At 44.3% G+C, this 109950-nt stretch overlaps 2 protein-coding genes across 3 annotated transcripts; one reads left to right on the forward strand and one right to left on the reverse strand.

Annotated features, from left to right (window-relative positions):
- The first annotated feature begins 2014 nt into the window (after positions 1-2014).
- Positions 2015-61075, forward strand: LOC139409899 (LHFPL tetraspan subfamily member 2a). 2 transcript variants are annotated; one of them, XM_071155304.1, is made up of 4 exons: positions 2015-2208; positions 26020-26099; positions 49784-50731; positions 59723-61075. In XM_071155304.1, the coding sequence occupies exons 3-4, from the start codon at positions 50311-50313 to the stop codon at positions 59977-59979; spliced, it is 678 nt and encodes a 225-aa protein (XP_071011405.1). In that variant the 5' UTR covers positions 2015-2208; positions 26020-26099; positions 49784-50310; the 3' UTR covers positions 59980-61075. The 2 variants fall into 2 exon arrangements, with proteins under 2 accessions (XP_071011405.1, XP_071011406.1); XM_071155305.1 differs by lacking the exons at positions 2015-2208; positions 26020-26099 and adding an exon at positions 39456-39543.
- Positions 61076-73486: 12411 nt separating this feature from the next.
- Positions 73487-93948, reverse strand: LOC139408545 (secretory carrier membrane protein 1). Its single transcript, XM_071152555.1, has 9 exons — positions 93762-93948; positions 86134-86211; positions 85565-85675; positions 81849-81960; positions 81590-81718; positions 77021-77180; positions 76830-76931; positions 76541-76658; positions 73487-76284 (listed from the first exon to the last, which is right to left on the reverse strand). The coding sequence occupies exons 1-9, from the start codon at positions 93816-93818 to the stop codon at positions 76135-76137; spliced, it is 1017 nt and encodes a 338-aa protein (XP_071008656.1). The 5' UTR covers positions 93819-93948; the 3' UTR covers positions 73487-76134.
- Positions 93949-109950: the final 16002 nt, after the last annotated feature.

The following is a 109950-nucleotide window of genomic DNA, read 5'->3' on the forward strand; positions in this document are numbered from 1 at the left end:
GATATATGGCATGTAGGGGCGATATAGGGCATGTAGGACAGATATGGGGCATGTAGGGAGGATATAGGGCATGTAGGGAAGATATTGGGCATGTAGGACAGATATAGGTTATGTAGGACAGATAAAGGGCATGTAGGGCAGATATAGGTCATGTAGGTCAGATATAGCAGATGTAGGACAGATATAGGGGATGTAGGGCAGATTTAGGGCATGTAGGGCGGATGTAGGGCATGTAGGACAGATATAGGGCAGATAAAAGGCATGTAGGACAGATACAGGACATGTAGGGCAGATATAGGGCATGTAGGACATATATATGGTATATAGAACAGATGTAGGGCATGTAGGGCAGATATAGGGCATGTAGGGCAGATATAGGGCATGTGGGGAAGATATAGAGTATGTAGGACAGATATAGGGGATGTAGAACAGATAAAGGGCATGTAGGGCAGATATAAGGCATGCATGACAGATATAGGGCATGCAGGGCAGATATAGGGGATGTTTTTTGTTTCATTTATTTCACCTTTATTTCACCAGGTAAGCCAGTTGAGAACAAGTTCTCATTTACAACTGCAACCTGGCCAAGATAAAGCAAAGCAGTTAACACATACAACAACACAGAGTTACACATGGAATAAACAAACGTACAGTAAATAACACAATAGAAAAGTCTATATACAGTGTGTGCAAAAGATGAGGGAGGTAAGGCAATAAATAGGCCGTAGTGGTAAAATAATTACAATTTAGCAAATAAACACTGGAGTGATAGATGTGCAGAAGATGAATGTGCAAGTAGAGATACTGGGGTGCAAAGGAGTAACAAAAAAATATTAATAAAATAAATAACAATATGGGGATGAGGTAGTTGGTGGGCTATTTACAAATGGGCTGATCTGTGAGCTGCTCTGATAGTTGATGCTTAGTGAGGGCGATATGAGTCCAGCTTCAGTGATTTTTGCAATTCGTTCCAGTCATTGGCAGCAGAGAACTGTAAGGAAAGGCGGCCAAACTAGGAATTGGCTTTGGGGGTGACCAGATATACCTGCTGGAGCGGTGCTATGGGTGGGTGCTGCTATGGTGACCAGTGAGATATACCTGCTGGAGCGGTGCTATGGGTGGGTGCTGCTATGGTGACCAGTGAAATATACCTGCTGTAGCGGTGCTATGGGTGGGTGCTGCTATGGTGACCAGTGAGCTGAGATAAGGCGGGGCTTTACCTAGCAAAGACTTCTAGATGACCTGGAGCCAGTGGGTTTGGCGATGAATATGAAGCGAGGGCCAGCCAACGAGAGCATACAGGTCGCAGTGGTGGGTAGTATATGGGGCTTTGGAGACAAAACGGATGGCACTGTGATAGATTGCATCCAATTTGCTGAGTAGAGTGTTGGAGGCTTTTTTATAAATTACATCTCCGAAGTCAAGGATCGGTAGGATAGTCAGTTTTACGAGGGTATGTTTGGCAGCATGAGTGAAGGATGCTTTGTTTGTGAAATAGGAAGCCGATTCTATATTTAATTTTGTAGTACAGATATGGGGCATATAGAACAGATATGGGGCGGCAGGGTAGCCTAGTGGTTAGAGCGTTGGACTAGTAACCGGAAGGTTGCAAGTTCAAACCCCCGAGCTGACTGTCGTTCTGCCCCTGAACAGGCAGTTAACCCACTGTTCCTAGGCCGTCATTGAAAATAAGAATTTGTTCTTAACTGACTTGCCTAGTTAAAAAAGGTAAAAAAATATAGGGGCTCTATGGCAAATATAGGGGATGTAGGGCAGATAATACAGGGCTGAGATAGAGCAATTTGCTTTGGCAATGTAAACGTGTTTCCCATGCCAATAAAACCATTTGAATTTAATTTAATTGAGAGAGAGGGGGGGAGAGGGAGAGGGAGGGAGAGAGAGAGAGAGCGAGACAGAGACATTAAATGCTAACAGGAGGATAACGTCACTAGCTCCCAAATGTAGGCATGCTGGTCTGGAGAAAAAGGCTCGCAGCTCTGTTATCCGTGGTCATAGAGAGCGTGGGGGAGGAAGACACTTGGACCAAGGAGTCTTGCGGGTAGAAGAAACACACCGGCGTTATCCAAAAGGAAAACTTCTAACCCAAAGACAGCGGTTTTCAAAAAAATCTTTAGGCTAGTTGGATTTTTTATTGGAAAGCGAGCATATTGAACGCCGGACGTTTTGCACAACTTGGAAAACCTATTCGTAAGTAAGGGGAAGGATTTCTTCTGCATTTCAATACGCTTTTCGTCTATTCTTCCCCTTATATCTCTACACAGATTTCCTATTCACTTCGTTTCCCACTTTTCAAATTTCCAACAACGCTCAGCCTACTTTTGAGCTATGTTAATTTCATTGTAAATGTAGGTCTAATTACTTTCATTTGTCTGAGAGCTGCTGGTTCGGCGTTTTCCCCAGTCACTGAAGGGGAAACTCGTGGCAGGAAAGCCGACCAGAATGACGAATAGATTGCCAGGCAACGTTGCACATTCTAGCATACTTTTCCATTCTTTTTTTTTCTGACACGAATACAATCAGCTGTTGCAGTTATCACGTTATTTATGTTAGTAATAGGTCTATGTATAATAGTTATTTTAGCAGAGCTTCTCTCCTGTCAAATGAACTGTCAAATTAATTATTGACACATCAGTAATATGACACAAAGGAAAGTCAATTGCCTTCACAATGAATGACATTTCATGAACAAAACACATTAGCCTATTTATATACAACTAACAGTGAACTCATAATGTAAACAAAGCAGACGTGGTTGTGACTGAGGCAGATGTAGCTGTTTTTCTCTCTGACCTAGTGAATGGACAGTTTGGCGGATCTCAAAATGGTCCAGAGGCAACTCCCTGAACTGTGATTTTGAGTATCTAAACCTGCATTTAGACTGTTGACTGGTCAAACTGAATGACTAGCTCATGACAAACTGAGGAAGTCTAAAGATCTTTCCTAGAGGGGCTCATGAGATGGAAGTTTCTGACCTTACTCCCCCTTCCCCCACTTCAAACCAGCAACCTGAAAACAGATTCCACCTGTGTGTGTGCTCGTACACACTTGTGTAAACCTTAGTGTGCGAGAGCCCTGGGGGGTAAGAAATATTAGATTACCAACTAAGGTGAAGCTTTTGGACCCCTGCATTGTCAACCTTATAATAGTCAGGATATAGAGATTGTGTCACATAAAAAAAAACATCCCATATATGAGATCTCATTTATAGGCCAGCCTGACCCCCTCCCCTTTCCTTTGTTAGCCAGCCCATAACTCTGCAGGGGGAGTTGGCAGCCAATACAATTGTCTAAAGAATCCAAACTGAAATGCCGCAGTGAAATACTGATTTGTATGAATAATGGATGTGGCAATGTGTTGAATGAGAATGCTTGTTCTTGTCCCAAGGCTCAAGGCATTGATGGAGTGTGTACTGTATAGCAACGGTCAGTAGGTAATCAATAGCCATTCACCTAAGAGAGCAGTTCTAGTCCCGGTGTTAAGTTTGAATTCGCTGTGCTGCACTTTATTTTTCTTCTCTCTCTTTCCCGTCACTGTACTTGCATGAATACACAAAACACATTTAGAAAGACAGGACCTTTAATGTGAATTGCTAAATATGCTACCATTCATTGTCACATTATAGCCAACCGTGGATGCGTGGCAGTCTCTGGCTGCAGCACAGTCACTGTGTGGTCTCGATCTCAAGTTGACACTTTCCTTCCTGGTATGTTTGACGCAATTTCTTTATCACCATCTTTAACGGGCACCCAGTTGTGGTTTAGAAGTTTAATGGCATCATTGAATGGGTGACTTTACAGTATCTAAGAATAAAAATGACAGCCGTTAGCAGGCCGGCTGGTTGTTGGACCACTGGCAGTGGCTAGAGCTGGAGGGCCGAGGCACGTGGTGTCCCTCAGGGTTCCGTGTTTGGACCAATAAAAAACCCCAGAATAAAACAGGCTTCAATCATTACAGGCCTGCTGGAGAAGGCTGGAGAATGTTCCTCTGGTCAGCTCTGTTCAGCTCTGACCTCAAGAAAAGGGGAAAATACAAGCATCCTACTGCTGGATGCCTTGGCAGGCTAGGAGTGCAGGCTAGGAGTGCAGGCTAGGAGTGCAGGCTAGGAGTGCAGGCTAGGAGTACAGGCTAGGAGTACAGTCTAGGAGTGCAGTCTATGAGTGCAGACTATGAGTGCAGACTATGAGTGCAGACTATGAGTGCAGACTATGAGTGCAGACTATGAGTGCAGACTATGAGTGCAGTCTATGAGTTCAGGCTATGAGTTCAGGCTATGAGTTCAGGCTATGAGTGCAGGCTATGAGTGCAGGCTATGAGTTCAGGCTATGAGTGCAGGCTAGGAGTGCAGGCTAGGAGTGCAGGCTAGGAGTGCAGGCTAGGAGTGCAGGCTAGGAGTGCAGAAAAGTTATTTAATGTTGTTTTTTTGTCCTTCTTCCTTTTCCTAAACAGAATGGTAAATTATCAAAGAGTGGAAAAAATCTTACCAGCCTCTGCTCTTTTTTCCCGGCCTGCTTGGTGCTGTGTGGGTGCAGTTGGCGATTCTTTTAACGTCACATAAAACCTCTTCGTCTTTGACTGGCAACCAGTTCATACAGACCACATAGTCTGCTCCATACAGACCACATAGTCTGCTCTCCAAACTTCAGCTTTTCTGCTCTTTGATGATATCGTCTGTGTGTTTGTCATTAGACCAGGCCCCTGACCTCACTTTATAGTTTTCGTCAATATGTTCCCCTTTGGCATGGCGACGCTTAAAGCAACTTTCAATTGGAGGGTTTGGTGCAGTGGTACACATACACACCTCAAAGCCCACAGTGATCGGGCCTTTTCCAAATATAAACATTTGCTATGATGAATATGTTAACATCAATATTTGGAGCGGGCTCTTAGCCGAAATCTGATCCCGCCTCTATCAGTGTGTGCGTGAAACCCGAGGCCGGACCACAGGCTTGGTGTGACAGGCCTGTAAAATTGGGTTATTAAATGGAGTCTGTGGGGTCAGGGGTCAGGCAGTAGTGTGGAGGCAAGGTCCAACATCTGGTGTACTGTTTGGCACCACAGGACCCCACTACCCACTACTAGAGGAGATAGTCCTGATAACAAGGCTGTTTGGTTTGTATCAGATTGCCTGAAGGGGAATTAAAAAGGAACCATTAATACTCCATACTCCATTTTTTTTACTCCTATTTTACCACACCAGGGTTTCAAGTTTAGCTGGTGTTCTATAAGATGCTGTTACTCAAGCTGTAGAGAAGTTCTGGTTTTCAGTACTGGTCAGCCCCTTCAACCACTGTTTGCATTATACTGCTTCAAACTAAAGTGTTCCAGATGCAGGAGGGGGACAGTAACAAACATGATCATTTTCACTTTCACTGACTCACTGTTACATCTGTTTTTGACATCGTCATTGTCCCCCCCCCCCCCCCCCCCTCTATATTCTTAGATTTTTGTGTGAGAGTTGGTCGGCTAGAAGTCTTTCAACAACAAACCCCAGGAAGTGCTCTAATCAATCCAACACGTGAAGTTAATCGTTTTCAGCGTGTCTTGTTTCCCGAAGATCCGCTAATTGGCAATACAACCGCCATACTGCCTCTGAGGAGGGCTGCTTTGGAACACAGGCAGGCAGACCTACTGACTGACTCTAACTGGGTCACATTACGTTAGGACGTTTTCCGTCCTAGCCTCCCAAAAGGAGCAGTTGTGATTGAATTAAAAGCGTCTGTCTATCCGATGGCTTTATAGACCCACAGAGAGTTGGGAGGGTTGGGAGATGAGGTGGCCTACCTCATACAAGTGTCTCTGGAAAAGTCTCTCTCACTGTTATTCAGCAGCAGAGCAGAGTGGAAAAGGAGAGCAGTAGAATGGGAAGACTATTGTCCTCTCTCCTTATTTGTGTGTGTATGTGCATGCGTCTGCGTGTTTGTGTGTGTGTATGCGTGTGTACAGTGTGAATGTGTTACAGTGGTCTTATGGCAGGCCAGTGCAATGTGAAAGGTCAAAGGAGTGGAAGCAGCTCAAGTGATGAAATGTTCCATGATGGCCTAGAGAAGATGAAGAGTTTCTCTATAGATTTCACAACCATCCTGCTCAGAGCCATGTTCACTTGATCATAGTAATGAAAATAACTGTGTAGATGAGTGAATGCCACATTCTTTCTCTGTCTCAGCCTCTCTCTGAATTCAATTCCATTCAAAGGGATGTATTGACATGGGAAACATATGTTTACATTGCCAAAACAAGTGAAATAGACAATAAACAAAAGCGAAATAAACAATAAAAATTAACAGTAGACATTACACTCACAGAAGTTCCAAAGAATAGAGACATTTCAAATGTCATATTATGGGTATATACAGTGTTGTAAAGATGTGCAAATAGTTAAAGTACAAAAGGGGAAATAAATAAACATAAATATGGGTTGAATTTACAATGGTGTTTGTTTTTCACAGGTTGCCCTTTTCTTGGGGCAGCAGGTCACAAATCTTGCTGCTGGGATGGCACACAGGTATTTCCCTTCTCTCTCTCTCTTCTCTAGGGCAGTCATGCACACTGATAAGATTAGGCAGCGTCTGTGTTAATCACTCGCTTTTCCTCTCTTACTCTCTCTCCCTGAGTGTACTTTACTTTTCACTCTTTTGTCTGACAAAGTTTTCCTCCTCTCCCGCTGTCCTTTGGGTTCCGTGGCTCCCAGAGATGAGGCTCTGCTGGGGGTACAACACTCCTGACCTCTTCCTGGCCCCTGCTGGCCCCCAGCCTGTTGCCTTTACTGGGAAACCAGCAGGGTGGTGATCACACAATAGACAGACAGTAGCCTTTCTCAGCTGACCTATCATAGAATTTAGTTTCAGATTAGTTGTTTGTATTTCCACTTGGTGTGGCAAAAACTGTGCGGCTATGTTATTTCTGCATGTAACATGCTCAGTGTATACAACTGGGAGTCCTGTGGTCCACTTAAACTGGTTTCCTTATTTCCAATATGACTGTGACACTTAATAACAATGCAAATTCTTTCCTTTTTGAATTCTGAGTTCCTTGTAGAATGATCCTTTCAGCCATCCTTAGGTTGCCATGGTAGCAGATTTTCTGTCTGGGGTTTATGGGTATTGATTGGCTGGAACTCAAGTCTGGAACTCATACAGCCTCACAGCTGTATGCTAATGAGGAGAGAGATTACAGCCAATCAGCGACACCTGGCCCTCTGTGCCTGGCGGTAAAGAGATTATCATATAGTGTGTGTCTGATTATGAAAAATATGCTTTGTGTCAGGTTTTATACTGGTGTTGAAGATGACAGGCTACATGATTGTAGTTGTTAGTCAGACTTTGGGATATGAATGCTTTGTGTTGTCTTTTGTTACTGGTTTATATCTGAAAGATAGAACTGCTTCACTGTTGATACAGAAATCAACTCCACCCTGCTGTCGAAGTCAAGAAGTCTAATCAAGCTCTGACAACTCGTGCAGGGCCTCGGTGAAAAACCTCCTGCAGGGCCCAGGACACATCACTCAGAATGACTGAACTGTCCCCCTCTTTTTAGGACCTGGCCTTCTCCGTCTCCATGACTACCCTACCATAGTTTATCACCTGCAGCTAGGCCTAGTGTCGATGTCATAGCACTACAATCACAAACCAACTGCCATAACGGTCTCTCTCTCTCTCGGTCTCTCTCTCAGTCTCTCTCTCTCTCTCTCTCTCTCCCTTGGTCTCTCTCTCTCTCTCTCTTGGTCTCTCTCTCTCTCGGTCTCTCTCTCTCGGTCTCTCTCTCTCTCTCGCTCAAAAGACAGGCTGTCTTCTTCCAGTCTAGTGTTAGATGACTCATTCAAACTGAATAGTATTTCAGTGTGAGAGCTGTATGAGTGATGTCCAACTGTAAAACAGGGTCTACTAGCTATGCTCCCTTCACATTGACGAGAGTTAAGGAGATTCTCCAGACACATCATCGTCATCATAGGCGGCGCATCCAATAGCTAAGCCTCCCCTAAAGTAAATTAAATTGAACTTGCTAAAATTACAATTACTCCTGTCTATAAAAATGTTTATACAATCCATAAAATCACTACACCAGAGAGCATGATTTATACACAGAGGATCATTAGCTTATTTTAATAAATCGTTTATCGTAGGCCAGCGATTGTAGGCCAGCACATAACCTACAATCCGGGAAGCACACAGTCGGGAAACGCACAGATTGTTGATTTGTGACTGTCAGTATAAAGTGTCTAACCTGTCTTTAGTTAGGCTATGAAAATGTGCAACTACCAATAGGCTATTGAGCGAACAGTTGCCTATCTTATTGGCACTATAGCAGAGAGCATCGGCTATATCCCTGTTGAGTTTACATATTCACTGTCTATCATTGGGTCCATGCTCCTGGAAAGTTTTTTTTGGGACAATCATTTCCTCCTCCAGCTAGATATGCCTCCTCTTTTCATAGGCCTTGATTTGATGGTTCCAATCAAGATACGGTTGTTTTTATTCATCTCTGTTTGTCAGTGTCAGCAGATTAGCTTACTCTGTCATTTTTGTGGTATTGAAGAGTCTGCTTTTGGCTTCAGTCGTGGAGAGTAAAGTGGGTTGAATTGCATGAAATGTCTTTATAAAAGGGCACATTTTTCTCAGCCTTTTCTAGCTGGGGCTGAGCTCTGGATATGTGCAAAGAAAAGAGAAGAAAAGCAGAATGGTCTTTTTTACGAACAGTGAGTCAGTAATATTATTAGCATAATTTATGACTATCCAATCTACTCATCACATTAGGAATAGTAGACTATCTTACATAAGTCTGAAAATTTGATGATAGATGCATCCAATACTTAATCATGAAGGTGAATATCTTTGTGATTTTTTCTGTTGTTGCTTTCCCTAATTTGAAACTCACACGCTGCCTTTGACTGTAACTTGCAAATGTCTCACGTCTTGTTCAACAGCTGCCCACCTCCTAGCAGGGCAGTTTAGTGTAAACTGAATTATCACGTTCAACCCAGCACTCCTCTGTATGAGTTGTAATAGCAGAGCAATGTTTTTCAGACAGCTGAAATGTATAGACATTTTCCTAATATTTGAGACTTGTTTTATTGTTTTTATATGAAATTACAGTTGGTGACTTGCGCTATGACATCGGCACAAGGTCCTAGCTGCAGGTGATAAACTATGGTAGGGTAGTCATGGAGACGGAGAAGGCCAGGTCCTAAACAGAGGGGGACAGTTCAGTCATTGTGAGTGAGTGGCCTGGGCCCTGCAGGAGGTTTTGTGTAGTTTCACATAGTAAATATGTTTCTATTGATTTCCATTGATTATGTCTAATCAATCCAAATGGAAATTCTCATAGTGCAATAAAATAATCCCTGAGAGCTAGTGTTTAGAAAGTGTTTTTGAATAAGGCCCACTGTTTCCACTCATATTGACTGGAAACCTAAAGCCCTGATCTATGGTCTCTGTGTATAGGCCAGAGTAATGGTGTGCACCATGTCTCTCTCTGTGTATAGGCCAGGGTAATGGTGTGTAGCAGATCTCTCTGTATATAGACCTGGGTAATGATGTGTATCATCTCTCTCTGTGTATAGGCCAGGGTAATGGTGTCTAGCAGGTCTCTCTGTATATAGGCCAGGGTAATGGTGTGTATCATCTCTCTGTGTATAGGCCAGGGTAATGGTGTCTAGCAGGTCTCTCTGTGTATAGGCCATGGTAATGGTGTGTACCAGGTCTCTCTGTGTATAGGCCAAGGTAAAGGTGTGTACCAGGTTCTCTCTGTGTATAGCCCAGGGTAATGGTGTGTAGCATGCTCTCTCTGTGTATAAGGCCAGGGTAAAAGTGTGCATCAGGTCTATCTGTGTGTAGGCCAGGGTAATGGTGTGTACCAGGCCTCTCTGTATATAGGCCAGTTTAATGGGGTGTATCAGGCTCTCTCTGTGTAAAGGCCATAGTAATGGTGTGTACCAGGCTCTCTCTGTGTAATGTATGTAATGTATGAGGTTATCTTAATGGTGTGTGCAGCGGTGAATGGATTTGTAGTTGAGAGAAAGAGTCTCCAGGGTTGGCTGCTGCTCCTGCTGCTGCAGGTGACTGGAGAGCACTCATACTGGACCGGACAGGGGCGAGATATAGCGTTGTAATACCAGAGGACTAGAGTCACACACATACACTTACATGCACTCACACATGACCATGCCTAATATGATTCACAAAAATTTGAAGCTTGTTTTTATTATCTCTAATTCTTCATGTCAGACTGCCCAAGGACAAACTGGGAGATTTTAAGAGACAGACGATGCTGCACAGACAGAGACAGATGCAGTCTGATTGTTAGCAATGGCCATAAGCCTAGTTAAACCCACATAAAACACCACTGTGTCCCAAGGCCCCTAGAACTCATATCCCTCTCAGTCTCATATGAATACAGGACTAATTTAACTTAGCTGGAATCTCACCACCACACTGCCTCTCCTCTCCTAATCGGCAGATGTATCCTGTTTGATGAAATCTCAGGTGTTGTACGGGCAGCCGGACACTGACACACTTTCAGTAAGTAAACAAACACTGAAAGAACTGACACAGTTTCAGCTTCACCTCCAGCTCACCTCCCTCTTCCATTGTCTTTAAACCTGGTCTACTTATGTCAGGGAGGCTTCTTGGGAGGCTACATTAGTTCAGTGGGCCTGCCTGTTGGCTGGCTCAAAGATATACTACATGACCAAAAGTATGTGGACACCTGTTTGTCAAACATTTCATTCCACAATCAATCATGTGCATTAATATGGAGTTAGTACCTCTTTTGCTGCTATAACAACCTTGAAGGCTTTCCACTAGATGTTGGAACATTGGTGCGGGGACTTGCTTCCATTCAGCCACAAGAGCATTAGTGAGGTTGGGCACTGATATTAGTCCTGGCTCGCAGTCGGCGTTCCAGTTCATCTCAAAGGTGTCCGTTGGGGTCTGGGCTCTGTGCAGGCCAGTCAATTTCTTTCACACTGATCTCGACAAACAATTTCTGTATCGACTTTGCTTTGTGCACGGGGGTATTGTCATGCTGAAACAGGAAGGGGTCTTCCGCAAACTGTTGCCACAAAGTTGGAAGCACAGAATCGTCTAGAATGTCATTGTATGCTGCAGCGCTAAGATTTCCCTTCACTGGAACTAAGGGGCCTAGCCCAAACCATGAAAAACAGCTCCAGACCATTATTCCTCCTCCACCAAACTTTACAGTTGGCACTATGTATTCGGGCAGGTAGCGTTCTCCGGCATCCGCCAAACCCAGATTTGTCCAGCAAACTGCCACATGGTGAAGCGTGATTCATCACTCCAAAGAACGCGTTTCCTCTGCTCCAGAGTCCAATGGCCGTGAGCTTTACACCACTCCAGCCTACGCTTGGCAATGCGCATGGTGATCTTAGACTTGCGTGTGGCTGCTCAGCAAATGGAAACCCATTTCATGAAGCTCCCAATGAACAGTTCTTGTTGGAACCGAGGACAGACTATTTTTACGAGCTATGCGCTTCAGCACTCGGCGGTCCCGTTCTGTGAGCTTGTGTGGCCTACCACTTTGCGGCTGAGCCATTGTTGCTCCTAGACATTTCTACTTCACAATAATAGAACTTACAGTTTACCAGGGCAGCTCTAGCAGGGAAGAAATTTGGCAAACTGCCTTGTTGGAGAGTTGACATCCTATGACAGTACCACGTTGAATGTCACTGAGCTCTTCAGTACAGGCCATTCCACTTCCAATGTTTGTCTATGGAGATTACATGGCTGTGTGCCAGATTTTATACACCTCTCAGCAACGGGTGTGGCTGAAATAGCCAAATCAACTAATTTGAAGGGGTGTCCACATACTTTTGGTGATGTAGTGTATCTGCAACCTCAGACTGTATGTGTGCATGCTGCTATCTGCAGCCATCAGACGTGCTTACATATTGCCTCAGGTAAATGAGTGCTGCTGTTCCCTGTCTGAGTAAGGAGGACTATCTCTGTCTTGTTATCTCTCAGTCTGGTTCTCATCGCCTCTTCTCTTACTAAGGGCTTTTACACAGGCTTCTTCACAATGCTTGCTGCTTGCATATGGTTGCCTCTTCCTCAAGGAGGCTGGTCTTGAGACGGGGTGTTTGTTTGTGTAGGGTTACCTTTAGAGACAGAAGACTCATGTGCTTGTATGCTGCAGTTATCCAGGCTGATTGCAGAAGATAAGGGTTGTGTGTTTGCTGTCATTAGAGAAAGTGAGAGAAGATTGAGGGAGGATAGAGAAAGAATAGAGAGAAGCATGAGAAGGAGAGAGGAAGAATAAAGAGAGAGAGAAAGCAGCGAGTGAAAGTAGAGAGGGAAAGGAAGAAGGTAGAGGGACTTAAAAATGCAGAGAGGTAGGGAAAGAGGGGTGGGAGAGGGAGGGAGGGAGATGCTTTGTTTCACAATTATCCTGCACAGCCCAGGGGCGGCAGTGAAGGTCAGACATCTGTGATCCATCTCCCAGAGTTCCCAGTCTGGAACCCTACACTCTGGCGCTCTCACCCTCCACTCTCTCTCGTCTTTTCTCTCTCAGCCTCCACCCTCCACCTGCCTTCGCCTTTTCTCGCTCAGCCTCCACCCTCCACCTGCCCTCGCCTTTTCTCTCTCAGCCTCCACCCTCCACCTGCCCTCGCCTTTTCTCTCTCAGCCTCCTCCCTCCACCTGCTCTCGCCTTTTCTCTCTCAGCCTCCACCCTCCACCTGCCCTCGCCTTTTCTCTCTCAGCCTCCACCCTCCACCAGCCCTCGCCTTTTCTCTCTCAGCCTCCACCCTCCAACTGCTCTCGCCTTTTCTCTCTCAGCCTCCACCCTCCACATGCCCTCGCCTTTTCTCTCTCAGCCTCCACCCTCCACCTGCCCTCGCCTTTTCTCTCTCAGCCTCCTCCCCTCCCCCACCCTCGCCTTTTCTCTCTCTTCTCTCCACCCGCCCTTGCCTTTTCTCTATCCCCCGTCCTCCCTCACCCTCCACCCGCCCTCACCTTTTTCTCTCTCCCTCTCGCTCACTCTCCCTTTCTGTCTCCTTCTCGTCTGGCTGTCTCTCTATCTCCCTCAGCCCTCCTTTTATCTCTCCCTCTTCCTCTCTTCCAGCCCTCTCCATCTCTGCTTTCTGCTTTCTGACATCATCCCTCTAGTCTCTAGGGGTTTGTAAAGAAAGGGTTTTAGTGGTAGGCAGTTAGCTGTCGTCCCTCTCTGTAAACACTGTGTGATCCTCTGCTCTGTAGGCAGACATTACAGGCTCCATTATAGCCTTGTTATTGTAAAGTCATCAGATTCCTGGAGGAAAATGGCCTGTGTTACTGAAGGGGGAGGCTAGGAGTGGCTTCTATACTGCTGAGAAGTATTGAATACCTCAGTACAATAGAAACTGATCACAGTCAATACTCAGGAAGAACAGAAACAGGATTGGTCTGAACCAGGAAGGAAGAGAGGAAGGAGGGCATGTTTCTGATCCAAAAGTGGATGTCTTCTCCTGGCCGAGTTCCAGACCAGGAGTATTAACATCCCATCCCTTGTTACCAGACTGTTATTAGCCGTGTGTATGTGTGTCTGTGTCTGTGTGTGACCTACATATCTCCTCAGTCTCCATGCTAAGTCTGTCAGAGAACACAGTAGTCTCTCTCTGACTCCCAGGCATCATAGATCTATCTTAAGTCTGTCTGAAAACAGACATCATGAAGTTATTATGAATCACCCCATTCCCACATTCACAGCACTCTTTAAATCAGCAGGCCAAATGTCTTCACCAGTGTGTGTGTGTGTGTGTGTGTGTGTGTGTGTGTGTGTGTGTGTGTGTGTGTGTGTGTGTGTGTGTGTGTGTGTGTGTGTGTGTGTGTGTGTGTGTGTGTGTGTGTCTTTGCGTACCTCTGTTGTTGTATTTTGCTCTGTTCTCCTGTCTTGGCTGCATGCAGTCAGGAAACTCAGCTCATTCTCTCAGTTGGAACAATTAAGTCAACACAGCAGCACACTGACCAGAAGCCCCCAGTCATTGAGGTCATAATTATCTTCTCTTGCACTGGCCAGTAGAGTAGTTTACTGCTGGAAGATGCTGTGTCTTTGTTACAGATGTGTTTCTGTTCAGGTATTTTACATCAGGCAGTACAGATGTAGTATCTTAATTTGATCACTCTTTTGTTGCTGAGAATTTCCCACAAAACAGGAAATTGGAACTTGTAGTGTATTCAAGGTTTAAAAAGGCTTTTAAAGTTTGTAAATTCTGCTTTAAAATGTCAGACTTGATTTGCCGTAACTAAAACTGTCTCAACCGGTATCCTTATCAGTCAGGAGAGGCCTTGATGTTAGGGAGTCAATCCACTACATAATTGCTCTTCTCATACCCAGAGAACACTTCTTTCTATTCTAAGAAATCATGATAACCAACATCTTAATAAAATATAATGATATAAAACATATTAAGAAAATATAATGACATAAAACATCTTAAGAGAATAAAGTGATATAAAACATATTTATACAATATAATGATATAAAACATCTTAAGATATAAGGCAGTGTTATAGGACAGTGATTTTTTTTAAACAAACTAAAACATGCTCGAGTCAATTAGTCAGTTTCCAACAAACCCCTACAAAAATGTCCATTAATGATAATCCACATAATAATTCACATTTCCTGTTGTTGCAGGATTATTTTCCTGCTGTAGCAAGCTGGTTCCAAATGAACATCCTACATTTGTAGCTGGCCGAGCAGACAGACAGAGTGACAGGTCCTCATTGTTAGGTTGATGCTTTCCAGCCATCTGTGCTGCTCCACAGCCTCTACTCTACTCAGCTATTAAAGTAATCACTGCAAGTTGACGTCATCTGTCTCTGTGTGAGTTCGTTGGTGGTCTGCGGGCAATACACACACACACACGGACAGACACACAATATACACACGCACACATACTGCACATGCCAGCCAGCTACACACACAAGTACAGTGCACGAATGCACGCGTGTATACAACTTACACACACATACAACATACACACACCTCAATAAAGACAGAGAGGAAATGAGAGACTGTGTGTGTAATCATTGAGTTGTACGCATTGCCTAAGGGTGGTTTTACACACCTTGTATTTTAACGTTACAGCTGGTGTCCTGTCTAAATGGCCAAAGTTACAAAGCAGTGAAGTGAAGGCGTGAGTGTCATCAGGAGAACTAGGTTTATTTTGCAGAGGCAACTAAGTGCTCTTGGATGTGATGATGACATTATAACGGGACAGAGTTCTATCTCCCTCTCACAACTGGTTTGTTCCTCTGTTTTTGCTGCTCGGTTGAGACTGTGACTTAGTGGCAGTATAGGCGGCAGGTAGACTAGCGGTTAGAGAGGTGGACCAGCAACTGGAGTGTTGCCAGTTCGAATCCTGGGTCCGACTGGAAAATTCTGTTGGCAAATGTCGCTGGTATCAAATCCTAGATGTCATTGCCTGCTGTTGTGTCCCTGAGCAAGGCACTTAACCCCCCACAACAGCTCCCCGGGTGCCCAGTGTGGCAGCCCCCTGCACCTCTCCCTTAATGTATGTGTGTCTTTCGGAGGGGTTTGGTTAAAAGCGGAAATCAAATTTTGGTTGGACCCTGTGTGCAATTGACCAGTAATATTAAGTATATGTTTTCCTGTAGAGCAGTCCTAATATAAAGCACACATCCTGAGGTAGGAGCAAAGAGTGATATAGCCTCAGTCCCACTTTCTCTGTCTGTCTCTCTCTCTCTGAGGCAGCTGGATAGCTCTGATACGAAAACGGAAACTGCAGCCGCACCACAAACCCAAAGGTTTTTCCTTTTCCTCTGATTGTCTCTTTGAAGAGCTCCTGGAAAGGCTTTAAAAGTCTCTGGTCTTCATGCTGGTCTCCAAACAAAATGTGTGTTAAATGTAAAAAAGCTGACCTGCAGAGTGGAAACAAAACATAACAGAACTGACCAGGGATAGCTTGGTTATTATTCTGTAGAAATATAATTGGTTGTGTTTGTCGTCTCTGCATTTTTCTTATATACAGTGTATACCTGTCTGTGCTTGTGTGTGGAAGTGTGGCTTATCATGCTAACTTACTGTGACTGTCCCATCAATGTCTGTAGGTGTTTCTCATAGAGTGGAGTCAGAATAATCAAATCAAACTTTATTTAAAGAGCATTTCACAAATATCGCAAAAAGCAAGACATTATTCACAACCCCTAAAGGTTTCAATGGTTAAAGGGATACTTCGGAATTTTGGCAATGAGGCCATTTGTCTACTTCCCCAGAGTTAGATGAACTCGTGGATACCATTTGTGACTGGAACATGTGAACTTTCATGTGCCTAAATAACAAACTTGTATGCCATCTGTAAATATTAATAAAATTACGAGCCTTGTTGGTTTAGCCACAGAAAAAGTCAAGAACCTTCCCACTAGCCATGATAATGGATGGGCTGAGATAATGGATGGGCTGGATATGCCGAGAGATGAGTTCGGATTGGGCTGCCAAGTAGCACACTTCTGTCTGTAACATGAGCTGGTCAGTATATGTAGATAATCCTTTCTAATCTTTTTTTTAATATATCACATAGTAGAACTGCATGTTGCTCTCCACTTTCTGGAGAACCGAAGGCAACCATGGAATCTGTGACAGAGAGTGAGAATCGTTCATCCATGTATACAGGTAAGAGAGTCTAGCTAGCTACATTTTCAGATACTATACGTTTCAAATTTTGTCAAAGTCATTTTCATTGCAAGTTAAAGCGTACTGTTAGCTAGCTAGCTAATGTTAGCTGGCTGGCTCACTAGATAACATTACGTGTATGATCTGTGTTGTAATATTATTCATATCTCAGAGCCGTTTGCATTGCTAGTTATAGCCTAATGTTAGCTAGCTAGCTAACATTGAACCTGGCTGGTTTGCTACCTGCAGATTCATGCAGGGTAGTAACGTTATGAGTTGGGATTATGGTTCATTGTTTAGCTAGCTAGCTACATGTCTAAATAAAAGACTCCACTATGCAAATAACCATTTCACTGTACCTGCTGTATTCTGTGCATGTGACAAATAAACTTAGATTTTATTTGATAGAGTATGTGTTTACCAGAGACGGTAATGTGAAGAACAACATGACCTGCTCCAAAGTCAAATCGGGATATAACGTTTGGCCAACGAGACAGTGTCCAAGTTCAAAAATTCTCCGGTAGAATGCCCTGCTTTTATTTCATCACACTCAGAACCGTAAGTGGCTCGCCATTAACTTGTAAATAAGGATCTTGTTGTGAGTTTATTTTCCTGTAATAATGAATAAAAATGTGTTACAGTTAAGACCTTGTCAGCTATATGATATGGTCATTATTTGAACTGGCTAGCCAGATAACTTAACATTTTTCAAAAAGTGTTTGATTTCGGGCGACAATAGAATGGTCATGATGTCACTGCGACAACTGTCGATAGACGTAGTATAAACCAGCCTTTAGTCTTGACATTTTTGGTGATTTAGTACATTGCCTCACGTGAATCCTTAAAGAGATGGGCGGGGCTAAGGATTAAAGAGGGTGTGAACGATGCTGAATGGGTGTAGACAAAGAAGAGCTCTCCAGTAGGTGTAGAATTACATTCCCATTGTTCCTCAACTGTAGTGTATGATATACCTTTTTCTACCTCTGAGTCTCTACTTTATCTATTTTGATAAATCGAGTCGGTCTGTCACATTTTTATGTCTCTGTCCAATATGAAAGAAGTTAGAGGTAGTTTCGCGAGACAATGCGAACTAGCGTTAACGCAATGACTGCTAGCAGATACCCATAGACTTCCAGTCATTGCGATAAGTAGATAAACATTCTTTACAGTTTATGTAAAGTAGTGTCAAAAGCATTTTTCTTTATTTTTACATTGTAGAATAATAGAGAAGACATCAAAACTATGAAATCATGTAGTATGAATGTAAGCAAGCATTCATCGAGAGAGGGAGAGAGAGAGAGAGAGAAAATCTTCTGAGGAAGCTTTGTCATTCTGATATTTGGCTCTCTATCTTTCCCCTTCTCCAATCTACATCTTGATCCCTTACTTTGTCTCCCTACCTCCTCCTTTCAGGCCCTTCTCTTTCTCTTGCTCTCTCACCCCTTGGTCTATCAAACACACACACACACAGCCCATTGAGGGTAGTCTGTGGTGTGGCGTGTGTGAATTAGTGCTGACCTTGGCTTCCATCATCCAGCCATTCAGTCACAGCTTGAGAAACGTTTAGGGCCAGAGAGTTCCCCAGTCCCCCCCCCCCCAACCCCTCTCCCTTCACTTCACTTCCCCAAACCCCCCACCACTTCCCCCCCTAACCGCTGTAAAAAAAAAAAAGACCCCACAGTAGACATATATAGGAAATCCCAAATGACACCTTATTTCCAGTTCTATATTATAGTGCACTACATTTGAACAGTTCACTATACAGGGAATAGGGTGTCATTTGAGAAACAGTCACACACTTCTATGGACCGCTATCAGGAGAGAAACAGTGTAAGATATGAGTCAGCTTGTAGTGACTGTGTGACTGGGTAACTGGGGTTGTAATAGTGGAGAAAACCCCCTTGAACAGGGTTATTTAATGTAACTTGTGTGTTCAGCTCTGTCATTGGAAAATATTCAGAATGAATCTAGAATCTACATTGTTAGGGATCAACTGAGGTCTAATAATGTCTGAAATGACACAGGCACACTAGAGCTGACCCAATTTAGTCGACTGGTCGATTGTTTGTTGATAGGCTGTTGGTCGACCAAGATTTCTTTAGTCGAGCAGTCGCAAAATATTAGATTTCTTAAATAAAAATCATGGTGTACAAGACAACTGACTGATTCGCACCTGTCTGAGTGGATGGAACCATTGTTGAGGCTGTGGGGATGGCACAGTCCATCAGTCGAAGACAGTTGTCTTGTACACCATGATTTTTATAGAAAATAAAAATATTTTGCTACTGCTCTACTAAAGAAATCTCGGTCCTCCAACAGCCTATCGACCAAACAATCAGTGCTACTGAAATAGATATTCCATTAAAAATCAGCTGTTTCCAGCTACAAAAGTAATTTACAACATTAACAATGTCTACACTGTATTTCTGATCAATTTGATGTTATTTTAATGGACAAAAAATGTGCTTTTCTTTCAAAAACAAGGACATTTCTAAGTGACTCCAAACTTTTCAATGGTTGTGTATATCTACATAAATAAGACAGCTCCTGATTCTGTTCTCTGTTTTAGTGTTTGTTTAATAGCCTACTGATTCTGTTCTCTGTTTTAGTGTTTGTTTAATAGCCTACTGATTCTGTTCTCTGTTTTAGTGTTTGTTTAATAGCCTACTGATTCTGTGAGCACCAAGCCTCATGCAACAATTTCACAAATGCGTCTGTTTTTAATCTTTTCTATGTTGTAATAAAGGCAGTATGCTTTTTTTCTCGTTTGACCAGCCTCTCTGGTATTATTTATAATTTATTTAGTGTTTACACTGTTCCAAATGTTCAGAAAAATTCTAATAATAATAATAACCCTCCTTTTTCCTTGATCTCCTTCTTATTGTTATTATTATGATCATGAATATAATAATAGGTCATTTCATTATCATTAGTAGTGTATAGTGTATAGTAGTGTATATAGTGTATAGTAGTGTATATATCGATGGTGGTGTATAACCACCATCGAGCTGTAGGCCTAAGAGCACATCCTGTTTAGTCTTAATACCGCACAGTAGCGTGGGTAAAATCATTGGGGAGCAAAGCCCCCCCCACCCAAAAAAGCCATACAACAACCTATGTGTTGTGATAATTGCGTTGTTTGCTCTATAATTTGTTAATTCATATGCCTTGCGACCATGATATATATATATATAGGCCTAAGGGCCAAGACAATAAGAATAAGAAATACCAATTCAACCACACCTTTGTTTTTGTCACACCTGCTCCCGCTCTCCCTCACTAGCGCTCCAGGGCGCCAGGCAGCCCTGCATTACGCACACCTGCTTCCCTTGTCACACCCATCAGCGATTCATTGCACTCACCTGGACTCAATCACCTTTATTATTTCCTTCCCTATATCTGTCTGTTCCCCAGCTCTGTTCCCTGCTGTACCCGTGTGCTGACGCTGTTCCTGTCTTGTTCCATGTCTGTTCCTTATTAAATGTTGACTCCCCGTACCTGCTTCTCTACTCCAGCATTGGTTCTCACAGAATGATGGCTTTTCGGTTGGTGGTGACGTCAGGTCCGGGGGCTGCCGCCGATGGAACCTGGGGGTGCCTTAGTTGGCTTCCACACCCTAGCTGGCTCGAGAAATTCCTTGCCCCGGTTGGCTCGGCAGGCGCCCATCCCACATCAGGCCTTTGCTGTATCGTCAGGGTTTTACCGCTCAGCCGGCTCGCCAGGCGTCTACGCCTCAGCCGGCTCATCAGGCTCCCACGTCTCAGCGGGATCATCAGGCTGTCACGCCTCAACCGGATCGTCAGGCTCCCACGCCTCAGCCGGTTCACCAGGTTCCTATGCCTCTGCTAGTTCGTCTGGCTTCTACACCCCAGCCAGTTGGTCCAGCGCACATGCCTCGGCCGGCAAATCAGGCTAGTCCAGGTGAGAAGCCGGGTGGCGCCCTTAGAGGGGGGGGTACTGTCACGCCTGCTCCCGCTCTCCCTCCCTGGTGCTCGTGGGCGCCAGGCTGCCCTGCATTACGCACTCCTGCCACCATCATTACGTACACCTGCTTCCCTCGTCACGCACATCAGCGGTTCATTGCACTCACCTGGACTCAATCACCTGTGTTATTTCCTTCCCTATATCTGTCTGTTCCCCAGCTCTGTTCCCTGCTTCTGCATTAATTGTCGTATGTCGTTGTGTTACCCGTGTGCTGACGCTGTTCCTGTCTTGTTCCATGTCTGTTCCTTATTACATGTTGACTCCCCGTATCTGCTTTTCTACTCCAGCGTCGGTCCTTACAGTTTTATCACAAAAACGGATAGCAACCTCCGACCGGTGAAGTCCACAAAGCATATTGCATTTAACAGAGAGTTACATGACCTACAGCATGTTCAAGTAAGTTAATGTTTCCCACATTTTTGGACCACTAAACAACTATTGATTTAGAACAACGCTGAGTTAACCTCAAGTTACAAAGAAAACGTGAGCTGCCTCCACTATTTCAGCACCATGTCAACTTCAACATCATCAAATCATCTCTGCTTTAGTCCATTACAGCGACAACTAAAAGATACCACAAACAATTTAGTCCAATCAACATAATGTAAATATGATGTGGCTGTCCACGATTCTGATTTATGTGTGTGTGTGCGTGCGTGTGTGTGTGCGTGCGTGCGCGTGTTCGTGCAAGTAGAAAAACATGTTGACTCACCCTACTTGTAGAGAAACACCAATGCCATCCTCCTCTCTTCCACGTTGACGAAACGGTCTATCCCTCTGTCATACAGTACACACTTTTATTTTTTGTTGTCCTAGGCTACCTGGCTAAAATGCTTGCTCACAAGCCTAACTTCATGGGCAATGATAGCTAGTTAACATTATCCTTCTACATCTAGCTACATACTGAACTTCCATTCTTTCAGGCCAGGGTCACAACATATTAATTAATGGTTCGATCAGCATCGATGTTGTAATCATTGGCCAGCACAGAGAATTAAGTTAAACCACAAGTTCAAATCCCTATCTCCATCGATGGCTAATTTAGGAAAGGACCAATTTTAGCTAGCTAGCCACTGGAGGATAACAACACAATGAGATGCAACAATTCAAGTCATTTCTGTCAATGACGTATGCTCTCAATGCAATTTGTCAAGGGAAGACAAATCCAATCTGACTTCCCTTGATACTTTATTTTGGTGCACTAGGACCATTCACAGTTGAGCTCGCTCAGTTTAGCTCAACGCTGATTGGCTAATGTTTTATACTTTTTTGTGAAGGCCAAAATGGCCAAAATGCTCGCTGGCTTCCCTTGCGTTCAATGCTACGGCGTCAACAATGTCATTCTTCTTTGTACCAGACAGCATCAGATAGATGGTCTACACGTAGAGAGACAGAGGGGCGCTGTTTCGCTCACTCGGACGCTTTCTCAGGTGAGATACATTCAGCCTCTTGGGAATTGAAGGAAAATTATGAAACACAGAGACAAAAACATTTTTATTACATGTTTTAATTTTTTTTTAAATCTTGTAAAAACAAATTGGGGGAAGCCTGGCTTCCATGAATATACACCACTGATGCCGTAAACTTACTTAGGCCTATATTTCAATACTTATATAGGCTACTGTAACAATCAATAATTTATTTGTTCATGTCATCACTCAGCATAGGAGTCATTCATGATGGAGAGGGTAGTAAGTTTTAAGTTCTTGGGCAAGTTGCTGCAGGGGGTTCTGAGCTGTTGACCGGGGTAGGGGTAGGGGTAGCCAGGTGTAAATCATGGCTGCCGTAGAAAAATGCTTATTGAAATTAGAGATTATTGTAGATTTATCGGTGGTGACAGTGTTTCCTAGTCTCAGTGCAGTGGGCAGCTGGGAGGAGGTGCTCTTATTCTCCATGGACTTTAGTGTCCCAAAACCTTTTGGAATTAGTGCTACAGGATGCAAATATCTGTTTGAAAAAGCTAACCTTAGCTTTCCTAACTAACTGAGTATATTGGTTCCTGACTTCCCTGAAAAGTTGCATATCGCGGGGTATATTCGTTCGATGCTAATGCAGAACGCCGGATGTTTTTGTGCTGGTCTAGGGCAGTCAAGTCTGGGGTGAACCAAGGGCTATATCTGTTCTTAGTTCTACTTTTTTGAATGGGGCATGCTTATTTAAGATGGTGAAGGAAGCACTTTAATAGAGCAACCAGGCATCCTCTACTGACGGGATGAGGTCAATATCCTTCCAGGATACCCGGGCCAGGTCGATTAGAAAGGCCTGCTCACTGAAGTGTTTTATAGGGCGTTTGACAGTGATGAGGGGTGGTCTTTAGACCGTGGACCCATTACGCATGCAGGCAATGAGGCAGTGATCGCTGAGATCCTGGTTGAAGACAACAGAGGTGTATTTGAAGGGCAGGTTGGTCAGGATGATATCTAAGAGGGTGCCCATGGTTACGGATTTGGGGTTGTACCTGGTCAGTTCCTTGATAATTTGTATGAGATTGAGGGCATCAAGCTTAGATTGTAGGATGGCCGGGGTGTTAAGCATGTCCCAGTTTAGGTAACCTAACAGTACAAACTCTGGAGATAGATGGGGGGGCAATCAATTCACATATGGTGTCCAAGGCACAGCTGGGGGCTGAATGGGGTCTATAACAAGCGGCAATGGTGAGAGACTTGTTTCTGGGAAGGTGGATTTTTTAAAGTAGAAGCTCAAATTGTTTGGGAACAGACCTGGATAGTATTACAGAACTCTGCAGGCTATCTCTGTAGTAGATTGCAACTCTGCCTCCTTTGGCAGTTCAAATCAAATCAAATTTTATTTGTCACATACACATGGTTAGCAGATATTAATGCGAGTGTAGCGAAATGCTTGTGCTTCTAGTTCCGACAATGCAGTAATAACCAACAAGTGATCTAGCTAACAATTCCAAAACTACTACCTTATAGACACAAGTGTAAGAGGATAAAGAATATGTACATAAAGATATATGAATGAGTGATGGTACAGAGCGGCATAGGCAAGATACAGTATATGGTATTGAGTGCAGTATATACATATGAGATGAATAATGTAGGGTATGTAAACATTATATTAGGTAGCATTGTTTAAAGTGGCTAGTGATATATTTTACATCATTTCCCATCAATTCCCATTATTCAAGTGGCTGGAGTTGAGTCAGTGTGTTGGCAGCAGCCACTCAATGTTAGTGGTGGCTGTTTAACAGTCTGATGGCCTTGAGATAGAAGCTGTTTTTCAGTCTCTCTGTCCCAGCTTTGATGCACCTGCACTGACCTCGCCTTCTGGATGATAGCGGGGTGAACAGGCAGTGGCTCGGGTGGTTGTTGTCCTTGATGATCTTTATGGCCTTCCTGTGACATCGGGTGGTGTAGGTGTCCTGGAGGGCAGGTAGTTTGCCCCTGGTGATGCGTTGTGCAGACCTCACTACCCTCTGGAGAGCCTTACGGTTGTGGGCGGAGCAGTTGCCGTACCAGGCGGTGATACAGCCCGACAGGATGCTCTCGATTGTGCATCTGTAGAAGTTTGTGAGTGCTTTTGGTGACAAGCCAAATTTCTTCAGCCTCCTGAGGTTGAAGAGGCGCTGCTGCGCCTTCTTCACGATGCTGTCTGTGTGGGTGGACCAATTCAGTTTGTCTGTGATGTGTACGCCGAGGAACTTAAAACTTACTACCCTCTCCACTACTGTTCCATCAATGTGGATAGGGGGGTGTTCCCTCTGCTGTTTCCTGAAGTCCACAGCCACTGCTAACAGTTGTCCAGTTCTATCTTGTCAGAAAATGTTATAGTTAGGGATGTAAATTTCAGGATTTTTTGTGGCCTTCCTAAGCCAGGATTCAGGCATGGCTAGGACATCCGAGTTGGCGGTTGTCCTACGGTTACGGTTACAGAAGTCAACAAATGGGAGCGCCTGGGGAATGGGAGTGGTGCAGGGGGCTGCAGGGCTTGGGTTAACCTCTACATCACCAGAGTAACAGAGTAGGAGTAGGATAAGGGTATGGCTAAAGGCTCTAAGAACTTGTCGTCTAGTGCGTTCGGAACAGAGGAGCAGATTTCTGGGTGCGGAAGAATAGATTCAAGGCATAATATACAGACAAGCGTATGGAAGGATGTGAGTACAGTGGAGGTAAACCTAGGCATTGAGTGACAATGAGAGAGATTTTGTCTCTAAAGGCACCAGTTAAGCCAGGTGAGTTCACCGCATGTGTGGGGGGTCGAACGAAAGGGCTATTTAAGGCATATTAGGCAGGGCTGGAAGCTCTACAGTCACTAACCAAAACAGCAATAGACAAGGCATATTGACATTAGGGAGAAGCATGTGTAGCCGAGTGATCATAGGGTCCAGTGAGTAGCAAAAATGAGTCAGGGAGCCAATTCAGTAGTGCTACTGCGCTAGGCGAGCTGGAGACATGGCGATTCAGACAGCTAGCGGGCCGGGGCTAGCAGATGGGCCTCCGGGGACGTCGCAACAGAAGAGCCTGTTGAAACCACCTCAGACAGTTATTTTGGCAGACCAGTCGTGATGGATCGGCGGCTCTTCGTGTCAGCAGTAAAGGCTCCAAGCCAATTGGCAAACAAGGTATTGTAGCCCAAGAATTGGCTGAATTGGCTAGCCGGGAGATGGGCCTAGCTTGAGGCTAGCTCCAGGCTAAATGGTGCTTGCTTCGGGACGGAGACGTTAGCCAGGAGTAGCCACTCAGATAGCATCTAGCTAGCTCCGATGACCCGGTGTAAAGGTTCAGAGCTTGCGGTAGGAATCCGGAGATGTGGTTGAGAAAAAGCAGACCGATATGCTCTGGGATTATATCGCGCTGCGCAGACTGGCAGGAATTGACCGGGCTGAGGCTGACTGATGTCCGAGTTAACGGTGATGACCGCTAGCAGTGGCTAGTTAGCTGGCTAGCTTCTAGTGAGGGTTCCGGTTCTAAAGTATAAAAAATAGCAGATCCGTACCACATTGGGTGAGGCGGGTTGCAGGAGAGTATGTTCAGTCCGTAGATAGAAATTAGGATTAAAAATATATACGAAGAAAACAATGTATATACAGGGGACTGGACGGGACAAAACAAAAACAGATGTCTGACTGTTACGCCATCTTGGATACATGATGCGGAGTGCAGATGTAGATTTTATTAGACAGTACGCGCTGTTGAACAGTTTCCCTATCTCTCCAGGTGACATGGCTCCCTCTTGGGTGGAAAATACCATAACATTTTGTCTGGGAGCCAAAACTGACAGAGCTCCTGGCTGGTTAACCAGTGGTCTCTCTGGAGATGCGGTGGTTTTATGATTTAAGCAGGTTGTTCACTTGGTGTGTGTGTGTGTGCATGTACGTGTTTGTGTGTTATTCTCTATAATGCATCATCTCTGTTCCTTCTACAGATCCTGAAGAGAAGACTTGTGTAACCAGGCCTGAAGGGGACCGTTTGTCTCGGACTCTTCTTCAAGAATCCACACAAAAGGTTAGTACATTCAGCATACACAGCATGGTCAAAAATATGCAGAACAGTAGATGTGAAAGAATTCTGAATCTGATTCCGATTCCAAAATAGATTTATTGACCTCATGAAGAACTTCATAGTTACAAGTGTAGAGAGGAGTAGGCAGGAGGTAGTTGCAGGTTTAGAACTACTGAGTTTCTTAAAGCACTATATACAGTGGGGCAAAAAAGTATTTAGTCAGCCACCAAGTTCTCCCACTTAAAAAGATAAGAGAGGCCTGTAGGATTTTTTTAATGAATTTATTTGCAAATTATGGTGGAAAATAAGTATTTCGTCACCTACAAACAAGCAAGATTTCTGGGTCTCACAGACCTGTAACTTCTTCTTTAAGAGGCTCCTCTGTCCTCCACATGTTACCTGTATTAATGGCACCTGTTTGAACTTGTTATCAGTATAAAAGACACCTGTCCACAACCTCAAACAGTCACACTCCAAACTCCACTATGGCCAAGACCAAAGAGCTGTCAAAGGACACCAGAAACAAAATTGTAGACCTGCACCAGGCTGGGAAGACTGAATCTGCAATAGGTAAGCAGCTTGGTTTGAAGAAATCAACTGTGGGAGCAATTATTAGGAAATGGAAGACATTCAAGACCACTGATAATCTCCCTCGATCTGGGGCTCCACGCAAGATCTCACCCCGTGGGGTCAAAATGATCACAAGAACAGTGCGCAAAAATCCCAGAACCACACGGGGGGACCTAGTGAATGACCTGCAGAGCGCTGGGACCAAAGTAACAAAGCCTACCATCAGTAACACACTACGCCGCCAGGGACTCAAATCCTGCAGTGCCAGACGTGTCCCCCTGCTTAAGCCAGTGCATGTCCAGGCCCGTCTGAAGTTTGCTAGAGAGCATTTGGATGATCCAGAAGAAGATTGGAAGAATGTCATATGGTCAGCTGAAACCAAAATATAACTTTTTGGTAAAAACTCAACTCGTCATGTTTGGAGGACAAAGAATTCTGAGTTGCATCCAAAGCACACCATACCTACTGTGAAGCATGGGGGTGGAAACATCATGCTTTGGGGCTGTTTTTCTGCAAAGGGACCAGGACGACTGATCCGTGTAAAGGAAAGAATGAATGGGGCCATGTATGGGATTTTGAGTGAAAACCTCCTTCCATCAGCAAGGGCATTGAAGATGAAACGTGGCTGGGTTTTTCAGCATGACAATGATCCCAAACACACCGCCCGGGCAACGAAGGAGTGGCTTCGTAAGAAGCATTTCAAGGTCCTGGAGTGGCCTAGCCAGTCTCCAGATCTCAACCCCATTGAAAATCTTTGGAGGGACTTGAAAGTCCGTGTTGCCCAGCAACAGCCCCAAAACATCACTGCTCTAGAGGAGATCTGCATGGAGGAATGGGCCAAAATACCAGCAACAGTGTGTGAAAACCTTGTGAAGACTTACAGAAAACGTTTGACCTCTGTCATTGCCAACAAAGGGTATATAACAAAGTATTGAGATAAACTTTTGTTTTTGACCAAAAACTTATTTTCCACCATAATTTGCAAATAAATTAATTAAAAATCCTACAATGTGATTTTCTGGAAAAAAAATTCTCATTTTGTCTGTCATAGTTGAAGTGTACCTATGATGAAAATTACAGGCCTCGCTCATCTTTTTAAGTGGGAGAACTTGCACAATTGGTGGCTGACTAAATACTTTTTTTCCCCACTGTATATATAGGACTGCGCAAAAGTTTTAGGCAGGTATGAAAAAATGCTGTAAAGTAAGAATGCTTTCAAAAATAGACATGTTAATAGATTATATTTATCAATTAACTGAATGCAAATTGAGTGAACAGAAGAAAAATCTAAATAAAATCCATATGGGATGCTAGCGTCCCATCTGGACGACATCTGGTGAAATTGCAGAGCGCCAAATTCAAAATACAGAAATACTCATAATAAACACTCATAAAATAACAAGTGTTATACATCGGCTTACAGATTAACTTCTTGTTAATCCAGCTGCTCTGTCAGATTTCAAAAAGGCTTTACAGCGAAAGCATACCATGCAATTATCTGAGGACAGCGCCACGCTTACAAAAACATACAAACATTTTCCAGCCAAGTAGATTAAGATCGGCCTGTCGCTTCCTCGCCTGATTCTCCTACTGGGACAGGTGTCCCCGCAATAGGAGCAGAGACCCTGTTGACCTGCGGTGTTGACCTTCCTCTTGAGGAAGGTGCATCATGCTCACCTCCATGGGCTCAGTCTCACTGGAGGTTTCTGGGAGAGACCCGAACCCCCGGGATGGGCGACGACAGGCACACAGGAAATTATCCAGGCAGATAGCCATGGCGATGAGCTGGTCCAGTGTGAGTTCTGGACGTCCGCCTGTAGTCCACTCCGGAAAACCATCAACAGGGCCTGGTTGTTCCAGCCTGTGGACACAGCCACCGTCTGAAAATCCAGAGCGTACTCAGACGCTGTCCTGGACCCCTGGTGTAGACGGAGGAGATGCTATCCTCCCTCTCGGCCCTCTGTAGGGTAGTAGAAAACGGCACGGAAGAGTTGGGTGAAGCGCTCATAGGACTGCACTTCTGGACCTTCCCTCTCCCAGACGGCGTGCGCCCACTCCAGAGCCCAGCCTGCCAGCACCGAGATCACCAAGGCCACCTTGTTCCTCTCGGAGGCTGTCCCGGCATGACGGGCAAGGTGGAGGTCACACTGCAGGAGAAACCCCCTACAGTGAGCTGGGGTCCCGTCTAACCGCTCCGGAAGGGGCAGGTGAATGTTTCTGATCTGACCAGGTGATGTAGATGGTAGTGGGGTGGCTGGAACGACCGCGGGGAGCTGGGAAGGTGATGGTGTAGCCTGCAGCTGGCGTACGGTCCCGAGCACCTCATCCTTGGCTAACCCGAGGTGCTCCAGGCACGAGTTGTGGTGGAGCTTCACTCCTATAGCAGAAAGGTTGGGATGTCCTGCTGCTTCCTGTTCTCTAGGGTCGGTCATTGTGTGTAGAGAGGAGTAGGAAAGAGGCAGACACAGGTTTAGAACTATTGAGTTTATTCTAGCACTATATATATAAAAGCGGGACGAAACCCAAAGTGCAAAATAATAAAGTACTCAGGAAATAGTAGGAGAGATTCCTCTTAGGAAAATGTGTGACATTCATTCTACAACTTAACTTGCACAACCTGCCACATGCTGCTTTTCCATGTTATTTAGAACAAATCAGATTAGGAGAAATAATAATACCTGACACTGTAGCTAACCTTGTCCTCTCAAACAAAGAGATTCATAGTTTCCTGTCTATGTTGGTATTGTATTGGGTTCCTGGCACCTGTCTTGACCTGGTGCAATGACAGTCTTGTCCCCAAGGTCCTATTGTCCTACTGTAAGCAGGTGTCAGCTGATATGACACACTGGATTTTGAAACCAAGTTGTCTGAGTGCCACAAGACTGTGTTAGCCTCTGAGCTAAACCTGAGGAGGCATTAGTTTGGGTCTAAGGTAAGGTTACTCACCATGTAAGCGTTACATATGCTAGGGGCTAATAACCCCAGTACCCAGGCCAAAACTAGCGTAGTGCATGGTAAACAGTTTACACCCCTTTTTTTATTTTGCTAAAGCATTTACACACCTATGCCGAAATATTCATTGAAAGTATAGGAAACCTTACTTTATTCACTGTGAATGGCAATCAGGGTTTACCCACCTATTTTTTTACCACTACATCACTGGCCAAAACATATTGTAGCCTAATGTACTCCAGCCGTTGGGGAGTATATAAGTTCATGGGCTGTTTTCATTGTCTCCCCCCCCCCCCCCCCCCCCCCTGACATGAAGGATCAGTCCAGTCTATTTATTAAGTGGAACTGGCAGGATTGGGGGGGGGCAATGTTTTTCCAATATGGAGGAAAAACCATGGGGTAAGTGATACTGCTCTAGCCTGCATGGCTGGACCACCTGGGTAGGTCGTCTAAAAAGGGGAAAACCTCTGAAACAATAAGCACAATAATCATCGTTGACTGTCACTGGCCTGGGCAGAGAGGACAGAGGAGAGAAGAGGATAGGGAGGTTTCAGAGGGTGTCAGGGGTTCACTTCCTGTTATCTGGAGCCTGTTTTGGTGCTGACTTCCTATCTCTCTGCATACAGGATCGGAGATACAGCCTGTAGGTTTCTATAGGGGTGGAATGTTATCTTTTTAGTCTTAGTTATTATCTGGGTGATTTTTTTGCAATGACATCGATGTGGGTTCTTCAGTGGTTCACCCCAGGAGCACCACAGAAACTGTTTTTATGTATTTGGTGTGTGTGTGTGCTCGTGCATGTTTTTATGTACCGTGGCATCTTCCAAAGAGGTAAGTAGGTATGAGTACCTCTCACTGGTGGATCATTCATGTGTACAGTAGGAGAGGAGTAGGTAGAGGCCTCCCGAGTGGTGCAGTGGTCACAGTGCTTGAGGCGTCACTACAGACCCGGGTTTGATCCCAGGCTGTGTCACAACCAGATGTTACCGGGAGTCCCATAGTGCGACGCACAACTGGCCCAGCGCTGTCCGGGTTAGGGGAGGGTTTGGCCCGGGGGACTTTACTTGGCTCATCGCACTCTAGCGACTCCTTGTGGGGGGCTGGGCATCTGCAGGCTGACTTTGATCGTCAGTTGAACGGTGTTTCCTCCGACATTGGTTTTTCTGGCTTCCGGGTGTTAAGAAGTTCAGTTTGGCAAGTCGTGTTTCGGAGGACGCATGACTCAACCTTCGTCTCTCCTGTGCCCGTTGAGGAGTTGCATCAATGAGACAAGAGCTTAATTGGTTGGATATGATGAAATTGGGGAGAAAAAGTGGGGTAAAAGACAAAAAACAGAGGAGTAGGTAGAAGTTGATCCTCATGTGTAGTATTAGAGGAGTAGGTAGAAGTTGATCCTCATGTGTAGTATTAGAGGAGTAGGTAGAAGTTGATCCTCATGTGCAGTATTAGAGGAGTAGGTAGAAGTTGATCCTCATGTGCAGTATTAGAGGAGTAGGTAGAAGTTGATCCTCATGTGCAGTATTAGAGGAGTAGGTAGAAGTTGATCCTCATGTGCAGTATTAGAGGAGTAGGTAGAAGTTGATCCTCATGTGCAGTATTAGAGGAGTAGGTAGAAGTTGATCCTCATGCGCAGTATTAGAGGTCACAATGGAGAGGACATTTAAAAAAAAAACTGCTTTGCTTTATTTTGGCCAGGTCGCAGTTGTAAATGAGAACTTGTTCTCAACTAGCCTACCTGGTAAAATAAAGGTAAAAAAATATATATATTTTTTTTTACCTTTATTTTACCAGGTAGGCTAGTTGAGAACAAGTTCTCATTTACAACTGCGACCTGGCCAAAATAAAGCAAAGCAGTTAACACATACAACAACACAGAGTTACACATGAAATAAACAAACATACAGTCAATAATACAGTAGAAAAAGTCTATATACAGTGTGTGCAAATGAGGTAGGATAAGGGAGGTAAGGCAATAAATAGGCCATGGCGGCGAAGTAATTACAATATACCAATTAAACACTGGAATGGTAGATGTGCAGAAGATGAATGTGCAAGTAGAGATACTGGGATGCAAAGGAGCAAGATAAATAAATAAATACAGTATGGGGATGAGGTAGTTGGATGAGCTATTTACAGATAGGCTATGTACAGGTGCAGTGATCTGTGAGCTGCTCTGACAGCTGGTGCTTAAAGCTAGTGAGGGAGATATGAGTCTCCAGCTTCAGTGATTTTTGCAGTTCGTTCCAGTCATTGGCAGCAGAGAACTGTAATGAAAGGCGGCCAAACAAGGAATTGGCTTTGGGGGTGACCAGTGAGATATACCTGCTGGAGCGAGTGCTATGGGTGTGTGTTGCTATGGTGACCAGTGAGCTGAGATAAGGCGGGGCTTTACCTAGCAGAGACTTGTAGATGACCTGGAGCCAGTGGGTTTGGCAACAAGTATGAAGTGAGGATCAGCCAACGAGAGCATACAGGTCGCAGTGGTGGGTAGTATATGGGGCTTTGGTGACAAAACGGATGGCACTGTGATAGACTGCATCCAATTTGTTGAGTAGAGTGTTGGAGGCTATTTTGTAAATGACATATTGCCGAAGTCGAGGATCGGTAGGATAGTCAGTTTTACGAGGGTATGTTTGGCAGCATGAGTGAAGGATGCTTTGTATGCGAAATAGGAAGCCGATTCTAGATGTAATTTTGAATTGGAGATGCTTAATGTGAGTCTGGAAGGAGAGTTGCAGTCTAGCCAGACACCTAGGTATTTATAGTTGTCCACATATTCTAAGTCAGAACCGTCCAGAGTAGTGATGCTTTGGTGTAGTGTAACATGGATGGGACAGGTGGGTGTGCATGTGTCAGACACTAGAATGAGAGCAGTAGAAGTATTTGCCCGAGGGTGTGACTGTAACACTGTCTCCAGGTGAAAACCCTGTCACATCTAAGTTACCCCCGAAACCAGCCAGACAATACCTACACACGTCTACATCTTTCACTTTCTCAGCTTCTCTTTCTCTCCTCAGTTCCACTTTTCTTTCTACCTCCCTCCTCATCTTTCTACAGCTTTACCCCCCCCCCCCCTCCTTTAATGTGTTTAGCTGTGAGCGGGAAGGGTTGCTGGGATCAGAGGTGATATCACTTGATACTCTAATTACTCTAGGAAAGCTGAGATTCTTAGCCAGTGTACTCCCCCATACCTCTGCGGACCAGGGAGTGCTTACTGTTGATTGGAACAGAGTATAAGGTTTTCCTGGGAGTACACATACGCACATCCCAAGTCCGACCTGAGGGCCTTTGGTGTAAAGCATCCAGCCAGATTTCCAGCTAGCAGGAAGTCCAAAGTGTTCTGTACTGGGGAGCTCAGTGGGAGAGTTGGTTACCCTCAGGCCAGTTTGTTTGGATTAAACTGCTGTCACCCCCTGGTCAGGACACAACCCCTCCAGAACAATATTAATCTACCCTGACTCCCTGTAGGGAAAACAGGCCTTCACAGAGGGTTTGGACTTTCCTTTCCCCATTCCATTCTGCGGTCATGTGAAGGGCTAAGGTGGGGCTGGAAATGGTTAAGTATAATGGGAACAGTGTTAAGGCCTACAGAGCCTGTTGGTCAGTGGGAAATGGGGTTTTAAGACCTTACCAAAAAGCAGTGTTTTGATTGTCAGTGTCTGGGTGTTGAATAGGTTCCTGATCTCTACTGGTCTTTGTGAGAGCTGCTGTATACTGCGGAGGATGTTATCTGGGTTTGTTTGGTTGCTTTTCTCCACCTCTTTAGAGTGTGTGTGTGTGTGTGTGTGTGTGTGTGTGTGTGTGTGTGTGTGTGTGTGTGTGTGTGTGTGTGGTCCTATAATCCTCTCCAATGAGAATCAGTATCACCTTCACCAAGTATATTTACACATACTCAGATTTGTATGTAACACTCTCACCAGGCTTGAATTTGACTCTCACGATATTACCTTACTTTGAATATCTGAACAGCACGGGATATTAGGTGAGAAGGACATCTCCAATAAGAATCTATTGTAAACTCGCTAGCCGTGATGACAACTAGGGGATTCATTTAAGATAGAATGATTATGGATTGTTTTATTTTGTAAGGATATGCTTTCCCATGCATTCAATTAAACAGTAAATGACTCCACCAATGCAGCAGACATAAGGTTCAAGATGTATATTATCACATTTTCAATGTACCAAATCAAAAGAAATGAAAATTATAAACCCCAATGATTTTTCACAACCCATATTCAAATGACTTGCAGACTTGGTTAAACCCATTGGCGGGCATTGGAGCTAAAGCATTTACACACCTATGCCAAAATATTCATTGAAAGCATAGGAAACCTTACTTTATTCACTGTGAATGGCGATCAGGGTTTACCCACCCATTTTTTTACCACTACATCACTGGCCAAAACATATTGTAGCCTAATGTACTCCAGCCGTTGGGGAGTATATAAGTTCATGGGCTGTTTTCATTGTCTCTCCCACCCCATGGCTGGTTGGTGAGGACCACAGCATAGTCCTTTAGTCTCTATGGGCTAGATGGCTAGTTGGTGAGGACCACAGCATAGTCCTTTAGTCTCTATGGGCCAGATGGCTGGTTGGTGAGGACCACAGCATAGTCCTTTAGTCTCTATGGGCCAGATGGCTGGTTGGTGAGGACCACAGCATAGTCCTTTAGTCTCTATGGGCCAGATGGTCAGTTGGTGAGGACCACAGCATAGTCCTTTAGTCTCTATGGGCCAGATGGCTGGTTGGTGAGGACCACAGCATAGTCCTTTAGTCTCTATGGGCCAGATGGCTGGTTGGTGAGGACCACAGCATAGTCCTTTAGTCTCTATGGGCCAGATGGCTGGTTAGTGAGGACCACAGCCCGTGGGAAGAAACTGTTCAGGTAGCGGGAGGTTTTGGTCATGAGTGAATTTCTGGAGGTGGGGACCGGGTGGGAGGGGTTGGCGATGATCTTTCCTGCACGCTTCCTTGCCCTGGAGTTGTGCAGGACCTCGATGGTGACCTCTGTGATGTTGTCCTCCAACTTGAGGTTGTGGGAGATGATGGTCCACAGGAATTTGAAGGATTCAGCCGTGCTAACAGTTGAGCCATTAATCTCCAGGGGGAGAGATGGTGGGAGGAGTTTTCTGAAGTCAACCACCATCTCCATGGTTTTGTCTGTGTTGAGTTCCAGGTTATTGCGACTGCACCAGGCCACCAGTCGGTCGATCTCTCCACGGTACATTGACTCATCGCCGTCGGTGATGAGACCGACCAGAGTGGTGTCATCTGCAAACTTGAGTAGTTTGACAGATGCGATATTGGAGGTGCTGTCATTGGTGTAGAGTGAGTGAGTAGAGGTGAGAGCATGCATCCTTGCAGCGCTCCGGTGCTGAGGGATAAAGAGTCCGAAAGGTGTTTTCCCAGCTTCACGTGTTGCGCCCTGTTGGTCAGGAAGTCAGTGATCCACTGACAGATGGAGCTGGACATGTTCAGCTGGGAGAGTTTATCATGTAGCAGTTCTGGGATGAGGGTATTGAACGCAGAGCTAAAGTCCACAAACAATATTTATTTTGGTTATCGAGGTGGCGACGTAGTGTAAGTAAGCCCGTGTTTACAGCGCTCCGCTCCCCCTCCATCGAGACAGTATCCCTGCACATTGTAAATATGGTACTGGAACTGACCCTGTATATAGTGTACTTTATCATGCTCTTATTTCTAGATCTTGTGTGTTTTTGTTCTACCTTGTTATTTGTAATACTACATTGCTATTGATTACTGCATTGTTGAGGTTAGAGCTTGCAGGAAAAGCATTTCACTGTACTAATGCATGTGACATTAAAACTTGAAACATCCGATATGTCAGATGGTCTTTGTTTTCCAACAGACTCTTAACCTCCGAAGCGCTGGGCTCGACAGGCTGGCAGTGTTACTGTCAATATAAGAAGACACACACACACCCGGACCACCCTCCAAGTCTCTTTCCTGTACTAGGTTTTAGTATTGAGGCCTGGCACCCTTGCCCTCATACAATTCAAACACATATACACACGAGGGAGGAAAGAGGGGGAGGAAGAGAAAAGGAAAGGTGTTGAGACCTCTGTGACGGGTGGATCCCACCGCTGCCCGTCAGCTGAGAAAACACCTGGGCGAGTTGAGCTCCCCATCGCTTTCTCTCCCTCTTTCCTCCTCTCTTTCTTCTGTTTCCCACGGTCTGAAGCAGTACAGAGACTGTGTTTACGACTCCTCAGACCTTAGTACATTAACAGATACACCCATGACACTGTTTCTGCTCCTAACAGTGCTAGACAGTCACTACACTCAGCCCAGGACACCTAACTATCTTAGGTGCTAATGGAGTTGCCGACTGCTGAAGTTGAAGTATTGCTTTTGCCTGTTTAGTTTGCATTGTGAGTCCAGCAGTTTTAAATTCCAACAGGAATGAGAGGCCTATTAGGTGTCCTGAAGACAAGGAACCTAAGAGGTGCTAAACGGATGGACAGATGGATAGATGGATGGTTTATTTTTCAGGGGAAGTTTGTTTTGTCCTTCCGATGGCTTTTCGAGGCTGTCGTTATGTAATGCTGGAATGTCTACTAGTGAAGGAATCATTCAGGTAATCCTAAGCTTTATTGCAGACGTGCTCTGTAGGATAACATTCAGTTATCTAACTTCTGCATAAGCTCCTCTCGCTGTCCCTTCTTCATGACTGAAAGATCGTTCCAGATATTTACTGTTCTAGGCCTTTTTCTATCAGTGTTGCACTAGCAAATGGCTTTGACAATGAAAAGACTCTAATCTGTCTTTTAGTTATCAACATTCTCAGCTTAATTGAGCAAACAATAGTAGGCATATAGCCTATCTTATTGGCGCCAGCGGAGAGCATTGGCCATATCTCCGGTGAGTGCACACTGCACATATTCACTCTTTATTATTATTGGGTCAGTGCCACTTAAAAGTTTGTTTTTGGACAGTAATTTCCTCCTCCAGTTTAGATGGATGTCACATTATATTGGTGTCTCCCCTTCTCGCCTATTATATGGACAAAGTCGTTTTTATTGATCTTTTTGTCAGTATCAGCAGAGTAGGCTTCCCTGTAATTTTTCCTATGAAAAAAGATTCTGCTGTCTCCAGTCATATAAAGTGTAGTAGAAATGCATGAAATGTGTTTTTCCAACCAAAGAAAGAAGAAACCTATCTGATATAGCCCAGAGTCTAGGCCTCTATCCATGCATTGAACCGTCTTTTTGGAGAATAGGGATTGAGTTACATTATTAGCCTGAATATGACTATCCAATCTACTCATCACATAAGGAATAGTAGGCCGTCTTACATAAGTCTGAAAATGTGATGAAGCATGGAATGCTTTATTATAAAGGTGCATTTTTCTGGTGAAAATGAGCTTCCCCAAACTTGAAACTGACACGCTGCCTATGCTTGGGCTAGAGATATTGCTTTTTGTTACTCATCTTGTTGGCTGAGGAAAAGTACAAATGGACAGTTAGTGCGCAGTAAGGACACACGTCATTGCATCCTCGACTTGCATGTTCTGTTAAGATGAATTGCCATCATCTAAATGTGATTTATGTCATTCTGAGCAACGTGAATGGACACCCGTATAAGGTTATACACTAAATGCATATGGGTCCGCAAATTTCTCAAATGTCCGGTAGATTAAAAAGCTGCTGGTCAAATGTCCGGCGCCACATTTTCATAACGGAAACCCTGCCCCAGAGCATCTTTAACGTGTGTGTGTGTGTGTGTGTGTGTGTATGTGTATGTGTGTGTGTGTGTGTGTGTGTGTGTGTGTATGCTTGTACATCTTTACCATATTACTCCTCCATCTGTGTGTGGACTCAGACATGCAGGCGTGGCCTTGGAAGGGCCAGATGGCCATTTGCTCTCTCCCAAGAGTATGATCCGTGTGTGTGTAATCGTCGAGGTCTGGTTGCATGTAGAGGATGCCAGTGGATCCATTTATCATTGTACAGTATATTTGGCTACTTTGGGCCCCAATAATTCTCAACTGCTAACAGACAGTACTGTATACTATCCTGAATAGGCTGCTTCTATTGGAGATATCAACACTCAGTCCAGACCTCAGTGTTGTGGCCCCCCAGGAGCACCAGTGTAATAGAATAGTCTCAGAGTAGAGTTGGTTGTCATTAGTATTTCTTTTCCTGACTGGAAACTCCATAGACTCCATATCAGAGTCTTTCCATCTTCTTTCCATCTGCCCATCTTTCCAGATTCTTTCCGTGTGTCTGTCCATCAGTTTCCACTGGGATTTTATGAGGGGGGGGGGGGGGGGGGGGGGGGAACTCTGGATAACCTCATCACGCTGGCTGGACATACACATACATGCACGCACATACATACACACACGCACATACACACACATACTCGCACATATACACACACACACACAGGCACTACACTGATCTAAAACACATGTGGACGGGTATAAACTGCATGGAGTCATATGTGAAGCACGTCTGGAGATCTGGCGTGTCGGGGGGTCCAAGGAGAGGGTTGGGAAATCCGGGTCTACATTGACTGCTTCCTTTCTTTGTCTCACTATATTGCTATATAGTTATTCCAGGGAGCAAAGTCAGAAAACTGCATTGATCTGGTCAGCCTGTTGTCTAGCAACCTGTTTTCTCTTTTTTTCTTTCCTATCTTTCCTAAGAGCTCATCCCTTCTCTCCTGGTCTGCATAGATCTATGTGATACTATTGATTGGTCTGTGTCAGGAAAGACAAACGACCCGCCCTCTGTGTGTGTGTGTGTGTGTGTGTGTGTGTGTGTGTGTGTGTGTGATGGACATTTTAACGTCAACAAGCTAAAATAAAACGAGCAGAGGGGGAAGTTGAAGAGGCTTTTAGAATGAGCTCTTTTCTGCTGAGAGCAGCAATAAAAGCAGATCATCATCAGTGTGCTACTTTAGACTGAGACCATGCTGCATGGCCTTTAAAACAGACCTTTCACCTTTCTAACACACACACAGTAGATCTAGGTCTGTAGTATTTATAGAGGCAGGGTAAAAGAGGGGTCTATATTGGGCTGGAGATGAAAGCAGATGGATTATAGTAGCAGACATTGTGAACTGTTCTGTGGCTCTGCTATCTCAAGTGGATCAATGCATGGTTTCTCTAACACCCTTCTCTGCTCCACTCTGAAAGAAGCTCTTATCCATCATTTTTTTCATGTGTTGGATAAAAAATCTCCAGAAGCTTCAGATGGATCAGAAGAACCGCTGACCTAACCCCAACCATAGGAAGGACGCCCCTATTAAACTGGCCAATAGGAAAGTCTTTGGTCGTGTGTGTGTGGGTTCTCATATGGATCTAATTTCTTCCACTGTGACAGAAAACAGAGCAGCTTTCACTTTAATGTCCACCCATTGGAACATTAGGCTGGCTGAATGGGGGTTCCCATCACCAACACACAAAACTTTGTCAGTCCATCCACCCTTCAGTCCGGCCGCCCGTCTGCCTGTGAGTCATTCAGTCTGTTTCTCTGGCCGAGTTATGTTACTGGAGGCCATAAGGTGATGTAACCTGGGATTGTCCAGGGTCGTATATTGCTTTTTAGCAGCAGCAGCTTGGCTAGCAGTCTGTGCATGTGTATGAGAGAGAGCACACACACACACACACACACACCACAGAGGGTGGCCCTGTGCAGCTGGCTGCAGCGTTTGTTGTTTTAACCCAGATTCTGGGCTCAGCTATGGTCACCATGTGCACCCTCCCAGGGGTGTGGCCTCGTCATCTGTCTGGCAAATCACTGCAGGCTGTGAGTCCAGGGGGAGGGGTTCGGGGAAGAGCTACAGACTGGGGTCTCGGTGAGAGTTAGTTAGCGGTTGGGTGTGAGGAGACCAGTGGTAGAACCACCAAGACATACAGCAGAGCTGCATTGAAGGAGGAGAATATGGCCAACAGGTTGGATCATTTTGTTTCTCTTCTTCTCTTTGGTTTTGCGTTAGTTGTGCTACTCTTTCATGACAGAATATAACAACATGACTTGTTGTAAGGTTTACATTGATTCATTTAGCAAGTGAGAGTGCTCAAAGCTCACATTTACCTCATAGTGTTTAGAAGACAGTTTCAAGTATTACTTTCCCTGATTGGAAATGTTTCCCAGGCCTAACAAAGAGGGTGACTAACGCTAGAGGATGTACATATTATGCTCCTCATATTAATCATAATGTAACTCCAGTGTTGAGCAGGTTACACAGTAGCCCTGGGAAATGATGGCACTCTCACTGTGGAAATGTTGAGCACTACAATCATTTGTCACACAGCACTGACACAACTACAATTGTTAAGAGTCATATTATACTCTTAACAATTAATACCGGACGACAAGGCTGTGTGTGTGTGTGTCCTCTGATCTTGTGTTTACTCTTCATCATCCTGACTCTGATGACTCAGTCATACTAAGTTGTTTTCCAGTTGGTCTGTGGAAGGAGGCCATGGGAATGTTGTTGTGTTATATGTTCATACTTTATGTGTTTGAAGAGGCAACGTGAAGAGTTTCATTCCAAAACGCTATATATCCATTTTCAGAAATGTGCTTTTATTGTTTTAAGAAATGATGAAAGAGATTGGTGTATTTTTTCACTATGTAATCATGACATGGGGTTGTTCAATGACAGACATGTACAGTATTTGTTTAAAATCTATCACTTGATGGTTTCATTTCAGGGAGAAAAATAATCATGTCTTTTTGCTAAATGCTAAAGTATATCCACCTCACTCTCAGAGAAATAAGTCGTACTGCTAGGTTTTACACAGTCAAATGTAACAAATAACTACATTTTTTTATGAAGAAATATACAAGTGATACGTTTGTGATATCGATATGATAATTAAATTCATGAACTTTTTACATTTGAGTCATTTAGCAGACACTCTTATCCAGAGCGACTTAGTACATTCATCTTGAGATAGCTAGGTGGGACAACCACATATCACAGTCAGATGTTAGTGCATTCATCTTGAGATAGCTAGGTGGGACAACCACATATCACAGTCAGATGTTAGTACATTCATCTTGAGATAGCTAGGTGGGACAACCACATATCACAGTCAGATGTTAGTACATTCATCTTGAGATAGCTAGGTGGGACAACCACATATCACAGTCAGATGTTAGTACATTCATCTTGAGATAGCTAGGTGGGACAACCACATATCACAGTCAGATGTTAGTACATTCATCTTGAGATAGCTAGGTGGGACAACCACATATCACAGTCAGATGTTAGTACATTCATCTTGAGATAGCTAGGTGGGACAACCACATATCACAGTCAGATGTTAGTACATTCATCTTGAGATAGCTAGGTGGGACAACCACATATCACAGTCAGATGTTAGTACATTCATCTTGAGATAGCTAGGTGGCACAACCACATATCACAGTCAGATGTTAGTACATTCATCTTGAGATAGCTAGGTGGGACAACCACATATCACAGTCAGATGTTAGTACATTCATCTTGAGATAGCTAGGTGGGACAACCACATATCACAGTCAGATGTTAGTACATTCATCTTGAGATAGCTAGGTGGGACAACCACATATCACAGTCAGATGTTAGTACATTCATCTTGAGATAGCTAGGTGGGACAACCACATATCACAGTCAGATGTTAATACATTCATCTTGAGATAGCTAGGTGGGACAACCACATATCACAGTCAGATGTTAGTACATTCATCTTGAGATAGCTAGGTGGGACAACCACATATCACAGTCAGATGTTAGTACATTCATCTTGAGATAGCTAGGTGGGACAACCACATATCACAGTCAGATGTTAGTACATTCATCTTGAGATAGCTAGGTGGGACAACCACATATCACAGTCAGATGTTAGTACATTCATCTTGAGATAGCTAGGTGGGACAACCACATATCACAGTCAGATGTTAGTACATTCATCTTGAGATAGCTAGGTGGGACAACCACATATCACAGTCAGATGTTAGTGCATTCATCTTGAGATAGCTAGGTGGGACAACCACATATCACAGTCAGATGTTAATACATTCATCTTGAGATAGCTTGGTGGGACAACCACATATCACAGTCAGATGTTAGTACATTCATCTTGAGATAGCTAGGTGGGACAACCACATATCACAGTCAGATGTTAGTGCATTCATCTTGAGATAGCTAGGTGGGACAACCACATATCACAGTCAGATGTTAGTACATTCATCTTGAGATAGCTAGGTGGGACAACCACATATCACAGTCAGATGTTAGTGCATTCATCTTGAGATAGCTAGGTGGGACAACCACATATCACAGTCAGATGTTAATACATTCATCTTGAGATAGCTTGGTGGGACAACCACATATCACAGTCAGATGTTAGTACATTCATCTTGAGATAGCTAGGTGGGACAACCACATATCACAGTCAGATGTACAGGATATGAACATTCCAGTGAAACAATGGATGTAAAGCATTTCACACAAAAAACACATTTTCATTCACATCTAAAATCTATGAATATAAAATCAGAGAACAGTAATATTTTACACACACACATGAAGGTACCAATAACAGTAATATTTTACACACACACATGAAGGTACCAATAACAGTAATATTTTACACACACACATGAAGGTACCAATAACAGTAATATTTTACACACACACATGAAGGTACCAATAACAGTAATATTTTACACACACACATGAAGGTACCAATAACAGTAATATTTTACACACACACATGAAGGTACCAATAACAGTAATATTTTACACACACACATGAAGGTACCAATAAGCAATCATTTCTGATGATATAGCGTTTTGGAATTAAACTCTGCATATGTTTCTGAAGTTGCTTTGCCATAAATAGGATAGCAACTGAAAGTGGTTTTCAGGGCAGGTTTCAAAAGTGAAGACTTTGAAAGTTAGTTAGCGGAACGTCTAGAAACGTCCATACATTTGTTCCCCTGCCTGCCCCGAGTGGATGGACGAATGACTTGATTTGGTTCTTCTTAATGAAAACCTGATGTGTAGATCTAACTGTACAGTATAGGCATTCCTCCATAGCCTCAGTATATATGGGTGTTTGACCTGCAGTTGCCCCCAGTGAGTGGGAGAGAGAGGAAGAGAGAGATTGAGAGACCACCATGTACCACCCGCCACTAACCACCTCGTCTCCGACGTTTACCGTAGCCGTTGTATTTCCATATTTCCGGTCAATGTTAGTGTGCTGAGGGACCTGCTGTTGAGACTGCATATCACTGTGTGACTCAGACATCTTGGTGTACCTTGTAGTGCAGATGAAGTGGAGCAAAGTGTTTGTGAACTAATGGGGGTGGTAATGTGTACACACACTCGCACACAGACACACCCTAGGGTTTTTAAGTCTATGGTCACTGGTTCACTCTTATTTGTGTGTGTGTGTGTGTGTGTGTGTGTGTGTGTGTGTGTGTGTGTGTGTGTGTGTGTGTGTGTGTGTGTGTGTGTGTGTGTGTGTGTGTGTGTGTGTGTGTGTGTGTGTGTGTGTGTGTGTGTGTGTGTGTGTGTGTGTGTGTGTGTGTGTGTGAGATAGACATCATAAATCCAGTCATAGCCTAACACGTTTATGGTCTGGTCTGCTGTGCTTCACAGAGTGCTGGGAAAGTTCTGCTCATGGTAACAAACCACTTGAAGCTCTGCCTGTTTAGTGTTCTATCTCTAGGGGGAATAATGAAGTAGGCCATGTCCTAATATTACCTCAGAACAAAGTATACACAATCTTATCATACACTAGCAAATTTATTGACTGTAAGCAAGCTTTACCTTAGTTACAGATACTCCCCTTGACCAGTCTGTCTCCTTGTCTCTCTCTCTCTCTCTCTCTCTCTCTCTCTCTCTCTCTCTCTCTCTCTCTCTCTCTCTCTCTCTCTCTCTCTCTCTCTCTCTCTCTCTCTCTCTCTCTTTCTCTCCAGCAAACACACGCAAATTCTGCAATCAGGCACCCCTGCCTGTTGGGGTCAAAGGCCAAGTGGCCTAAACATAAAAGTGGTCAGTTGACCCGGCTCTGTGCTCCTTCCTCCAGCTGCTTTAGATTGTTTCTGCTTTCTAAGTGTTTTCAATCTCACTCTCACTCTCACATACATTAGTCTCTGCAACTGACCAGAAAGTGACTCTGAGCCAGAGCTTTTCCTCTAGTGGTGTTTGAACTGGAGTCTGTGAAATATCACTGGTGTCAGAAGTCATCTACAAGGATCTACAGAACATCATGGGTGGGTGGGAGTCCCAAAGTTGAAGAAGTTACTTGAAAAGTTGTTCTGCATCAAGACAGTGACTGAGCCATAAGCTTGGCTGTTCTTCAATGGTCCAGTTGACATCTGTGTGTTTAGTTAATACAGATATTTGTGTTTCATAAAAGTTATTCTGATCCTATCCTACACCACAGGGACGGCTGTCTGTGCCTGTTTTTATGACCTCACTAGACTTGGACACACACCACACAAACACGCATTCACACACAATCGCTAGCCGCCCACAGATCTATGTCATTCTGTCTGGTGGAAGGATAGAGCGGGGAAAGAGATGGGAAAGAGAGGAGAGGGGGAAGAGAGGAAAGAGAGGAAAGAGAGGAGAGAAGAGGGGAAAGAGAGGAGAGGGGGAAGAGGGGAAAGAGAGGAGAGGAAAGGGGGAAGAGGGGAAAGAGAGGAGAGGAGAGGGGAAAGAGAGGAGAGGAGAGGGGGAAGAGGGGAAAGAGAGGAGAGGAGAGGGGGAAGAGGGGAGAGGGGGAAGAGGGAAAAGAGAGGAGAGGGGAAAGAGAGGGGGAAGAGGGGGAAGAGAGGGGAGGGGGAAGAGGGAAAAAGATGAGGGGAAAGAGAGGAGAGGGGGAAGAGGGGAAAAAGAGGAGAGGGGAAAGAGAGGAGAGGGGGGAGAGGGAAAAAGAGAGGGGAAAGAGAGGAGAGGGGGAAGAGGGGAAAAATATGAGAGGGGGAAGGGGGAAAAAGAGGAGAGGGGAAAGAGAGGAGAGGGGGAAGAGGGGAAAGAGAGGAGAGGGGGAAGAGGGGAAAGAGAGAAGAGGGGGAAGAGGGAAAAAGAGGAGAGGGGATAGAGAGGACAGGGGGAAGAGGGAAAAGGAGGAGAGGGGAAAGAGAGGAGAGGGGGAAGAGGGGAAAGAGAGGAGAGGGGGAAGAGGGGAAAAGAGGAGAGGGGAAAGAGAGGAGAGGGGGAAGAGGGGAAAGAGAGGAGAGGGGGAAGAGGGGAAAAGAGGAGAGGGGAAAGAGAGGAGAGGGGGAAGAGGGAAAAAGAGGAGAGGGGAAAGATAGGAGAGGGGGAGAGGGGAAAGAGAGGAGAGGGGAAGAGAGGAGAGGGGAAAGAGAGGAGAGGGGGAAGAGGGAAAAAGAGGAGAGGGGAAAGAGAGGAGAGGGGGTAGAGGGGAAAGAGAGGAGAGGGGGAAGAGAGGAGAGGGGGAAGAGGGGAAAAAGAGGAGAGGGGAAAGAGGGGAGAGGGGAAAGAGAGTAGAGGGGAAAGAGGGGAAAGAGAGGAGAGGGTGAAGAGGGAAAAATATGAGAGGGGAAAGAGAGGAGAGGGGGAAGAGGGAAAAAGAGGAGAGGGGAAAGAGAGGAGAGGGGGAAGAGGGAAAAAGATGAGAGGGGAAAGAGAGGAGAGGGGGAAGAGGGGAAAGAGGAGAGGAGAGGGGGAAGAGGGAAAGAGAGGAGAGGGGGAAGAGGGGGAAAAGATGAGGGGGAAGAGGGGGAAAAGATGAGAGGGGGAAGAGGGGAAAAGAGGAGAGGGGAAAGAGAGGAGAGGGGAAAGAGAGGAAAGAGAGGAGAGGGGGAAGAGGGAAAAAGAGGAGAGGGGAAAGAGAGGAGAGGGGGAAGAGGGAAAAGGAGGAGCGGGGAAAGAGGAGAGGGGGAAGAGAGGAGAGGGGGAAGAGGGAAAAAGAGGAGAGGGGAAAGAGAGGAGAGGAGAGGGGGAAGAGGGGAAAGAGAGGAGAGGGGAAAGAGAGGAGAGGGAGAAGAGGGAAAAAGAGGAGAGGGGAAAGAGGGGAGAGGGGAAAGAGAGGAGAGGGTGAAGAGGGAAAAAGATGAGAGTGGAAAGAGATTAGAGGGGGAAGAGGGAACAAGAGGAGAGGGGAAAGAGAGGAGAGGGGGAAGAGGGAAAGAGAGGAGAGGGGGGAGAGGGGGAAGAGGGGGAAAAGATGAGAGGGGGAAGAGGGAAAAAGAGGAGAGGGGAAAGAGAGGAGAGGGGGAAGAGAGGAGAGGGGAAAGAGAGGAGAGGGGAAAGAGGGGAAAGAGGAGAGGGGGAAGAGGGAAAAAGAGGAGAGGGGGAAGAGAGGAGAGGGGAAAGAGGAGAGGGGGAACAGAGGAGAGGGGGAAGAGAGGAGAGGGGGAAGAGGGAAAAAGAGGAGAGGGGGAAGAGGGGGGAGAGGGAAAAAGAGGAGAGGGGAAAAAGAGGAGAGGGGGAAGAGGGAACAAGGGGAGAGGGGAAAGAGAGGGAAAGAAACAAGGGAGGAAAGCTAGGGTTTGTTGATATTTCAACAGGATAACCGAGGTCAAGGTTTCAGTAATGCTGTCACTGTATCATCTCCCTATCACACACACACATACTTAATTAAACACACACATACACACACACACACACACACACTGATCCCTCCTAGAAGGGAGTGTGACCTCATAGCAGAGTCGACTTTAACTATTATCCCTCTCCGTGGTGCCCGGGTGCCAAGTGACAGGAACGACCCCCAGGAGGTTCAGATTTTTGGCGGCACAGGTCACCACTGGCCCCCTACTCTACTCCAGGCTGCTCCAGGCGCTCCTCGCTCCTCGCCTAGCTCCCCAGACTGGAAGACTGGCCCCATGTCCCTCTAGCCTAGACTTTCCCATACCACCCCTCCCTCCCTCCCAACCAGACTCCACACACTGTCCAGGCTTAGGGATTCCCATGAGCTGGGAAGGGAGGTTGAATAGGAGAAAGGGAGGGTGGTGGTTCAGAGAATAAATGGAAAAATTGTGTGAGTGTGTGCCCATCTCTCCAGTCACAATGATCCACAATACCAGACACAGTTTAACTATTCACCGCTGTGCTCATGAGTCTGAACTCATGACTGGAAATGTTAGATGGAAAACGCAACACTAGTTCAAGTGAGCCTGCTGAGAAGATGGAACCTGTGTTTCAGCACACTGAGGACTGTGTTTCAGCACACTGAGGACTGTGTTTCAGCACACTGAGGACTGTGTTTCAGCACACTGAGGACTGTGTTTCAGCACACTGAGGACTGTGTTTCAGCACACTCAGGACTGTGTTTCAGCACACTGAGGACTGTGTTTCAGCACACTGAGGACTGTGTTTCAGCACACTCAGGACTGTGTTTCAGCACACTCAGGACTGTGTTTCAGCACACTCAGGACTGTGTTTCAGCACACTCAGGACTGTGTTTCAGCACACTCAGGACTGTGTTTCAGCACACTTAGGACTATTTCAGCACACTCAGGACTGTGTTTCAGCACACTGAGGACTGTGTTTCAGCACACTCAGGACTGTTTCAGCACACTGAGGACTATTTCAGCACACTGAGGACTGTGTTTCAGCACACCGAGGACTGTGTTTCAGCACACTGAGGACTGTGTTTCAGCACACTCAGGACTGTGTTTCAGCACACTGAGGACTGTGTTTCAGCACACTGAGGACTATTTCAGCACACTCAGGACTGTGTTTCAGCACACTCAGGACTGTGTTTCAGCACACTCAGGACTGTATTTCAGCACACTCAGGACTGTGTTTCAGCACAATCAAGACTGTGTTTCAGCACACTCAGGACTGTGTTTCAGCACACTCAGGACTGTGTTTCAGCACACTCAGGACTGTGTTTCAGTACAATCAAGACTGTGTTTCAGCACACTGAGGACTGTGTTTTAGCACACTGAGGACTGTGTTTCAGCACACTGAGGACTGTGTTTCAGCACACTGAGGACTGTGTTTACGACTCCAAGATACAGGATCCAGATAGATAATTTTAATACAGAAGATTTTACGTCCCTCTAGGTATGTGTGATAGAAAGAACGAGATAGGGAGATGGAAAGAGAGAGACGGAGAAAGGGATAGAGAGAGGGAGGGAATGGTAGAAACATTCCTGTAGACCCAGATACTTCATTCAGATCTAGAGGCCCACTGAGAGACCTCAGCCTGACCTGAGAATGAAGTCATCAACAAGTGACTGCCTAGTCGATGATCTCATCAACCGTCGCCTGGTTATGCTGTTTAATACAGCTTGTGGTTTAAAACCTAGCAGCTTTTACATTGCAGTAATTTACTGCTGCATTAATGTTCTGTAGCAAGATCTCCGTTGCCTTGCCATGTTTTATTACATTAATGCCGTGGTAGAGCGTCTTTGTGCCAAGTTATCAATTAAATTAAATGTGTTTTCAGGTAAACTGAGGGTTAGATAAAGAAGACAAATGTTTGTGAAAGGCCTTTTGAAGTAAAGCCCTTGGGATTGGGTATATGATTTCCTCCTGTAGCTAAAATCTTTTAAAATTGATGTTCTTGCCATGGGTTATCTCTCCGAGCCCTGGCGTTTCACAGTATTTATTGTTTATTAGTTTAGAAGGCCATGTTGTGAAACCAAGCCCTGAGGGTCAGATTTCTGTATTGTCTAGTGTGTGGGGTAGCCGAGTTGTGAAATGATGTCATGGGTTGTTATCCCACAGCCTTCTAGTGATAGTGATGATAGTGAATGGTGTGTTGTTAGATGGAGACAGTCAGATCGTCAGAAGGTTATCTATTCAACTCTCCAGCAAGCGACAGACAGAGTTGTTTTGAGATGGATGTGGTTCCTTCTCCCCCAGTACTGATGGTGTTAATGACATGTTCTTGTCACTGGGGTTATCTTTCTTTAGAAGGTATGTTCGTGAAATAGGACAGTAGTGTTCGTGAAATAGCTGTGATGTGATGGTGACACTGGGGTTCTGTGAGTTCTGTAGTGGTGGTGTTTATGAAATAGCAGGGTTATCTCGGCCAGGCTGACCCTAGGTCAGTTATGTGTTAGCAGCCTGGCTGTCCAACCACCACAGAGCTATCAGCCCTACATCAGTGGCGTGGGCTATTTCATCTGAGATTGTTTGTTTTTCCCTCTGTCTGTGTCTGTTTGTCAAAGGATCCCTCATTCCCTCTTTCCACATCTCTCTCCTTCTCCCCTCCACATCTCACCCTGCTTCCTCTGGGACCGACACTACACAGACACCAGTATTGGACCCAGAGTAACTCCTCTCACTCTCTCTCTCTCTCTCTCTCACACACACACACACACACACACACACACACACACACACACACACACACACACACACACACACACTCCCCTGGGAAGGGGAAAGGGGAGGAGCTGACCCTGTCAGTCAGGGAGCTCTGCAGGGGAAACCAAAACAGAGAGCAGAGCAGAGGAGTCAGGCTCCTCCAGGCTGGCTGACCAGGACTGCCCTCTCTCTCTCTCCCTCCTCTCCCATCCCTCTCTTCCTCTCCAGGCCTGGCTTTATGTAAACAAGAGGTTGTTGGTTCGTTTTAGACAAACCCTCTCCCTGTCTGCAGCCCTGTTGTCATAAGGTTCTCCCTGTACGTTTCATCCACTATTACTCCCATTTACCATGGCTGTGCTATGCCACTTACTGTTAGTGTATGGTTGGTTATTTTAAACTGCTGTGTTGGTCAATGACCAAGTTTCTTTGCTGATTAAAGTTAAATGTTGCCTGAGTTGGGAGGGGAAAACACTGCTTCTGAAACGTTTGATTCCAACACTGCTAATCCGTCTTTCGGATGGGACATTAAATGGGTGTTCTGACTCTCTGTTGTCGCTAAAGATTCCATGGCACTTATTGCAAGAGTAGGGTGTTAACCCCGGTGTCCTGGCTAAATTCCCAATCTGGCCATCATACCATCATCCTTAGCTTCCAATTGGCTCATTCATCCCCCTTCCTCTTCCCTGTAACTATTCCCCAGGTCATTGCTGTAAATGAGAATGTGTTCTCAGTCAACTTACCTGCTAAAATAAGAGTTAAATAAAAAAGAAGTACATCATGTAACCGAGCGTTCTACCATGGTCTGCCCTTTCAACTGCCATAAATAATGATCACACACTCACCTTCTGTTCCCTTCTCCGCCCTCCCTGCTCTCTTTCTCCCCCCCCCTCTGTCTCAAGGTGTGTAGTTGGTGAGAAGCCAGCTGGCTGGCCTTGGAGACACTCCTTCACTACGATGTAGAGGCCAGAAGAGAGAGAACGAGAGAGCGAGATAAAGACGAAAGAGAGAGAGAGTGTGTGAACAACAGACACTCCGGCTGGAAGAGAAACTGAAAGCGGGTGAGTAAGACATTGCAGGAGGAATCGGAAAGAAAGATAGGGAGACAAACCAGAAAGAAGGAAGAGGAACAACAGCAGGGGGAGATAAGAAAGAGAGATTGAGAGAGAGAGACTTTCAATCATTGACCTCAGACCCTGCCTCCAAACAACCTCTCCCTCCCTCCTTCTCCTCCCTCCTTTCCCTGCACTGGAACTGTTTACCCTCTCTCACACCTCCGTCACAACAGGACCCCATCCTTCACCCTTTCCCCTCTTCCTGAAGACCCTGAGGACTTGAACCTTCACCTTTGACCCCACCTGTGTAACCACTGGGCGGGAAAAGACATCACCAGGAACACTTCAGAACCACTTCAAACATCATCATCACCATGTGCCACGTGATCGTGACCTGTCGCTCCATGCTGTGGACTCTACTCAGCATCGTGGTCGCCTTCGGAGAGCTCATCGCCTTCATGAGCACCGATTGGCTGGTGGGCTTCCCCCGGACTCCGGACGCCGTCTTCGGCCCTCACGGTGCCACAGCGGCTGGCGAGGCCTACCGGCCCACCCTGGGCATCTACGGCCGCTGCATCAAGCTGCCCCACTTGCGGCGCGGTGTGCTGTGTGGGCCGTACGCCGTGCACTTTGGGGAGATCGCCAGCGGGTTCTGGCAGGCGGCGGCCATCTTCCTGGCGGCGGGCATCCTGCTGCTGTGTGCCGTGGCCTTCATCTCTGTCTTCACCATGTGCTTCCAGAGCATCATGAAGAAGAGCATCTTCAACGTGTGTGGACTGCTGCAGGCCATCGCAGGTGAGACTAATAGAGGGATACACGCACATGTAGACACACACACACACACATACACACACACACACACACACACACACACACACACACACACACACACACACACACACACACACATACACACACACACACACACACACACACACATACACACACACACACACACATATACACAGCAGAGTTGCACACTAACTTTCACATTGAGTTATTGACATGTAGGTACAGTGCTGACTTTAACTCATGCAGGAAATCCACAGACCCTCTTGTTGTAGTGTTGCTGCTTGCAGTATTGTATTGCCTGTTGATTGGTTGTAGTTTTGTCTGTGCTGTTCAGTAGTTAGATACAGTTGACTGACTGTTAAACCCCTGGAATGGAGAGGGTTGTGTTCTGTCTGAACAGCCAACATTCAACACCATCCAGCTAACCTTTAGTGCTACTGTCCACCTCTTCAGAGTTTAAGCATTCACTAACAAGAGCAATCAGACCCCACTGACCACACACGAACACATGCACGTGTACACACACACACACACACACACACACACACACACACACACACACACATACATACACACACACATACATACACACACATACATACACACTCTCTGTGTGTTTGAGGTGAGCATTAACCCTATTGATCAAGGGTCAGGGAACCACGGCAGCCTTGTACCTCCCTCTGAGGTCGTTGCCATCAGCAACAAGGGCCCAAATATTTGTCCTCTTGGGTCAGCTGGGGATGATGTTATGTGACCTGTGTGGTGTGTCCGCATGCGTGTGTATCTGTGTATGACTCTCAAGCCGCTTTGACATGCTGTGGTGAATTATGGGAGGCAGGAGGTGGTCATTGGAGAGAGGGAAGTTATTCCGCCTGAATGTCTCTGAGCTCTCATCCCTCTCTTCTCTCCTCCCTGTACTAGTTCTCTAGACTCTATCAGGAGTAGTCAGAAACGAGTTGCCCTACAGACACTGATCTACTGTAAGAGATCGCACGTTTTCAAATTAGTCGTTAAAGTTAGAATCTAGTGATTGCTACACTGTTGGACAGTTACCACAATGTAAAGCATATCCAGACCTAGTGAACGTGTCAAATACGGTCCATTTTTATTGTGTTGTTATTGAACGTAGTCAGAGGACGTCCACAACTGGACTGATTAGAAGAGCCAGCAGCATACCACCCTGCATACCACCCTGCATACCACTGTTGGCTTGCTTCTGAAGCTAAGCAGGGTTGGTCCTGGTCAGTTCCTGGATGGGAGACCAGATGCTGCTGGATGTGGTGTTGGAGGGCCAGTAGGAGGCACTCTTTCCTCTGATCTAAAAAAAATATATCCCAATCCCCCAGGGCAGTGATTGGGGACACTGCCCTGTGTAGGGTGTTGTCTTTCGGATGGGACGTTAAACAGGTTTCCTGACTCTCTGAGGTCTTTAAAGATCCCATGGCACTTATCGTAAGAGTAGGGGTGTTAACCCCGGTGTCCTGGCTAAATTCCCAATCTGGCCCTCAAACCATCACGGTCACCTAATAATCCCCAGTTGACAATTGGCTCATTCATCCCCCTCCTCCCCCCTGTAACTATTCCCCAAGTTGTTGCTGCAAATGAGAACGTGTTCTCAGTCAACTTACCTGGTAAAATAACAGATAAAAAAAGAGCAGAACTGCTCGTTAAGGGTCTGTGGGTTGCCGGGAGGAAGGGGATGAGAATAAGGAAGAGGAAAGGGGCCTAGGGGAAACCAGAAATAGCAGGGGGATGTTTCTTTAATGCCCTCAGCCTAGGGTTGAATGGCGGGAACCAGGTTACTGAGATTTACCACCCAAAACCACTCCCTTTTCTCGGGATATATAACTGCGAGAAACCAGTCAAATAAAATAAACTATGAACAGCATGGCGTGAAATGGAAGTGTTCCATTATATGTCATGTCTAATCTGGCTTCTCAACTGCCTCTGCATGGTGAATATTCAATGGTCAGGCTGGGGACAGACAGCGCATCCCAGTATGGAGTGCAGTTCACAATGCACGTAGACCTATCATCTTATCATGGTAACTTTTTGTCTTATGACAGGTAAGGCAGCATAGTCTATGCTACAGTAATATAAAGACTGAATGCACGTCTAATCTCCATGTGGCTTTCGGAGGACACCTTACTTTTTTATTGTAAAGATGTTCGTTTTTAAATTGCAGCAGCAGAGTTTTAAAACAGCCTATCACTTGAATATTATTGCTTTCAATCAGAGCACGCGCGAGCACTCTCTCGCAGTCTTTGTCTCTCCATCAAATCCGTTCAAGTTGCATCCAAAGTAGATAATCCTGTTCTAGATTGATATGTAGATTTTCTAGCCTACCTCTTTCAGGTAATATATTTAGTGCAGTATTAGCCATATAGTTAGCTAATTAGTGATGGGTTATGCATCATTTCTATGTGCTCAGCTGGCTTCTCTCCTCAAAAAACACTCTTAGATCTTGGAGTCCCATGCAGGAAAAGCTGGACTACAATAGCTTGCTGGACATTATTTTTTATACCAATAGACTATTCAAAGAGGGACGCAAGCTCTTGTTTGATGAATGTTAAATACAGCAGCCAATAGAACTCATGGGTGGTTTGAAAGAAGAGCGAACGCTCGCGCGGCGGTGGTAGGCTATAGCAGTGATTTATTCAGACCCATAACCATTCAATCTTTGTGAAAAGAAGAGAAAGCCTTCTGCATCTAATTCTAGTACTATTCAAGGTGTCATTAGAATGATGAAGATAAGGACAACGAAACTTATTTCATTTAACAGTTGAAAGCGAGGAAGGAATGATGCAACAATAGAGAGAGAAAGAGGATGTAGGCTAATAACATTAGGGGAAATATTATGAAAGGTAGGGTATATACACTGCTAAAAAAGAGAACACTTAAACAACTCAATGTAACTCCAAGTCAATCACACTTCTGTGAAATCAAACTGTCCACTTAGGAAGCAACACTGATTGACAATAAATGTCACATGCTGTTGTGCAAATGGAATAGACAACAGGTGGAAATTATAGGCAATTAGCAAGACACCCCCAATAAAGGAGTGGTTCTGCAGGTGGTGACCACAGACCACTTCTCAGTTCCTATGCTTCCTGGCTGATGTTTTGGTCACTTTTGACCGCTTTCACTCTAGTGGTAGCATGAGACGGAGTCTACAACCCACACAAGTGGCTCAGGTAGTGCAGCTCATCCAGGATGGCACATCAATGCGAGCTGTGGCAAGAAGGTTTGCTGTGTCTGTCAGCGTAGTGTCCAGAGCATGGAGGAGCTACCAGGAGACAGGCCAGTACATCAGGAGACGTGGAGGAGACCGTAGGAGGGCAACAACTCAGCAGCAGGACCGCTACCTCCGCCTTTGTGCAAGGAGGAGCAGGAGGAGCACTGCCAGAGCCCTGCAAAATTACCTCCGGCAGGCCACAAATGTGCATGTGTCTGCTCAAACGGTCAGAAAGAGACTCCATGAGGGTGGTATGAGGACCCGACGTCCACAGGTGGGGGTTGTGCTTACAGCCCAACACCGTGCAGGATGTTTGGCATTTTCCAGAGAACACCAAGATTGGCAAATTCGCCACTGGCACCCTGTGTTCTTCACAGATGAAAGCAGGTTCACACTGAGCACATGTGACAGACGTGACAGAGTCTGGACGCCGTGGAGAACGTTCTGCTGCCTGCAACATCCTCCAGCATGACCGGTTTGGCGGTGGGTCAGTCATGGTGTGGGGTGGCATTTCTTTGGGGGGCCGCACAGCCCTCCATGTGCTCGCCAGAGGTAGCCTGACTGCCATTAGGTACCGAGATGAGATCCTCAGACCCCTTGTGAGACCATATGCTGGTGCGGTTGGCCCTGGGTTCCTCCTAATACAAGACAATGCTAGACCTCATGTGGCTGGAGTGTGTCAGCAGTTCCTGCAAGAGGAAGGCATTGATGCTATGGACTGGCCCGCCCGTTCCCCAGACCTGAATCCAATTGAGCACATTTGGGACATCATGTCTCGCTCACCCCTTGGGGTCAAAATGATCACAAGAACGGTGAGCAAAAATCCCAGAACCACACGGGGGGACCTAGTGTAAGAATTGCACAACCTAGTGAATTCATAAAAAAACCTACAATGTGATTTTCTGGATTTTTTTTCTCGTTTTGTCTGTCATAGTTGAAGTGTACCTATGATGAAAATTACAGGCCTCTCTCATCTTTTAAGTGGGAGAACTTGCACAATTGGTGGCTGACTAAATACTTTTTTGCCCCACTGTATTGCATATTGGCACATATGACTTTCTTCTCCAACACTTTTGTGTTATTTAAACCAAATTGAACATGTTTCATTATTTATTTGAGGCTAAATTTATTTTATTGATGTATTATATTAAGTTAAAATAAGTGTTCATTCAGTATTGTTGTAATTGTCATTATTACAAATAAATAAATAAAAAATTGTCCGATTAATCGGTATCGGCTGTTTTGGTCCTCCAATAATCGGTATCGGCGTTGAAAAATCATAATCGGTCGACCTCTAATCCCTATATGACTTTATCATCTCTCTCCACCTCTCTCTCTCTCCCTCTCTTCCTCTCTCCACCTCTCTCTCTCTCCCTCTCTTCCTCTCTCCTTTCTGCCAGTTTGATGTTCCTCCAATCAACATTTCCACTAAGTGTGCCGACCGTAATGTTCCCGTAATGTGACCGTAACTGGGATCAGGTGGCAGATGTTTTGGGAAATACTTTACCTCAGAGGGAGAGATTGTGTTTCTGTAGCCAGCGGTGGTCACGTCATCTCACTGGAGTCATCAGAGTGGTCCTGATTCTATTAAACACATTTATACACACTGATGTCATATTGGGAAGGCTTTATCTCTAATAGAAATCAATTGGATATGCAATATAACTAGCCAAGTGTTTAAGGCCAGACCGAGGCAGGGTTTTTTTCAGAAACACAGACGAGAAGAGTAAGAAACAGCAGGTAGTTAAACTGTCTACAGCTGGGAGTGTCATAATATCCTTTCATTGTGGCCATAAACTCTCCCTCCTAGCTCCAACCAACCAGCCAGCCAGCCAACCAGACGATGAGCCAAATTTAGCCATGATGAGTTATAGGACTGTCACACAGATGGCCTTTGACCTGGGCTCTAGCTGTGGGTTGATGGCAGATGGGAATGTGACAGTGATCCAGTAAACAGATGCAATAATGATACAGCGTGACTATAACTGTTACAGGTCTGATTGACAGATGATCATGACTGTATTGGACCAGTCTGATCATGGTGAATAGTCTAGGCCTGGATGTTACTATTGTTGAGCAAACAGAGAGAGCAGAAGTACAGTATAGGGTCGGGACGGGTGTGACTGGAAATTCATCTGATTACCAAAACAAAGGTCTGAGATGTTGGTCAATCACAACCAGTGTTGACAATAGAGGTATGTGGGTGAGAGATATGGCGAGAGAGAGAGTGTTTACAACCGTAGTGTGGATGTATAAGAATTAAAGGCATAGAAAGAGAGAATCAGTGAGTAAGAGAAAGAGTGAGAGAGAGGGAGAGTCTGGTAAAAGGAAGTGCGGTGTAGGTAAGGCTGATAGATATGAATGGAAAGTCCAATCCATGGTCACGGTACATATTACTGTAATCCTGAATCAGGCTTGTAGGACTTCCTACCAACAGAACAGTACCAGAACAGAATGACTGTGTGGAAGAAATCAGGATTATTATATTATTCCCTGTTCTTCTATTACACTACAGTCCTCTGTGGGACAGTGAAGCCAAACAGAAAGAAGCACAAACCTCCCCCAGGATTCCCATAGAAACAACATGTCCTCTCTGTCTCACCCACTCTCTAACTGTTGAAACCATTCTCTTAACTCTATAGTGCAGAGGTGGCCAACCCTCCTGCAGAAATACTGGGTATGCAGACTTTTTCCCCAGCCCTGCTCTAACACACCTGATTGGTTCAGAGGAGCAGCGGATGAGTAAAGTCAGTTTAGTTGTTGATGAGAGTGTCTTTAGAAGCCAGGAGACCCAGACCGAGACTCTCTTGGCTTACGGTCCTACCTGACAATCATATCAGTTTGGATGTTTCCAGTGAGACACCTCCTCCTCTCTCTCCCTCCTCTCTTTTTCCATCACACTCTAACATGTGAGCCACCACCTGGATTCGGTCATATCTAGCAAAATTTGAAATGGTGTTTTTTACATTGGATAAAAGTAGAGAAAATGAAATGCTGCAGTTGAGGAACAATGAGAAAGTAATTCTGCTTTGAAAGTTGATAGATTTGTAATCCCACTTTTGAGAAAATTGCCTTTTAATGTCTTGGTACACCTACTGGAGAGCTCTTCTTTGTCTACACCCATTCAGTATCGTTCACACCCTCTTAAGCCTTAGCCCCGCCCATCTCTTTAAGGATTCCCATGTGAGGTCTTGTGCTAAACAGAGTGAGGAGTGTAGTAAACAACCAAAGATTTCAAGACTAAAAGTAGTAGACTACAATAAGGAAAAACTCCAGATTAAAGTACACTTTTTCAGGGCCTCCTGAATGGCGCAGCGGTCTAAGGCTGCAGGAAGGTTCATGTATATTTCCGTGACTAAACCAGCTCGTAATTTACCCATTTGATTTATATTTACACATGGAGTACAAGTTTGTTATTAAGGCACATAAAAGTTCACATGCTCCAGAAGGCATTGCTGGCCAAAAAATGTTTTGATAAAAAATTATAAAAATAGGTTCAATTGCCTCCCCTGTGAAGTAGTGGCGTGTGACATACGGCTGGCGTCCTGAAACTGAGTGGAGGTGGATAGTCAGATGTTCTGGGAACCTGGGTCAGGGAGAGGAGGGGTACGGGCGGGGTAGAGAGAGAATGCAGGGCTACCCCACCTAGAGATGTAGAGGAAGCGAGTACAGAAAGAGAGGAGACTACGGAGACAGTTGGAGGCGAATGGTTAATAGACAGGCCAGGTTGCAGAAGGAGGAAAGTAGTTCATATTCAAAGAGGATGCAGGATACTCAGTTGAAGTGGACTGGGGTATTAGGTTAGGGGTCCATTGGGTAGGGGGATGTCTTTAGAGGGGTGTGTGTGTGTGTGTGTGTGTGTGTATTGGGGGGGTTGTAGAATTGAAACCATACCTCCAGTCCATCACCAGAGCTGCTCTGGCAGCAACATGTGGAAAGAATGTATGACCTACTTTTCATTTCCGTGTTTAATACAATATTGGTCTGCTCTGAGGGAGAGACAGAGAGGGAGAAAGCTGGTGTCGGCATTGCACTTTTGTTTTTCATCTCCTGAAGGAGCAAGTGAGCAGATGGAGGGAAGGAGGGTTAGTGTGCTGGTCTAGTGTAGAGGTGCAGGAGCTCTGTCTCTGTTTCTTTCTCTCTCTCTGTATCTCCCTCCCTCTCTCTCAATTCAATTTCTATTCAATTTCTATTCAATTTCAAAATCAATTTCAGGCCTTATTGGCATGTGAAACCTATGTTAACATTTCCAAAGCAAGTGAAGTAGATAATAAACAAAAGTGAAATAAACAATAATAAACAACAAACAACAATCTATCTGTCTGTCTCTGTCTGTCTCTGTCTCTCTGTCTGTCTGTCTGTCTCTCTGTCTGTCTGTCTCTCTCTATTCGTCTCTGTCTGTCTGTCTCTCTCTGTCTGTCTCTCCCTCGCTCTCTCGTAATATGTGCCTGTAGGCATATTGTAGTTCCAGAGCTCACAGTCTAGACTCTAGTGGACTTCCAGTATTGCTATTGTAGTTCCAGAGCTCCCAGTCTAGACTCTATTGGACTTCCAGTATTGCTATTGTAGTTCCAGAGCTCCCAGTCTAGACTCTAGTGGACTTCCAGTATTACTATTGTAGTTCCAGAGCTCCCAGTCTAGACTCTAGTGGACTTCCAGTATTGCTATTGTAGTTTCACTAACGGAGCTCCCAGTCGTCTAGTAGTAGACTTCTAATATTGTAGTTCTAGAGCGTCTCCTGGTGTGTGTCAAAGCCTGAACTAGAAACAGACTCACTGCCTTTTCCTGTAAGGTCATTCTTGAGTATGGTGATGGTGAAAGAAGTACCATGGGCCTGTACAAGGATACGGTGATATTGAACACAGACTACATGCATTGTCTCTACTTTACTAGGTCATATTAGGGATTGGGTGAAGGTTTCTCTTGCTCCTCCTGAGCAGACCTCTATTAGGCTGTCCTATAGGTTCTGGTGTTGTACAAGGCTGTTGTAACAGAATCCATTTGCTGTTACAAGTGGAATATTGTACAGTGCAGGGCTGTTGGAACATAATCAGTGTGGTGTTAGAAGTGGAAAGGGTAGCCAGGGGGGTTTCCCAGTGCAGGGCTGTTGGAAGTGGTTCCATCCTTCAGCAGAGAGAGACACAGGAAGTTGAGACACAGGAAGCTGAGACACAGGAAGCTGAGACACAGGATTAGTCGGTTAGTTCAGTGACTGAGGAAACCCCCCTGGCTACCCTTTCCTGTTGTTGACCTGCTGTATTCCTAGGTCACACATTGTGCGATACCCCCAGGGATTCAGAGCTGACAGTAGGGTTGTATTGTGCCGTAACCCCAGGGTTGTATTGTGCCATAACCCCAGGGTTGCATTGTGCTGTAACCTGAGGGTCGTGACATGGGGACATGTTTGGGGAAAGATTTTTTTGCGTCAAGAGACTTGACTCTTGCCAGGTGTATTATTGGAATGGAGCAAAGGAGAGTCCCATTTGAAAAGAGAGTATAATATTTTTTAGCCAGTATAGTATTTTTGACCAACGGGAAATTTAGAACGCTAACGTATTCTTGAAACAATGTTTTGATACCGGAGAATGTTCTGTGGATTGACTTTAGACAATGTGCTGTTGTCATTATTCCACTATTTTTTGAAGCTACCTTTCAAACACACAATTCAATCAGTGACACATTATAACCGTTGATATGTTTGCTGCGTGTAGGTCTATTATGAACTAACAGTGCCTTTCTCTCCCCTCTCTCTGGTCCAGGTCTGTTTCTGATCCTGGGTCTGATGCTGTACCCTGCAGGCTGGGGTTCAGACAAGGTGCAGCTGTACTGTGGTCAGGATGCAGCTCCCTACCAGGCAGGGCTGTGTACCATGGGCTGGGCCTTCTACACAGCCATGGGAGGCACCGTGCTCACCTTCATCTGCGCTGTGTTCTCAGCCCAGGCCGAGATCGCCACGTCCTCAGACAAGGTGCAGGAGGAGATCGAGGAAGGCAAGAGCCTAATCTGCCTGCTCTGAGATGGACCAGGAGGGGAGAAGGAGAGGAATGTCAAGTCCCACCCCCCTCTTCTCCACTCTGGGTTCCAGCTGTCAATCAAACGGAAGCCCCCATGTTGTTTACCACTAAGACGGACTCTCTGACCTTTGACCCTGTATTGTTGTTATTGTTCATGTGGGAGAAATCTACAGTGCCAAGCTTTTCACAAACCTGTGTTTCAATGTATTTCCTCTCTCCGCCACCAGAGGTGCTGTCTGTCTGTGTTCTGTATGTTGTTATTTCTAATGTGCGCCAGTACCAGCTACCCTGACACCAGTATGTGTGTATTGTAAATAAGTGTGTATATACTGTACATAGTGATGATGATGATGATGATCTGAGAATGGTGGTCCTCAGCTCTGTTCAGGCTGTGTTTTAAATTAGTGTCACTCTTGCTTTGAATACTGGTGTGATGAGGACAACACCTAAAGACCAGCCTTCCTGGTGCTAATCTTCTGTTGTACCATAAAACGCCAGGTAGAAGTTGCCCCTAACTACAGATCTAGTATCACATTACCCAACCCCAAATCATAACCTGAACCACGAGAAGGATAAAATAATATCGTATCGTATACCAGACCCGCAGTTAGAGGTAACTTCTACCAGCTCCAGCTTAAACCAGGTGTGAGTAACTCTACAAGGGAACCACTACTCAGTCAAGTAAACTACTCACAGACATGGCCTTAGTTTAGCATGGAATCATGATGTCCGTAAAGCTTACAGAATGTACTGTCAATTGAAATGACCAATGTATGTCTTCTTGGACCCTTGAAATGTATTGATGGGACGGACACCTACACAGGCCACGGTTACACACGGACTGCATGATCTAGCTAAGAAAGACTTGGACAATTTGGTCAACGATACACACAAGTATTCCTATTAGTGTCTTCCTTTTAGTGTCTTGTTTCAGGAAGGACTCCTATTCCTGCAACACCAAGGCAGGTCAGTTATTCCTACAACACCAGCCACAGTGCTGGAGAGAAACTGTTGAGACTTGTGTTGTTGCGTCATCATCTGACTATCACAGCTCCCCAGTCTGTCTCTCTGCCAAACCAATAAAAACAGAAAGAAAAACACAAGAATATCTGGTCTGAGTTTTCCTCCAGCAACATAAATCTCTTTGGTGCTCTATGTAATGTGGGGGAGGATGGGTGAGGAGGGGGGTTAGGGAGGGAGGGAGGGAAAGAAGTGTGAGACCTTAGTTTGGGGTGGAGGGTGTTGTGGGGTGAAGTTGCCAGTGAGAGAGAGAGCGAGAGTGTGTGTGTGCGTGCGAGTCTGCCTTCCACCACAGAGAAAACTCCTGCCGCTGGCACCCCTGATCGGGGCGAGCGGGAGGGGACAATAAGTAGACCAGAGCCAGCTGTTCCCTCTCAGCATGAGTATGCCAGACATTATGGAGGAAATGTGTGCTCACGTGAGAAAAGTGCTCACGCGGGAAAAGTGTGCTCACGCGGGAAAAGTCTGCTCACGCGGGAAAAGTGTGCTCACGTGGGAAAAGTGTGCTCACGTGGGAAAAGTGTGCTCACGCGGGAAAAGTGTGCTCACGCGGGAAAAGTGTGCTCACGTGGGAAAAGTGTGCTCACGCGGGAAAAGCGTGCTCATGCGAGAGAGGAAACTCCCACTTACACAGCCAGCAACCTTGACCATTTTTTTCAGTGGTAAATGGCCTGAGTAAACGTATTTATCCATCATATTTACCAGTTATTCTAAGACCTGGAGAATCACAGAGATAGGAATCACAAAACGGCACACACAGGCATGTCTTACCTTTTAGGTGACAAACAATTGATTCCCATTCAAAATATATTTAAACCTAAACTTACACCTAAGCCTTAAACAGACATTTTACAAGTGAGGACCGGCAAAATGTCCTCACTTCTGTGAATTTTAGTTGGTTTACTATTCTTGTGAGAACTTGTATGTCTGTCTGTGAACTTTGATTGATGAACGTTTCTTTGCTACCTGACAATTTTACGTTTTTTACTTTTTAATTACCGTTTTATATTTTTCCCTCGCTCAACTTTTTTCACCCCGGACGCTTTATCTGGACATGGCTCTACACGACCACCACCAGCCGATGCTAAGTAGTTACATTAACATTATGCCTTCTAATTGCGGTCGCTGTACTCATAACATACAGGAGAGCGATCACCTTATGGCGAGGATAGCCGTGCTGCAAGCCCAGATTCAGACGCAATCGTTAGGCAAGGGTCATTTAAGTACAGGAAAGGATGAAACAGCGTCTGTGCTACCAGTAAGTACAGATGGTAACGTTAGTATAAATCCCCTCGCACAGTCAGCGCAGCCGGACAACTTTCTCATGGCTTCTGTAGGGAAATGCTGTAGGAATGCTCAACTGGTGTCGCTCATTCAGCCGACAGAATCGTTCAACCAGTTCTCCCCATTAAGCAGCAAGTCGTAGTCAGAGGCTGAGCATTCTCTGGACTCTACTCCTCCCGTTAGGGGGTCAGAGGCCGAGCCTTCTCTGGTCTCTACTCCTCCCGTTACGGGGTCAGAGGCCGAGCCTTCTCTGGTCTCTCCTCCCGTTACGGGGTCAGAGGCCGAGCCTTCTCTGGTCTCTCCTCCCGTTACGGGGTCAGAGGCCGAGGCTTCTCTGGTCTCTCCTCCTCCCGTTACGGGGTCAGAGGCCGAGCCTTCTCTGGTCTCTCCTCCTCCCGTTATGGGGTCAGAGGCCGAGCCTTCTCTGGTCTCTCCTCCTCCCGTTATGGGGTCAGAGGCCGAGCCTTCTCTGGTCTCTACTCCTCCCGTTACGGGGTCAGAGACTTCTCTGGTCTCTACTCCTCCCGTTACGGGGTCAGAGGCCGAGCCTTCTCTGGTCTCTCCTCCTCCCGTTACGGGGTCAGAGGCCGAGCCTTCTCTGGTCTCTACTCCTCCCGTTACGGGGTCAGAGGCCGAGCCTTCTCTGGTCTCTACTCCTCCCGTTACGGGGTCAGAGACCGAGCCTTCTCTGGTCTCTACTCCTCCCGTTACGGGGTCTGCGACGCCGAAGCTTCCCACCATTAGCTCTGACAAATTGAAAACCCTAGTCATTGGCGACTCCATTACCCGCAGTATTAGACTTAAAACGAATCATCCAGCGATCATGCACTGTTTACCAGGGGGCAGGGCTACCAACGTTAAGGCTAATCTGAAGATGGTGCTGGCTAAGGCTAAAACCGGTGAGTGTAGAGAGTATAGGGATATTGTTATCCACGTCGGCACCAACGATGTTAGGATGAAAAAGTCAGAGGTCACCAAGCACAACATAGGTTCAGCGTGTAAATCAGCTAGAAAGATGTGTCGGCATCCAGTAATTGTCTCTGAACCCCTCCCAGTTCGGGGGAGTGATGAGCTCTACAACAGAGTCTCACAACTCAATCGCTGGTTGAAAACTGTTTTCTGCCTCTCCCAAAATATAGAATTTGTAGATAATTGGCCCTCTTTCTGGGACTCACCCACAAACAGGACCAAGCCTGGCCTGCTGAGGAGTGACAAACTCCATCCTAGCTGGAGGGGTGCTCTCATCTTATCTACCAACATAGACAGGGCTCTAACTCCTCTCGCTCCACAATGAGATAGGGAGCAGGCCAGGCAGAAGGCTGTTAGCCACCCTGCCAGCTTAGTGGAGTGTGACACTAGCACAGTCAGTGTAGTCAGCTCAGCAATCCTCATTGAGACCGTGTCTAGGTTGGGCAAAACTTAAAATGGCGGTGTTCGCCTTAGCAATCTCACTGGAATGAAGACCTCTTCCATTCCTGTCATTATTGAAAGAGATTGTGATATCTCACATCTCAAAATAGGGCTACTTAATGTTAAATCCCTCACTTCCAAGGCAGTTATAGTCAATGAAGTAATCACTGATCATAATCATGATGTGATTGGCCTGATTGAAACATGGCTTAAGCATGATGAATGTACTGTAGTCTGGCCCAGGGGTGTGAAGGTGAATGGAAAGGGACTGGAGCAACAAACAGCCCTTGCTGACTCTGCCTGGCCGGTTCCCCTCTCTCCACGGATTCTCTGCCTCTAACCCTATTACGGGGGCTGAATCACTGGCTTACTGGTGCTTTTCCATGCCGTCCCTAGGAAGGGTGCATCACGTAAGTGGGTTGAGTCACTGACGTGATCTTCCTGTCCGGGTTGGCTCCCCCCTTGGGTTCGTGCCGTGGGGGAGATCTTCGTGGGCTATACTCGGCCTTGTCTCAGGGTAGTAAGTTGATGCTTGAAGATATCCCTCTAGTGTTGTTAGGGCTTTGGCAAAGTAGGTGGGGTTATATCCTGCCTGTTTGGCCCTGCCACAGTGTCTCCCAAAACCTTCCTGTCTCAGCCTCCAGTATTTATGCTGCAATAGTTTGTGTCGCAGGCCTAGGGTCAGTCTGTTATATCTAGAGTATTTCTCCTGTCTTATCTGGTGTCCTGTGTGAATTTAAGTATGCTCCCTCTAATTCTCTCTCTTTCTCTTTTTCCTCTCTTTCTCTTTTTCCTCTCTCTCTTTCTCTCGGAGGACCGTACTTCCTGGCCTGATGACTACTTGCTGTCCCCAGTCCACCTGGTCATGCTGCTGCTCCAGGTTCAACTGTTCTGCCTGCAGCTATGGAACCCTGACCTGTTCACTGGACGTGCTACCTTGTCCCAGACCTGCTTTTTTGGACTCTATCTCTACCGCACCTGCTGTCTCGAACTCTGAATGATCGGCTATGAAAAGCCAACTGAAATGTACTCCTGAGGTGCTGACCTGTTGTACCCTCTACAACCACTGTGATTATTATTATCTGACCCTGCTGGTCACCTATGAACGTTTGAAAATCTTGGCCATGTACTGTTATTATCTCCACCCGGCACAGCCAGAAGAGGACTGGCCACCCCACATAGCCTGGTTCCTCTCTAGGTTTCTTCCTAGGTTCCGGCCTTTCTAGGGAGTTTTTCCTAGCCACCGTGCTTCTACACGTGCATTGCTTGCTGTTTGGGGTTTTAGGCTGGGTTTCTGTACAGCACTTTGCTAAGTCGGCAGATGTAAAAAGGGTTTATAAATACATTTGATTGATTGATGATAATACAGTCATAGTAAGTACATTTTTCCTCAATAAAGTAGCTATCAGCAACGTCAGAACAAGTAAGGGGGAAAAAAGTCAAGTGCAAGTGTCAGGTCATGAAATACTTTTTTTAAATTGCCCACATGAAAAAATATTACAGTATATTATGGTTTAAATACTATAGAAGACCCTGTATGTGTTTTTGCAGACTTTATTGTAGCATTCACTGTTTTCACTGTTTTTGCGAACCAAAGAATACTGTAGTATTTACTGTAGTCTTGCAGACATGACTATAGTATTTACAGTTTTCTGTAGCTAATTTTCCCCTAACTGCAGACGCTCTCTAGCAGTTGGAGGACTAAATTAACTCAGGCTTAACATTTAAATGGACTGGAAAACAACAGTAATTTTTGCGACTAAATACACCCTTCTGGCTAGAAGACCACCGATTTTCATTACAATTTATGTAGGTTAAGATAGGTTATTAGAGTAAAAAAAAGAAGCTATGTATATACATTTTGTGGGACACATCATTTAATATCCAACTTTTAACCTCTGAAATATAGCTAACGGATTTACTAATGTTGCTAGCTTAGTTGCTAAATGTTGATAGAACTGCTTAGTAACCAAAAAGGAAAGAAATTGTAAGTGTTAGATGATACATATAATGAAAAGGATAATGGCACCGGAGGGGATGGCTCCTAACCAACTGTGTTTTTTTTTGTGTTTCTTCACATTGTTCGTAACTTATTTTGTCCATAATGTTGCTTCTACTGTCTCTTATGACTGAAAAGAGCTTCTGGATATCAGAACAGTGATTACCTCAAACTGGAAAAACCAGGCCCAAATCCCCGTCAATCGTGTGAAGAAAAGACGGAAATACACGGGGCGGAGATCGGGGTGCCTTGTGAGAATTTGTTGGCGAGTTGGTAACCCTCCTTTACCATCTGTTCTATTGGCCAACATGCAATCACTGGAGAATTGACTGGATGATCTCCGTTGGAGACTATCCTACCAACGGGACATTAAAAACTGTAATATCTTATGTTTCACCGAGTCGTGGCTGGACGGCGACACGGATAACATACAGTTGGCTGGGTTTTCAGTGCATCGGCAGGACAGAGCAGCTTACGTCTGGTAAGACGAGGGGTGGTGGTGTGTGTCTATTTGTCAATAACAGCTGGTGCGTGATGTGAAATATTTATCTTACACCACATTGCACGCAGGTCCTGCAGCCACTGGTCGCGGCATACTTTTGCGCTTTAAAGGCCCACTCCAAGGTAGCTGGAGTCCTCAGCCATTTTCACCACTCCTGGTAAACAAATCACAATTTGCCAGAATATTCAGCTACCGGTACCAGCGTTGCAAGGACATGCGCTATGTGGTGGAAGGGTTTAAGAAGTGGGGCCTCTTCCCTATTGACCCTTCATCCATTGAAGGGTCCTGTTTAATGCTGCTGAAACTCCTCACTACCGCCAGTGCCTCCCAGTTTGAAACCCTTGTAGGAGCTGCTGGATCCCCCAGCTGCCGAAGAAGGCCATGTGCCTGCTCTCTCGGCCACACCATCGTCGGCCCCTCATCCCTACCACTACTAACACCAGCTCCTCCAAGCCATTGTCTGCGGTTTCGTCCACCACCACCATGATAAACATCAGCCCCACGTCTGTCGCCACTGAAGCGGCCTCCTCTGGACCAACTGCCTCCTCAGGCTGCTCTGGTCACACCACCACAGCAGCCTCCTCTGGACCAACTGCCTCCTCAGTCTGCTCTGGTCACACCATCACAGAAGCCGCCTCTGGACCAACTGCCTCCTCAGTCTGCTCTGGTCACACCACCACAGCAGCCTCCTCTGGACCAACTGCCTCCTCAGGCTGCTCTGGTCACACCACCACAGCAGCCTCCTCTGGACCAACTGCCTCCTCAGTCTGCTCTGGTCACACCATCACAGAAGCCGCCTCTGGACCAACTGCCTCCTCAGTCTGCTCTGGTCACACCACCACAGCAGCCTCCTCTGGACCAACTGCCTCCTCAGTCTGCTCTGGTCACACCACCACAGCAGCCTCCTCTGGACCAACTGCCTCCTCAGTCTGCTCTGGTCACACCACCCCAGCAGCCTCCTCTGGACCAACTGCCTCCTCAGTCTGCTCTGGTCACACCACCACAGCAGCCTCCTCTGGACCAACTGCCTCCTCAGTCTGCTCTGGTCACACCACCACAGCAGCCTCCTCTGGACCAACTGCCTCCTCAGTCTGCTCTGGTCACACCACCACAGCAGCCTCCTCTGGACCAACTGCCTCCTCAGTCTGCTCTGGTCACACCACCACAGCAGCCTCCTCTGGACCAACTGCCTCCTCAGTCTGCTCTGGTCACACCACCACAGCAGCCTCCTCTAGACCAACTGCCTCCTCAGTCTGCTCTGGTTACACCACCACAGCAGCCTCCTCTGGACCAACTGCCTCCTCAGGCTGCTCTGGTCACACCACCACAGCAGCCTCATCTGGTGTCCCTGCCCCTTGCAATTTGAATACAGCCACCTCCACTGTTTATGTATTTTATAAAACTGCTATATTTAACTAATTCTTTTTTTCTCTCTTAACATATCTACAGTCCATAGCACCAGCCCACAAGGCATGTCCACCTCCTACATATTTTCTTCAGCTTCCTCCAGTGATATTGATGTAAAAAAGTTGAAAATGGTTTAATGAAACATTCTCTGTCTAACACGTCTTTCTCTCCCAACTGCAGCACAGAAAAGGAAGAGAAAAGCTCCACCGGCCACCTCTGTCATGTCCCCATGGCATCACCCTCAGGTACTTTTTTTCTCCCAGTTGTATCAATTACTATTGTTGCTGTAGTACGTCTTGTACATTTGCAAGCCATGTTACGTTGTTGTTGTTTTTCAAAGAAAATAAGAAGATACCACCTGCTATGCTGTCAATGTAAATTGTCCGGTGGCGATTTTTATGAATTGTTCAGCAGTCTAATGGCTTGGGGGTAGAAGCTGTTGAAGAGCCTTTTTGTCCAAGACTTGGCGCTCCGGTACCGCTTGCCGTGCAGTTGCAGAGAAAACAGTCTATAACTTGGGTGACTGGAGTCTGACAATTTTATTGGCTTTCCTCTGACACCGCCTGGGTATATAGGTCCTGGATGGCAGGAAGCTTGGCCCCAGTGATATACTGGACCGTACACACTACCCTCTGTAGCGGCTTACAGTTGGATGCCGAGCAGCTACCATACCAGGCGGTGATGCAACCGGTCAGGATGCTCTCGATGGTGCAGCTGTAGAACTTTTTGAGGACCTGGGTACCCATGCCAAATCTTTTCAGTCTCCTGTGGGGGAAAAGGTGTTGTCGTGCCCTCTTCACAACTGTCTTGGTGTGTTTGGACCATGATCGTTTGTTGGTGATGTGGCCCCTTCGATGTTAATGGGGGCATGTTCAGCCCTCCTTTTACTGTAGTCCACAATCAGCTACTTTGTCTTGCTCACATTGAGGGAGAGGTTGTTGTCCTGGTACCACACTGCCAGGTCCCTGACCTCCTCCCTATAGGCGGTTTTATCATTGTCGGTGATCATGCCTACCACAGTTGTGTTGTCAGCAAACTAAATGATGGTGTTGGAGTTGTGCTTGGCAACGCAGTCGTGTGTGAACAGGGAGTACAGGACGGGACTAAGCACGCACCCCTGAGGGGCCCCTGGTGTGATTTTATACATATTTAAACCTGAGACATCTGTCACTGCAGTAATTGACATCATATCTGAATATGGTAACCTGTCAGGGTACAAAATTAACATGGACAAATATATGGCTTTACCTTTGAATATCCCCTCTACAATCAACCTAGAAACAATATCTCCATTCCAATGGACTGAAACAGGCTTAAAATACATGAGCATATGTTACTCCAAATCTTAAAGACCTGTTCACTTCAAATGATTTGCCTTTGCTCACAAAGATTAAACAGGACCTGGTTAACTGGTCTACCCTACCAAACTCCTGTCGTCAGGATGAATATCTTTCCTCGGCTAAATGAGTGTATTGGACTGGAAGACGAAGGGTGTTGCTGACCTTATGCCTTTCATTTCTCAGAACACTTAAATTGTTCCAACAGATAAAAACTGAGTTTGACTTACCCAACAAATATATTTTTTAATTAAGTACCTACAACTTAGACACTTCATAGAGGGTCAGAAGAAAGTCGATAAACTACGTTTTCAAATTACTGAAGTTAAAAACAATTTATGAATCCTATTGTTCGCAGAGGTTTATTCTCCAACTTATATTCAATTTTGTTGATCAGAAGTGCCTCATTCATTCACGTGTTGAGACATATTTGGGAGAGAGACATTGGAGATGCATTCGGTGAGGAAGAAAGAATGGGCTTCTATCTACGAAAGGGTCTAACCCAAATTCACCTCCGTAAGCATACAATAACTAAATATTTTAATAGAACCTACTTTACACCTGTCCGCCTTCACAGAATGTGTTCCAATGCATCACATTCATGTTTCAAATGTAAACAGTAGACTTGCACCTTCATGCATGTTTTTTGGTACTGTAGCAGAATCCAGTCTTATTGGAATTATATTAATTTACACATCCAGAAAATATTGGGTAGACAATGAGCTTTTTCACCAAATTTATATTTGCTCTACTTTGATTGTAACGTTGTGTTTGACCCTGACTCTGAACATCTGTTCAATACCCTTGTTTACTTAGCGAAAAAATGTATATTGTTATTATGGTCCACACCTGAAGTACCACACTGTTTGTATTCGGTCATGTTTCCAGTCACCTTGCCTTGGTTAAAAGCAGTGGTTTGCACTTTCAGTTTCGCGCAAATGCTGCCACCGATTCATGGTTTCTGGTTGGGGAATGTTTTAATAGTTGCTGTGAATACAACATCGCCAATGCACTTGCTAATGAACTCTCTCACCGAATCAGTGTATCAATGTTGTTATTTGACGCAATGCGGAACATATCCCAATCCACGTGATCGAAGCAATCTTGAAGTGTGGAATCAGATTGGTCGGACCAGCGTTGAACAGACCTGAGCGCAGGAGCTTCCTGTTTTAGCCTCTGTCTATAGGCAGGGAGCAACAAAATGGAGTCGTGGCCAGCTTTTCCGAAAGGAGGGCGGGGGAGGGCCTTATATGCGTCGCGGAAGTTAGAATAACAATGATCCAGGGTTTTACCAGCCCTGGTAGCACAATCGATATGCTGATAGAATTTAGGGAGTCTTGTTTTCAGATTAGCCTTGTTAAAATCCCCAGCTACAATGAATGCAGCCTCAGGATATGTGTTTCCAGTTTACATAGAGTCAAATAAAGTTCATTCAGGGCCGTCGATGTGTCTGCTTGGGGGGAAATATATGCGGCTATTATTATAATCGAAGAGAATTCTCTTGGTAGATAATGCGGCCGACATTTGATTGTGAGGAATTCTAAGTCAGGTGAACAGAATGACTTGAGTTCCTGTATGTTGTTATGATCACACCCCGTCTTGTTAATCATAATCGCCCTTCTTCTTACCAGAAAGATGTTTGTTTCTGTCGGCGCGATGCGTGAAGAAACCAGCTGGCTGTACCGACTCCGGTAGCGTGTCTCGAGTGAGCCATGTTTCTGTGAAGCAAAGAACGTTACAGTCTCTTATGTCTCTCTGGAATGCTACCCTTGCTCGGATTTCATCTATCTTGTTGTCAAGTGACTGGACATTGGCGAGTAGTATGCTCGGGAGCGGTGCGCGATGTGCCCGTCTACGGAGCCTGACCAGAAGACCGCTTCATCTGCCCCTTTTACGGCTTCATTGTTTTGGTTCACCGGCTGGGATCCGATCCTTTGTCCCAGGTGGTGGGCAAAACAGAGGATCTGCTTCGGGAAAGTCGTATACCTGGTCGTAATGATGGTGAGTTGACGTTGCTCTTATATCCAGTAGTTCCTCCCGACTGTATGTAATAAAACCTAAGATTATCTGGGGTACCAATGTAATAAATAACACGTTAAAAAACAAAATACTACATAGTTTCCTAGAAACGCAAAGCGAGGCGGTCATCTCTGTCGGCGCCGGAAGTACAAGGCTCTCCAGAGGGTAGTGAGGTCTGCACAACGCATCACCGGGGGCAAACTACCTGCCCTCCAGGACACCCGATGTCACAGGAAGGCCATAAAGATCATCAAGGACAACAACCACCCGAGCCACTGCCTGTTCACCCCGCTATCATCCAGAAGGCGAGGTCAGTACAGGTGCATCAAAGCAGGGACCGAGAGACTGAAAAACAGCTTCTATCTCAAGGCCATCAGAATGTTAAACAGCCACCACTAACATTGAGTGGCTGCTGCCATACATGTAAAAAATTTATCACTAGCCACTTTAAACAATGCCACTTAATATAATGTTTACATACCCTACATTACTCATCTCATATGTATATACTGTACTCGATACCATCTACTGCATCTTGCCTATGCCGTTCTCATTCATATATCTTTATGTACATATTCTTCATCCCTTTACACTTGTGTGTATAAGGTAGCGGTTGTGAAATTGTTAGCTAGATTACTCGTTGGTTATTACTGCATTGTCAGAACAAGAAGCACAAGCATTTCGCTACACTCGCATTAACATCTGCTAACCATGTACAGTGCCTTGCGAAAGTATTCGGCCCCCTTGAACTTTGCGACCTTTTGCCACATTTCAGGCTTCAAACATAAAGATATAAAACTGTATTTTTTTGTGAAGAATCAACAACAAGTGGGACACAATCATGAAGTGGAACAACATTTATTGGATATTTCAAACTTTTTTAACAAATCAAAAACAGAAAAATTGGGCGTGCAAAATTATTCAGCCCCCTTAAGTTAATACTTTGTAGCGCCACCTTTTGCTGCGATTACAGCTGTAAGTCGCTTGGGGTGTGTCTCTATCAGTTTTGCACATCGAGAGACTGAAATTTTTTCCCATTCCTCCTTGCAAAACAGCTCGAGCTCAGTGAGGTTGGATGGAGAGCATTTGTGAACAGCAGTTTTCAGTTCTTTCCACAGATTCTCGATTGGATTCAGGTCTGGACTTTGACTTGGCCATTCTAACACCTGGATATGTTTATTTTTGAACCATTCCATTGTAGATTTTGCTTTATGTTTTGGATCATTGTCTTGTTGGAAGACAAATCTCCGTCCCAGTCTCAGGTCTTTTGCAGACTCCATCAGGTTTTCTTCCAGAATGGTCCTGTATTTGGCTCCATCCATCTTCCCATCAATTTTAACCATCTTCCCTGTCCCTGCTGAAGAAAAGCAGGTCCAAACCATGATGCTGCCACCACCATGTTTGACAGTGGGGATGGTGTGTTCAGCTGTGTTGCTTTTACGCCAAACATAACGTTTTGCATTGTTGCCAAAAAGGTCAATTTTGGTTTCATCTGACCAGAGCACCTTCTTCCACATGTTTGGTGTGTCTCCCAGGTGGCTTGTGGCAAACTTTAAACAACACTTTTTATGGATATCTTTAAGAAATGGCTTTCTTCTTGCCACTCTTCCATAAAGGCCAGATTTGTGCAATATACGACTGATTGTTGTCCTATGGACAGAGTCTCCCACCTCAGCTGTAGATCTCTGCAGTTCATCCAGACTGATCATGGGCCTCTTGGCTGCATCTCTGATCAGTCTTCTCCTTGTATGAGCTGAAAGTTTAGAGGGACGGCCATGTCTTGGTAGATTCGCAGTGGTCTGATACTCCTTCCATTTCAATATTATCACTTGCACAGTGCTCCTTGGGATGTTTAAAGCTTGGGAAATCTTTTTGTATCCAAATCCGGCTTTAAACTTCTTCACAACAGTATCTCGGACCTGCCTGGTGTGTTCCTTGTTCTTCATGATGCTCTCTGCGCTTTTAACGGACCTCTGAGACTATCACAGTGCAGGTGCATTTATACGGAGACTTGATTACACACAGGTGGATTGTATTTATCATCATTAGTCATTTAGGTCAACATTGGATCATTCAGAGATCCTCACTGAACTTCTGGAGGCAGACCGTTTCCAAAACGAATGCAATCACTTTTCAACTGGTGTAAACCGCCTACCAGGTGCCCTGGACAGTTTAATCGTATCCCCTCACTGGGTAAAAATGGAGCATATGATCACTGTGAGGAAGGAGGAATCCTGCATGAAGTTTGGCATGAGGCAATCTGATCCCCTCTGTCCCCGTCTTTTTGTTCCTTTCTATATCTTCCAGTCGGTCCCCGGTATCTGTTTATTAAAGATTACCAACCATGAGTCAATCACAAGGACGTCTAGAATTTTAGTTGAAGGATCAATGTAGTGTCACAATCCATGACAAGCTGATCAACCACTTTTCAGTACTCCAGATCCTTAAGTTTCTACTGACCTCTGCTTGGCATCAACTAGTAGTGCAGCTTTTAACACCATATCAGAAAGTACCAACGCGAAAAGAGGAGGTAGAGTTGACTTCTGAATTTTATTTTGTGTTAATACAATAAATATACAAAACTTAAACTACTCAACATGCGACTAAAAAGGAGAGGAGAGTTTCTGTACAGTACAATGAAATTCAGGATACCAGCCGACAAGTTGTCAAACTTTACAAAATCTACAAACATCCCTTAAAGTTTGCTTAATTTTTTAAATAACTTCAATTTATTTCATTGTCAGAGTTGAGCAAGACAAATGTCATATTCATTCTCAGTACTTTACTATATACTTGGTACATTGATTAAAAAGCACAAGTTAAAGCCACAGTCCATCTCAAAACACAAACATCGCTTAGTTTCACCTACTGACTTTCTCACATTTCCCAGTTGATGCATTTTTTTTTATTGTTTTCAAGCCAACACATATTTAACAGGAACATTCAGGTGCCATTCGTTCAGATTTTCAAAAGATGTAGAATAACAAAGTAGCTCAGCACACACACATTCACTCATACTCAAGACCACAGAGAGATGAATGACTATTAAGGAAAGTATAAAAAGGAGGATGCCAGCCTGTCTCTGCCCACAGTGTTCAACTGAACAACCAGTTATCCTTGTTAAGACTTCACTTTGACTGACACCCCACAACACACACGGCAATGATATTTCAGCACACATGGACACGCACACACCCCTCAAACATCCCCAACCTCTCTTCATGTCACATTCAAAGGCTGAAAGTCACAGGTAGGTTCAGTTATAAACACTCAAAACAAGACAAGTTAATAAATTGAATGGAATCAGAACTTATTCAGTACTTTCTATCTAGCATGATGAATACAATCGAACTGAGGGGAAGACACAGAACAGACATACCAATAAACAAGCCTCTGGGAATAGAAGAATCTCTCCTTTCACTCAACCATGAAGATACAATAATGAATACTCAGGCGATCAGCATCTACACAGCACAGACCAATGATATAACTGGGATATAAACAATGATATCTCCTGTTCTGAAGGGGTGTTTGGAGAAAGAAGGACTACTGGAGTGATTCACTTTAATGCACAGCATCAACTTCAAACAGACAGAATCCTCCTTTTCATCAGTTCACCCACTCACTGGAGTGTAACCATGGACTTCTATACACACAGATGCCTAGACCAGAGTAGTGTCCAGCTGATCTGCAAGCTTTGTCATGCACGTAGAGTACATCTTGATATAATCCTGAATAGTACCAACTGCAACTGAGGTATGTCTCCACCAGAAAACCAAGGCTGGAGACGAGCTAGCTCTCTCACACACTGGAGTCATTTGTTAGCATATAGTTTAGCTAGCATACACGTGTCTGTGCAGGTCTCAAGGCCTAGAATCCAGCTGTTGGGTGGATGTGTCTGTGTGTGAAGGAGTGTCTACATGAAGTGCAACTTTACCACTAAAGCAAGGGACAAGGCTAGAGGATAGAGGCTATGACATTTAGGTTCATGTCATCTGGTTCTTTGTTTATATTATAAGGTATTTTGATCAAACGTTATCAAAAGGCAAGACTACAAGGCTGTGAGAAAAGCACGGTTATGAAAAGGATAACAAAGACAGTAGAAGACAGAATCCTGATTTCTGAGACTCGTACCTGTTAAGTTGGACAGATGCAACCACAGGTGTCAGAGCTAACTGCTCTCTTTTAACCATAACGTCAACTGAACAATAACATGTCGCGTGACTGCCATAGTGTATGAACTGTACAGACATAATAGTACCCTTCCTTCCTGATTTAGAGTTCTGATCAGTTTACACTCGCTTCTTGAGATTAAACCATTTAGATGTGATCATTCCGAGGTATTAAACAATGTTGTGGAATGCACAGCATTCATCATCAACACTAGCCAGTATCACCACCAGAGGACACACCTCACTGACTAGTGACCATCTCAGCCTGACCGGCTCAGGGTTCAAAAGAAGTAAACAAGTGTTGATTTTATTAAGTGTTACATTTTAACAGTACTTGGCTAAATCCAGTTAATAAAACAGTCGTGGAAGTGAATGGATAGCTACAGATAAGATAGTCTTGGTGCAGTGAATTGACTTGGTACAATGCTTTAGAGAATGAGAGAAATATAGTATATAGGCCTCAGCATCAACATATGGAGACACTAATATTCATATACACACGCATACAGACAGCTGTACACCCATACATACACACAGCTGCACAATCATACACTCAAAAGGAAAGTTTGCAAACACTTAGTGACATGACTAAAGGGTATGGGGTAAGACAGACACAGGACAGGAGTGCATTAATAAAGTCACTGGGGTGGGCGCAGTTACAGCCCTCAGGGCATGTGAGAGGCGGGGCTTGGTGGAATTTGGGTGTCGCCATGTGAGCAGAATGAGAAGGAGAGGGATCAGACGGGGATGTCATAAAGCTCAAAGACTCTATAGGAAGTACATCTGCACTGGGAGACAAATTGAACTGAATGAAACGATTCAAACGAGCCTCATTTCTACTTCCTGCTTTCATCTACTATGACATCATAGGTCTCATCCTTCTAGGTGTCATGCTAATCATGTCAGTAGAGATAGGTTAGGAGGGCAGGGAAACTCCAGCTCGCTCTGGAGCTTGGATTGGACAGATAGAAGAAAGAGGGCGAGCTCTAGGGGTGTCTGTGGACCAATCAGATCTGTTGCTTGAATGCTCCGCTGGCAGCGTTGGAGGCTGCAGTAGCGGCGGCTGTCTGGACCGTCTTGTTGGCCATGACGCCCGTGGCGAACTCTGCCTGGGCCTTCTCAAAGCTGGCCCCTGTGGTGCGATACATACCATGTACCTGAAGAAATTAGGGGGGAGGGGAGTAGAGGGATGAGAGGGAAGGAAGATAAGAGGAAGGGAGGGAGGAAGGAGACAGAGAGCAGTGAGAAGAGGTAATTATCTACTTGAGCATGTCTATAAATACCCCCATGTTCATCATCTCAGAGACCGTGTGGGTGTTCTGGTTCCATTAAGTCTCATTGTCTCTAACAGTGAAAGGCTGAGTCTCATTCATACCTTTATGAATATGATGAAGAATTGTGTGTGTGGGGTACCTTTTTGAACATGATGAGGGACATGGTAGCAAGGGCAGTGAATAGAGCAGCGATGAGGATCATGATGATGCCAACAGGGATGCTCTTATTCAGACCAGTCAGAGCTGAGATCCACCCACTGAAGGAAAAAGAACAACCATAGACAAGATTAAAGGGTGAGTAACATGTAACCTTTATTACTTGTATTTCTATGTGCAATCAAAGTTCATTATGTTGCACCCTCTATTCTCAGAGAACATTGTGACCGTGTCACTTTCTGTCAATATCTGTGATCGCTTCCTGTCCTTACCTGGCACCCCAGCCGGAGATGCCGATGGACTGCATCACATGAACACCAAACTGACAGATGTAGACGAAAAAGAAGACGAAGAAACGGAAAGAGCTGTCACTCCTGGAGAGAGAGGTGGAGAAAGTTTCCTGTTTAATGTTGACAAAGACGACTGTGTGTGCACGTGTGTGTGTAATTGTGTATGTAGCAACCTGAAGGCTCCGTAGAGGGGTCTATACCAGCAGACGAAGGAGCAGGGAGTGAAGATCATGAACCAGAGCATGGACAGGCCGAAGTCCACTCCTCTGGACGCATCCACACAGAACCAGGCCAAACAGCCAAACATGTTGGCAAACAGTGTCCCCGTGTGGACTGGAGCAGAACCAAACACACAATATCATTGGTTAGAAATGTAAACTATCTGCAGGGTATTTAATGTTAAGTATAGAGCTGATATAAATCTTTGATGTGCAGAATAAAGGTGTAGAAATCAACTCTAAAACATTACATTTCTATCTGAAAGACTTTGATAGAGGACCTCAAGCTACCTTACTGTCCTGCCAAGTCATGTTAATGAAGAACAGGATGTGAGGAACAGGAGGAGGATTAGGAAAGATGGCTCCTAAATAATTTAACACACCGAGGAGCCTGGTGGTGCCGTGCCAAGTGGAGCGTGAACCAGCACACACAGTGTACACACACAGACACAAGAAATGGATAATAAGATAGTTGGAGCTGGTTTGTTGGATTTCAGAGCAGCCTTCAATGTTATTGATCATAATTTGTTATTGAAAAACCTCACTTGTTATGGCGTTACATCACCTGCCACCACATGGATGGAGAGTTACTTATACAATAGAACTCAGCGTATTATTCAATGGAAGCTTCTCTAACATCAGATACAGTGGGGCAAAAAAGTATTTAGTCAGCCACCAATTGTGCAAGTTATCCCACTTAAAAAGATGAGACCTGTAATTTTCATCATAGGCACACTTCAACTATGACAGACAAAATGAGGGAAAAAAATCCAGAAAATCACATTGTAGGATTTTTTATGAATTTATTTGCAAATTATGGTGGAAAATAAGTATTTGGTCAATAACAAATGTTTCTCAATACTTTGTTATATACCCTTTGTTGTCAATGACAGAGGTGAAGACTTACAGAAAACGTTTGACAAGGTTTTCACACACTGTTGCTGGTATTTTGGCCCATTCCTCCATGCAGATCTCCTCTAGAGCAGTGATGTTTTGGGGCTGTTGCTGGGCAGCATGGACTTTCAACTCCCTCCAAAGACTTTCTATGGGGTTGAGATCTGGAGACTGGCTAGGCCACTCCAGGACCTTGAAATGCTTCTTACGAAGCCACTCCTTTGTTGCCCGGGCGGTGTGTTTGGGATCATTGTCATGCTGAAAGACCCAGCCACATTTAATCTTCAATGCCCTTGCTGATGGAAGGAGGTTCACTCAAAATCTCACGATACATGGCCCCATTCATTCTTTCCTTTACACGGATCAGTCGTCCTGGTCCCTTTGCAGAAAAACAGCCCCAAAGCATGATGTTTCCACCCCCATGCTTCACAGTAGGTATGGTGTTCTTTGGATGCAACTCAGCATTCTTTGTCCTCCAAACACAACGAGTTGAGTTTTTACCAAAAAGTTATATTTTGGTTTCATCTGACATTCTCCCAATCTTCTTCTGGATCATCCAAATGCTCTCTAGCAAACTTCAGACGGGCCTGGACATGTACTGGCTTAAGCAGGGGGACACGTCTGGCACTGCAGGATTTGAGTCCCTGGCGGCGTAGTGTGTTACTGATGGTAGGCTTTGTTACTTTGGTCTCAGCACTCTGCAGGTCATTCACTAGGTCCCCCCGTGTGGTTCTGGGATTTTTGCTCACCGTTCTTGTGATCATTTTGACCCCACGGGGTGAGATCTTGTGTGGAGCCCCAGATCGAGGGAGATTATCAGTTGTCTTGTATGTCTTCCATTTCCTAATAATTGCTCCCACAGTTGATTTCTTCAAACCAAGCTGCTTACCTATTGCAGATTCAGTCTTCCCAGCCTGGTGCAGTTCTACAATTTTGTTTCTGGTGTCCTTTGACAGCTCTTTGGTCTTGGCCATAGTGGAGTTTGGAGTGTGACTGTTTGAGGTTGTGGACAGGTGTCTTTTATACTGATAACAAGTTCAAACAGGTGCCATTAATACAGGTAACAAGTGGAGGACAGAGGAGCCTCTTAAAGAAGAAGTTACAGGTCTGAGAGCCAGAAATCTTGCTTGTTTGTAGGTGACCAAATACTTAATTTCCACCATAATTTGCAAATAAATTCATAAAAAATCCTACAATGTGATTTTCTGGATTTCTTTTCTCATTTTGTCTGTCATAGTTGAAGTGTACCTATGATGAAAATTACAGGCCTCTCTCATCTTTTTAAGTGGGAGAACTTGCACAATTGGTGGCTGACTAAATACCTTTTTTGCCCCACTGTATGTACAGTGCGGTATCCCTTTGGGCAGTTTCCTTGGGCTGTTACTCTTCTACTATTTTTACACTTGTCTTACAAGAAGCTAAAAGGACTAACACTGTTTGAATACTCATACTACCCACACTAACCATACCATTTGTGACATGAATTGAGTATATAGTGAGCTTATTGGTCATAGTATAGATATAATTAGTATGCCACTTATACATCAAAGGGTTGCAAATGGTCTACTTTCTAGGAAATTTCTGGGAATTTTCCATGGGAAGTTAAGCCCTGGAGTTTTGCTTACATTCATCAAAAAAAGTCAGCTTATAACAGTGAACATTTTCTATGGGATACACAAGGCAATTCTTGGTCTTGTGGCATATTTTGGTTAAACTATCAATGAAATTGCAACCCTCTGCATGCACAGTGCATTCTTCCATCACATGTACAGCTGATGCTCAAGATCTTTCACACTAATGATATGCTACGGAGCCCACACTACTACACTGTCTGAGCCAAGGACGACATGCTTTCTGGTAAGTTTTGATTACAATACTGGGTGGGGTAAATATATTTTATATGACATACATCATTTTTTGTTAACTAGTAAAAAAACTGCACAGAGAACTAACATCAACAACATGCATGACAGTCTCATGGTTGAGGACAAAATTACTTCTCTTCTAGTCTTTTTAAGACTTTTGTGTTTAAAAATGCCTAACCACTTGTATAATCTATTTGTATACACTCCAAAAGAGATACACAGTACATACCCGACACACCAATATGGGTTTCTTCATGGTACTCAAACCCAAAACAGATTCAATGCACTGCTCAGTTATGTATAGAGCCAGATGTTACTCAGGCAAAACTAACTGCAAAAATCTCTGAAGCTGGAGACTTATCTCCCGCACCAGCTGTCAGAGCAGCTCACAGATCACTGCACATAACTCATCTGTAAATATCCCATCCAATCTACCTCATCCCCATACTGTATTTATTTATTTATTTATTTATCTTGCTCCTTTGCACCCCAGTATCTCAACTGGCACATTCATCTTTTGCACATCCTACCACTCCTATATTGTAATTACTTTTCCACCATGGCCTATTTATTGCCTTACCTCTCTTATCCTACCTCATTTGCACATGCTGTATATAGATTTTCCTACTGTATTATTGATTGTACGTTTGTTTATTCCATGTGTAACTCTGTGTTGTTGTATGTGTCGAACTGCTATGCTTTATCTTGGCCAGGTCACAGTTGTAAATGAGAACTTGTTCTCAACTAGCCTACCTGGTTAAATAAAGGTGAATAAAGACGCTGTGATACAATATGTTTAAAGCTAAACTTGCTTTTTATTTATAAAAAAGCAGCAAGTTTAGCTTTAAAAACATATTTTATCACAGCGCCTCTTTCTAAAGCTCTCATTTAACTGTAGTATGAATACTGTGTAAATACTATTTTTGTTGTTCTTGTCTATTACTGATCTGTACTTTGTCATGTATTTGTACGTTTTATGTGGACCCCAGGAAGAGTATCTGTTGCTTGAGCAGGAGCTAATGGGGATCTTAATAAACTAAACAGTGTTCACACACACACGGCATACACACACACAGTCAATTCACAATGAGCAGAACTCTACCTTGGGGCTATAATAATGGCATGACTCTGGGCATTGTATAGAGTCTGGTGTGTTGTAGTCTACAGTCACATTGGCATGGACAGTCATAACTATAGCGGCAGGATTCTGAACCATACTGAGGAATCTAACACTTCTATAATGCTCTCTGGTGAGACGGGGAAAAACACATAAGGTGTGGGGAAAGAGAGAAGGTGAGAGAGAGAGAGATGCAGAAAGGGAGATACTGTAGGAGAGAGGTAGGAGGAGTGCCCAAGACAGGTTAGAACTCCCAAAGCCTCCCACAGTCACATGACTAGCTGCATCATGTGGTAGTGGAATTCCACCCTGTACTATTGGCTCATATTGAATACATGCTGCATTTACGTGTTCCTTTGTACCACTTCTCAATGGCCTTTTCAGCTCTAAGATATGCTGTCAGACAAGACAGCTGGGAGATTTGGAGAAGAAAAAAAAAAATTTAAGCTTGCAAAAAAACTTCAGGCATATTGAAAGTACAATTCTAAAAAGTGTACATTTGCCATAGTAGAGTCTGACTTGACAAGGGAGCAGAGCAGTTAACATATGAGGTCAAACGTATCCAGATGTAGTACATGATCTTGGGTAGAGACTGGAGCTAGGTTTATGTGGTTATGAGGTTTATGGAACATAGATACAGTCACTCACACATCCAGATGTAGTACATGATCTTGACAGTCTTCTGGAAATCTACAGGGATGTCCACTGTGATGTCATGGTAGAAACAGGGACCCACAGGGAACTTCTCTGGGAGAGGAGGCCAGTTGTTTTTCCTACCTAAACCAGGAGAGAGGAGAAACATGCTTGAATGATGTTGCTAAGATCTTGTTTGAACTTTTGGGTCTGACAAAGCTTAACAATGTTTTAATGTGGAAACATTGAATGTTGTATGAAGGTTGGTGCCAACCTCCTGATGCGTTGAGGGACTGCATCTCTCTCTCCCGGCGGTCTAGCTCTGCTGCCTTCCTCTCCAGCTCCTCCTGTCTCCTCAGCAGCTCTGCTGAAGCCCTCACTTGCTCCTACACACACAGTCAAACAGGGGGCACTGACACTACAGTACACAGAGATGTTGCGGACGTTATGCAGACTGAGGCTCCATATGGCTGACAAGTCCGAATTGATCTCTGACAGTTAACTTCAAGTCAACTTGAAAATGAGGCAGCTGACCTTGTTTTGTAATGTACAGTTGAAGTCGGAAGTTTACATACACTTAGGTTGGAAAAAAAACAATTTTTCAACCACTCCACACATTTCTTGTTAACGAACTATAGTTCTGGCAAGTCGGTTAGGACATCTTTGTGCATGACAAGTAATTTTTAAAACAATTGTTTACAGACAGATTATTTCACTGTATCACAATTCCAGCGGGTCATAAGTTTACATACACTAAGTTGACTGACTTTAAACAGCTTGGAAAATTCCAGAAAATAATGTGATGGCTTTAGAAGCTTCTAATATGCTAATTGACATCACTTGAGTCAATTGGAGGTGTACCTGTGGATGTATTTCAAGGCCTACCTTCAAACTCAGTGCCTCTTTGCTTGACATCATGGAGAAATCAAAAGAAATCATCCAAAAAAAAGATTGTAGACCTCCACAAGTCTGGATCATCCTTGGGAGCAATTTCCAAACGCCTGAAAGTACCACATTCATCTGTACAAACAATAGTACGCAAGTATAAACACCATGGGACCACGCAGCCGTCATACCGCTCAGGAAGGAGACGCATTCTGTCTCCTAGAGACGAACGTGCGAAAAGTGCAAATCAATCCCAGAACAACAGCAAAGGACCTTGTGAAGATGCTGGATGAAACAGGTACAAAAGTATCTATATCCACAGTAAAACGAGTCCTATATCAACATAACCTGAAAGGCTGCTCAGCAAGGAAGAAGCCACTGCTCCAAAACCGCCATAAAAAAGCCTGACTACGGTTTGCAACTGCACATGGGGACAAAGATTGTACTTTTTGGAGAAATGTACTCTGGTCTGAGGAAACAAAAATAGAACTGTTTGGCCATAATGACCATCGTTATGTTTGGAGGAAAAAGGGGGAGGCTTGCAAGCTGAAGAACCCTGTGCTTCACGGTTGGGATGGTGGTGGCAGCATCATGTTGTGGGGGTGCTTTGCTGCAGGAGAGACTGTTGCACTTCAAAAAAAATAGATGGCATCATGAGGGGGGAAAATTATGTGCATATATTGAAGCAACATCTCAAGACATCAGGAAGTTAAAGCTTGGTTACAAATGGGTCTTCCAAATGGACAATGATCCCAAGCATACTTCCAAAGTTGTGGCAAAATGGCTTAAGGACAACAAAGTCAAGGTATTGGAGTGGCCATCAAAAAGCCGTGACCTCAATCCTATAGAAAATTTGTGGGTAGAACTGAAAAAACATGTGCGAGCAAGGAGGCCTACAAACTTGACTCAGTTACACCAGCTCTGTCAGGAGTAATGGGACAAAATTCACCCAACTTATTGTGGGAAGCTTGTGGAAGGCTACCCGAAACGTTTGACCCAAGTTAAACAATTTAAAAGGCAATGCTACTAAATTGAGTGTATGTAAACTTCTGACCCACTGGGAATGTGATGAAAGAAATAAAAGCTGAAATAAATTATTCTCTCTACTATTATTCTGACATTTCACATTCTTAAAATAAAGTGGTGATCCCAACTGACCTAAAACAGGGAATCTTTACCAGGATTAACTGTCAGGAATTGTGAAAAACTGAGTTTAAATGTATTTGGCTAAGATGTATGTAAACTTCCGACTTCAACTGTATCTGTGTGTGTGTGTTTGGCAGAGCCTACAGTGTCAGCACAGATGACAGCACAGTCCCAGTCGTCATCTCCAACAGCTCTCTCCATGCAAGTCAGAATAATTAACGCTCTGTTTCTTACTTTACAAAATGCCAATTTCCTCGCTAACGTGTGTGCCTCATCTGTAGCATGCTACAACTGCAGGTGAAGCAATATCTGCATTTGACATCATTAGCCATCGCTAGTCACTAGCCATCTACTGAAAAAGAATGCTGAACAATGCATCTTTAAAGTACAAAGGATTTGTATTTAACCTCTGATCTCTAGGGGCGCTATTTCATTTTTGGATAAAAAACGTTCCCGTTTTAAGCGCGATATTTTGTCACGAAAAGATGCTCGACTATGCATATTCTTGACAGTTTTTGAAAGAAAACACTCTGAAGTTTCAGAATCTGCAAAGATATTGTCTGTAAGTGCCCCAGAACTCATTCTACAGGCGAAACCAAGATGATGCGTCAACCAGGAAATTAGCAGAATTTCTGAAGCTCTGTTTTCCATTGTCTCCTTATATGGCTGTGATTGCGCAAGGAATGAGCCTACACTTTCTGTCGTTCCCCCAATGTGTTAGCAGCATTGTGACGTATTTGTAGGCATATCATTGGAAGATTGACCATAAGAGACTACATTTTCCAAGTGTCCGCCTGGTGTCCCTGCGTCGAAATTGGAGCGTAAAGCCAGGTGCAATTATTTTTCCATTTGAGAGCAAGGAGAAACCAGGCTTCCACGAAGGATATATAATTGAAGAGATATGTGGAAAAACACCTTGAGGATTGATTCTAAACCACGTTTGCCATGTTTCAGTCGATATTATGGAGTTAATTTGGAAAAAAGTTCACGTTTTGAGGGCTGAATTTTCTTTTTTTTTTTTTTTTTGGTAGCCAAATGTGATGTACAAAACGGAGCTATTTCTAATACACAAAGAATCTTTTTGGAAAAACTGAGCATCTGCTATCTAACTGAGAGTCTCCTCATTGAAAACATCAGAAGTTCTTCAAAGGTAAGTTATTTTATTTGAAGGCTTTACTTGTTTTTGTGATAGTTGCCTGCTAAATGCTAACGCTAATGCTAACGCTAAATGCTACGCTAGCTAGCTACTGTTACACAAATGATTGTTTTCCTATGGTTGAAAAGCATATTTTGAAAATCTGAGATGACAGTGTTGTTAACAAAAGGCTAAGCTTGAGAGATAGCATATTTATTTCATTTGCGATTTTCATGAATAGTTAACGTTGCGTTATGGTAATGAGCTTAGGTCTATAAATAGAATCCCGGATCCGGGTTTGGTCGTCGCAACAGGTTAAACAGTGAAGAGAAAGGATACTAGTCACATGCCTTATTGCCAACTTCCTGGTGCAGCATTCTGAAACTCTGTGTGTATGACCAAGGACAAAACTGTGTCAGTAGAGGTATAAAAAGTTCCTAAAACTTTAGATTAAGGCGTTTTCTTTTTCCTGTGTTATCTGTCTGCTTGTGTCTCTATCACACTCTCTTTTTGCAAACACTAAGTTAGACTTTTCCCTCAGGAGGCAAGGTGTAGAGCTAGGCTATCTCCACACTGTCACAAACAGCTTTTATTAGAACACTACACATGCTGAGGGAGAGCCTGCTGCCTCCTAGCCAGGAGCTGTCACACTCACCCCAGGGGGGGCATGCATGGTGTTTATATGGAAATACATTCCATCGCGAAAAGGTGCAGCCGTAGAGCTCTCCTCTCTTTTCTTCAGAGGGGTGGAATTGCATGGTGTAAAAGGGCAGAAGAGGTTGTGAGGTGTGTGTGTGTGGGGGAGCGGGGGGGGGGGGGGGTACCTGTGTCTGTTGAGGCTGCGAGTATGCAGGCGGTTCCTCCGTAGGCTTCATGATGGCTGGCTGTGTGTTGGTGGTGGGGGCAGGTACTTTGGGTGCAGTGCCAGGAGGGACCTGGGAGAAAATAGAATCATCACACACTGGTTTAGTGTCAACCCACACCCTATCCTCCATGTAGTACACTACTTCTGACAAGAACACCATGTAGCTCAGCTCAAAACAAGGTAGTGTACTAGTGGTCCTCTATTGGTAGAACATGGTGCTTGCAACCCCAGGATAGTGAGTTCAATTCCCGGGACAACTTAAAATGTATGCACATATGACTGCTAAATGTCATATATCACTAACGAGAGAATAGGGTGTTAGCTGAGAAGCAGACATTCAGGAATCAGAATCTTCAACCACTCCTCCTGGAAGTCAACGCTGAATATAATACCATAACGAACACTAATCATCTGTAGTCACCATCAGTACCATATCAGCTCTTCTATTTATCTCATCAATGGTGTCGCTATCTCACATCCAACAGCTCAACACGTCTAACAGTGTGCAGTGTACTGTGCAGTTCTCACCGGCTTGGCATCTGTGAAGGGGTTGTACTCTTCCAACCCTGGAGGAGCATTTTGTGTTACTTGTGTCACTGACGGATCCTGAGAGGAAAGGAAAAGAGAGAACAAAGTCAGTGTTCATACAGTATATCACCAGAAGCAGTCAACAGACTGCACTCCCATGTAGTAAATCAGGCCTTAATAACAGGCTCTCAAATTGCCTAGCCTATATCTGCTGCATTACCATGGTGTGATGAATGAACGCTAAAGCCACTCGTGTGACGTGAACAGACCATCTGTAGTGGATGCTAGCCTAGCCTAAGCTTACTTCAACCCAATCTATGAATGTCTGCTTACAAATCAACAGCACCACCAGCCTCATCTACCTAACCTGGCCTCAGGTTTTCAAAAGAACAAACAGAACGTACTTTTCATCTGAAGAAGAGAATTCCTCCACAATTACAAGGCTGCAGACCGACCCCAACAGCAGGCTACCCTTCACTGTTAACCCAGGGCTATAATCCAAAACTGGCAAAGACAGGATGATTCCAATCATTTTCCCCACCACAGACAGCTATAAATATGGCAGAGCCCACTAGTTAGAGAAGAGAACGCCTTCCTCTGCTAAGAAAAAAAGACTGGGTACTGCTGCTGGCATGCTGTGCAGTGTAGATAGATACAGTCTAGGCTAATCATTATATTTCATCAACCTTTATTTTAGGCTATGCAGATTCAATGTTGGTATCAGTCAGTTAAAATCTCAGTTTCATTGGCCTACTTTGTTCTCCAGTCTCCTTGTAAATCCAGCAGGCAACAGCTAGGCTATTTGCCAAGTGCTAAGTAGGCCTATAGGTGCACCTCCCAGGACTGATGCATTGTTTAACTACTGTGTGTCCACTGTGTCTACAGGTGTGTGCTGCGGTCAGCTCTGAAACAGAGAATAAGGTGTGCTTTGGTGTAGTCTATATCATCACTGTGTGTGTGTGCATGGTGTAGGGTGCATTTCAGGTAGCCAGCTCACAATGACAAGAAGTTTCACTCATACAGCATAAATTCAGATGAGACTCAGGTTCAGTGCAGTCCAAGATAGAAGTTTATACTGGATTTATTGGCTACAGACTAATGCATTGGAGTATAGCCAGTTACAGCCGGTACAGTCCAGTATCAGTCAGTCTGTCCCAGTCCAACCCTCCTCCTCTGTTCTGACTGAGTCTCATGTCTGTGTTTAACAGAAGTAGGCTGCTCCTTGTCCCGAGGACAGGTCAGTCATCAATATTTCAGGGTATATAGTGATGAATCTGTAATACGGTCCTGACGCACAGCCACAAACACACAGCGCTTAAGTTCAAGCACAGCACATGGAACTTCAAAACTACAAGATAAGCTACTGCTTTTGTTAGCCTACAGTACAACAGATTCAACAGGTTGGACCAATCTAGGTTATGTGAAACACAAAAAACATCTCAGTTAATATTAGAAATGAGGGGCCGTTAACATAGCTCCACGAGAAGGTGAAGTATTCCTATCCTTCTGAGAGCATCTCACAGAGAGAAAGCAGCCGTACAGGCAGTCACTACTGCCACAGCAACAATGACGCTGACGCGCACAATGTAAACACACAAACACGTGGGTGTGTGTGTGTGTGTGTTAGATAGGGATAACTTGTAGCCTCTCTACATCAATCTCATGGAGACATTGCAACAACGACTTCTTCATCAGCTCTTTGGTAGATGGGTTTTAGGAAGGCAAATTATTTGATAAGAGAAACTACCATGAAAGAGCAGGAAGCAAGTCAGGGGAAAGCAGCCAAAAATACCCGAAGCACCAGCTGTCACCATGACAGCACCATATGATTTCATGAACTATTGAAGAGAGCCCGGAGTTGCAGGGAATTAATCACAAGGCTACTGGCTTCAAGGCTTAAACAGGCTGAAATGGGGAGTCAATGAAAAGCGGCTATGAAAGTAAACTGACATTTACTCCTGAGGTACTAACCTGTTGCACCCTCTACAACCACTGATTATTATTTGACCCTGCTGGTCATCTATGAACATCTTGAAGAACAATCTGGCTGTAAATGGTCATGTACTCTTATAATCTCCACCTGTCACAGCCAGGGTTCCCGGGTGGTGCAGCGGTCTAAGGCACTGCATCTCAGGGCTAGAGGCATCCCTACCGACCCCGGTTCGATTCCAGGCTGTATCACAACCGGACGGGATTGAGAGTCCCATAGGACGGCACACAATTGGCCCAGCGTCGACTAGGTTGTCATTGAAAATAAGAATTTGTCCTTAACTGACTTTCCTAGTTAAATAAAAGGTTAAATAAAAATAAAGAGGACTAACTACCAGCCAGAACCTGGTTCCTCTCTAGGTTTCTTCCTACGGTCCTGCCTTTCTAGGGAGTTTTTTCCGAGCCACAGTGCTTCTACATCTGCATTGCTTCCTGTTTGGGGTTTTAGACTGAGTTTCTGTATAGCACTTTGTGTCATCTGCTGATGTCAAAATACATTTGATTGATTGAACTAACAATGCCATTACCGACAGTGGTCTTAGAAATCCTGTGTTCTGTTAGGTTAGCTTAGGCCTAATTCTGGGGTGCACAGCTTTTTAAATCACTGAGAAACTATGTGTGTGCTGTGCACTCTGTGCAATATGTGATTTATTGATCCATGACAGGGAGGAGCCAAACAACAGGACAGCGGCCCACTAGGACTGGGGTAAGGCAGGCACTCATGTCCCAATTCAAGTGACTGAGTGACAAATGTGAGCACTTCAGATGGAATCACGACAGCCTTCAAGCTCTGAAATCTGACCAATCCTGGGATGTCCACACACACACAGTACCAGTCAAAAGTTGACACACCTACTCATTCAAGGGTTTCTCTTCATTTTGTACAAATTTCTACATTGTAGAATAATAGTGAAGAAAACTATACAAATAGAAAACTGAAATAACACATGGAATCATGTAGTAACCCAAAAAAAGTGTTAAAAAAATCTAAATATATTAAAGATTCTACAAAGTTGCCAGCCTTTGCCTTGATGACAGCTTTGCACACTTTTGGCATTCTTTCCAACAGTCTTGAAGGAGTTCCCACATATGCTGAGAACTTGTTGGCTGTTTTCCTTCACTCTGCGGTCCAACTCATCCCAAACAATCTCAATTGGGTTTAGGTTGGTTAATTGTGGAGGCCAGGTCATCTGATGCAGCACTCCACCACACTCCTTCTTGGTCAATGAGCCCTTACACAGCCTGGAGGTGTGTTATAGGTCATTGTCCTGTTGAAAAACAAATGATAGTCCCACTAAGCGCAAAACAGATGGGCTGGCGTATCGCTGCAGAATGCAGCAAAAATCTCAAATTTGACCAAAGGACAGATTTCCACCGATCTAATGTTCATTGCTCGTGTTTCTTGGCCCAAGCAAATATTGTATTATTCTTAATGGGGGCCCTTTAGTGGTTTCTTTGCAGCAATTCGACCATGGAGGCCTGATTCACACAGTCTCCTCTGAACAGTTGATGTTGAGATGTGTCTGTTACTTGAATTCTGAAACATTTATTTGGGATGCAATTTCTGAGGCTGATAATTCTAATTAACTTATTCTCTGTAGCAGAGGTAACTGTGGGTCTTCCTTTCCTGTGGCAGGCCTCATGAGAGCCAGTTTTATGATAGCACTTGATGGTTTTTGCAACTGCACTTGAATAAACTTTCAAAGTTCTTGACATTTTCCGGATTGTCAGACCTTCCTGTCTTAAAGTAACGGACTGTTGTTTCTCTTTGCTTATTTGAGCTGTTCTTGTCATCGTATGGACTTGGTCTTTTACCAAATAGGGCTTTCTTCTGTATTCCACCTTTACCTTGTTACAACACAACTGATTGGCTCAAACGCATTAAGGAAATAAATTCCACAAATTAACAAGGGACACCTGTTAGTTGTAATGCATTCCAGGTGACTACCTCATGAAGCTGGTTGAGACAATGCCAAGAATGTGCAAAGCTGTCATCAAGGCAAAGGGTGGCTACTTGGAAGAAGCTCAAATATTTTGATTTGTTTCAAACTTTTTTGGTTACTACATGATTCCATGTGTAATTTCATAGTTGATATCTTCACTATTAATCTACAATGTAGTTAAAAAATAAAGAAAAACCCTGGAATGAGTAGGTGTGTCCAAACTGGACTGGTACTATATATATTTTTTAGGGTCCCATTAGCTTTTGCAATAGCAGCAGCTACTTTTCCTGGGGTCCACAATCTGCAGCAATACGTGAGAGCAGAGAAATTCAAAGAGGGACTAATCATGTATAGCCCAATAAATAAATTACTGTTTGTGGCACTGTGGTTAGCACACCACTCCACAACTCGTGTTGAGTTACACACATTTCTACACAGCACAGTTAGCTGTGGGAAGTACACCATTCATACCTTCTCTAACAATAAAACCATGCTTACGATTAATTATCAATCATCCTTACACATAGGCCTAAGCATCAACCTACAGACCAAGCCACAGTATTCAAAGAGCAAGGAGGGGACAGAATTGAATGAGGGTAACTCTGCTGCTCCCAGGATTGACAAAGCAATGATTAAAGGACAAGAGTGTGTGTGTGTGTCTCAGAGTTGAGAGCTAGCAAGCAACCGTGGCAGTGAATAAACTATAATTTAATTAAAACAGAGAGAGAAAAGGCGAGAGAGAAAGAAAGCAAGAAAGCAAGAAAGAGGTTTGTGTCTAAAACAAGGAACAACTAGCCTGGAAAGTAACCTAACCAAGTAAAACTGAACTATTTCTCATCAACGGAGTTGAGCGGCGCCTAGTGTGGGCGGACTGCAGGTCGCGACATCACATAAAATTAAGTTATCAAAACTACAGATTTCAGCAACCAAATAGCCCGCAATTACACGGGTAAATGTCCATGTGATGTTGCGAGCTCCAGTCAGCCCACACTAGTCGCCACGCAACTCTGTTGATATGAAGTTGGCTACATCATCGAGTTGAGTTTTACTTAGCTAGGAAGCAGCAACCTGGGCAAACAATACAAAGCAGGACCTGTTCACCAAGCAAACAGGGTAAAATGTGCTGTGAGGATCAAATACACAGTTTCTCCCTGGTGAGACACTTCTACATTGACAGTCTACAGATCTAAGTAATAGTGTTATGTTCCTCCGTTTCTGTGTTGTGGTTTTGTTTGTATGCATGTGTGTGTTTCAGGATGGCTTCCCGGATTCCTCTAAGCAGCTGATTGGTCTGCCCCATTGATGATTGGTGCCGACCCCGCCCTCTCGTCAGAAACAGCTGTCTTCAATTACCAACTCCTTCTCCAGCTATATAAGCCAGCATTCTGTTGCTCAGAAGGGAGATATCCTGTGTTGGTTGTTGTTAGGAGAGATTTGATTAGTATGTCATATGTTGGTTTTTGTTAAGTATTTTGTAACTGTCCTGCGGAGGTATGTTTATGTCCAAAGGACTGTTTTGATTTGTTTGTACTTTTCTGTTTAATTTGTTCCCAGGGGGGACCTAGGGAGTGCTTAGGCAAGAGACCTGTGGGCATACATAACCCGTTGTATTTACTGTCTATACACACTAGGTAAGACCTGGGCGGACCACCCCCTGTATTTTGGTTAGCACACCAGGTGGTGGTGCTAAGTTAGGTAAGTAGTGGGTAGGCAGGTAAGGTAGGAGAGGGGGCTTTGACATTTACTTTCTTTGGTTCCGTCCAGCCCCTTTTCCCCAAAATTACCGTGTGATGGAATAAATTCCATGTAAACGGTACCATTCTCTGCCTTTGTCATCCTTACTCGCACCTACAATCCCATATCCCTTTCACTCCACGGGGAGTTGAGTTGTAGCAGGGTGTTGCGTTCGCTCTTCCTAGAGGCGTACGTAACAAATAGGCTACAATTATCATAATGAAAGCAATGCAACATCTCATCTTACAACCACAGTAGCAGGTATCAATGCAGAATTCCTGGAAAGCAAATGTGATGGGGTCACAGAATTGTTGTATTTTTTTTTACTTTTAACATTTTCCTAGGCAAGTCAGTTAAGAACAAATTCTTATTTACAATGATGGCCTACCCCGGCCAAACCCGGACGGCCAGATGTGCGCCGCCCTATGGGACTCCCGATGCAGCCTGGATTTGAACCAGGGACTGTAGTGCCTTAGACTGCTGCGCCCCTCAGGACATCACAGCAGCACATCAAATGACTGTAGGCATCCATCATGTTGTTTTGATGAAACAACTTAAATTATTGGCTTGAATAGAGTATTCTACCTGTCAATCACAATGTGGTGATTGAATTCCTAGACAACAGTTGAGACAGCGGGCTACCATTAGACCACACACCTCATGCGAGACTTCCTACCACAAAATCTACCACTGTTTACACAGCAGGAATATGGTGCAGTTTGGACAAAGTTGGATTCAGATGTTTATTTGATAGCAAAAGACATTTCACTTTATGTCTGGTAAATACAGTTCCTAGAAATTATACATATGCTTTTGTTGTCAGGAAACATTTTTTTTTGTGATGTCAGTTATATTGTGGTATTGTTTTTTTCCGTCACCAAACACCAGAACGATGACCAAACTGTTGTGTCCAAAGCGATCTGAGCCGATGGACACCCTCAAAGACTGGGATTATCATTCCCAGAATCACTGACAACAAAAGATGCCCCAACAGTGCTCCCATTCACCCCCTCTTCAAACCCCCTGGATTATTTATTCCAAATACATCACAGACACACATTTTCATAGCATGTGGGTTGTGCTCAGACTTCTACGGTGCAGACTTTACATTAGTAAGCATCAGTGTGTGGCCATTGAAGATTAACCTACATTGTGTCAGTTGTGAAAGGGCGTGTTTTGGACATATAAAGGTATGTTGTTTCCCATAACATAAAAAATGGTCAATGCTACACACAGTCCAATACAAGCAACACTTTTGCCCGATGAAGTTTGTAACACTGCTGTCATGTGTAACGCCAAGCACTAACTGCCTACCAACATCAATTTCAATGAGTTGTCCTAAATGAATAACTCACAAGTGCTTAATGAATCAACATGAGATGAGGCCACATAAGTGTGTGTGTGTGTGTGTGTGTTAGACCATATACGCTGCCGGTCTTGCAGAGATAAACAGTTCAGGTGAAGACGCACTACAATAGATGGGTGGCAAATCATAAGCAAGTTAACGTTAGCTAGCTAGATGTAGCAGCAAGCATACTGACACTGAAAACATCACACATGACAAGAATACGCTAAATCATCTAGCTAGCTAGTTTACTCTACTAGCTAATATCGTTTGTAAATAATTGCCTGATATAGTACAACTTTATATTTGTTCCAAATAACGAATTGCGAGTTACTGTACTGTTAACGTCTAGGTTGAAGATGACAATATATGTTCGACCTAGGCTAATGTTAAACGTTTGCTAGAAAGTATTGCAAGCTAGCTAGCTGACGTTACTGCTGCTATGTTGTCAGTCATGCCAGGAGAAACGACCTGACACTGCTATCGTTAGAAAACTAGCTAACGTTAGCTTAGTAAGCTAACATGCACTCAACAGAGATGACATAGCTTGCTAGTTATAATAATCAGACTAACCAGTTAGCATAGCCAAATGACAGACCGGTGAGTATTACACCTACCTGAAAAGGATTATTGAATTCAGGGTCCGCGAACGGGTTGTGGTCGAAATCTGACATCGTACTTCGATGATGTCTTCAATTATTAAAAACCGAAGTGGTAGTAAAAAATAAACAGCTGTACTTCAAAACAACGGCTGCAGCTAGTCTTGTCGCGGATTGCTTTGACCTCCGTTCCACCAGCAAGAATAAGCAAGACCTAGCCAGAATAAAGCCGTGACCTCGGCGATTGCCCTTCAAAATAAAAGTTCCACAATGAAGATTGTGAAAAATAATACAAATGGTCGAAAATCTTAACATTTTATGAGGAAATGTTAGCAGACGTATAATGTTGTTTAACAAATAACATTATAGCATTGACAATGTTAATGTAACGGATGTGAAACGGCTAGCTTAGTTAGCGGTGGTACGCGCTAAATAGCGTTTCAATCGGTGACGTCACTTGCTCTGAGACCTTGAAGTAGTGGTTTGTGGAGCGATGGGTAACGATGCTTCGTGGGTGTCAGTTGTTGATGTGTGCAGAGGGTCCCTGGTTCGCGCCCGGGTATGGGCGAGGGGACGGTCTAAAGTTATACTGTTACATTATTAACATAATTAAAAGTAATGATTACCAGATAGTTATCACTGTAACAGTAATACAAATAAAAAACATTTGTTATAATGCTACTAATAATAACAATAGTAATAATAATATTATAATTATAATAATCAACTTTAGAAAACACTTTTAAATCCCCAATTAGCCCATTGTTGGTATTGCACAATGTTCAGTGCGGTTTCATATTGGACATACTACACCGTTGTACACAATTCCCTTTACATTGTGTCTCAGTAAAAGGGGGTTCCATTCTACTCAGGAAACAAAACATGGCTCACATTTGGGAACACACCCAACGGGCTTCAACAGGAGGAGGGAAAAGGATTGGTATTTTTGAAGGCCGATGTTCAGCCCAGCCAATCAAGCAGCTCAGTTTACTAGCTTTTACCTGCTTGTGTACTTGTATCCAACAACGGATCAGTAGAGACGGCTGGATGCGCTTGCATCGCTGGCCTTGGAAAGTCATGCAGCCTCAATTTTGTGGAAGGTAGGCTAATAAGCAAAGCCACTTACAGTTCTAAATCTAACATTACTTAACATAAGCGATTACAGCATACAAGCAGCCTACATGTGTTGTGGTGACAGTTACTATAATCCATAGGCTAACGTTATTATAGAGTTCTTAGATGATATGATCAATCTCTGCATTACTTTTCTATTTAACCTTTATTTAACCAGGAAGGGCTCATTGAGATTTGAAATCTCTTTTTCAAGAGCGTCCTGGCCAAGATAGGCAGCACCAAGTCATTACACAATTACAGACAGACAACATGAAAAACTACAGGTAATCTAGTAAAAAAACATAGAATTCACAAGAGTATAACAAAATCGTAAAACAGCAAATTAAAAATATTGACTGGTCAGGGAATGAATCAGCCTCAAAATCCTGCATCATTGATTTAAAAACACCAATCGGGACAAGTTCTTCCAATTTAAAAGTATTTTGTAAGGCGTTCCAAGCCAATGGCGCAGAGTACATAAAAGCCCTTTGACCAAATTCAGTTCGGACATTTGGTCTTGTAATTGTAGCCTATTTTCTTCGTTCCTTGTATAGATGAAAGTGCGCAATACTGCCTTATGTAATGATAAAATAGTCAGGCTTAACATTTTTATTTAACTAGGTAAGTCAGTTAAGAACAAATTCCTATTTACAATGACCTACCCCGGACAAACCCGGACAACGCTGGGCCAATTGTGCACAATTGTTTGTCCGGGGTAGGTCATTGTAAATAGGAATTTGTTCTTAACTGACTTACCTAGTTAAATAAAAATGTTATTGGCCAGATGTGATTCAGCCTGGAATCGAACCAGGGACTGTAGTGACGCCTCTTTCACTGAGATGCAGTCCCTTAGACCACTGCGCCACTCAGGACCTCACAACAGCACATCAAACACATCAAATGACTGCAGGCATCCATCATATCATGTTGTTTTGACGAAACAACTTAAACTATTGGCTTGAATAGAGTACTCTGCAAAAACAAACAAACATAGCAGTTAGACCAAACGTTTTGTTGGATGAAAGCTGAATTGAGAATGTCATGATGTATTGGGTATGTTAACATGTATTTGTGTATCAACAGAACTGCTGTATTAATGTGGGGAATCTGTAAGTATTCTGTCAAATCTCATGTTGGTGAAGCAAGGTAGGTTTATGGAGTCCAGGTGAGTAGGGTATAAAATGTATTTAAACATGTATTTAAGCATCATGCTTTTTTAGTGTTATTAGTGTCTAGTGTTATTGTTTTTCTGGGTGAATAAGGTTTGTAAAATATCCTTGTAGTTGGGCGGTAATGCCTAAAGTATGGTAAGTATAAGTGGTCTCATCTCATTGGGAACAATAGCAAGGTAAGTTTATGATGAGACTTGCATGTGTTTTGATTAAATTGATCACATAGTCCTCAGTCACACAATTGTTAGTAATGGGATTTTCACTGAATGTCTTTTTTGTAACAATCATTCTATCACAGGTGCAGAATGCAGTGTCCAGTGGGCTAACTGGCATAGAGATTACTGTGACGTTCCAGAATAAGGCGAATAAGGGCCGCCAAATGAGCAGCGACACTCCTCTGGGAGTAACCTCTGTGGATTAGGAACTAGAATGACATAATATCTTATAGAAATACTTGTAATTATTCTTTGTATGATAACTACTATAAAATATTGATAATTGTGCACATTTTCCGTAATTTTCGCCCAAACTATTCATTTACAAAGTTTACAGGATGGGACTTTTATTCTGAATGATTCCAAAAATCTGTCACCTGGAAGTACTTAGTTATTCTTGCTTGTTTCACAGCAGGTCTTGGGCAACAAAATGGCTAACATGGATACCAGTCTCTTTAGCGAACGTTCCACTTCTTGCCACTCATTGCCATTTCCAAAGAGACTTGCCTTTCCGCAATCTTCAAATATGAACATTATATCATTAATGAGCTCGAAGAGATAAGAAGATTTTATCCTGATATTACCCGCACAGCTATCATCCAATCACAATATTTATGCAAATTAGATTGATATGAAAACACTCTAAAGTTTAATTCATGCATTTGATTGGAAACATTTAAACATGGCGTATTCTGACGTAATACATGTAATTGTAAACATAAAAATTGGGCGAGGGAGAAAAGAGGATTCACGTTTATTTAATTTTTACCACCAGCCAATGTGATCACAATCACACCAAAGCTCTAGCCATTCAAACGTTCCTGCCAGTTCATTTTGAACACTGTAGCCTATTTTATATCCATCAAGAAAGAGAGGTATTGATATATTATATTGATATATTTCTAGGAACGCATTGGGCTAGGCTGCTGGTTCAAGAGCTATAAACGGAAGAGAGAGAGGCCAGTGAAGCTGCCAACAGAGATGCATAAATTGTGCAAGAATGAAACAGTGAAGACAGATGTGTAAATTAGAAATTAATTAATAGGCTGGACTATTAATGCACCATTCGTACACTAGCCTATATGAACTCAGCAAAAATAGAAATGTCCTCTCACTGTCAACTGCATTTATTTTCATCAAACTTAACATGTGTAAATATTTGTATGAACATAACAAGATTCAACAACTGAGACAGACATGTGACTAACATTGGAATAATGTGTCCCTCAACAAGGGGGGGGGGTTAAAATCAAAAGTAACAGTCAGTATCTGGTGTGGCCACCAACTGCATTACGTACTGCAGTGCATCTCCTCCTCATGGACTTCACCAGATTTGCCAGTTCTTGCTATGAGATGTTTCCCCTCTCTTCCACCAAGGCACCTGCAAGTTCCCGGTAATTTCTGGGGGAATGGCCCTAGCGCTCACCCTCCGATCCAACAGGTCCCAGACATTGAGATCCGGGCTCTTTGCTGGCCATGGCAGAACACTGACATTCCTGTCTTGCCGGAAATCACACACAGAACGAGCAGTATGGCTGGTGGCATTGTCATGCTGGAGGGTCATGTCAGTGTAACAGTATAACTTTAGTCCGTCCCCTCGCCCCTACCCGGGCTCAAACCAGGGACCCTCTGCACACATCAACAACTGACACCCATGAAGCATCGTCACCCATCGCTCCACAAAAGCCACGACCCTTGCAGAGCAAGGGGAACCACTACTTCAAGGTCTCGAAGCGAGTGACGTCACCGATTGAAATGCTATTTGCGTGCACCACCGCTAACTAGCTAGCCATTTTACATCGGTTACATCAGGATGAGCCTGCAGGAAGGGTACCACATGAGGGAGGAGGATGTCTTCCCTGTAACGCACAGCGTTGAGATTGCCTGCAATGACAACAAGCTTAGTCCGATGATGCTGTGACACACTGCCCCAGACCATGATGGACCCTCCACCTCCAAATCGATCCCGCTCCAGAGTACAGGCCTCGGTGTAATGCTCATTCCTTTGACGATAAACGCGAATCTGACAAACACCCCTGGTGAGACAAAACCACGACTCGTCAGTGAAGAGCACTTTTTTCCAGTCCTGTCTGGTCCAGTGATGGTGGGTTTGTGCCCATATGTGATGTTGTTGCCGGTGATGTCTGGTGAGGACCTGCCTTACAACAGGCCTACAAGCCATCAGTCCAGGCTCTCCCAGCCTATTGCAGACAGTCCGAGCACTGATGGAGGGATTGTGCATTGCTGGTGTAACTCGGGCAGTTGTTGTTGCCATCCTGTACCTGTCCTGCAGGTGTGATGTTCGGATGTACCGATCCTGTGCAGGTGTTGTTACACGTGGTCTGCCACTGTGAGGACGATCAGCTGTCCGTCCTGTCTCCCTGTAGCGCTGTCTTAGGCGTCTCACAGTACGGACATTGCAATTTATTGCCCTGGCCACATCTGCAGTCCTCATGCCTCCTTGCAGCATGCCTAAGGCATGTTCAAGCAGATGAGGAGGGACCCAGGGCATCTTTCTGTTGGTGTTTTTAGGAGTCAGTAGAAAGGCCTCTTTAGTGTCGTACATTTTCATAACTGTGACCTTAATTGCCTACTGTCTGTAAGCTGTTAGTGTCTTAACGACCGTTCCACAGGTGCATGTTCATTAATTGTTTATGGTTCATTGAACAAGCATGGGAAACAGTGTTTAAACCCTTTACAATGAAGATCTGTGAAGTTATTTGGATTTTTACGAATTATCCTTGAAAGACAGTGTCCTGAAACGGACGTTTATTTTTTAGCTGAGTTTATTAGGCTGGCCTACTACAGTGAAGGTAACCACCACCTGTGCTATGCAAGCCAGAGACAGAAACATATTTTTGTTTGACGAACGTTTTGTGCCGTTGAACTTTGCCAAATGCGTCAGTTTAGTTAAATGTGCAATAAAAACGTATAGTGCCTATGCCTATTTAATGAAACCCTGGATGTAGATGTATGCATCAGATCGCAAAGCAGGGAATCCCCATTCCCCAATGAACTCATTTTTGGAAATGGCAAGTTCACTTTCTCACCCATAAATGCCCTATCAGATTCTGAGTGTTTAATAGTCACATGTACAGGGTTGCATGTGTGATTGCAGGGTACAATGAAAATCTTAGCCCCGAGCTCCAATATGCAGCACGAAGTGAAATAAAATAATGAAAATGGCAATAAAAAAACAACAATTGAAATGGAAATAGCACTATATACAGTACCAGTCAAAAGTTTGGACACACCTACTTATTAAGGGTTTTTCTTATTTTTTTACTATTTTCTATATTGTAGAATAATACTGAAGACATCAAAACAATGAAATAACACATATGGAATCAAAAAAGTAATCAAGAAAGTGTTAAACAAATCTAAATATATTTTATATTAAAGATTCTTCAAAGTAGACTCCATTTGTCTTGACAGCTTTGCACACTCTTGGCACTGTGTTTATTGATATGTTTATGTAAATGAGATTTTTCAGGGGGTGAGTGGGACTGAGAAAATGGCTTCCAGTTCCAGATCATCTCTCCCAGAGGAAAATGTATTCTCTGTGCTGTGACATCTTCAAGGACCCCGTCATCCTACCGTGTAGCCACCGCTACTGTAAAGTCTGTCTGTCTGCTGCAATGCTGGGAGTCGAAGGGGTTTCAGGAATGTCCCATTTTCAGGAAGAGATGGAATGTGGAAGGTGGAATGAATGGACTGGAGTCTAACATGTCGTTTCCATATGTTTGATACCTTTCCATTTCAGCATGCAATGCCTCCTGGCAGCCACAGTAATTTTCTGTGGATTATTTGGCTGCTCTTACAAGGCAGGAAAGACAACGGAAAAATAAAAAAATGTTTACAGATTCCACCAAGGAGATAAGACTCAAGTCAGAAAAGCAAATAAACCTTTTTGCCCATCAACACCTGCACACAGACAGCTGTCAGTACAGGGTCTGCTACGATAATTTCATCACTGGTAAATCTGACAGATTATTTTGAGTTTAGTTTATCTAACCAGGTGTTAACAACAACACTAAGTAAACCAATATTAGCTAGTTCGATAGCTTGTAGTTTAGCTATTAGCATGTGTCGAGTGAGTTTCAAGTTTTGGGGAAGACATTTTTTTACCATAAAAAGACACCTTTATAACAAATGATTGCATGCCTATATAGTCACATTTGCAGATTTATGTAAACCTACTATTCCATATTTAAGCTATTAATAAACTCGTAGTTGTCTATTTTAGTTTGGTCAGGGCGTGAGTTGGGGTGGGCATTCTATGTGTTGTTCTATGTTTTTGTATTTCTATGTTTGGATTGGTATGGTTCCCAATCAGAGGCAGCTGTTTATCGTTGTCTCTGATTCCCAATCAGAGGCAGCTGTTTATCGTTGTCTCTGATTGAGAACCATACTTAGGCAGCCTGTTTTCCCACTATGATTTGTGGGTAGTTGTTTTCTGTTTTGTGTGTCTTCACCTTACAGAACTGTTTCGAAACGTTCACTCTCTCTCTTTGGTTGTTTTTTGGTTATTGCAGTGTTCAGTTTATTTATAAAAATTAACATGGACACTTACCACGCTGCGTTTTGGTCTGATCCTTACTACTCCTCCTCAGAAGAGGAGGAAAACTGTTACAGTAGTGGCATAGGTTTATATGCTATAATAGATACATTTATTTCCTTTCCACTGGAAAAATGTAGCTTTTGAAAAACATTTGATGCAATTCTATTACACTTTATATGACTGGAGACATTAGCAGAATCTTTTTTAATACGATGTTAGCGTAGGCCTACTCAACTGAGACTGACAACATATCAATAAAAACAACCTTGTCTTGAATGCAACCATGTAATCTAGAATATGATGTTAATTTGACAAAAACTGGATCCCTTCTAGCCATGACCATGAAAAGGGGAGAAGCAATTTGTACAACATGACGTTTAAATAGCCTGGAGGACATTATTGTCCCCAAAAAACTCCAGTGGTTATTATATAGTCATACGATAACCTATTGAGAACTTTATTCAGGTGGGAAAATGTATGGACATTACAACATTGGACATTACAACATTTTGAGGACAAAAACCTCAATGGGATAGGACAACCTGCTGTGTTGACTATTGGTTGTTCCAGTCCAACAATAGATTTAATCTTTATATAACACAACACCTGAATGAATTAAACACATCCAAACAATTAAGAGCCAGATGGTATAGGTGACCTAAAGTGCTATTCCAACATCAGGTGTGTTTTTCGTTTGTTTATATTCTACTGTAGGCTCACCAGATGACCTCTATCAAGACACCCATGTTGACTGGATTCCCACTGTGAAGATGAGCAATGCTGCAGCAGCATCAGTTTCTACTTCTACTTTGTCCTTTTCCAGATATGAAAGGAAACATCCCTCAGTTATACGAGATGGTTGTCACATCATTCATTTGAGTAGAAAGCACCATCACCTTGTTGTCATGACAAAAGTACCACCTTAAACAATATGAATATATAAAATGTAATCTGGAACATGTAAATACTATTGTTTATGATATTGTAAACATACTATACTTTCATAATAGGCTATAATGTTGTATGGGTGAAATGAAAAGGATTGTCATCTCTGCTTTGCCTAGCCCCCATTGAATAAAATATATTTCTTATAGCCTGACTATTTTCTTTCTTTTACAATTTAAACATATTTAACATAGACAATGTAATTGTTATGGTAGTCTTAGGAAAACCATCTTCATTATCATAGTAGCACCTCCAAGTGCCGCTCAGACCTTCTGGGAGAAAAGTATCTGGCATTAAACTTGGTGGTAGTAGTTGTGTGTATGTTTGAAGAGAAGGGTCCCATCTCCTGCTCCAGACATTTCACTACCTAGGTTACAAGGGTTGGATTTGCACTAAACAATTTCATGTCAGCACAAGGCATGTACAAAATCTTGCATAATGATTAGCCTCATAAATTGTCTACTGGTATACAGTGCATTCGGAACGTATTCAGACCCCTTGACTTTTTCCACATTTTGTTACCTTACAGACTCATTTTAAAATTGAGTTAATATTTATTTTTTCTCATCAATCTACACACAATACCCCATAATGACAAAGTGAAAACAGGTTTTAGTCTTTTTTGCACATTTATTAAAATAAAAACAGAAATACCTTATTTACATAAGTATTCAGACCCTTTGCTATGAGACTCGAGATTGAGCTCAAGTGCATTGACCATCCTTGAGATGTTTCTACAACTTGATTGGAGTCCACCTGTGGTAAATTCAATTGATTGGACATGATTTGGAAAGGCACACACCTGTCTATATAAAGTCCCAGTTGACAGTGCATGTCAGAGCAAAAACCAAGCCATGAGGTCGAAGGAATTGTCCATAGAACTCTGAGACAGGATTGTGTCGAGGCACAGATCTGGAGAAGGGTACCAAGAATTGTCTGCAGCATTGAAGGTCCCCAAGAACACAGTGGCCTCCATCATTCTCAAATGGAAGAAGTTTGGAACCACCAAGACTCTTCCCAGAGTTGGCCACTCAGCCAAACTGAGAAAACAGGGGAGAATGGCCATGGTCAGGGAGATGACCAAGACCTGAAAATAGCTGTGCAGCAATTCTCCCCATCCAACCTGACAGAGCTTAAGAGGATCTGTAGAGAGGAATGGGAGAAACACCCCAAATACAGGTGTGCCAAACTTGTAGCGTCATACCCAAGAAGTCAATATGTAAACTGAACAATATGTACAATATGTAAACAATGTGAGTTAAGCTATTCTCTGCTTCAGATGCACAATGTCAAGAGGTGCATTGCAAATGCTCATAAGGCTAATGCCATCATGGTTCCCAACTCCGGTCCTCGAGAACCCCCAACAGTACAGTTTATTGTAGCCCCGGACAACCATGCATATTTCAACTTGTCAATTAATCATCAGGCCCTCTGAGTTGAATCAGGTATGTTTTTCCGGGGCTACAAGCAAAAAATATGTGCTGTTGGGGGTATTAAAGTACTGGAGTTGGGAGCCGCTGAACATGAAAAGTTCACGTTCCAGGTATTCAGGAGCTGGACTGCTAAAGCTAGTTGCTAACAGAGAAATGGCTGCCATGGTTGGATCGGTATATCTTTTTGCATTCGATGATCAATCATGGGAGGAATACTGTGAAATACTTGGTCAAACTAAATAGAAGATGATGACAAGAAAATAGCCATTCTGTTGAGTTCAGTGGGAAGCCAAACCTACAGTCGTATGAGAAATCTGCTTTGTCCTGGTCAGTGGCAATGTAAAGATGTAAATCTTGCTGGGGAAACCTTTTTTTTTTTTTTTTTTTTTTTTTTTTAAGTTGCATGCCAGCAAAGCCACAACATAACCCATCATCTGTTAGGGCCTACATAAAAAAATATATATATAAAAAAAACTGCTTTAACTGGGCAAGTCAGTTATGAACAAATTCTTATTTACATTGACGGCCTACTAAAAGGCAAAAGGCTCCCTGCGTGGACGGGGGCTGGGATTAAAAATCAAATAAAAATATAGGGCAAAACACACATCACGGCAAGAGAAACAACACAACACTACATAAAGAGAGACCTGTCCCAACAGCAGAGTCCCAACAGCAGTCCGAACACCTAACCAATGCTACACCTGGCTATCAGTGGAGTCTTGTCTGGCAGCGAAATAGTTCATTTAGCCTCATTTATTGACTTTTAAGAAAATCATAGCTGATATGGCTGACTTGCTTAACCAAATGTGGTTTCTTCTGACAATTGAGATGTAAAAACTATGGCATAAGGGGACGACGAGCAGATAAGAGGCAATCCGTAATTTAGATTAAGACATTGAGCGAGCTAGGACGGACGTAGTCAATATAACTATTTGTTCAGCACTTTTGAAATATACAGCGACAGAATTCAGAACATGGGCCGTTCTTACAGTGTTCTCCCTGTACATCAAGTCAGAACCATAGGATAAATAAAAGGGGCATATAAGCAGACAATTAAATATCTTACAATAAATGTGCACCACCAAATCAGAACAGTGGGCTAAATTATATGGGGAAAAGGGACCAAATTGTTAGGGTGAGGCATAGGTAACTAACAGCTTATACTACACAACATACACTTAGTATTACTTTCTTAGCTACAGTATCCATATCTCCCTGGCATATTACATAATGTATGCAGCAACATACAATACATTTTTGGACTCACCTTGTTGTGCTGTGCTCACTTGAACAGAAAGGTGGCGTGGAGATCTTTCGTGGGCAAATTTTGTCATCAAACTTTGTCTTCAAAGTCTGTCATTATCTGTATTTATGGTGCTTTCAAGACAACAGGGAACTCAGAAAAAAACAAGGTTGAATCATTATGTTAGTGATCTTCAGGTCGGAGCTCTAAAAAGAGGCCCGAGTTCCCGACTTGGAATTCCAAGTTGGATGACCGTTTAAAGCGTATTTTCCCAGTTGGAGCTTGTTTTGTTCCCCGTTGTCTTGACCACACTGAAGTCTGAGATTTACCAGTTCCGATTTTCCAGTTGTTTTGAAAGCAGCAGAAGTCATGCTGGATTGACAGCATATCCAACGTTGAATGTTTATCCTTTTAAGCTTGGACAAGAGACCCTTAAACCCAGACTTGGACCATACATCCACTCCACTGAATAGTAGGCTAGTGATTGCTTTTTCAATGCTTGCAGTTAGCTGATTCCTTCCAAACCATTCATTGTTGAATTTGCGATTTCCAATTTATTGTGTAATGTTTATGTCCAATGGCCAATGAGCACCGATATGTTTTATCTGTAATTTCTCATCATAATGTCTATCATATGACAATTCACATACCGCCCCAAGAGATGACACAATCTTAATTGCACTCCACACTGCCCTTTCCCACCTGGACAAAAGGAACACCTATGTGAGAATGCTGTTCATTGACTACAGTCGGGGCCAAAGGTTTTGAGAATGACACAAATATACATTTTCACAAAGTTTGCTGCTTCAGTGTCTTTAGATATTCTTGTCAGATGTTACTATGGAATACTGAAGTATAATTACAAGCATTTCATAAGTGTGAAAGTCTTTTATTGACAATTACATGAAGTTGATGCAATAGTCAATGCTGTCAATTAACTTCTGGGCCACATCCTGACTGATGGCAGCCCATTCTTGCATAATCAATGCTTGGAGTTTGTCAGAATTTGTGGGTTTTTGTTTGTCCACCCGCCTCTTGAGGATTGACCACAAGTTCTCAATGGGATTAAGGTCTGGGGAGTTTCCTGGCCATGGACCCAAAATATCGATGTTTTGTTCCCCAAGCCACTTAGTTATCACTTTTGCCTTATGGCATGTGCTCCATCATGCTGGAAAAGGCATTGTTCATCAACAAACTGTTCCATTCTTTAATCATGGCTGCGTTCTTAGGCAAAATTGTGAGTGAGCTCACTCCCTTGGCTGAGAAGCAACCCCACACATGAATGGTCTCAGGATGCTTTACTGTTGGTATGACACAGGACTGATGGTAGCGCTCACCTAGTCTTCTCCGGACAAGCTTTTTTCCGGATTCCCCAAACAATCGGCAAGGGGATTCATCAGAGAAAATGACTTTACCCCAGTCCTCAGCGGTTCAATCCCTGTACCTTTTGCAGAATGTTTTTCCTGGAAAGAAGTGGCTTCTTTGCTTCCCTTCTTGACACCAGGCCATCCTCCAAAAGTCTTCGCCTCACTGTGCGTGCAGATGCACTCACACCTGCCTGCTGCCATTCCTGAGCAAGCGCTGTACTGTTGGTGCCCCGATCCCGCAGCTGAATCAACTTTAGGAGACGGTCCTGGCGCTTGCTGGTCTTTCTTGGGCACCCTGAAGCCTTCTTCACAACAACTGAACCGCTCTCCTTGAAGTTCTTGATGATCCGATAAATGGTTGATTTAGGTGCAATCTTACTGGCAGCAATATCCTTGCCTGTGAAGCCCTTTTTTGTGCAAAGTAATGATGACGGCACGTGTTTCCTTGCAGGTAACCGTGGTTGACAGAGGAAGAATAATGATTCCAAGCACCACCCTCCTGACTGTCCAGACTGTTATTAGAACTCAATCAGCATGACAGAGTGATCTCCAGCCTTGTCCTCGTCAACACTCACACCTGTGTTAACGAGAGAATCACTGACATGATGTTAGCTGGACCTTTTGTGGCAGGGCTGAAATGCAGTGTAAATGTTTTTTGGGGATTCAGTTCATTTGCAAGAGGGACTTTGCAATTATTTGCAATTCTTCTGATCAATCTTCATAACATTCTGGAGTATATGCAAATTGCCGTCATACAAACTGAGGCAGCAGACTTTGTGAAAATTAATATTTGTGTCATTCTCAAAACCTTTGGCCATGAATGTACAGCTCAGTGTTCAACACCATAGTGCCCACAAAGCTCATCAGTAAGCTAAGGACCCTGGGAGTAAACACCTCCCTCTGCAACTGAATCCTGGACTTCCGGACGGGCCGCCCCCAGATGGTAAGGGTAGGCAACAACACATCTGCCACGCTGATCCTCAACACCGGGGTCCCTCAGGAGTGTGTGCTTAGTTCCCTCCTGTACTCCCTGTTCACCCACAACTGTGTGGCCAAGCATGACTCCAACACCACCATTAAGTTTGCCGACGACACAACGATGAGACAGCCTATAAGGAGGAGGTCAGAGACCTGGCAGTGTGGTGCAAGGACAATAACCGCTCCCTGAACATGAGCAAGACAAAGGAGCTTAATGTGGACTACAGGAAAAGGAGGGCCGAACACGCCCCCATTCACATTGACAGGGCTGTAGTGGAGCGGATCGATATTTTTAAGTTCCTTGGTGTCCACATCACCAACAAACTATCATGGTCCAAACACACCAAGACAGTCGTGAAGAGGGCACGACAACACCTTTTCCCACTCAGGAGACTGAAAAGATTAGGCAGGGATCCCCAGATCCTCAAAGACTTCTACAGCTGCACCATCGAGAGCATTCTGACCGGTTGCATCACTGCCTGGCATGGCAATAGCTCGGCATCCGACCGTAAGGCGTTACAGAGGGTAGTGCATACAGCCCAGTACATCACTGAGGCCAAGCTTCCTGCCATCCTTGACCTCTATACCAGGCGGTGTCAGAGGGCCCTAAAAATTGTCAAAGACTCCAGTCACCCTAGTCATAGACTGTTCTCTCTGCTACTGCACGACAAGCTGTACCAGAGCGCCAAGTCTAGGTCCAAGAGGCTTCTAAATAGCTTCTACCCCTAAGCCATAAGACTCTTGAACATCTAATCAAATGGCTACCCAGACTATATACATTAACCCCACTTTTGTTTTTATCCTGCTGCTACTCTCTATCTCTGCATAGTCACTTTAATAACTCTACCTACATATACATATTACCTCAATTACCTTCCGAGGTGCATATTGAAAACATTGGAAGAACTGTTTACATTTACTTTTTCTCAGCCAACAAGATGAGTAGGACTAAGGAACAGCAAAAGCACTAGCCTATGTCAATTTACTATCCCCCATAGTACAAAAGTTTACCTATTCTATTCTGTGCGAGAAATAAATATTCTAAGTATAGTCTGGGACAGTTGTGGGATGCGATACATCCCAAATTAATACAACCGCTGGCATCAAAAAAAACTTTTTCACAACAGCCCACAACAACTTTTTCACAACAGCCCTAGTTGTGACCAAGAAGGGGTTCTGGATGAGCAGCAGCACTTTTCTTCCAACAGTGAAGTCATCAAAGCGAGCCTTGAAGTTATCCATCAGCTTCTGGGTGAAATCAACATGGTTGGGAACATGTTTTTCTCCCTGCGTTTGTACCAGAAGATTGGGGAAGTGGACAAGTTCTCCCTGGAGATCATTCTTGAAAAGCTCCAATTTCCTCTGAAATGTGGAATGAGGGAGAGCACAGTTTGTTGTTTTGGAAAGTTTGTTGTTTTAAAAGTGTATTGGAAAGTTTCTTAGTAGCTAGATAACTTTTTAGTTTGGATCATGCAGTTGGCATCAGTTGCTGGGACTGCTACTCTGTCCAGTGATCCTGCCGACCAAGGCCGGGTCTGAGGAGCTATTTGGCGTACCAGCTAGCCTAGCTGCTAGCTAGCTGCCTATCAAGCCAAAGGGGTTTCTTGAGGTCTTGAACGCACCCCGCGACGCGGTTAGCCATTGTGGCTTGGACCTTGGATTGTCCCGGGTTTGTCTAGAACCCTACTGTTTGTTGTTTTCAATCTTCCCTATGTCCTGCCCTGTCTGGAACTTCAAGGAGTAACAGCGTAACTAACGTTGCTAGCTACCATGACAAAGACCAAAGCCGGCGATCAAAAACAGTTCTACAAGCAGTTGTTACAACAAGAAAATAGCTTTAAGTGTTTTGTCCAAATACTGGTGGATTCGGCTAATAAAGGAATGGATGACCTGACCAGAGAGGTCCAGGACCTGAATAACAGCTTACAGTTCTCCCAGAGTCAGCTCGATGATTTGAAACATGACAATGGCAAAATGACAGAAATCTTTAAGTAATTTAGAGAGGACATCAGTTCTGTGTGGGAATCCATGATAACAATAATGGATAAATTAGACTCAACTGACAATCAAGGCGGAATAACATTGTTGATGATGGAATTGCAGATTCTCCACATGAGACCTGGATGGAGTCTGAGGACAAAGTGGGGGAAATATTCTCAGAGAAATTGAAGATGGACCACAGGAAGTTTGAGGTGGGGCGCACCCACAGGACTGGAAAACAGGTGACAGACCAAGGCCAATAGTTGTCAGGTTCCTGAGCTTCAAGGACAAGGTGGCTGTTCTGGAAAGAGTGAAGAACTTGAGAGGAACTTATACAGTGGCTTGCTGTCACAATCGTCGTAAGGAGCGGACCAAAATGCAGCGTGATATGTGTTCATGATGATTTATTAATTAAAGAAAGCACTGAACACTGAATACAAACTATACAAAAACAATAAACGAATAACGACCGTGAAGCTATAATGAGAACTGTGCTGACACAAGCAACTAACATACCACATAGACAATCACCCACAAACAAACAGTGAAACCCAGGCTACCTAAGTATGATTCTCAATAAGAGACAACTAATGACACCTGCCTCTGATTGAGAACCATACTAGGCCGAAACATAGAAATCCCAAAATCATAGAAAAAACAAACATAGACTGCCCACCCCAACTCACGCCCTGACCATACTAAATAACGACAAAACAAAGGAAATAAAAGGTCAGAACGTGACAGTACCCCCCCCCCCCCCCAAAGGTGCGGACTCCGGCCGCAAAACCTGAACCTATAGGGGAGGGTCTGGGTGGGCGTCTGTCCGCGGTGGCGGCTCTGGCGCGGGATGTGGACCCCACTTCAATACAGTCTTTCTCCGCCTCATTGTCCGCCTCCGTGGCATCCTAAACACGGCGACCCTCGCCGCCGACCTCGGATTGGGGACCCTAGAAATGGGTCCCGAATGGACGGGAGATTCCGGCAGCGCCGGGGTGAAGGATTACTCCGGCAGCGCCGGACAGGCGGGAGACTCCGGCAGCGCTGGCGCCTCTGGACTGAGGGGCTCTGGCGCCTTTGGACTGAGGAGCTCTGGCGCCTCTGGACTGAGGTGCTCTGGCGCCTCTGGGGCGGAAGCTCTGGCAGCGCTGGGCGGAGGAGCTCTGTAGGGATGAGACGGAGAGAGAGCTTGGTTCCGGGGGG

This window comes from Oncorhynchus clarkii, chromosome 5 (assembly GCF_045791955.1).
Source record: "Oncorhynchus clarkii lewisi isolate Uvic-CL-2024 chromosome 5, UVic_Ocla_1.0, whole genome shotgun sequence".
NCBI classification, from domain to species: domain Eukaryota; kingdom Metazoa; phylum Chordata; class Actinopteri; order Salmoniformes; family Salmonidae; genus Oncorhynchus; species Oncorhynchus clarkii.

Excerpts from the sequence above, each read along its gene's own strand:
- LOC139409899 (XM_071155304.1), top strand. The coding sequence starts at position 50,311 with ATGTGCCACGTGATCGTGACCTGTCGCTCCATGCTGTGGACTCTACTC. Across the intron at positions 50,732-59,722 it reads ACTGCTGCAGGCCATCGCAG|GTCTGTTTCTGATCCTGGGT; the intron begins GTGAGACTAATA and ends TCTCTGGTCCAG.
- LOC139408545 (XM_071152555.1), bottom strand. The coding sequence starts at position 93,818 with ATGTCAGATTTCGACCACAACCCGTTCGCGGACCCTGAATTCAATAAT. Across the intron at positions 85,676-86,133 it reads CCTTCACAGATGCCAAGCCG|GTCCCTCCTGGCACTGCACC; the intron begins GTGAGAACTGCA and ends ATTTTCTCCCAG. Across the intron at positions 76,659-76,829 it reads ATCTCCGGCTGGGGTGCCAG|TGGGTGGATCTCAGCTCTGA; the intron begins GTAAGGACAGGA and ends TTTTTCCTTCAG.